At 37.3% G+C, this 107,516-nt stretch overlaps 2 protein-coding genes across 8 annotated transcripts; both read right to left on the bottom strand.

Annotated features, from left to right (window-relative positions):
* Positions 1-4,417: 4,417 nt before the first annotated feature.
* capn1b (calpain 1, (mu/I) large subunit b) lies at positions 4,418-36,213 on the bottom strand. Of its 5 annotated transcripts, XM_087303064.1 has the most exons (23): positions 36,082-36,213; positions 34,715-34,739; positions 31,930-32,176; positions 28,348-28,417; positions 25,377-25,495; positions 21,483-21,616; positions 18,098-18,266; positions 17,924-18,007; positions 17,752-17,837; positions 17,591-17,665; positions 17,012-17,172; positions 14,895-15,064; positions 14,788-14,799; positions 13,465-13,676; positions 13,291-13,330; positions 10,210-10,275; positions 10,073-10,130; positions 9,917-9,981; positions 6,642-6,710; positions 6,479-6,557; positions 5,415-5,528; positions 5,266-5,324; positions 4,418-5,018 (listed from the first exon to the last, which is right to left on the bottom strand). In XM_087303064.1, the coding sequence occupies exons 3-23, from the start codon at positions 32,173-32,175 to the stop codon at positions 4,992-4,994; spliced, it is 2,115 nt and encodes a 704-aa protein (XP_087159190.1). In that variant the 5' UTR covers position 32,176; positions 34,715-34,739; positions 36,082-36,213; the 3' UTR covers positions 4,418-4,991.
* A 131-nt stretch (positions 36,214-36,344) lies between these two features.
* On the bottom strand, positions 36,345-62,191 carry capn2b (calpain 2, (m/II) large subunit b). 3 transcript variants are annotated; one of them, NM_001018227.1, is given in 21 exon segments: positions 36,345-36,659; positions 37,202-37,260; positions 40,586-40,702; positions 40,796-40,874; positions 40,957-41,025; positions 41,147-41,211; positions 41,293-41,350; positions 41,431-41,496; positions 42,652-42,688; positions 42,780-42,991; positions 45,246-45,257; positions 45,382-45,545; positions 46,560-46,720; positions 46,835-46,903; positions 49,793-49,878; positions 49,945-50,028; positions 50,241-50,409; positions 52,387-52,520; positions 54,714-54,832; positions 61,323-61,392; positions 61,883-62,191. In NM_001018227.1, coding segments are annotated over 21 exon segments (2,091 nt in total). In that variant the 5' UTR covers positions 62,120-62,191; the 3' UTR covers positions 36,345-36,635.
* Positions 62,192-107,516: the final 45,325 nt, after the last annotated feature.

Genomic DNA, 107,516 nt, shown 5'->3' on the forward strand with positions numbered 1-107,516 from the left:
TTAAACGGCATTTAGAGATTTTTGCATCTTCATATATATATATATATATATATATATATATATATATATATATATATATATATATATTATACACACACACACACATACATGGTGGCCAAGAGAGCTAAATGTGTTACATACAATTACAAAAAACTCCAGCAAATCAAGAAAAGATCTTCATCTGTTTGACAGAACATGTACTGTAACGTGCTGCATTTTCACACAACGCAAACAGATTACGAAAACACACTGCATTTTACACAATGCAAACAAATAATAAAACGCTTAATTTTTGTGTTCAACAAAATATACTCAAACAGGTTTGTGACAAGTGAAGGATGAGTAGATTATGAGAACCTTCAGTTTTGGGTGAACTCATATCCTGGTTTACAGAAAAAAGCCGCTAAAATAACTTAATTTTAGGTGTTTTTAAAATACTTTTTAATCTTGATCGTTGTATCTTGTCATCTTTTGAAATATATTATTTACAAATTTATTATAATCTCTTATATGTTCAAATACATTTAGAGGAACTTTTGTTTAATTTTGATTATAATATTGAGCAACAGATTAAAATGCAGCTTTACAAAAACAGGAATATATATACAGGGTGGGCCATTTATATGGATACACCTTAATAAAATGGAAATGGTTGCTGATATTAACGTCCTGTTTGTGGCACATTAGTATATGTGAGGGGGCAAAGTTTTCAAGATGGGTGGTGGCCATTTTGAAGTCAGCCATCTTGGATCCAATTTTTTTTTTCAATAGGAAGAGGGTCATCTGACACATCAAACTTATTGGGAATTTCACAAGAAAAACAACGATGCGCTTGGTTTTAACCTAACTTTATTCTTTCATGAGTTATTTACAAGTTTCTGACCACTAATAAAATGTGTTCACTGTGCTGCCCATTGTGTTGAATTGGTAATGCACTTCTCCCACTCTTCACACACTGATAGCAACACCGCAGGAGAAATGCCAGCTCAGGCTTCCAGTATCCATAGTTTTCGGTGCTGCACACCATACACCTTGTATCTTCACACCATAGAAAATTGTCTTCAGATAACCCCTAAGATAAAAGTCTAAGTCGGTCAGATCGGAAGATTTTGGGGGCCATTCAACTGGCCCACGACGACCAATCCACTTTTCAGGAGACTGTTCCTCTAGGAATGCTCGGTCAGACCTTACACCTATGATGTGGTGGTGCACCATCTTGCTGGAAAAACTCGGGAAAACTTCAGCTTCAGTGCATAAAGAGGGAAACACATCATCATGCACCAATTTCAAATATCCAGTGCCTTGAGGTTTCCATTGATGAGGAATGCCCCCACTATCTTTGTTGTCTATGGTGTGAAGATACAAGATGTCCAGCACCTGAACCCGACTTCAAAATGGCCACCATGGTCACCACCCATCTTGAAAAGTTTGCCCCCTCACATATACTAATGTGCCACAAACAGGACGTTAATATCCCAACCATTCCCATTTTATTAAGGTGTATCCATATAAATGGCCCACACTGTATATATATATATATATATATATATATATATATATATATATATATACATGCATACACACAGTGGCCAAGAGAGCTTCACATGCTGCAGTTTAAGATCTGACCTGCATTATGTTCTGCAACACCTAGACAGACCAGGGACCTATGTGAGGATCTTGTTTGTTGACTTCAGCTCGGCTTTTAACACTATCATCCCAAAACTTCTCCTGCCCAAATTAACTCAGCTCTCTGGGCCCACCTCTGTCTGTCAGTGGATCAACAGCTTCCTAACGGACAGGCAGCAGCTGGTGAAGCTAGGGAAATTCTCATCCAGCATCCGCAAAATCAGCACTGGCGCCCCCCAGGGGTGTGTCCTCTCCCCACTGCTCTTCTCTCTGTACACAAATGACTGCACTTCAAAGGACCCTCTGTTAAGCTCTTGAAGTTTGCAGACCACACCACACTTATCGGCCTCATTCAGGAAGGTGATGAGTCTGCTTACAGACAGGAGGTTAAGGAGTTGGCTGTCTGGTGCAGTCACAACAACCTGGAGCTCAACACACTGAAAACAGTGGAGATGATAGTTGACTTCAGGAGAAACCCCCCTGCTCTCCCCCCACTGAGCATCATGGACAGCATTGTGGCAGCAGTGGAGTTATTCAGGTTCCTGGGCACCACCATCTCTCAGGACCAGAAGTGGGACACTCACATTGACTCCGCTGTCAAAAAAGCTCAACAGAGGATGTACTTTCTTCATCAGCTGAGGAAGTTCAACCTCCCAAAGGAGCTGCTGAAACAGTTCTACACCTCCATCATTGAATCAGTCATCTGCACATCAATAACTGTCTGGTTTAGCTCAGCTACCAAATCTGACTATGTCGAATAGTTCAGACTGCTGAGCGAATCATCAGTACAACCCTCCCTACTACTCAAGAACTGTACTTATCACTCTGGACCGCTCACACCCAGCACACTGCCTCTTTAAACTATTACCTTTTGGTCAACGCTACAGAGCACTGCTGCGCACCAGAACAGCCCGACACAGAAACAGTTTCTTCCCTCAAGCAATCCATCTCATGAACACTTGATAATAACAATTGTGGAACAAACATCACTACTTGCCACACACTTTTATACACATATACACTTATTTAACAACACACTTTACATGCCAATTTGCACATAACAGCTGCACATATAACATTGTATATAGTAATATAGCTCTACATACACTTGTCTATTTGTATATTTGCATTCACTACTTACTGCTTTTTATATATTTATTATCTGTTTATTGTCCAGTCTCTGTAACTCTGCTGCACTGTAGAAGCTCTGTCACAAAAACAAATTCCTCGTATGCAGTGTTGAGGAGGTTATTTTGAAAATGTAATAGATTATAGATTACAAATTACCCTATTAAAATGTAATAAGTAGTGTCCATTTTCGATTACTTTTTAAAAGTAACTAATTACATCTGATTACTTTTTGATTAATTTTAGGTTTCTAATGGATATTTTCAACTTAATCATTTTCAAGCATTTACACTGAGTAGGTGTGACCTTACAGTAGATCTGTTTACTGTTAGAATCCCTCTTAACTTGAATTAAGATTATATATTTTTATTTTAAAGTACAGCCACCACAAAACCAGAACTTATAACACAAAACTGTTGTTACAAAATAAAACATTTTGTTAGTTGTGCAGGGTGATTTTTGTGGCATTTGCCAAAAAATAAATCTAAGCTATTTTGCTATTTGAATTTTTAAATTGAAGCAGCTTAAATCCAAGTCAATCACATCTTAGTGATGAATAAAACTGTCAATAAACATATAAGGCAGAATTGTTCAGTTCAATTATTTACTGTAAATAATTTGCTGTACCAAACAGAAACCAATTGTAGTATATAAAGCAAAAACAAAGAATCCTCAAACTGGAAAACTAATCAAAAGCATCAGAATAGCAGCTCTTTAATAAATGGCCTTAACAAAAGACATCGTGCATATCAAAAACAGGCAAAGCAACAGATTTGGATGTAACCATATTTGTAATCTTTAACATTTTCTTAAGTAACTGTAATTTAAGTACAGATTTTTTCTCAGAAACTGTAACTAATTACTATTACTTTTATTTTGTAATTAAATTACGTAACGCCGTTACATGTAACTAGTTACTCTCCAACACTGCTCGTATGTGCAAACATACCTGGCAATAAAACTCTTTCTGATTCTGAAAACACATGCAATTACAAAAAAACATCAGCAAATTAAGAAAAGATCTTTATTCGTTAGACAGCACATACTGCAAATCTTCACAGAGTATGCACATAAAAAAACGACCTGCTTTTCTACACAACGTAAACAGTTTAAGAAAACACGCTACATTTTCTCACAACACTTGCAAATAGAACAAGACACAATGGAAATGTTTCAAGGAGACCCTAAAACGTTCGCTGCAGCTATTACTATTGCTCAGTGAAGTTGTAGGTGACCTTTGAAAGGTGATTTATTTATATATTTTTGTTTATTTTAATATCCTGATTCCCTTGTCTTTTGTATTTTATAGCCTAAGCAACCAGCCGGGTCTCTCACATTTTAGGGTCCTCTTGAAACATTTCCATCGTGTTCTGCTCTATTTGCAAGTGTTGTCATAAAATGCAGTGCGTTTTCTTAATTTGTTTGCATTGTGAGGATTTGCAGCATGTGTGCTGTCAAACCGATGAGAATCTTTTCTTAACTTACTGTTTTTTTTTTTTTTGTAATTGCATGTGTTTTCTTGAATTGCATTAGGGTAGGTTCTTTCGGCCACCGTATACATATAATACTTTTATTTACAAAATTTAAATCATATTTTTTAATTAATATTCCAGCCCTTTAACATACACACCCATATTTGCAATTAAAACCCATAACATACCAATAAGTTTCAATTGAAACTTTATTTTCATTTCATACTTTGAAGCAGCATAAAAGAAAGATCTAGTCTGGGCTAGCACAAATCCCTGAATATCCTATACGTACTTGTTGCTTCTATATATAAAGAATTAAATAATCTTTGCACAGCAGATCACAGTGATTATAAATACTATCAAAATCATACCCTAAAAAGATCTCAAATCAAATGTACATGTCTTTAAGTAGCAAGGCCATAATGGTGCAAACCTCAAAATGTTAAGAGTTAATCTATATATGCAAGGTAGAATAAAATAACCTACAGCGTTAAGATTAGTGTCATGCGGTTAGTCATGAAGCCATTGCTTTCTGAAATGCTGCAACTCATATATTTATCATTTACATTATTGATGGACTCTTGCATAATGTGGATGTCCTTTATAAAAGCATACAGTGGCGTAAGCTTGTGTGATGGTTGGATTGGATGTGTTTTAAGGCAGTTTGTACTGTATTGCTCCGGCGTCTTTGGGTGTAATGGCTTAAAGCTGCAGTTGGAGTGTGATTTTGGTCCTTCTCGTCCTTTAGGATACACTCTTCACACTTCAGCCGCACATGGTCAAATACAGCCACTGTTAACGAGAGCAAGAGAGCTAATCAAATATATACTTTCATTCAATAATGCACAATAAATTACACAACTGAGGAGTATTGGTAAAGCTTAGTAGTAATGCTGTCCAATGATTAGTCACATCCAGAATAAAAGTCTGTATTCACATAATATATATCTGCATGTGCTGTGAATATTCATAATGTATTTCTAAATTAATTGTGATTGATTGTTTGACAGCATTACTTAGAAACTAAGAAATGACTGACCTCGCTAATATTGAGCTCTGCGACACCTGAGCCCTCTTTCTCCAGCTCTTTGAAAGACTCTGTTGGAGATGAGACATTGACTCAGATGTTTTAGTGGGATAATAGCAAATATATTAACACAAAAGTAGAATATAATGTAAATGACGTACTGAACATGGCCTCCAGTTTAACCAGGCAGCAGACAAAGTTGTCGAAGTCAATCACATCTCCGTCTGAATATCGGGCCACCAGGATCTGATGTAGCTTGTTATTGAGTTTAAAACCTGAGGATAAGGACAAAGGCAGATGCGTTGTGGGTTGGTTGGTATATTTTTGACAATAACCAAAAGTAGATTGTACTGGACAAAACATTAGATTTAGATTCTTTTATTTCACAAATCTTTAAAATCTTGAGTAAGGAAGTTTCTTGAAGACATTCAGTATATATATATATATATATATATATATATATATATATATATATATATATATATATATATATATATATATATATATATATATATATATATATACATATATATATATATGTATATTTGTATATATATATATATATATATATATATATATATATATATGTATATTTGTATGTGTATATATATACATATATGTGTGTAATATATATATATATATATATATATATATATATATATATATATATATACATATATATATATATATATATATATATATATATATACATACATACATACATACATATATACATATATATATATATATATATATATATATATATATATATATATATATATATATATATATATATATATATATATATGTGTATGTATATATATATATATGTATATATATATAGGTATATATATATATATATATATATATATATATATATATATATATATATATATATATATATATCAAATCTTTATTTGATAGGACAGTGAAGAGGGATTTAGTATTGAATGAGGAGCAGAAAGAGAGGGAAAGGACCTCGAGCTAGGAATGACTATAGGCTAATGGTGCCGACCATAGATGTTTAATAAACACAAAATTACTTGGTCAGCTAGGAATTCATTTTAATTTTACTGGTTCTTAAGTTTGGTTTGAAACTGGTATCAAATTAAAAGCTTATGAATCACAGTGAAAATAACACAGATATGCCTCTGTAATCTCAAACACTAAAAACACACCATAGCCAAAGATTTTCATGAGATGAGCATGAAAAAGTATTGATCACCTGCAGACTCCACAGCCAGGCGCATTTCGTAGGAGCTCATAGTTCCAGATTTATCCAGATCGAACTGTCTGAAGACACCCTGCAGATGAAGACAGATGAGTTTGGGTTGCCACTTTACATTTCATAAGATGTAATGAAGATCATGTAGCAGTCGGTTTCTCACCAGCCACTTCCTGATTTTATTCCACAGAATCTGGAACTCCACAATTCCCAGTCGTGCACTGCCATCTTTCTGAGTGCAGTCAATCAAGGAGACTAAACGAAACCCTTATTAATAATCAGATGATAAAGATATATTTATGGTTGAAGTCAGAATTATTAGACCCCCTTTGAATATTTTTTTCTTTTTTAATTTTTTACTAAATGATGTTTAACAGGAAATTTTCACAGTATGTCTGATATTATTTTTTCTTCTAGAGAAAGTCTTATTTGTTTTATTTCGGCTAGAATAAAAGCAATTAAAAAAAAAACATTTTAGTTAAAAATTATTAGCCCCTTTTAACAAATTTTTTATATATTTTATATTTGAAAAATATCTAGTCAAATATTATTTACTGTCATCATGGCATCATGGCAAAGATAAAATAAATCAGTTATTTGTTGTAAAAATCTCTCAATTAAACAGTGAAAAAATAAACAGGGGGGTCTAATAATTCAGGGGGGGCTAATAATTCAGAAGGGCTAGTAATTTTGACTTCAACTAGTGTAATTAGACCCCCTATGTATTTTCCCCCCAATTTCTGTTTAGCGGAGAGAAGATTTTTTTCAGCACATTTTTGAACATAATAGTTTTAATAACTCGTTTTCAATAACTGATTTATTTTATCTTTGCCATGAAGACAGTAAATAATATTTGACTAGATATTTTTCAAGACACTTCTATACAGCTTAAAGTGACATTTAAAGGCTTAACTAGGTTCATCAGGTTAACTAGGGAGGTCAGGGTAATTTGTCCAGTTATTTTAAAATTATGGCTTGTTCTGTAGACTTGAAAAAAAAAAAAAATATATATATATATATATATATTTTTTAAATTTAAAACTGCTTTTATTCTAGCCGAAATAAAACAAATAAAACTTTCTTCAGAAGAAAAAATATTATCAGACGTACTGTAAAAATGTCCTTACTCTGTTAAACATAATTTGGAAAATATTTAATTAAGACAAAAAAAAAAATCTAAGGGGGGGCTAATAATTCTATCTTCAACTGTATATACCCTCATGTAATATCAAACCCTTGTGATCTTTGGTAATCTTCAGAACACAACTTCCCAGATGAACTCCCAGAGAAACCAAAAACTTTATCAAAATATTTCATGTGACTTCAGTGGTTCAACTGAAATCATTTAAACCTCAATGAACACTTTTGTGTGGCAAAAAATCCAAAATTGTCTGGTGGCATTAGGATGACAGAGAAATATGCATTTAAGCTATAAGAAGAACACTGATATGTTACAAACTTCCTTCTGTCAGTTCAAACTGAGATCAAACATTGTCTCCCTGAGAAGCTATAAGAACCTTCTTTTCCCATTCGAAACAAAATATGACAAAACATCTAGATCTTCACAATTTAACACGGCAAAAGCCTTGAGATTACACTGCTCAAATTTGGTATCGATCTGATTAAATGTTAAAATACAAGTTTAACAGTTATTTCATATGTGTGCTGATGGGCAGTGTTGAAAGTGTGTAGGTGGTGCTATTGAGTCATTTTACCACAGAGTTCTGAAACCAAGATTAAATGTAAAAAAGAAAAAAAAAAGGTCTGGTGTGTGTGCATAATTTTGTAAGTTTTTGAGCATGTTTAGACTTCAAAAATGGAATTTACTTTTGATAAAAAAATAAATAAATAAGTAAACAGTAATTCCAAGAGGGTCCTCACACCACCCAAATACACTCACCGGCCACTTTATTAAGTATTTCTTACTAGTACCAGGTTTGACCCCATTTTGCCTTCATAACTGCCTTTTGTCCATATTGACATGATAGCAGGCGAGGCAGTGGCGCAGTAGGTAGTGCTGTCGCCTCGCAGCAAGAAGGTTGCTGGGTCGCTGGTGCGAACCTCGGCTCAGTTGGCATTTCTGTGTGGAGTTTGCATGTTCTCCCTGCCTTTGTGTGGGTTTCCTCCGGGTACTCTGGTTTCCCCCACAGTCCAAAGACATGCGGTACAGGTAAATTGGGTTGGTTAAATTGTCTGTAGTGTGTGTGAATGTGTGTGGATGTTTCCCAGAGATGGGTTGTGGCTGGAAGGGCATCCGCTGCGTAAAAACTTGCTGTATAAGACAAGATGGCGGTTCATTCAATTGTGGCGACCCCGGATTAATAAAGGGACTAAGCTGACAAGAAAATGAATGAATGAATGACATGATAGTTGAATGACATCACGCAGTTGCTGCCCACATTGTCAGCTGCACATCCATGATGCGAATCTGCTATTCCTATGCTCTAGGATTTCTGTGATCTATTGGATTGGTCACTGTGTACGCCATTTGAGTACAATGACCACATTGTCATGTTCAAAAAATGTTGTTGTTTTTTTCTCAAAAAGTTAACATTTTCAGTATTTGCCTCATTTTCTATTAAATTCTGAGGTTCCTATATGTCTACATTTGTCATATTTTTAGTTTGGTCAGTGACTGTAAAAAGCTAAAATAAATAAACACAATAAAAAATGACATTTTGATAATTGGTTGGAAATATTTTAAATTAATAACAAAATTCCCAAACATTCCATGACTTGGACAAAATAAATAAATAAATAAATAAATAAAACCCTGACATTCAGTGGAATAAACCTTCTAAAATTCAGTGACCAGTGCGAACCCTGTATTGAGCAAAAGAGTTCCTAGATGTGTATAGGTTTACAATGTTTTACTTTAAAGTTTTTCTCTGTTAAATATTTGTATTTTTTATGTTTCATTAGTAGGGCAACGCAGTGGCGCAGTAGGTAGTGCTGTCGACTCAAAATGAGTGTGTGTATGAATGAGTGTGTGGATGTTTCCCAGAGATGGGTTGCGGCTGGAAGGGCATCCGCTGGGTAAAAATGTGCTTGATAAGTTGGCGGTTCATTCTGCCGGATTAATAAAGGGACTAAGCAGACAAGAAAATGAATCAATGAATAAATGTTTCATTAGTATGTAGCACCGTGGTCCTGTGAGACACAACAATTCACTATACTGTACCTTGTGGCCTTAAAGATGGACAATAATACTTAACTTGACTTGGCAAACCTGTCTTGTATAAACAGTTCACTGGAAGAAAAGATTGGAATTTGAATCTTATGTTGTCAGTGCAATTTGGACTAAAATCTTTGAGGAATGTTTCCATTACATTCTGGAATCTGTGCCCCAAATGCTCTTCTGAATGCAAAAAGTGGTACTAGCAAGGTGAAAGTATATATGCTATTTATACGTTTTTAAAAGTCAGAATGTTAGGATACGTCCATCAGGTTGATCATGCACCTACAAGACTCCAAACTGAACCCATCTGTCTTTAAGTCTCGGTCTGCAGAACACAGGAGAGCAGAGGTAATTATCGAGCACAAAAATGTAAACACACCAGATCTAAATTTAAAAAAAAAGTCATCTGAGCTTACGTTTTGTCACCACTCGGTTCAGAATGGTCCGGAGCTCGTGAACTGAAATCTCCATGTCCTACAAGAAAGTTTAGATGAACTTTTAATATAACGCAGTTCACAATGTTATTAACAATAACACACAGATACAAACACACCTCTCCAGACAGCTGAGCAAACATCTTTTTAAACGAGGCATCAATGTTCTCCTCTGAGACTGCCTCCTGTAGATACAACAGACGTCCATACACTGTATTATAATACATTTCGTTTCATTTTTAATCTGAATATTGTGGTAAGGTATGAGTCTTAAACTGGATTCCTGGAGGGCCGCTGCTCTGCACAGTTTTGCTCCAACCCTAATCAAACACAGCTGATCCAACTAATGAAGGTGTTCAAGATTACTAGAGACTATTAAGCAGGTGTGGGTTGGAGCTGAACTATGCAGAGCTGCAGCCCTGGTTGCTAAGAAGTTGAAAGAATTATATTGTTATGTTATGTGGTCACTATGGTGTGCTAAGTGATTTATAGTGATGCTATGTGGTTGTTATGGTGTGCTAAGTGTTTTATTGTGTTGCAGTGTGGTAGCTTTAAGCCCCAATCAAATAACACAAATTTGTCAGAATTTCGGCACGATTTCCTTGACGTACAGTAAGGTGTCGTGGGGATTCGTAAATGACAAATGAGCATCTTGTCACAAGATTCAATCTTTTTTTCTTGTGTAATGTGGCAAAGTTCATGTCAACTAATACCATGTCTGTGACACCTCATGACACCATCGCAGATTTTTTTCTTGTTCTTCACGACGAGTTCCGTCACATGGGTGACACAGTAATTGGGTAGTTTCTTGGTTATATTCACGGATGCTGCTGTTAAAGCGATGGTCAGATAGTCAAAAAATAGGCTGCATATTTGCTTACGGGCGAGTCCCGGGTAGATCAGTCGTTGGTTATGCAAATTTTAATTTAAATCTAAAATATTAAGGTGTTTTAAGCATTTTTATCTGACAGACTGGCACAAATATGCAGACATCTCCATTCTCACGATGAGTTTCTGAGTACTCTCATCCTTCCAACAGAGTTTGTTCTTCCGAGGTAATCTGGAAACAAGTTCAGTGCTGCGAATACATTGCAAAAGCATGTCCTGCTTATTAAGATTTGTTATTAATATTGAAAACAGTTTAATATAGTCTTCTCTAAAACTATGAATATTTCACTTTAGTTTTATTTAGGCTAGATTATTATTTTATTTAACAAACCAACACAATCTCATAGAAATTCGTGTTTTTGTGCTGAAGCATATAGAGCAGACTTGTTTTGAAGCGCTTCTCCTCAAATGTCATTCATTATTCTTGTTTATAGAAAACTGATCAACAAAAGATACATTAAAATTAAGTTAATAAAATTAAGTTGAAATAAAACAAAATTAATTGCAAAAAGATATTTTTTTCCAGGAAAAATATACCAATTAAATTTTTGTTTGTGCCCCCCCACTACTCAACTATATGGGTGGATGATTTGTTTTGTTCTGAGGAAAAAAGCAATAAATAAATGCTTCACTGTGATTGTTGTATCACAAATCTCAGTTATATACAGGGTTTATACGCCATGGAAAACCTGGAAAAGTTATGGAATATTAACCTGGCATTTTCCAGACCTGTAAAAGTTTGGAAAAACAGAAAAACCTACAAAGTTTTGGAAAAGTCATGGAAAACAAATATCTGAATTCTTGAATATGGATTAGAGTGTTTCCTCTAGGATTTTTTTCAGCTGTTGCGGCAGGCTTTTTGCACAGATCTACCAACTACCTATGGCGTTATTTCTATGACAAATGTCGTTAGTGCATTATCACAAGTCAAGATCACATTTATGTAATATGAGCAAGCAAATGACTTTGCTTTCGCACCGATTTCCTCTGTTCGTGCACAAAACTTTTTGCACGCCCTCAAATATATGCTGCCTAAGTGCAGATTCTCTTGTGCACTCTCAAATAAACACTTCTGAAGAGTGATTTAGTGCGTTTATGTAACGAGGATGTTTCCAACATTCACTAGATTTGCTAAGAATCTTTCTGAATCTCTCCAATAGACCTATAGAGCGGCATTAATGCGTCCTGAAGTAAAGTTGTCTTGACTTCTATTCTATTCTGGTGTAAGCATTATCTAAATTAATTTTAAATAGATAAAAATATAAATTGAAACTAAATAGATTGCAGCGTGTTTTACGATATGCTGTCAAATATTTTAACATGCGTTGTTTTTCTTTTACCCTGCATATGTAGACACTGCATGAAACATTAGGTCATGAAAATTTACTTGAAAATCTTGGAAAAATCATGGAAAATTGATGGAATTTTAGTAGGTAAAATGTGTATGAACCCTGGATATAGTTGCTAATTTATTAATATGTCATTTTTTCTCAAGATTACATCTTGAGCATCTGATTTTTCCTTGCTTCTTTCATTTTCATTTTCACTTTCATTTTCAAGGGAGTGTTTAATAAAAAACACATGGCAGGAAAATATACATTTAATTTCAAAGAAAATATCTTAATATTGAAAAGGATTTATAAGTTTTTTCCAATCCATGTTGTAATGAATGCCCTTAAATAATGTAGTTATTCATTGTCTGCAAGCTTCGGTTCAGTTCCATTCATTTTGGGTCATTAAAAGCTGTTGGTTTTGCTGCTTGATGTTGCAAATTTTCTTATTATAAGATTCTGCTTTGTCTGTATAGTCGTGCAAACACTTGTTTGTAGAGCAAATAGTTTAGTCATTTTCTGCGGTTTACTATTCCTAGTAATTTCTCCTATAGGCAGCTGAATCAGAAGTTCTAAAACAATCGCGAAATCGAGCACACGTCCGCATTTAAAAATAAGGTCGATAGTCTGGCACATTTGTTACCCACGACACGTCAAGATTTTATCAAGAAAAAAAAACGCATAATCTGACAGTGACTTTCATAATCAACAATAAAAATCGTGTTATCTGACCGGGGCTTTAGTGTGCTAAGGGATTTATTATGTTGCTATGTTGTTCTAAATGATCGTATTGCTTTGTTTTGAAAAGTTTAATGTGCTGAGAGAAAGTATTAAAGTGTTAAAAGTATATCTGTTGTGTTGCTAAGGGGTTGCTAGGTATGTAGTAGAGCCTTTCTAGGTAGTTGATTTGTATATAAATCTATATATTTACATACATACATGCATTTAGTTTCCACATCCACAATAATAACAAGTCCTTACTTCATCTTCCAGGTTAAATGAAATTTCATCATCCATTTCTCTAAAAATAAAAGAAAAAGCAAAATATGTCGTAAAATAAGGCTGCACAATACAAAACCCACATGGTAGTCATTTTTTTAAATATTTAATCTATAATTCTATTGTTATTTTAGTTTAAATTGTTTAGTCACTTACTGAGTTTCTGACTGTTTCTCAGTGAAGACTCGCAGGACGAAGTCAGCCTCTTTTCCAGGCTCAAAAGTGGAAGGGACGATGAGATACTCGCCCGGTGGCAGCCTCAGTCGCGTGCTCACCTCTCGCAGATTAATGAAGGTCTCGGAGCGCGCACAGGACGAGTGACGCAAGAAAAAATCCTTCTTCAGGTGAACATTCTGGGAGCCAAGAAACTAAAAACAGAAGAAAAGTTAAAGTTTTTTTAATTATTAACCTCATGTTTTACAATACATTCAAAAATAAAACTGCTGCATCACCAAACAGATTTGAAAAATAATTGGGTAACACTTCATTTTAAAGTGGCCTTGTTACATGTTCCATGTATGTACTATAGTAATTAAAATTTATTTTTGCATAATTAACCTTAACCTAACTTACCTTCTAATCCCAATCACACTGTTGCCAACTACTGGTTTTGAATTTGCAAAAGGTGAAGCAATGTGTTACTAAAAGTTGTTAAATGACGTAATATCATTGACAAAACTGCATCTTTATGTAGTGTGCAAAATAATAAATGAGTTTTCTCAAAGAATGGCCTTTCAGCAGAAACATTATGTGAATGTTCAGTTAGAGCACCATATTGGTAGTTAGTGCTACCTAAATGAACAACAATTATACATGTTAGTGACAAATTGACAACTGTTGCATCAAACAATTGTTTAGTTATGGTTTTATTTATTTCACCAAAAATATGCAGGCCAACAAATACTGCTGGTGTTCTAGCATAAAAAGAGAGACTACAGTTTCATGACTGCATTTTTAGGATTTATTATGGCCCTACCCCTAAATCCTTTACTGAACAGGTCAGGAACAACAGGATCTTAAAATACCTTCCATCCTCTCTGGTTGTGCAGAAACATACTATTGGCTGCTGCTGCATCTTCTGTGCCCAGCTATTTAGACCAGTATTTGGTCACAACTGCACTTTTGATTTGAGACACTTTTTAAAAGCAAATGTTAAAAATTGCAGAATTTGTTGCTAGGTGCTTTTTGAATTTTTTTTTAGCTAAATCCAAGTTGACAACACTGCCTAACCACATGGTGAGTCCATATTCTTAACCATGTCCCTAATGCCATTAGTTTGCAACAAGCAAATTATGCGAAAAAGAAATGCCCGCCCCTACTCAATATTCCATTTCAGTTTGAAGTACATCAATACACTGAAATAAAAGTCTCCGAAACGTCCTGTTTACACATATCTGAATGACGCCTCAGCATTTTACATACAATTTTTTTAATTTGAATTTCAAACTTTCGATTCATATAGTGTTAAACGTGCCATACCTCATCTGGGACCTAGAAATGAGAAAAAACAGGAATAAATAAATTAGACAAAATCATGGTACTTTTAAATGTGTGTGACTGTTCTATTTCAGCTTATGACCTCCAACCTCATATAAGGCGAAGCCGATGGTGTGCATGTCCTGTCCCTGCTTGCGGAAACGGCGTCTGTCCTTCTGCATCAAAGCCACCATGAAGGTGCAGGCCACCTCATTGTCCTCAGGATCATCATCTTCCTCCAGTAGTGTGATCTTATATTGAGGGTTTATCCAGAATGTGTCTTACAAAAGAGACAACAAACAAAGCGTATGTTTACACCTCGTACTAAGATTTGCAACCCTGGCTCATTCTGAAATCATACCGCTATATACATTTATGGAGAGCACCAAATACGTCCCAAGATGTATGTTTTTTTGCAGTTTTTGTTTTCACAAATACACCAGAGGCCACTGTGTATGCTTTTTAAGATCTCAAATTTCTGTCACGAGTGCCATTCGTGCCTGCTGTTCACATGTAAATCCACCAGAGGCTACTGCCGACTGACTGACTTACTGGCCGATCGACTGACCCACCCTCCTCCTTCCCTAAACCCAACCAATAGTATTTTCAAAAGCACAAATTGACTCACCCACCCACTTCCCTAAACCCAATCCACAGTGTTTTGATAAGCAATTCAGAAAAAGTAAAGCCCTCGCCTGATTTTTACCATATTTTCAGATTCGATCACATTCTCACCCTGTTATTTACTTGTTTAGTTGGCTTCTGTTTCTGTCTTACACCCTTTCTGAAACCGTTCTTCACCTGACTCGAACCCTGTCCTAGTGGTCAACTCCTCTCCGAGTTTCAGGTCCACCAACATACATGGTGAGCTACTGAACAACCTGGTGACAGCGGGAAAGCCGTCCATACAGAGGTAAATGGTCATCTGGTAAGCACAAAAAGGAACTGCCTCATACCGCCCCATAGCATTCGTTTCAATGATGAAATGCAGCCATGTGTAGTTCTGGCTGCATAATTCGCAATCTCCAGAAATGTATATAGGGCTACTTTTTCAGAATGAGTGTTGAAGATTTGTTTTGGGTAATCCTATCACAAGTAGATGACACCTGTTTTTTTTCTTCTTCTGTCCACTTTCAGGCACTTCACTAGTAAAATCTATTTATTTTTCACAGGTCAAATCCATTTTAGACTACTTTTGAAAGTGGTCAAAGGAGGTCAAGCTCAACCTTTATAAGTTTGTTTTTTCTGTTATATACTAAAAAAAGATATTTTGAAGAAAGCTGAAATCCTGTAGCTAATGACTTCCAAAACAAATGCTATGGAAGTCAATGGTTACAGTTTCCAGCTTTCTTCAAAAAATCTTCTATTGTACTCAACAGAAGAAAAAAAACTTACATATGTTTGAAACAAATGAAGAGTGAAATGGTGAGTAACTTTACATTTTTGTCAAGTAAAATCCAGTAAAATTTCCTTGGATTTCTTCGCTCTATGGACTGAATGTCACATTTTATTTGTCTGATTTATTTTATTCTTCGGTAACAAAATGAGGAAAAAAAAAACCTACTTTTTGCTTGCTGCTTTTTTACCTTTTAATTATGTTTTAAAGTAAAAATAAAATTTTTACATTTGTTCATAAAATTTTTACATAAATCTAAGATGACATTTTAAACAATAAAATTAATGACAAATAAACTAATATGTAATAAACCAAACTAATATCTGAAACTAAATCTGTTATTTGTTATTTTCTCTGGCTCTTGATGTAATCCTGGCTGAAATTGTAAATAAAATTTGCCGCCTCCAGTGTTTGTCTCTTTTTCTCATGGTGTATTTTGTGAAATGTTGTTGTGGCGAGTTTACACTGAAAATACACATGTGAAATCAGAGTGGATTGTGGGTAAAAAGTAGTCAACAAATGTAAGGAAATAAGGTATTTACTACAACAGCACTACAAAATGGCTGACTTAGGCCCAAGCCCAATTCTATTTTTGTACCCCTTCCCTTTGGCCCTTGAAACAGGGTGCGAAGGAGAAGGGCTTCAAAATTTAGCCCTAAGAAACAGGACACCACTACAACACCTGCACACATCATCATATGTCATCGGGATCTTTTGATCAGTTGTGTTATTTTTTTTGGTATTTCTCTTCAGTAAATCATAGTGGATAGGGATTGGTTTGGCATACAGCTCATGTATATATTAGACCATAGCTGATAAACTGGGACTCACTGGGATTGTTCCTGCAGCCTCCTGCTGTACTTCCTTTCCTCCAAGTGCCGTTAAACTGAATTGTGTTCCAGAAGTGTTGGGAATCATCACTCAGAGCATCAGGAGTGAGGTTGCAGATCTCCAGACGAGAAAACTGACGTTTGAACTCCTGAAATGACATCCTGAGAACAAATTCAGTCATATATGCCAACTGAAATTCACACTTTTAAAGGAATGTGTAATTGTTTCATTTTTGGAACTGATGGAGAGTCTTAATTTTGTTTGTACACTAAAGAAAGAGTTAATGAATGAATCAGTTGGTGACTCCTAGACAGTCTTTGTGAACAAAGTGACTTGGATGAATCAAAATCTTCATTACTAATCTTTAGCGCTCTTCTAGGATAAATAGTAGTCTGATAATTAAACATTGTAAGCCTTTTAATTTACTCTAGAGTATTGAAAAAACTTTAGAGTCAACTCTCGATTCTCAAGATTTGAGAATCATAGAATAATTATTTTTAATAATTGACTCTCTGGGCTAATAGAGGATTAAGTAAAAGATGTAAACAATATAAACATCTGTGGATGAGATAGATTTACCAAAACTCGCCATCCTCCATGTGGTTGTTCAGTTCCTCTCTTTCCGATGGATCAATCCCATTCCACTCGGACGAACTGAAATCGGAGTGCAAAAATTATAGTATGATAAGCATGTTTTGCTATTCATGACTACCCAAATTCATTCTGATTGGTCGACTTACTTGTCGCTCCAAGCCCCGGTCCATTCAACTTGTCCCCAAGGGTTTCGGATACGGATCAATCTCTCTCTGTTGCCACGGAAATTCACCTTAAATTAAAACAGCAACCTTTTCACGCAAATGAATAATAAACAACCAATGAGCTGAAAATTTATTTTAAAGGAGGGATCCTGACCTCTCTGAGAGCTGTGACGGAGTAAGCATGGCCCTTCACTAGCTTCTTAAAGGTCACAGCCTCCATGTCAAAGGCACTGGTGATCTATCAAAAACAAACACACTCAACCAAACTGGCCATCCAGAAATGTTGCATTACATCTTCAGTCCTCTAGGAGGCACTGTGAGGACTTACATCAATGGAGCAGCCCAGCAGTGAGCCTCTCTCCAGGGCTTTGGCAATGATGCGGTGCAGGTCTTTGGGAGCGCTGCGCAGTTCATACATTTCGGCAACTCCGCCAGTAAAGTCCTCAAAGCCTTCGGTGGTGGAACCTCCGGACAGAGCTTCATATGAGCCATTTAGCCTACAGGCACATAAACATGTTATAATCACTAACGCTGTGTCTGAAATAGCATATTTCCATACTATAGTATGCTAAAAACAGTGTGCAAGCTGAGTACTATGTCTAATTTCATGGAATTTGAAAAACAGTATGCAAGAAGTATCCGGATGACCTACTACTTTCAGCGAGATTCTGAAGTGTGCATCTGATAGAATGCACTGAATCCGAGAGAACTCATGAATGGCAGTGAGGCAACTGTTGGAATATCTAGCCAATTCCATGCATGTTCAATAAAAAAGGTGAGGAGAGGGTTGTCTAATTATTGCCAAAAATATTAGTAATTTATTTGATACTATAATTCAAGGACAGAGCTCTGGGTTACGTTATCTCAATGCAATACAAAAATTACATTCAGGAGGTTCACAACTGGTTTACGTTTCTCTGACTCCAGCATATATGCACAACTGATATTAACAAGTGGAGTTTTGGTGTAACATCACTTATCAGTCATTCTGCAGTCCTTTGGCTGTTGCACCCAAACATACTTCCTCTTTCTGCAACCCTTTTCTGCATACCAGAACTGAACAGTTCAATATATTTTACAACTTCTACAAGCATCCAACTCCTTGTGACATGCCTACATTTTTTTGTCAGACAGAAGTCTGGCAAAAGGCCCCCCGCACTATATTTATTATTATTCTGCTATTTCCCTTTAGTCAGCAGTTTTCTCTAAGTAGTATGCGTCCTGGCCAAAAGTCCCTCTATCGGCCCTTACGATCATGGCCTCCCAATCATCCCCTTCCACCGAATTGGCTCTATCACTGTCTCTCCACTCCACCAATAGCTGGTGTTTGGTGAGCGCACTGGCGCCGTTGTCCTGTGGCTGCCGTCGCATCATCCAAGTGGATGCTGCACACTGGTGGTGGTGTGGAGAGACCCCCCTCATGATTGTAAAGCGCTTTGGGTGTATGGCCATACACAATAAATGCGCTATATAAATACACATTACATTACAAGTATGTAACACGGTAAGGAAGAAGAAGTATGTTTGGTTAATATATGGTATCATACAAGAGAAAAAGTTTGATAAATTTTTTGTAAGTCTAAACTCTTTATTCAATAAAAAATAAGGACATAAAAGTAACATATATAAATCCTTTTCCCCCACACGACGAAACTAACCAGGATAGGTCACGTGAACTTGAAAAAGTGGCAGATGTAGTACATTCGAGTTCCAACAACAACTCGAATTCATACTATATAGCAGTGGTTCCCAACCTGGGGTCCGCGCCCCCCTAAGGGGGGCGCCAGAGTTCACAAGGGGGGCGCGGGAGAGGATAAGTGTTGAGGTAGAAAAAGGCATAAAATGCTCCACTATAATATAGGGCTGTACAATTAATCGAAAATCCGATTTCGATTTCAAACGACTATAAAAAAGCATTAATCGAGATAAACGATTATTGCATCATATACTGCCACCTTTCTAGTTGTACACGTGTTGCTCTTAAAAGCGCGAACGAGCGCGTGCTTATGTGTGTGTGCAGCAAGCACACTCAGTCAGAATCATGCGGCCGGTCAGCATTCGCTCATTCGCACTCTGAGACGAGCAGAGGAGCGCAGACATCTAAAGTCATTAACGTGAGCGCTTTAATGGTCAAATAGGTGTCAAAACGCGGTGTTTAGTGATTATTTATATTAACCATCATTTGTGTAATAAACAAACGAGTTGAGAATCAAAAGACACGTGAAAGAGAAACCAAAGAGACAGCGAGAAATATTCCTGCTGCCGCCTGTTTCTATGATTATTAATCAAACAACAAGAAAATCCCTCACTAGTCTTGACAGAAGAACTGCTGTAGCTAAAGTGTTTTTCTTACAGTGAAGATGCTTAAAGCACAGTTTGTTTAATATTTTTATTCTATTGTATTTATTTCTCTTTCCTTTGCAGGGTGGAAAATAACTGCATGTATACACTTGAAGTCAGAATTATTAGCCTTCCTAAATATTAGCAACCCTTTTCCTCCCAATTTCTGTTTCATGGAAAGAAGTTTTTTTTTTTCTGAACATAATAGTTTTAATATCTCATTTCTAATAACGGATTTCTTTTATCTTTGCTATGATGACAGTACATAATATTTTACTAGATTTTTTTTAAAAAATACAAGCATTCAGATTTAAGTGCAGTTCAAAGGCTTAATTAGGGTAATAAGGCAAGTAATTGTATAACGGTAGTTTCTTCTGCAGACAAAAATATATATTGCTTAAGGGGGCTAATAATATTGACCTTAAATTAAATATTTAAACCTGCTTTTATTCTAACTAAAATAAAACAAATTAGCCTAGAAGAAAAAATATTATAGGAAATACTGATAAAATGTCATTGCTCTGTTTAACATAATTTGGGAAATATTTATATAAAAAAAAAATTCTCAGGAGCGCAAATAATTTTGACTTTAACTGATAATCGTTTTGAATAATCGTGATTACAATTATGACCAAAATAATCGTGATTATGATTTTTCCCAAGATCGAGCAGCCCTACTATTATATATGTATTTTTAAGTACCAAATATATATATATATATATATATATATATATATATATATATATATATATATATATATATATATATATATATATATATATATATATATATCAAAACACATGCTTACAATTCCAACATAATAGTAAAAATAATTAAAATAAATAACTTTAAATAATTATTTAAATTTTGCTCACTCACGCAATGTGCTTGTCAACGTGTCGTAAAGGCAAAATCAAAACAAAATCGGCAGAGAGACGTAAATGCAGTGATTCTTCAGAGGCAAAGAAAAAGATTAAACAGTATGACAAAGCCTACCTAAATTTTGGTTTTATTGAAGGCCAAGACAAGTTAAAACTGATTAATTTATATTTTCTATACATATTATATATTAATATTACACAAACACACACATACAATATATAAATATATATATATATATATATATATATGTGTGCGTGTGTGTGTGTGTGTGAGTGTGAATTTTAATGGTGGGGGGGCTCCAATGTTTGTATATGCTCATGGGGGGGGCCCCTAAGAAAAAGGTTGGGAACCACTGCTATATAGCATGTACTTTTCTAACGTTCATGTAGTAAATTCAAATTCAGATGTAGTACCTACTGAGTAGAAGGCAATTTTGGATGCAGCCTATAATCGTCATACAGATAAAGAAGAGAAAAGAAAAAGGCCTTACTTAGCATATGCCTTCTCCAGCAGGGCACTCCAGAACTCATTTCCCTCTGCTGAGTGAACAAACATCAGCTCTTTATCCTTCACAGGCAAGCGGTCATCGATTACAATGTCTACCCACTCGCCAAACTGCCAGAACTGCACAACATGAGCAAAAATAGTTTATGTTAGGGTTGCACAATAATTTTAAATTAACTTGTCAGGAAAAAAACTGTTCTGTGATCAATAGTAAATGTCCGACGAAGGCCAGAGGACGCTCTCATGTAATTAAATACACCACAAAGAAAAAACCCAGGAAATCCCCATAGCTAGCTACTAAATAATGAGAAAATTTAACTGCTTTCGTTGATTCAAAGTGACTAGCAATCACTCAACTACTAAATTACCTTACATAAGGATTCGTTTCAAGCACTTGACTGAAGTTATAAAGTAAGTTTGGAGTAAACACATGCTAATGTGGCATTTTACATGTGTTCAAATGTAGCAACAACATAGATCATGCATAAATCATCTGTGATATGAAATGGCATTTTGAATAGCTTGTCAGTGAACTGTGACTAAATGGTACTCAATCTGAAAGCCGTGCTGGAAATTTAATACTGATTACAGAAATGACTTTACAGACAAATGTGCACAACAATCGCCTTCAATAAGTCATGATAAATAATGATAAAAATAATAATAATAAAATATGATATTAGTGTAAGGGTATGTTTGCATGTCAACGTGATAACATTTGCATTTTCGTATTGTGTGCAATGTTTTAAGCATTACGTACAGATGAAATGATCCACCAGTAGGTGGCGACTTAAATTCTTTTCACATGTCTGTGTTTGTGCATCTGTGTTTTCGGATGTCAAGTAATGGTACATGCCTATGAAATGAACACTTGCTGTGCATGATGCCACCGAAAAAAAATAAAAACTTAAATCACATTTCTGTCATTTATATAGAGATGATAACAAAATAAGCATTTTGAAACACGTTTTCAAAACAGTGTGTTTTCAGACTTCTAACAAATTTTGTGTGTAAATAAACAGCTAAAATGCACTGCAAAACGTTGATTTTAGTTGAATATAAGGATGTGTATTGTATGCAAACATTATAAGCTGGTGTACCATACATGTTACCTCTATGTACCATGTTTCTGTTAAGTCCCATACACACTGGGATGATTTTCACTTGCACTCATTGCTGACGTTTAATGCCTCATGACTAAATCAAAGACACCAATATGACTGGTCACACCAACAAGCAAAACGGCAAGTGTGAAAGCATTTCTATTGAATAATGTTTCAAAAAAATTTGGGTTTGATGCACCACCTAAAGAACTGGGTAGGGTTGCACCAGCTGATCATAAGTTCTTTCCTAAACGTTGACACTAGGGACTTAGTAACTACAAGCTAGTTAGTAACTAAATTTGTTCTTACTTCGGTTGCACCACCTGTTCTTAAGGCAAACTGTAGAAAGTGCTGTAGGTCGTGAGCTCTCCATAAAGTCATGCGTAGTCGGACTAAATAATATTTAGCATACTAAATATCTGGAGCTATCTGCGATTCAAATCATGTCGTGTGAAATGTGTTTTGACTGAAAATAACATTGGCGATCCTCACCTACATCCAATGAGAGAGCAGCATCCACTAGTGTGGGTATCTGCAGGCCAGCGGGAGGTTGAGGGAGAAGTTAAAAGCGCTCATTTTCAGTTTATTTAGACCCAAGAAGTGGAGGAAAAACCAGTGGAAATTTGGCAGGAGCACTGTGTCTGTTTGACATGTCATGTGATCAATATTACAACCAGGTCAAAAAGGAAAAAAGTTGAGGAGAAATTGCTAATTCCCTTTAAACCCAGCTGAGCAAATATGCAAATTTTTTACCCCACTAAAGGCTTCATTCTCGTTATGTGGTAAATAACAAAAGATATACTACGTGTTTTTGATTGTGAGACGTAGTTTGAACAAAGTTGTCAGCGATTCTTCCGATTGTACATTGTGAAACCTCCTGTCGTCGATCCATCAAGCAGTGTAACAAAGCAGCGACAAAACGCTAGCCCAGATAGTGATTCAGTGTGAAACGACTACTTTGAAAATCATGCAGTCTGAACTCTAAACTGCTTTAAAATTCTGCAACTAATGTTTCTATATATAACTGTCCTATGAAAATTAAATTATAAATCACATTTTTATAGCATATTAAATTACAGTCAGTCACTAATAACAGACGATGCACATATATTAAAGCTGTGAGTATGGGGAGATCATTGTTCATTATCAACGCAAGCTCCTTACTGTAAACTAATCTTGCTGTCATTTCTTTTCTACCATTATACATTAATATTTAAATGCCATAAATATTTTGTTGGATTGTAGTGTTACGTTTAGTGGTGCAACACAAAAATATTTAGTATTGTGTAAGTAGTGACTTAGTGTCCCTTTAACTAGGCTGCGATTTAACTTACAACTGATGGTGCAACCAGCCCCTGGTCAACCAATGAGATTATCAGTTTTGTAAACACGCCTGGACCTGCTAAAATTACAATAAAACACAACTTGGTGATGCACAAAATGGTCTAGATGAGCACACACAATCATAATGACGAAAAAGCATTGAGGCAAGATGAATGTGGAGCTGTTTTTGTCATCTGTGTCTCAACACAAAAAAAACTGTTTGACAAACACGACAGCAAGTACAAAAATGTCCACAAGAGGGAGTCATTATGGGGAGGAATTTCTGTTTTTCATTAAGCTCTAGCTAACATCAGGTAGTGATTTTACACAATATTCTGCTTTGCTCAGCCAAAATTGCCTCCCCAAAAACCTTGTAAAACAAAAATCCTGATGTGCACAAGCTGTTATATATGATAGCTGCTTCATTCTATACACTGGTTATTGATTGGATGGAGGCAGATTTGACAATTTAAGATAGGATATAGAATAATGTCTCCGAGAGGAATATATATATATATATATATATATATATATATATATATATATATATATATATATATATATATATATATATATATATATATATAAAGATACTACAATGTTGCTCTAGGCCAGGGATGGGCAAACTTGATCCTCGAGGGCCGGTGTCCCTGCAGAGTTTTGTTCCAACACTAGTCAAACACACCTGAACAAACTAATCAGTGTCTTCAAGATCACTAGAAATCTATAAGCAGGTGTGTGTGATCAGAGCTGGAGCTAAACTGTGCAGGACACCGGCCCTCCAGGACCGAGTTTGCCCACCCCTGCACTAGGCAGACAATAAATAAAACAAAAAATAACAATTAAGAACAAACAATTAAGAACAGACATTGTTTACAGACTAAGACCATATATAAATATATAAATATGAAATATATATAGAGCACAGAATACAGTCAGGTGCTAATGTACTACAGGTGCAGTGTTCTTGGTGTGTTCAACAGTTTTATCGAGGTAGGAACAAATGAAAGCTTCAATCTATTGGTTTTACCCATTGGCATTCTCAGTTTTTTCCTGATGGTAACAGCTGATATTCACTGAAAAGAGGATGTTTGGAATCAGCACTAATATTTATTGCTCTTCTCATGACCGCCTGTTCATATAGAGTCTGTATGGGCTCGTTTTTGGAATATGAACCAAATTTATTTTTCAATTAAACAGACATATTTCCAATCCAGAGTGTGATTCCATAGCGAATAAGACTTCCAAACATAGCTCGGTAAAAAACAAGCAAGATATATTGCTACCCACACCATACAATCTCATTTCAATTTAAAAGTGTGTTGGAAGTAGGTTGTAAGAAAATAGCTAAATTTACACTAAATAACATTTTTAAAAAAGAAATATACATATGAATTAAGATGTATAGCATGATTTTATATAATATATAGACGTACAGTCATTCAGCTGCTCACCTGGAAGTGGAAGATTCCGGCATACTCATTTGTAAAGCTTTGCCCATGTGGTACAACTCTGTGAAGCAGCTTGTCGTTTAAAGTCAACGACGCTATGGCAGCCAAAAGCCAACAGTCACCTAAATATACAAAAGTTAACACAAGCAAGACATTTGTTTACATTGGAAGCATAACCCACTATTGTTTAAGCTAATTAGACATGCAGAGATTGACTTCCTGAATTAGCTGACATAGTAGCACCTGCTGAACCTGACTATATATGGCTGACCAATGGCGGATGAGAAGTGCTGAAAGCTCAAACACAGGTATTATTTTTGATTACTTTTGACGACACATGAAAAAAAATGACATACAAAGCATCACGAATTGAGCTTTAAATGTTTTTATTACATTAATTTCATACAATTTAAAAATAATTAAGTTTAGAAGGCTTAAACTGTATAAGGGTAATTCTTCAACTACGGGAATTGTATGTCCTTCGATCATATATCCAAAAATATTAATATTTTGTACAGTTTTTTCTTTCCTTGTCAAACTAACAATAAAACCTACTTTGAAAAATGACTACCTTTCTATTATATATTTTTTTCATATTATTCAACCTTCTTTTAGGCGTCAAAATCACTGTTTGTCACACACCCAGATTTTTAAACTTTAGCAATAAAAATAACATTTTAAAATATTGTTTATCTGGTATCTATAAATGTATCTTAATGAAGCACAAGTGAAGTCATTTAAATATTTTATAGTTAATAATGTGAGACTATTATCATAGATAGATGAATAGTGCCATCTGAGAACATGTTCAAGATGAAGGGAATTTACATTTTTATCAACAACACTTAAAGAAAAATCAAGGTAAATATTGGAAATACATGTACTGTATGTCATTTCCAAACATGTTGTACCTTCAGAGATGTTTTTAAAAACCAAACAAAATGGTAAGTAAGAGTGTTTTGTATACATGAAAGGCTAGTATCAATTTAAAGCTAGTCGGTGAAGCTATTTTTCATCTGTTAAAATGTAATTTCCACCACTGTCATTTCCATCACCACACACAATATTAAAAAAAATATATATATGTACAGTTGAAGTCAGAATTATTAGCCCCCTTTTGATTTTAATTTCATTTATTAAATATTTTTCAAATGATTTTTAACAGAGCAATGAAATTTTCACAGTATGTCTGATAATATTTTTTCTTCTGGAGAAATTCTTATTTGTTTTATTTCGGCTAGAATAAAAACAGTTATTATTTTTAAAAAAATCATTTTTGGGACAAAATTATTAGCCCCTGCTATTTTTTTTTCGATAATCTACAGAACACACCATCGTTATACAATAACTTGACTAATTACCCTAATATGCCTAGTTCACCTTATTAACCTAGTTAAGCCTTTTAATGTCACTTTAAGCTGTATAGAAGTGTCTTAAAAAATATCTAGTAAAATATTATTTACTGTCATCATGGCAAAGATAAAATAAATCAGTTATTAGACATAAGTTTTTAAAACTATTATGCTTAGAAATGTGCTGAAACAATCTTCCCAGAACAGAACAGAAATTGGGGAAAAAATAAACAGGGGAGCTAATAATTCAACTGTATATTTAAAAATTCAACTGTATAAATATAAAAATCACACATTAAAAGTGTATTCACAATTGATGAGTTAATGCTCTATTTAATATACAAATTCAGTTTATTTATTTTCAAATAAGCTCTTAATCAAATTATTATTGATCAAAAATGATTTTAGACAATGTTTGACTGCCATAATTTATTTTATTTTGAAATAAAAGCTGTATATTGAGATGTGGTGGAGTTGACATTTGTTCAGTTCACGATGGAAACATTTTTTCTCTTCTTATCTAAGTTTGTCCTCTTACAGATCTTAAATTGTTTAAACTTATGTTACATTAATTTTGAACCAGTTTTTTTACTCAACTTCACAAGGCTAAAAGTGCCCGTAGATGGAAAAATGGCCCATTCATAATAACTGTAATAACTGTGATTGCTCATTAAAATGTAATATTTTACAATGATAAATATTAGCCTGTACTATAATGACCCATTAGGGGGAGCCCTCCACCTACAGCCATACAGTGGGAGGAGACTGTGTTTGTACACAGAGATAGCAGCACAATGTTCTTCAGTACTGCACATTTACTCTAGATGAATGCTGTTTTATCTCAAACGCCCTTTTCAAAGCTAAACCAATTTGGAGGCTTTAAGCACACCATGAGCTTTAATGTGTTTGCCTACTGTAAGTTAAAATGTATTTCAGTCATAAGCTCCCCAATCGTCCTCCACCCACTGTTTGCTGTACAAACTTTGTTTGGCAATGAAGAGCGAACACTCATGCTCACACACAAACACACATATCGTGAGCTGTGGACTGCAGCCAGCTATCCCAGAGTTCGCCAGAGCTACACCCATGTCTCTGTGACTCATCACTCAGGCATTGTGTTTAGCCACACACACACACTTAAATGCACACACAGATACACTCACTCATCTGCACCCGTAACACACATTTCCTCTCTAAGTCAATAAAAACACAAAGAATTGTGATCATAGTGGTGTAATGAATCAGATTTAGACTAAGAGGGATTTGTCATCAGTTCATTCATAAAACAAACTCTCAAAAAGCCAAATTATATCATTCAAGCAGAAGGAGATCCAGTTCTGGCTTCTGATTGGCTGATAAAGTGTCCGTAAGTCTATTCAGCCTCCATTATTTCGATTGCCTGTCTGTCTGTCTGTCTGTCTATTTATCTATCTCAAACATTTTAAGCCAAATGATATTCTTGAGAATGTTTTTGTGTGACAGTTTTGGTGAAGGTCATAGTTTAAGCTGCAGGATCACCCAAACTGCAGTGAACCACAAATAAAGTTAACGACATTTGTTGTGCCAACGTGTGCAAGCATGCAACAAACATACACACCCAGCTGTATGCAGTGCATACACACCTAGGGCCCCCTGGCAAATATCTGTACGCGTGGCTCCGCCCACTATGAACTGAGGATTCTCTGACAGCTCCTGCAGACATTAAGAAAGCAAATACAACAACATTTGTAACACTTGTCTGCAATACTTGTCTGTGTTTTCATGTAAAATGCTAAAGATTCACTGGTCAGATTGCTTGTCTGAAGAAATTAAACAATGACGTTAAAGTTAAGAGCTGCGTCCCAAATCGCATACTTATGCACTATTCTACGCCATTTTGTAGTATAAATAGTGTAAGTAGTGTGTTCACATTGAAAACTCTAAAAATAATAAGTGCACTTTAATTACCCGGATGATGCACTCATTCAGCCTGTAAAATGAAGTGTGTCATGATGGACACTTCACGCACTCAACGACCGCAGGTTTGCTTACGTAGCGGAAGGGGCGCAGCTATCGGACGCACATGTTGGATAACTTTATTTATTTTGGATGGTGAAAGCAAAATTATCCTATGAGAGTGATTATAGCGCCTCCTGATAGTGAATGCGGCAATACTCACGGCAGGTAATATTTGATAATTCGGTCGTTTATTTCGCTTATTTGGCAACTGTCAAACGTCATTAGGGAAACGGTTTGAATTTCCGCTTAGTAAAAAAACATTAGTGTGCCATTTGGAACGACACTACATACATGTACTATCCTGTTGAGTGCGTAAGTGTATAAGTACATAGTGCATGAGTGCATAGTGTATAGTGTGCCATTTGGGACGCAGCTAAGGTGTAAAGAAACCGAATAAAGGAAAATTCATTTTTTAATCAAAAGGTAATTAAACTGCACACTGCTGAAATTTGTAGCTGGCACCAACTGTTGATGTTTGTTCCTCAAGTGATAAAAGAATCTAGCTCATGTAATTTCTCAATCTTGACCCTTTCACTCAATTTCCTGGTCTTTCTTTACTCTCCCAATCAAAAAAAAAGTCAAAAATTAATACACAAGCCTTCTGTCAGTAATTAACATTAGGCGTTTCACCTTGGATCTCTTATGTGAAATGAGAGATGTAGCTAATGTCATTTTTTGATTTTCTTAACTTACTGTCCTACTATCTTTGCTACAACAATCAATTAAGGTGACAAATAGCTATCTGTTTGCTATCTATCTCTATAAAAAAACAAGCTATGTTTTTGTAGTTTTAAGCTATGTCTTATTAATTTTCATGTGGGAAATAGAAGTTTGAGTCTAGATTGAGGGTCACCAATTTTGTCCCGGCAGTGTTTGGCTTCAACTTGCCACAACACACCTGCCAGAAAGTTTCAAGAATACCTATTAAGACCTTGATTAGCTGGTTCAGTTGTGTTTGATTAGAGTTGGAGCTAAACTCTGCAGGACACCAGCCCTTCAGGAACAAGTTTGGTGACCTCTGGTCTAGATCATGTCATCTTGATCCTGTAATTTAACATAATTTACTATACTAATAACTTACTGGGCTAAACATTAAACACTAGACGTATACGTCACTGCGCGGTGCTCATGAAAGTGTGCAATATACTCACACTGATGAGAAGAAACTGCTGAATAAAGTCATTATTAAGTGAGCACAAAAGTATTCAAAAGTAGCTTAATAATATTCTGATTGAACTACTGAAGGCATATTATCTGTTTTGAGGATGTTTTTGGTTCCTTTAAGGACTTTGCACAAGCTACCTTGCTGTCTAAGAAGGATGAGGGAGCTCTCACATTTCATATAAATTACCTTAATTTTTGCACTAAAGATTTTTGCTCCAAGTGTTTGGAATGACATAAAATTGATTAAATAATAACAGAAAACTTCTGGGTGGAGTAACTCATGTCATTTCTTAATTTCTTTAAGTTGTAAGACCTTATTAAGGTGGTTCAGTTGTGTTTGATTAGGGTTGGAACTAAACTCAGCAGAACACCAGCTCTCCAGGAACAAGTTTGGTGACCTCTGTTCTAGATCATGTCATCTTGATTCTGTAACTTAACATACTATACTAATAACTTACTGGGCTAAAAATTAAACACTAGACGTATACGTCACTGCGATCATGTGATCATGTCATCTTGATCCTGTAACTTTTCCTACTTTACTAGACTAATAAAGTAGCATGTAAAACTGGGCTAAAAATTAAACACTAGACTTAAAGTATGCATCACTGCGCAGTGCTTAAGAAAGCATGGGATAAACTCACACTGACAAAAAAAAACTGCTAAATAAAGTCACTATTAAGTGCACACAAAAGTATTCTCATAACTTGATAATATTCTGAGTAAACCACTATAGGCATATTGTCTGTTTTGAGGATGTTTTTACAGATGTTTTATGGACTTTGCACAAATGAGGAATCTTGCTGTTTATGAAGGATGAGCTCTCAGATGTTATCTAAATACATTAATTTGTGCTCCAAAGGTGAATGAAAAGTGTTTGGAATGAAACAAAGTTGTTTAATTAATAATAGAAATTCTTTGGGTGTCTTATTGTCTTATTGTCTTATTGCTTGATAATATTCTGATCAAGCCACTGAAGGCATTTTGTCTGTTTTGAGAAAATCTTTGGTACTTTTATGGATTTTTCATCTAAAATACTTTAATTTGTCCTGCAAAATTGATTGAAATGCTCGGGTGATTGGAACAACATGAAGTTGTTTAATTAATAACAATAATAATTAGTAAAAATTTTAGGGGTGAAGTAAATCATGTAATTTATTGATCTTGTATCTCCTAATTTATCATCTTCTCTTTACTGTACCAGTCAAATAAGGAGTCAAATTGGGCTAAAACTTAAACACGACACTTAATTTACTAGTCAGCACAAGCTGCTGCACCTTCTTAAATGGGAATCTACCTCATGTAATTTATTGATCTAATGCCTCCTACTTCCTATACTGTCTTCGTTCCCCAATCAGTGTCAAAAATAAATTAAAACAGTTTAGTGCAGAGATGCCCAAACTAGGGCCCGAAGGCCAAAGTTGGGCCAAGGTAATCTTTGAACTAGCCCACCATCCCATCTGAGAATAGTTTAGAGACTGCCATTTCAAATTTAATGTACCCTTTTTTTGTTTTTTTTTATTATTAAGCTACATATAAAAAGCTATCTGAAATTAGACGTTTCAATTTAATTGGTGTAAATGAATCAGATTTAGTTTAAAATGTATAACACATAGAGGAGAATGCAGAGCCTTAGTATAATTTAGAGTTATAATTAAAAAGGTTATACTGCATAGTTAATTAAAAGTAATGTTTCCTATTATTTTTTAATATTATGAAAGGAATTAAGAAATTACCCATGGCAAATGTAATGTAAAGTAGCTTTGAATATTTATCTTTGGCCCACAGCTACCGATGATATTTAGTTTTTGGCCCTTCATACCAAAAAGTTTGGGCACTCCTGGTTTATTGCCTTTACATGCTGTTTATAAACCATACTATCTAACCCTGCTCCTGGAGGACAACTGTCCTGTAGAGTTCATCTCAAACCTGTTGGGAAATTTCTATCATGCCTACAGTAGCATAACCTTGATTAACTGGTTCAGGTGTGTTTAGTTGCTGTTGGCAGCTCTAGAAGGACTGTATAAACCGTAGTTACTCACAGTGGGTCTTATCCACTTCACACCACGTGTTTTGGAGGAGTTTGGCGCGAGCTCCTTGAAGCCCAGTGATTGGGGCACTGCAGGAAAGCAAGGGTCCTCAAACAGCCTGCCACTCTCCACACACTCCCTTCTCAGCTCCTCATAGTCCTGGTTCAGGAACTTGATGGCCAAGTCATTCGCTCCCATCCCTTCTGCCTGCAGGCGCTCCTTGTAGATGCGCGTCGACACACCTCCAATTGAAAACATACTGTAGTGCACAATGACATGGAGCAAAGTTAGACAATGCTTTAATCCAGAGCAAATACCACATTTTTACTTTTTTAAACACTTTATGTTACATAAAATTAAAAAAAGACGGCGCGGTGGCTTAGTGGTTAGCATTGTAGCCTCACAACAAGAGGTTTGCTAGTTAGAGTCCTGGCTGGGCCAGTTGGCATTTCTGTGTGGATTTTGCGTTAAAGATGCTCCGATCTATCAGCCTAAGATTGGTATCGGCTGATAATCACATTTATTGACTCGATCGGTACTCGCCAATCTGGCAGATCTCATTAACCTCATCTCACATGTTTGTTCATGAGTTTACAAGCATAGGATGACGCACATTCATTCATTTTCTTGTCGGCTTAGTCCCTTTATTAATCCGGGGTCGCCACAGCGGAATGAACCGCTAACTTATTCAGCAAGTTTTTACGCAGCGGATGCCCTTCCAGCCGCGACCCATCTCTGGGAACATCCACACACACACATTGACACACACACTCATACAATACGGACAATTTAGCCTACCCAATTCACCTGTACTGCATGTCTTTGGACAGTGGGGGAAACCGGAGCACCCAGAGGAAACCCACGCAAAGGCAGGGAGAACATGCAAACTCCACACAGAAACACCAACTGAGCTGAGGTTCGAACCAGTGACCCAGCGACCTTCTTGCTGTGAGGCGACAGCACTACCTACTGCGCCACTGCCTCGCCCGACGACGCACATGCGCTCCTGTATATTATACATATTATATATTATACTATGTATACTATACATAGTCTTCAGCAGCCACAACACATGAAGAGGTAAATGATTTATAATTTTGTATAGAGGTTCATTCCACTGTGGTGACCACTGATAAATGAGGAACTAAGGCACTAGGTCAAATAAAGGATTGAATCATTTTCTGTAAAGCTGCTTCTGGCCATGATATATTTACACCTTAATGGTTATAAGAGACATGTTTAAGGAATTATAAGCAGCATTTCTAATTTATTCTATTCTGGGTGCTCACCATGATAAGAAATCAGTACTCTGTATCGGCGACAAAACTCCTTATCGGAGCAGACTGTTCTCCCCGTGTTGGTGTGGGTTTCCTCCACAGTCCAAAGACATGTGGTAGAGGTTAACTGGGTACACTAAATTGTTCGTATAGTGTATGACTGTGAATGTGAGAGTGTATATGCGTTTCCCAGTACTGGGTTGTGGCTGGAAGAGTATCCGCAGGGTAAAACACATGTTTTAATAGTTAAACAAAATAGTTGATGGTTCATTTCGCTGTGTTGACCCCGGACTAAGCCGAATGAAAATTAATGAACTAATGAATATGAGTGAAAAGAAATAATTCAGGTTTGGAACAACATGTAAGAGTTTCAAAATGTTTATATACAGCTTTTTTTGTGAGAATCGAACCAGCAACCTTCTGATCACAAACACAAATGTACACTAAAACCAAAGGAGTGTCTAAGAATGCCTGCAGATGGCAGCTGGAGATTGCATTGTTGAAAAAAAAAACTGGTAAGGTACTCACTGTAGACTTGTTTCACACCTTTAAAGGTTTATAACCACTTTAGGGGGGAGTACATAGTGAGTAAACTTTCATTATTTGATGAACTATCTCTTTAAGCTTTAAAAAGGACCAAAAAATGAACACCATTTATATATCTTTACTTACATTTCACTTGTTCAAAACCCGTTTGACTTTCTCTTATCTGTTGAACACACACATCTGTTGTATTTTGACAAAAGCTGAATCTAACCGCTGACCTCCATAGTAATGGTTTTCCAATAAATCATTGGTTACAGGTTTTCAGCTGTCCTCAAAATATCTTCTTTAGTGTTCAACAGATTTAAAAAGCTCTAAAGGTCTAAAAAAAATCAAATAGCGAGTAAAGTTTTATTATTGGGTGAACTACCCTTTAAGCTTGCCCTAAGCTGGTCCTGAACAGCACTTGACCCACAAATAACCATCTTAAACCAGCTCATCGCAACCAGTAAGACTCAGCTTAAACCAGCAATCATGAGTCAAAACCTACTTACCAGCAACACAGTTTTTCATCTGGTTACTAGAAGCTAGCACAAAATTAGCATCAATCATTCAGCAGCATGTGTCCAGTGTTTAGCCGTTTAGCGTAAAGTGCTGCTACTAAAAGGCTTATGATGGTTGCTTACAGCTGCCATTATTATTAGTGCTCTAGCATTCATGCAGCTTTTAGACCAGCATGCTGAGAGAAATGCCCTTAACAACAGACACCCTTTTGAGGGTGGAGAGAGGTTTACTAATGACTGGCTAATTTCGTTGTCTTGTAATATGGTTAACCAGTGAGCTCTGCAGCTGCTTAAGAACACAGCCAGACAAAGTCGACGACGTGCATGCGGTGTGATTTAATGGAACATGGAGGGCAGTTCTCCAAGCGTTGGCTAAAGGAAGGCACATATGTGATGAGAACTATGCTAGCCTTGGACATTTAGTTGATTACTTTCTCTAAATGTAGCAACAGAAAGACAAGAAGGTGAATATACCTGAAGGTCCTGGTACGGCTTTAAGCTTAAGGAGAAAAAAAATGATAATTCAGAAATGTTTTAGTGACAAATCTGTGGTGATATGCAACCACACGACTTCATGTTTATATAGCAAAAATGCATTAATACAGAGATGCAGACCATTTTGAGCGATGTAAACAAAACAATGGTTCCAACACATTTCCTGTTTTACATGTTTATTTTTATAGCTTTAGAGAATCAAGAAATATCTACATATTGATAAACAATGTTATGATAGCCGTTTTAACATTAAGTTATGTTTGAATTGCCTCTTGTAACAGTTATGAAAAAGTTTGATAACAAGCAGGAAATGTTCATAGGCCACTGACATGACCACACTGAAATGGTCTATAACATTATACTTCGATATACAGTAGTCAACGTTTTAAGTGAACCATATCTTTCTTCAAAGTTGTCCTAATATGTTTGAACACCCATTCTTGTTTTATGAAAATTTTGAACAACTTTTTTTTAATTTACTTCAAAATGTGACTACTGTATATGTGCTTTATTGTTTGTTTTCTTATTTTTTTTAAACATGCCAATATTACTGTGTATCTGAAAATGACCATATTAGCATGGCAGTATTTTCTTTTTTGTACAAAAATATATGAACAATAACCCAATCAATATGTTTAAGTGTACTCTAAAAGGACAATCAATATTCTCCTTTATATATTTGGATATTCTTCAAAGAACCTTACAAAAAAACATTAAGAGACTGCATCAAAATAAAAGTTTAACTATGGATTTTTTTCTCAATGTGCACTGAGGCAGGTCACACTGTATGTAAACACAGTATTGCTCACTGTTACTAATGTCAAATGACTTAGTGATGTGAAATCAATAGGCCAGACTGAGCATCAGCACTCTAGTGTTTGTTTTAGAATGAACACACCCTCAAAAACTGCACATATTCACTCAGCGTTGCTTTATATGTTTGTATATTTTTTATGCTTCAGTGGCGACAAACTTACCTGTAAACATAAGATTATTATCATTTGGACAAGACTAAATAAGTAAACACACAATAAATGTAACTAACATGAGTGAATATGTGTAGTGCAGTTATAATTTTGTTTCTAACACACATTAAAAGGATGTAAATAGGATGCACGCCAAAATACTTGAATAATTTATGTGTAATATGGCTATTATTTTTTATATTTATTATGATTGATCTACAAACGTCATTTTCTGAAATTAAGTAATATTTCATACAACTAACGTTAGGAAAAGAAAATAGTTTCGTCACTTGCTAGAAATATAGGGCAGAGGTTTCACACTTTGCCACAGAATAGACGGATATCTCGTACAAATAACCTGGAAAACTTAAGTTAACTTACCACTGTATAGTTGTCGCTACTGTTATCAGCCCAGACGACGCGTTTTGAAATAACGGAAAAGAGAGAATGATGTTCGGCTCAGTGCGGATGATACAGGACAATCAGGGTACCGCAGTGCACTGCCACGCCTATGAGGGAGGGACTAACGAATGATTGACAGCTGAGGAGTCGAATGAAAAGCGTCTGTGCGTGGTTTGTCAAAGCATTAAAGGCAACGGAAGTGCCTCCTTTGTAACTTCCAGTCACACACAAAAACAAATCCATACAGTTTCAGAAGTATTTAATAATATCTTTTGGAGAAGAAAAATAGTAAGAATACACACACACACACTTTTTATTACATAGTGGTTAAGATACTCCTGGTTCAACAATGCTTGCAGTCGTAAACAAAAATAGTGCGGCAATGACGACACTAAAACACATCATGCAGCATTTTAAAGTAAGACTGGTCGAAAGTGCAATAGAGAGTTTTAAAAATAAAGGTAAATTCATATCTTTGAAAGTGTAAAACATTTAACTCTGTCTTGAGTGCTGTGCTTTGAAGGCGAGTCGTCTTATATCATGGTAAGGTTCAGCCACTAAAAAAACACAAAGAAAGTTATAGAATCTACAGTGCTCTGCTCAGCATATATAAGTACACCCCTCACAAATCTCTCTTTTAAATTCATATTTTTAAAAGGAAGCTATACAATATTATATTTGTGCATATACATTAGATTAGCCAGTACTGAAGCCAAATCTGGAGCTTATTTAACAAAAGAACTTATGCTAACGGTCTAAAAACTAGTACACCCAAATGTATATGATATAGAAAAATATTAAATACAAAAAAAGGAAATATCAAGAAAATCTAAAAATTGAAAGATTTTGTAGGTTGTATTTTTTTTTTATTTGCAATATTTTGCTTGAATTTATTTGTATTATCTTTCAATTTCTGAATAAGTTTGGTGACTAAAATATTATTTTGATAAATATATCTGTTTAAAAAATATGTTTTGTCTAAATGCACCAAAATGCATTGCCTATATTCACTGAAAAAAATAGGGTGTACTCAATTATGCTGAGCACTGTATTAATAACTTGATTATAACTATTGGTATTATCTAAATGTATGACTAACCTGATTAAAATTCAGCTCAATGAAGCCACTTTTGTGAGGATCCAACCTTTTGAATGCCCCTGGAAATGATAATCAGAGAAGACAGTGATGTAAAAACACTGGGCCACCATGTCCACTATAGGCAGGGTTGCCAGGTACAAGTCATTTTTCTAGCTGAAATGACATCTGTTCAATGACATCACACCTAAAAGGAATTATTCATTTTCCTTCTGCTTAGTCCCTAATTTATCAGGAGTTGCCACACCAGGATGACCCGCCAACTATTCTGGCATATGTTTTACACAGCGGATGCCCTTCCAGCTGCAACTCAGTACTGGAAAACACCCACATACTCCCTCATTCCCACACACTCATACACAACGGTCAATTCAGCTAATTAAACTTACCTATAGCATGTCTTTGGACTATAGGAGGAATAAGAGCATCCAGAGGAAACCCACACGAACATGGGGAGAACATGCAAACTCCACACAGAAATGCAGCTTAAATGGCGCTGCTGGGACTCAAAGCAGCAACCTTCCTAATGTGAGGTGACAGTGCTAACCACTGCGCCACTGAGCCACCCCTAAAAAGAATTTAAAGAAGCCAATCTTTTTTTCTCTTCTCCAATCAGAGGTCATTGCTGGATTCCCACTAACTGTAAGGTTTACCACATCTTCTCTGATATCTTAATGATATACATATTTGTAGATATAGTAAAGTACTGACTGACTTTTTCTACTTTCAACAAACAACACTCCTTCTCAGATGTGGGTGCAACTGATGTGCAGCTCATTTAATTTGTGATGTGCTGTCAGATGGTTTTGCTCACTTACATTGTTTTTTAGATTGCCAGCAATGCATTCCAGGAACAATGTCAATTAAAGGTGCTGTTTGAACGATTTTGGCTCTTCTAAGGCAGTGTTTCTCAACCGCGTTCCTGGAGGACCACCAGCACTACATGTTTTGGTTGTCTCCTTTGTCTGTCACACCCATTACAGGTCTTTTGGGCTATGCTAAAGAGGTGATGATCTGAATCAGGTGTGTTTGGTTAGGGAGACTTGTGCTGTTTCTCAATTGCAAGAATGGACTTGCGTTCTTGTGAAGACCGGTCTTGCCAGGTGCCCTCAGAAGAACGAACTAGAGATACCACGAGAACAGAGAACGCTTCCTGTGAGAAATGAGATGCTGCATTCCTTCTGATTATTTATGAAAATGATTTAAACATTACAGCATTCATACAACGATTTATCATTTTTGCCCTTTTCACAATACAAAGGAGTTCCATTTAGGGTAACTCCTGAGGTGAATAAGTGATATCTCTGAACTTTAATACTAAATCTATTTGAAATGCTGAGCTTCCCACTTCCAGTCCCAATGACTTCTGGGTCTTCTCAAGCGAGTTTGGTGCTCAAGCCAGCATCGTTGCGTCCTCGATATCAAGAACACATCTGGGAACTTTCACGCGTCCTCCATTCTTGCGTTCTTGAGTTTTGGAACTAAACTCTTTGGCAGCTGATGAGGACGCAACACGAGAACACAAAATCGCTGAAGAACGCATATTGAGAAACAGCCATGGAAAATGTGCAGAGTTGGTGGTCCTTCAGAAACATGGTTGAGAAACTATTCTAAAGCATCAAGATACCGTAATATGTTTGCAGAGTCAACAAAGTTAAAATGTGCTTTAAATGACAAAATATCTGTCTTTGTTTTGCTCTCTATAACCCTCCCACTGCCAGTTTAACAAATAACATTTCAGCACCTCAGGTTGGAAAACAGCATATTTCATTTAAGGGTGCTTTCACACCTGTAAATCGATTGGTTTGTTCCGAAACAGGGATTAAATTGCTTTAATGTTGCTTTTTGATCTTGGTGCAGTTGTATGGTGACACCCACAGACATAATCACCAAATATAAATCAGAGCAAAGACTTTCTCAAACAAAGCCTTATTTCAGTTGTCAAGGTCATAAATCTATTGTCTGTCATTTTTGTAAAATGTAATTAGTTATTTTAAAAAAAGAATAAGACATTTAATAACTTTTGTTTTCATTAATAATTATGAGCATAAAAAACGTTGGCTAGAATTATGAATTATAAACATAACACAAAACAATTGAACTGCAGTCACATCAAGAAGCAGATCAACGTTGATCATTCTTTTGAGGTGTCAGTGCATAAATGAACAAAATAATAGTCCTAATGCAAAATATTATAAGAAATGAAAAAAAAAAAACATATAATAATTTTGGTAAATTTTCTTAACGGATAAACAGCTCTCATTCATCATAGTTCAGCACTCTTTCACTTTAATATTGAACATGAAACACAATTATCAGTTACTCACTCAAGTGATCTCATGCTGCATTCACACCTGAGGCAGATGAAGCATTAAGCGCGAGTTATTTACATTTTAAGTCAATGCAAAGATGCGAATAGACATCCTGCGGCACAAATGAGGCAGCACGAATGCCGCGATTTAAGCGTTAAACAATCATGTCCTAGAGACCTAGCACCTGTTGTTGGTGTCCCGGGGGAAAATCCTCCTGCCGACACCAGACAACAGTTCATCAAACTGGGCTCGGCTCAATCAAAAGCAAAGCTGAAAGCTTCATCATCCAGGTATAGTTTCAGGAGAAGTTGATGAACTCACAGAGCTGAGTGCTTCTCGGAATGGATGTAGTGCACTGAGACACTGCACTGAACGAATCTAAGCTGTTTATCAGCCTTCTTAAAGCACATAAAACACAGCTAATCTCTCAATAATATCCACGTTAGCCAATTAGCAACGAAGCTAGAGTCACCAGCAGACAAAAGCCCTGGCCATGACGCGAATCCATGTCCATTGTGAAGTGAATTTGACGCGCAAATGAAGTGAGTAAACTCAAAATGTTCACGCGTCTATTTACACGCAAATAGTGCGTGTCGTGTCTGGTGTAAACACAGCATCAGACCGATTGTTCAGAGCACGATTGCAGCATTCACATATGCCCAAACTAACCGAGCTAAGGGGCAAACAAGCCAGGTTTTGAAACAAACGTCTAGGTGTGAAAGTGAAAGTCTTGAAGGCTGCTTCAATGTATGCCTCTGATATTAAATTGTAGATTCAGAGTAACCACATTAGGTGGCTTTTAATTGACAAATAATATACATATTACAAACATAAACATTAGCTGAGCAGCATACATTAGAACACCATACCCTAACAATACGCAACACAAGATTCCAGCCACAAGCTATTTGACTCCCTGTACCAAACACAACATGACAGAGACATTTAAATACCTTCTTCAAACCTTGCAACACTGACTATAGGTGATGCTAACAGAATCCATAAACACTTTCTATGCTGCTTTCACTGCCAAAGCCCAAATGTTTACTCTAAAATAAAGAGCAAAGAGACTTACTGAACATCATTTCAAGTCGCATCAGGCAGGACACGAAGTTGTCAAAGAGGAGAGTCATGTCCTTCTCAGCATAACGTACAACCATCAGCTGAAATAAAGTGTTATTGAGACAGAAACCTGAGAGGGAAAAGAGAACAGATGTTGTGAATATTAAAATACATAATCAAAAAAAGATTTTAAATGTAGATTTTCAAGTTTGACGTGACTCACCGGCCTCTTTCAGTGCCATACGCAGCTCTGTAGTGCTTATGGTTCCCGAGCTATCCAAGTCATTATGCTTGTAAATTTCCTTGGGTGAATAAAATACTACATTACACACTGTTATAAATAACAGATGCTTTTTATGTTAAACACGTCAGCTGATCTCTTACAAGGTATCTCTGCACTTTCTTCCACAGAGTAGCAAACTCTCCCAGCCCCAGTTTTCCATTCCCACTGTCCTGAGATCAGTTAAGGGAAGCTGACAATAGAACAACACATCAAATACTGTCAATTCCTGACTTGAGTGCTTACGTCAAGTTAATGCAAACACAATAAATTCAGCTGCAGCTGGAAGGATACGTCCATGAGGTTCACCATGACACGACACGTATCCAAAGTGAAGGTGCTCGACTTAATGTCAGTGCCTGTTGAACAACACACAAAATAGTTCCTCGGACAGATCCATCAGATCTTGAGTGAGAACTAAATGATGCATGAGAACTTACGTTTTGCAATGACTTTGTTAAAGATGGTCATGAGCTCCAGGGGTGAGATTTCCATGTCCTAGAGAGAGGTACAGTATGCTTTTGATCTGCTCTCAGAAAATATACATTTGTACTGCGGTATAAATGGTCTTCACTTACAGGTCCGGCAAGTTTTACAAACATCCCCCTAAACGTTGAATCAACTTGATCATCTGAGACAGTCTCCTGAAAACAAAAATAGGCACAGTATGTGGGAATGGACTGTTTATCGACTTATTTGTGGTAAAGTTTTATTACCACCGATGATATATTTTTATTATTATTGCTGCTTTTTGTGTAATAAGAGGCAACTGAATCATTCATTCATTCATTTTTTTCATCAGCTTAGTCCCTTATTTATTAGGGGTTGCCACAGCAGAACAAACCACCAATTAATTCATTCATTTATTTTTGGCTTAGTCCCTTTATTAATTCGGGGTTGCCACAGCGGAATGAACCACCAACTAATCCAGCATATATTATACATAGCGGATGCTCTTCCAGCTGCAAACCATCACTAGGAAACATCCATACACCCCCATTCACACACACATACACTACGGACATTTTAGCTTACCCAATTTACCTATACCACATGTCTTTGGACTGTGGGGGAAATCGGCGCACCCAGAGGAAACTGACGCAAACACTGGGGGAACATGCAAACTTCACACAGAAACGCCAACTGGCCCAGCCAGGGATTGAACCAGCAACCTTCTTGTTTTGAGGCAATCGGGCTACCCACTGCGCCACCCAGAAACCCTTTGAACCACCAACTAAGCCACAGATTCCCTTTATTAATCTGGGGGTCGCCACAGCGGAATGAACCGCCAACTTATCCAGCACGTTTTACGCAGCGGATGCCCTTCCAGCTGCAACCCATCTCTGGGAAACATCCATACACACTCATACTCTACAGGCAGTTTAGCCAACCCTATTCACCTATAGCACGTCTTTGGACTGTGGGGGAAACCAGAGCACCTGGAGGAAACCCACACGAACACGGGGAGAGCATGCAAACTCCACACAGACATGATAACTGGCACAGCCAGGACTCGAACCAGCAACCTTCTTGCTGTGAGGCATGCTACCCACTGTGCCACTGTAATGCCTTGTCATTAACATGCATGTGCATTACCTCTCTCTTGAGTGCTGCAAATAGCAATACAAGCTTTAACTTGTCTATGCCTTGGCAAATGATTATGGAATAAGCAGAATAATCAGCGGGTTGCCATTCGTTAAGGATTTTAAATGCATTCTCGATTTGCATTTGTTGTTGTTGTTGCTGTTGAATGCACAACTTTGGATGGTCTTTTAACAGCTTTTAAGTCAGATACTTACATCAGGTAATTCAGCATCCACAGGGTCATCGCATTGTCTAGTAAGAAACATTAAATCATCCAGTCAAATAAATTGAATTCATATTTCAAATATGGCATATAGTCAAGAACACAAATGTGGCACGTTACTGTGTTTCACTTTGGCTTTCAGAGAAGACACGCAGGCAGAAGTCTCCGTCCTTGTTGGCTTCAAAGGTAGATGGTACGATGAGGTACTCTCCAGGAGGCAGATGGAAGCGCGTGCAGACCTCCCTGAGGTTAATGAAAGTCTCAGAGCGAGCTTTCTGTCCGTGCGTCAGGAAGAAGTTTTTATCCAGGTGCACTTCCCGCTGACCGTGAAACTGATAGAGACAGCAAACCAGAAACATTCATAACTTTTTTTTTTGTTATCCACCTTTTCCAGCATGTAACAAATAATGGGTTTGGGGAACTTCCATTAAAAAAAACAACACAAATCAAATGACTTCAAGTAGTAAGGTTGTGATACAATCCAGGTGAGATGTATGTTTGACTTTGTGCTTTATTTTCATTTGTCATGAAAACAATGTTACAGTTTGTATTTTAACGTGTGTGTTCTCTATTTTAACGATCTAGACGAAAAGTCTAAAGAGCATGGCACAAAAGCATTAAGAGGGTGTCGGAATCCACTTTTGCTATTTTAAAAAGGGCTACTTGTACTCCCTCCACTGAAAACATCCATTAGCTTGCATATTTAATTTAGTTTGTTAAGCACAAGGATTTGTTTCAAAACTATTCAAAAAATAAGTTCTAATTTCCAGCAAATTAATAAATGAACAATAATAAAGAAGTGTGATCAAAAAACTGAGTTATATCCAAACACTAATCCTATTCTTATGCCCCATATGCTGATGCATACATCTCCCAACCCTGATAAGTGGACAAATCTAAACTTGTTTTAATTAAAGCAAATATGAATTTGCATATAATAAATAATACTGCAAATAATAATGACATTATACAAAAGCAAATTTTGATGAATAAACATGAAGAAGGCATTGAGGTAATGTTTTTATTTATTTCTATGTATAAAATAATAATTTTTGAAACATTTTAATTTTTTTTCATATGTAAAGATATTTGTGTGTTGCTGTACATTCTGTGTGCCTTAAGCAATGTATAAGTGTTTGGAGCCACACAGAGGGATAATTAATGTGCTCTGTGCTGGACTTTACACCAGCTTTCAGTTGATCAATGGTGCGGTCTAGTTTTGTTCCTCAAAAAAGCAATGGCCCAACACTGCGCCTTAACACACCTCCTTCATAGACCAGAACACCCATGGGTCTCCAAAAGTGGCACAAATGGATTTTCAATTTAAACAACAAGGTGCAAAACAGAAAAATTACTGTTGCGCTGGTCTGAAAATGGCAATAAATCACGCCAAACATGTCTTGCGCCTTATTGTGCTGGGTGTATGATAGAGCCCATTAACTCTTTTAAAGCACAAAAATACTAGAGTATATCTAAGCATGCCAAGCAAGCATACTTGTTTATCTGAAAGACATGCTACAGTCAGTTTTCTCCTTTGTACTTGTGTGTTATGTGTGGAAGTATTTTGGACTCAGTTTACCCAATTATATTTCAAGAGTTTGCACTTAACTGATAAGTGATTATAAAGCTTGTTTGGCTTGTTGTCCCGGGAGAGAGCCCTGAGCTCATAAGATCTTCGAGCCCGGGGCTCCCTCCCATTTGCGAGGCAAGATGGTAGTTTCAGCTCAGTTAGATCTCAAGAACTCCCCTGCTGTAGTAACTAATGAACAGATAGTGATTGCTCTTAAGAGGTAACTACTTACTAGGAGCATGTCTATGCTGCCGATTTAGATTAGTCAAATAACTTAGGCTGCATGTTTTTAGTCAGTGGGAGGACACCAGGGAACCCGGGGGAAACCCACATGAGCACGGGAAGCATCGGCTGGCCTGGTAAGGACTAGAACCAGTGACGTTCTTGCTGTGAGGCAACCACTGGGCCACCGTGCCACCCATCAAGGAAAGAAGGAGGAGTAGGAGTGGAAGGGGATTCTTCAAAATGAAGATGGCTATTTTATGGAACTTAGGGTTTTTATAGTGGCTTAGGAATCGTCTGATTGGTGAATCATAAATTGAGTAATGGGGGAACCAGTAGCAAGCAATCATAAGCCTGTGATCCCCTAGAAATTAGTTTATAAATAAACTTCACTTCAGCTCCCCTAGTTGCCTTGGTGAAAAACAATCAACATAATGCCGATGGGCCCAAAAATGCAACTTCCAGAGGACAGTAGCAGCCATTTTACAGTTATGAAAATCTGCATGGGAGGTTTTTAATTAGCAAATAATATGAATATTACAGACGAAAACATTAGCTGAGCAGGTTACAGTGTAATGCTGGGTTCACACCAAAACTGAAACACTTAATTGTGGGACGTTTTTTACCTCATGCTAATTTTTTTCTTGAATTCATTTCATGTGAGCTTGTGTGGTAGATGTGACCGAGGTGAATGTTTTACTAACTGTCTACATGGATTCACACAAAGCGTCATGATGTGTAGGAAAAAAGGTGAAATGTTAGCCAAGAGAAAGTTGTAAGTAGTTTAATCTTACCTCCTGGGGGAGCTGTGGATGTAAAAAGAAAAAAAAAACATTATATTTGGGGTTATTCTAATGTAATTTTGTAATTCTTTAGAAGTAATTATGTTTATTTCTTCGTCGTCAACCTCTTTTAGATGTCTCCACCCACCTCATAAATAGCAAAGCCAATAGTGTTCATATCCTCTCCAGTTTTCCTCAGGCGCCGGCGGTTCTTCTGAATCAGACCCACTACAAAACTGCAGCCCTTCTCCTTATCTTCGACATTTTCTTCATCCAGTTTCACCACAAATTGTGGATTCATCCAAAATGTGTCTGTAGAGCATTAAATGAACCGGTCAGCAAAATTTTTACATTTACATTCAATCATTTAGCAGACGCTTTTGTCCAAAGCGACTAAAATTTAAGTGGCGATTCAATAAGAGGCAATACATACAAGAAGTGTTAATTATGGTATCGTTCATTTCAAGTCTTTTGAGTCGTTCATAGCGGAAAGGCAGAAGCTAATCCTTTGCGTTTAGAGCCGGAAAAAGAATTGATCCGTTCATCTCTCGAGTCCTCGGGTTTGAGTCATTCTGTCATGTGATGAACGAACGACTCAAGAACCAAAAGACTCGACAGGTGAACTATTTATCATGGCTCCTATCGGCTCAGACTATGTACATTGGTTAAGATTATATGCGACTGTCAGAGTAACGTAAACGAACCACTGACATTTGAAGACATGAAGAGGTGAGCTTCATAGACAAAAGAACAGGTAAACATTGAATTATTATTTTCTCCTTCTTATAGTATTCTATTTATGACTTATTTGTTATGTGATCAACATTTTGGGCTAGTTGTAGATGTGTTTGGAAGCAATTCGTAACATTTTAATAATATTTTGGCAAATTGAACCAAATTAAAGAGATGACTCGAAAAAAGATTTGTTTATCTAGTTCACAGGTGTCAAACTCAGTTCCAAAAGGGCCGCAGCTCTGCACAGTTTAGTTCCAACCCTAATTAAACACACCTGATCAAACTAATTGAGTCCTTCAGGCTTGTTTGAAACCTACAGGTAGGTGTGTTGGAGCAGGGTTGGAACTAAACTGTGCAGGGCTTCGGCATTCCAGGAATTGAGTTTGACACCCCTGATCTAGATGAACGAGACTCAAAGATCCGAGTCAGTAAAATGATCCGAACCTCCCATCACTACTGCTTTGACTCAATCTACATTGTAGCGGCATAGACATAAAAGATGAATTGAACTGAATTAGTAGTGAGAAAATGTTTTGTCCCTGATCCACAACTCTTGGTTAATTTGGAGAGTTAATGCTTTTTATGGCTCACATGGATTGTTTCTGCAGCCTCCAGCGGTGGAGCCTCTCCTCCATGTGCCGTCATGATTTGTCACGGCCCAATGTTTTACTGAATCATCTGTGATGGCATCCGGCGTCAGAGTGCAGATCTCTATACGAGAGTAATTGGTGAGGAATTCGGAGAATGCCATCCTGTACAAAGGGAAAAACATACATAGAATGTAATCTGTATAGAAGTATTAGCATCCAGATTGCAATTGTAATTAGCATCAATATTAAATATGGATAACAAGTCCATAAGCCCACCAAAATTCACCATCCTCAGCGCTGGCGTCTGGACGCTCTGATGCCGCAACACTGTTCCATTCAGGTGAACTATAGGGGAGATGAAAAACACTATTCAGATAACCATCAGTCCAGTGTTTGAACAGTGATGCTATCATAATCTCTCCGTAAGTTCATTAAATTGATCAATTCTATAAAACTGTAAGTCTCAGACAGTCAGATGTTTACACACTTTATGCTCTAACAAATATTGTGTTATTGTTTATCAACCTTGAGTTGAGGCTGTTAGGTAATTTATTTATTTTTGAAGTGCTCTCTGGTGTCATGCCAAGGAATGTCAAGACTGCCATGACCGCCCACAAAACAAGTCCAACCACAACTTTAATACAAACTTTTCCCCACAAGCAATGGCTGCCGCTTTCCAACATTCTTTAATATATGTTATTTTGTGAAACCACAATTTCACTTTTAGGTGAACTGACTCTTTGATATCTACAACAGCCTTGTCGATTTCTCTTCTTTAGAGTTAACCCGTTTTACCAATTAATGCTATTTTTTCCCAGTATACAGTATTGTGCAGAAATCAAGCAATCACTAGTTCAATGACTACCCACAGACGCCTTTAACACAGACCCAGAATAGATGGGGACTCGTCTGGGATATTGGCTTCAAATTTAAATGTATATGTAACCTAGCATATTTCTGAATAAAATGTTTTTTGTTTTTGTAATTTCAGCAACATTTAGCTAAGAACAGGGTTCTTATTCTTAGCCAAATGTAAAAATCCCTGACTTTCACTGAATAATTTATTTTTTTTATAATAAATGTAAAAACAAGGTGGTTTGTGTTTGCTATTAATTTAATAACCATTAAGAAACAATGGAATTTTTTTTTTTTTTTACCTCAGATTGGAACAAGATTACACAGTCTAACACACTGTATTAGAGTAGTCATTTTGTATTAGTCCAAGACATTTTGCTAGCAATATTTGTTTTAGACCTAGTTTACACTAATATGTTAGTTTTAAAACGCCTTTTTAGAACAGAAACAATCCATATCTACACTGGTGTTTTATCTAGCGTTTCTAAAAAGTTCTCCGTCTACATTACACCACTGACAACGCACATAATGTGACCATGCACACACTCTGACTTGCACTTCAGCATATGCAGAGGTCCGAGCTCCAGGCAGTCAGCGTGTGGCTTGAGCACACCTCCTGAGGTGAGAGCAGTGCACATCGGGCAGTTCATTAAGGGTCTACCGCTGCATCTCATATCACTAAAGTTGTTAAACATGATATTTTATTCATCTCGTCTCTATCTAATGACTCTTTTGTATTTTGAATCTATTACTTGTTTCTAGGTAACGTGTTTTGGCTGAGCGCAAAGATATGTTATATTAATTTATGTAACCACGTACACTGAATATAAACATTTGACTGATTGTTTGCCTTTATTTCCTATTTTGTAAATAACTTATTGTATGTTATACTTTTATAATGCCCATTATTGATTATTAAAACTGATATTCAGCAAAACAGACTGGGTATGTTTCGTATTTTTTAATGAAAATGAAAGGAGGCAGTTATGTTATAGTCTCTTATTATATAGGTTATAGGTTTTGTTATAAAATTTGCACACAGTGAAGAGGACGGTCATATAAATATGCAACTACACGACGCCTTAACATTTTTAGTGTCTGTTAAGTTGTTAATATCAAAATGAAAACAGGCAGTTCCTTGTTTCATGTTTTTATTTTATTGTTAAAATAGTGTTACATCATAGCCAGGGTGATGCAATTGAGGTTGTAAAGTACCCTGTTCCCTTTTAGGATTTACCGAAGTGTCCTCGGTAGTTTGTTTTTTATATAAAAATTGCTAAGTCTAATAAAGGATGTAAGACTAAACTTTGTGCACTAAATATTGAGAAAAAGCCCAATCAGATAGGCGAATGTCTACAGCCACGCTACCGTTTTCAGATGTCTCCGTTTTCCCCATCCACACTGACACAGAGCAGCAGCATTTTAAAACAAAAAACGCCTCTTCAGCACTTCCAAAATGTTGTGTTTTCGGGGCTTGAAAACTCTGGGGTAGTGTGGATGGAAGGCGTAACCGAAGCAAAACTTTTTTTTAAAAACTAAAACATATTAGTGTAAATGGGGCCTTAATTAACAGGTATGGTTGGTGACTGTAATAGACTTGAAGGGATATTCGCCCAAAAATGAAAATCTTTCTTTCACCCTTCACTTCTCACAAACCTGTTTAAGTTTCTTTCTTCCTTTGAACTCAAAAAAGAAGAAAGTAGATATTTTAAAGAATGTTGGAAACTGGAAAACATTAACTTTAATAATATTTATTTTTCCTACTATGGCAGTCTATAATAACAGGTTTTCAGCCGTCTTAAAAATATCTTCTTTTGTGTAAAACAGAAGAAAGAAACTCATAAAGGTTTATAACCGTTTGAGGGTGAGTAAACAGTGAGCAAAATTTCATTTTGGGGTGAACTATGCCTTTAAACCAGTTGCCAAGGGGGCAAGAAATAAAATGGCTATAATAATAGCCTAACCATAACAACCGGCAATACATGAAAAACATTTTCATTAAAAACAATGAATTAACAAATGGCTTTATGTTATAGTATGATTGAACGAGAGAATAATCATGTAAAATATGTAGGCCTACATATTTTGGCTTGATGGGGACTGCATTTTTAAATCTGCATATACCTACTTAGCATGTTTTTACAAACAATATGTAGCCCACGTTTTGGAATGACTTCATATTGTCAGACATCAACAAAATCTATAATTCATTAGAAACAAAAAAATAAAGCAACAAAACAGTCCTTGATATTCAATTGGATAAAAAATATATTAATTTCCCTAACTTTAAATGTCTGGAACAGACCCTTTAAATTTCCATGATACTCCAGAAATTCCATGACTGCATGTAACACATATATTGCAGTAATGAAACCTTACTTGTCGCTCCAGGCTCCGGTCCACTCCACCTGTCCCCAAGGGTTGCGCATACGAACCAGCTTTTCCTTGCGACCACGATAGTTCACCTGAGACAAAAAAGCTTTAAAAACTAAATATTTTAATTATGTTATTTAAAATAATAATAATCATACCTCTGTTGCCCCTGTGAGTGAGTAGGCGTGGCCTTTGACCAGCTTCTGACGAGTGATGGCTTCTGAATCAGCAGCACTTGTGATCTACAGATAAAAATAGAGTGGGTGGGGCTTATGACTCAAAATTACATCTGATTGGGCAGAAACTACTTCAACAAAATTTCAAATATTATAAAAAAATTTCAGTCGTTTTTCTATTGATAATTGTTCCATAAACAGCTATTCGTTTTGCATCCAAACATTCTACAAACATGCAGTCTAGTAATTTGTGGATGTCATAAATATAGAAATCTCACGTCGATGGAGCAGCCCAGCAAAGCTCCAGCCTCCAGGGCTTTCTGGATGATCTGAAACAAATTGGTCGGTGCTTTTCTGATCTCGTAGCTCTCAGCGATGCCTCCAGTGAAGTCCTCAAAACCCTCGCTAGTGGATCCTCCAGACAGGGCTTCATAACAGCCGTTCACCCTGCCAGAAACCATAAAACCTGCTGTTAGAGAGTGAAATTACATGTTCGCGCATGTTTGTAGGGCAAGGATACAAATATTATCAAGTTCTCTTTACCACAGACTTATTTAACTTACGATTTTAAAAACCCCATTATAAAACCCCACAGAAATAAAATCTTATTTTAATTTGCCACAGCAGAATGAACCACCGACTATTCCAGCATTTGTTTTATACAGCGGATGCCCTTTCTACTGGGAAACACTCATACACTCCTGGAAACCTGAGAACCCAGAGGACACCCACACCAACACAGGGAGAACATGCAAACTCCACACAGAAATGCCAACTAGGCCATCCGAGACTCGAACCAGCACCTTTCTTGCTGTGAGGCGACAGTGCAAACCACTAAGCCATCGTGCCACAAATTCCAGATCATTTAATGTTGAAAAACTGAAGCTCATTCATGAAATGGCATCTTTTATGCTACAAAACAAATGTTTATTACTTAAATCATGATAAATAACCAACTATAAACATGTTTTAGCCAAAATAGGCTCAAGGGAAACGTGACATTGGCTACTTTTCTGCAACACCTGGAAACAATACTTGTATCACCTACTCAAATACTCTAAACCAGGGGTCATAAATACTGGTCCTGGAGGGCCAGTGACCCTGCAGTGTTTAGCTCCAACTTGCCTCAACACAACAGCCTGGGTGTTTCAAGTATACCTACTACCTTGATTAGCTGGTTCAGGTGTGTTTGATTAGGGTTGGAGCTAAAATCTGCAGGACACCAGCTCTCCAGGGACAAGTTTGATGACCTCTGATCTAAACCTAAACAAGTGTTAACAAAACAAATGTGAAAACGCATCCACAAAAATGTATCTTGTTTATTCGTGGCTTTGAACATACTACATAAGAAAATTAATCTATGTTGAGATACAATATCATGCACTAATATTCTCCATTTATATATTTATACATGCAAAAAGGTGCACAAAAAAGGCATGTTCATAAACAATCAGCTATGTGCTATGTGATCATCTTTGTAAGAAAAATAACATATTAGTTTTGTACTGTGCTTATTTCATCTAGAAACTAAAGTGAAATGTTTGTATTAGTAGATTTTAAAGGTTTTGGAGAGGTTTTTTTTTATTTCTAAATGCCTAAATTTTATATAGATAAAGCATTTTAGCACAGAAAAGGAAAAATATCAAGCAAAAATTACGTAGAAATGATCACCAGCAGCAATATTACTGCTGTGGAGATCATTTTTTGTCTGACAAAATCAGCATTTTAGCATTTTCAGTTCCTTTATTCTGGTTTTTTGGTCATATTCCTGACATATAAGTGGGGGTTAACAATAGTGGTGGTTAACACAAGATTTTTATCATGTTTATCCACACGTATAATATACCATTCAATGGCATTATTGTTAAAGCACTTGCAAATATGTGAAATTGCACACACAATTTTTGATATTAACACAAAGGGTTTTTTTGTCAAAGGAACCAAGGTCATGCTAACATACTGGTTGGCCTACAAAAAAAATGCATGACATTATTACATATGGGCAGGGCCTTTCTCATAGTTCACATGATGGGGAAGCAAAATGAAAAGGTCAACAGCTGTGAACGTACTCTTACACAAAACTAAATCAACAAACAACAGGTGGCTAACATTTTGTGTTCAGCTGGCAGGAAAAAACAAGGGTATATTAAATACTTTTAAAATAAAGCTAACATAAAGTTATTATATGCGCTGGATTAAACACATAATACATAAAAAGACACACCCATATTCCTGGAAAACACCTATGAAGCTTGTTCATCATGTATGCAAAGTTTGAGCTCAAATAATTTCCATAGAAACATCTAAAGCCCTGCTTTTTTTCTTAGATGGCAGGTTAACTTTCTGGTTTGGCCACTTTCTAACTTAATTACTGTGATTAAAGGTGGTTCACGAACACAAGAAATAACACAAAAAAACACTCACTTAGCATAGGCCTTCTCCAGCAGGGCGCTCCAGAACTCGTTTTTCTCAGCGGAGTGAACAAACAACAGCTCGCCATCTTTCACCGGCAGCCGGTCGTCAATGACCACATCCACCCACTCGCCAAACTGCCAGAACTGGTGGAGAAGGTACAGACTCACATTTATCTGTTCAATCTCAAAATGAGTGTCAAAGAACAAAAAAATGCCCACATAAAAACAATGTGTTTGATACAAGCCTCAAAAAAATGTGCCTTTTTGGACACTTAGTATTGTAATCCCACATTGTTGTTTACACTTTGTGCATTATTAAGATTCTGAGATATATATATATATATATTAGCTTTTCCTTTTTACAATTTTTTTACTACCTTTACATATAATATCTGATAATTTGTATGTTTATGAAGAATTATGTTATGGAGTGTGTACATGACAGCATTTTCAAGTAAAAATGGAAAATTGTATGTGTGGAATAAAACATGGTTTTAATATATACAGTTGAAGTCAGAATTATTAGCCCCCCTTTAATTTCTTTTTCTTTTTTTAAATATTTCCCATTTTTCGATCTACAGAACAAACCATCGTTATACAATGACTTGCCTAATTACCCTAACCTGCCTAGTTAACGTAATTAACCTAGTTAAGCCTTTAAATGTCACTTTAAGCTGTATAGAAGTGCCTTGAAAATTGTCTAGTCAAAAATTATTTACTATCATCATTGCAAAGATAAAATAAATCAGTTATTAGAAATGAGTTATTAAAACTGTTATGCTTAGAAATGTTTTGAAAAAAATCTTCTCTCTATTAAACAGAAATTTAGGGGAAAAAAATAAACAGGGGGCTAATAATTCTGACTTCTAACCCTTAACATGTAAAAAAAAAAAAAAAAAAAAATCTGCAAAAAAAACAAAAAAAAAAAACAACCCATGCTCATTATGGATCCGCGCCCCTCTATACATTTCTGGAGAGCGTGAAATACATCCCAGGAGCTACGTTTTATAGCAGTTTTTGTCTTTATGAATCTACCAAAGGCCACTGTGTACACTTTTTTAGATCTCAAATTTCTCTCCCGAGTGCCATTCATACCTGCTGTTCTCACGTAAATCCACCAGAGGCCGCTGTAGACTAACGATCCCCCTAACCAGCCCCTTTCCTAAACACAACGATAGCTTTTTCAATTGACTTCCACCCTGTTCCCGAAACCCAACCGACAGTGTTTTCAAATGCAATCCAGAAAAAGAAAAGCCCCCTGATTTTTACCATTTTTTTTTATCTTTTTACGTTTTCACCGTTATTTACTTGTTTATTTTATTTATTGCCTTTTGTTTTTGTTTTACCTACTTTCTGGAACCATTCTTGATTAGACCTAAACCCCACAGTTGCGGTCAACTCCTCAGTGCATCTTAAGTTCGCCAACGTACGTGGTAAGTCACTTGGCAAACTGTTAACAGCGGAAAAGCCATTCACACGGGGGTAAGCGGTCAGCTGGTAGCGCAAAAAGAAAGAGAAGCTGTCGGCGGTGTCATACCACCCCATAGCGTTCGTTTTAAAGACAAAATGCAGCCATACATACCTCTGGCTACATAGTTTGCACTCTCCAGAAATGTATATGGCGGTACGTATTCACAATGAGCTTGTGTTAAAAAAAACATCTCTAAAAAAGCTAAAAGATTTAATTCTTATTAAGTACGCTACCAACATATTAAGAGATGTTAGCAAAATCATCTAAAAATAGTTACTAATGTTAGCAATTTACTAATAGATGCTAGCGGCGATTCATTCCGCTGTGGTGACCACGGATTAATAAAGGGACTGAGCTGACAAGAAAATGAATGAATGAATGCTAGCAACATGTTCAGACATGTTAATAACAATCTGCTAATCATGCTACTAACATGCTAGCAATGTCCTAAAACTGTGTTTCTCAACCACACTCCTGAAGGACCACCAGCTCTGCACATTTTCCATGTCTCCTTAACCTAACATACCTGATTCAGATAATCAGCTCATTAGCAGAGACTGAAAGACCTGTAATGGGTGTGACAGACAAAGGAGACAACCAAAACATGCAGTGCTGGCGAACCTCCAGGAACGTGGTTGAGAAACACTGTCCTAAAACATGTTAGCAATGCTAACATAGATAGATAGATAATACAATATTATATTATTATAATTTATTACTTTTTAAAATATATTTTTGCACAATAGTGCAATTACATGCAATAAACACCGGACACCTTCCCAAAAATAATAGTTTTATTTTATCTTTTATTTTTATCTGAATTTATTTTGTAATTCATCGGAAGTGACTCAAGTACTTGCAGATACCTGGAAATGGAAGATTCCTGCATAAGTGCCATCAAACTCCTGTCCATTGGGCACAACTCTTGCCAAAACATCTTCATTCTGCGTCAGGGAGGCAATAGCAGCCAGCAGCCAACAGTCACCTAAAAAACAGAGCGACAGGAAGTGGGTCTGAGAGACTCTCACAACATTCTGTGGTGTGCAACTGAAGCAGTCACATGAAGGCCTGTGTTCCCTCAAGTATTTCTGTATATCAGAGACTGTATAATATATATTTGCATGAGCAATGAATTCTTATTGATATTCAAAGTGCCTGCAGGTAAACAAGTACAGGCACATTTTGAGGGAAGCTAAATGAAAACCGGAGCAGCCAATGAGTGCCATTGTGGTTTTCATGTCACGCAAGTGGTGAGCTGAAAGTCTCAGAAAGCGGAGCAGAAACTCATGAGATTCTCGCTAGACAATAGACTGCTTTTTCCTGCAGTTTGACACATGCATCGCATTAAGCGGGCATGTTTTTAATGTGGGACTTTACGGGATAAACGCAGCCCCGGGTTTCTTTTACTGGGACAAAATCCATCTGGCTAGTTTCTAAGTTTGGATGGTTTGCATTATGTGCTTGGCTCAGCAAAGTGATAAACGCAACAACAAGAAAAAAAAACAGAGCAAAAGAGAGTGAGATTATGCAAAGAAGTGGAAGGTGAAGTTAAAATCCTCCACTATTGTCTATAACTTCTAGCAACATGCTAACACATACTTTCAATTAATTTACATTTACATTACATTTAGTCATTTAGCAGACGCTTTTATCCAAAGCGACTTACAAATGAGGACAAGGAAGCAATTTACACCACTAAGAGCAACAATGAATAAGTACTAAAGGCAAGTTTCAGGTCTGTAAAGTCTAAGAAGGGAAGTGTTAGTAATTTTTTTTTTTTTTTTTTTTTTTTTTTTTTTTTTTCAGTTAGTGTGATATTCAAATAGGCAATTGCAGATTAGGAAGTGAAGTGGAGACTAAATAGTTGAGTTTTTAGTCGTTTCTTGAAAATAGCGAGTGACTCTGCTGTTCTGATGCAGTTAGGGAGTTCATTCCACCAACTGGGCAGATTGAGCGTGAGCGTTCGCGAAAGTGATTTTTTTCCTCTTTGGGATGGAACCACGAGGCGACGTTCATTCACAGAACGCAAGTTTCTGGAGGGCACATAGATCTGCAGAAGTGAGTGCAGATAAGAAGGTGCTAGGCCAGAAGACACTTTGTAGGCAAACATCAGAGTTTTGAATTTGATGCGAGCAGCAACTGGCAGCCAGTGCAAACGGACTAGCAGCGGAGTGACATGTGCTCGTTTAGGTTCATTGAAGACAACTCGTGCTGCTGCATTCTGGAGCAGTTGAAGAGGCTTGATAGAGTTAGCTGGAAGCCCAGCTAGTAGAGAGTTGCAGTAATCCAGTTTGGAGAGAACAAGAGCTTGAACAAGGAGTTGAGCTGCATGTTCAGATAAGAAGGGTCGGATCTTTCTGATGTTATAGAGTGCAAATCTGCACGATCGAGCAGTTCTAGAAATGTGGTCAGAGAAGTTTAGTTGGTCATCAATCGTTACTCCAAGGCTTTTCACCATTTTGGATGCAGTAATGGTTGCCCCATCCATCTGGATTGAAAAGTTATGGTGTAGAGTCGGGTTGGCAGAAACTACAAGCATTTCCGTTTTTGCGAGGTTCAGCTGAAGATGATGATCTTTCATCCAGTGTGAAATATCCAACAGGCAGGCTGAGATACGAGCTGGAACCGAGGGATCATCAGGATGAAAAGAGAGGTATAGCTGGGTATCATCAGCATAGCAGTGGTAGGAGAATCCATGTCTCTGGATGACTGGTCCTAGAGATGATGTGTAGATGGAGAAGAGAAGTGGCCCAAGAACAGAGCCTTGAGGTACCCCAGTGTTTAGATGCTGTAGGTTGGACACCTCTCCCCTCCAAGACACCCTGAATGACCTGTCAGAGAGGTAAGATCTGAACCATTGTATAACAGTGCCCACAACGCCCAGTGACTCAAGCGTAGATAGCAGGATCTGGTGGTTGACAGTGTCAAAAGCAGCTGACAAGTCCAGCAAAATGAGGACTGATGATTTAGAGTCTGCTTTAGCCAGTCTGAGATCCTCCACGACCGAGAGCAGGGCAGTCTCAGTTGAGTGGCCTTTCTTAAAGCCGGATTGCTTGTAGTCCATGAGATTGTTTTGAGTAAGAAAGTCCAGGACTTGATTGAACACTACTTTCTCCAGAATCTTGGCCATGAATGGAAGCAGGGATACTGGTCTGTAGTTTTCAAGTAGCGTATGGTCCAGGTTGGGTTTCTTTAGCAGTGGGGTTACCCTAGCCTGCTTAAATGTAGTGGGGAATAAACCAGAGTCAAGAGATGTGTTAATTATGTGAGTCAGTGTTGGTATGACTGCAGGAGAGATGGCTTGCAAGAGATGAGAGGGAATGGGATCGAGTGGACAGGTGGTTGCATGGCTAGATAGCACAAGTTTGGACACCTCAGACTCAGAGAGCTGAGAAAAAGAGGTGAGTGTGTGTGGTGTTGGTGTTGTATCTTGCGTGTTTGTTGTAGGTGCAGCAAATTGAGCACTGATTTTTGCAGTTTTGGTGCAGAAGAATGTAGCAAAGTCATCAGTAGTAAGTGTGGAGGATGCGGGTGGAGGAGGAGGATAGAGGAGGGAGGAAAATGTTTTAAAAAGTAGGCGAGGATTAGTGGCATTGTTGATTTTCAGACGGTAATACGTCTGCTTTGCAGAAGTAACCTCAGCTGAGAAAGAGGACAGAAGAGTTTGGTATGTTAAGAGATGTGCAGGATTTTTAGTTTTCCGCCAAATTCTCTCCGCAGCCCGAAGTTTTGAGCGATGCTCACGGAGAGCATCCGAGAGCCAGGGTGCAGGAGGACTGGCACGGGCTGGCCTGGATGCAAGAGGACATAATCGGTCTAGACATGATGCTAGTGTGGAGCAGAGTGTATTAGTGGCACTGTTCGAATCAAGTGCAGTGAGTTTGCGAGATGGAGGAAGAGAGTCTGAAACAATGGTGGATAGTCTATTGGGTGAGAGAGATCGTAGGTTTCTGCGAAAGGTAACCAGTGTAGGAGTGTGTGGCGGCTCAGGAGTAATGTGGATGTTGAGAGACAGAAGGAAATGATCAGATATTTGTAGTGGAGTTACTATTGTTTGATCAGTGAAGCAGTGTCGTGTGTAAATAAGGTCTAGCTGATTACCTGATTTGTGGGTAGCAGAAGTAGGTGCTCTTTTTAGGTCAAAAGAGGCAAGCAAAGTCTGAAAGTCTGCAGCTTGCGGTTTGTCAACGTAAATGTTGAAGTCACCTAGCACCAATAAGGGAGTGGCAAAATTAGAAAAAGATGAGAGAAGAACATCCAGTTCATCTAGGAAGTGACCTAATTTACCTGGTGGGCGGTAGATGACAACCACATTTATGCAGAAGGGGTGGATAATGGTGACTGCATGGAATTCAAAGGAGCTGATTGTTGGCAGGGACGGTATCAGAGTAAATTTCCATTCTTTGGAAATTAGTAGTCCAGTCCCACCCCCTCTCCCTGTCTGACGAGGAGTGTGGGAAAAAGAGAAATTAGCAGAAAGAGTAGCATGTGTAGCAGTGTCCTCCGGCCTCAACCAGGTCTCAGTTAGAGCCATGAGATTATAGTCAGAATATGTAGCTATGGAGGTAATAAAATCAGCCTTGTTAACAGCTGATTGACAATTCCAGAGGCCCACGGAGAGAGAGAGTTGTGAAATAGTAGATACATGTATTGAACGAAGGTTGTGAGGATTACGCCTGCAGCGCACCTCCCGTGTTTTGCGAGTGTTAGTAACAACAGGAATTAGAAAACACATAATAAAAGTGCACTGACAACAAAAAATAAGTGTAAAGTAAAACAATACAGTAAAGTACTCAAGTGCTTTGTCGGTGTCTGTGCTCGGTGGAGTCGCGCAGGTAGAGTCGATGGTCTTTACCCTCGTCGGTCTTCACACGAGGCGGTCTTCACACGAGGCTGCCGCGACCGCTGCCGCGGTGAACTAGTTGTTTATATAACCCCAAAGCACTAGCTGATTGAATTCAGCTGGACACGCCTCGAGAGTCAAAACAAGGGCCGAAACTGAGGCGGACGACGCGAAACCGCGTTTGCGTTCGCTACACAAGCTCTTATAGTAACCAAGGAAACAGTGGCTAAACAACTTCTAGTATTATACACAACTGAAAGCAAGTTTAAATGTCCTACAACTTTACACAAACAGCTGGAAACAAGTCCTCAAACCATACACAACAACTGAAACAAATCTTAAATGTACTTACAGGCTGCTGGTCTAGATGCTGATAAAGTGCTTCTCCTGCCGACTAATGCTAGCGTGCTCGCTATATAGTGGTTACCTGGCGTTTGGACACGCCTCCCGAGTCAAAACAAGGGCCGAAACTGAGGCGGACGACGCGAAACCGCGTTTGCGTTCGCTACACAAGCTCTTATAGTAACCAAGGAAACAGTGGCTAAACAACTTCTAGTATTATACACAACTGAAAGCAAGTTTAAATGTCCTACAACTTTACACAAACAGCTGGAAACAAGTCCTCAAACCATACACAACAACTGAAACAAATCTTAAATGTACTTACAGGCTGCTGGTCTAGATGCTGATAAAGTGCTTCTCCTGCCGACTAATGCTAGCGTGCTCGCTATATAGTGGTTACCTGGCGTTTGGACACGCCTCCCGAGTCAAAACAAGGGCCGAAACTGAGGCGGACGACGCGAAACCGCGTTTGCGTTCGCTACACAAGCTCTTATAGTAACCAAGGAAACAGTGGCTAAACAACTTCTAGTATTATACACAACTGAAAGCAAGTTTAAATGTCCTACAACTTTACACAAACAGCTGGAAACAAGTCCTCAAACCATACACAACAACTGAAACAAATCTTAAATGTACTTACAGGCTGCTGGTCTAGATGCTGATAAAGTGCTTCTCCTGCCGACTAATGCTAGCGTGCTCGCTATATAGTGGTTACCTGGCGTTTGGACACGCCTCCCGAGTCAAAACAAGGGCCGAAACTGAGGCGGACGACGCGAAACCGCGTTTGCGTTCGCTACACAAGCTCTTATAGTAACCAAGGAAACAGTGGCTAAACAACTTCTAGTATTATACACAACTGAAAGCAAGTTTAAATGTCCTACAACTTTACACAAACAGCTGGAAACAAGTCCTCAAACCATACACAACAACTGAAACAAATCTTAAATGTACTTACAGGCTGCTGGTCTAGATGCTGATAAAGTGCTTCTCCTTAATCAATCAATCAATCTATATATCTATCTATCTATCTATCTACAAAAAAATCCTAGAAACTGACATCATTATGTAAAATTATGATAGCGATGTAGCTACTTAAAGATGACAACAATGTGTTATAACATGCTAATAATGTGCTAAACACGCAAGCAATAAGTTAAAACATGCTAACAATGTGTTAAATCTGGTTAGCGATGAGCTATATTTTAGCGACGTGCTACAATGTAACACAAACATCCATAGCAAAGCCTAGAAAATAGCTACTGACTTAGTATAGTGACATGCTAGCCAGAAATATACTGAAACTTCAAAACATGCTACCAACACTCCAGGTATGCTAATAAGCATAATTACCAAAGAACTTAGCAACCACCCATCTAAGTTTATCTAAGTCTATCTTTAGTAATTCTAGTGTTTTCTTTACTTTAGTTGTTGAAATAAAATGTTGCTAATTGAATTCATAATGGATTTTGGAGCAAACAATTATCATTTAGCCTTAGCTACAAAAGCAATATAACATAGCAACATAAATATTGTTAGCAGCACATAAGGATAACACTTTTAGTTTAAGCTTTTTAGCTTATTAATCATATTTTACTTTGAGGTTTCATTTCAATTAGCAATTTTTTACTATTGTTGTTTTAGGTAACAATTCCACTGGTATTACCACTATGTTAAAAGCATTCCTCATATTCTGACACACCCTTATTCGAGGAATGGCATTGTTTATGAGTATTTGCTTGTCAAAATTACAAAGAAAGGTAGCTTTACCAGAGTTACAAGTAACATCCATCACGTAATCACACACATCTTGGGGAGACGTAGCAGATTTACACCATATTTAAGAGAATCAGCTGAATCTAGGGTTTCTTGTTTTGTTTTCTGTCAGTTTGCATAATAATTAACATTTAGGTGCGGGACGCTTGATTTTAAAGAATGCCAAAAAAAAATTTGCATACAAGTTTAACAATTTACCATCTTTTTCTACGTAACGATGTAGCTGATTGTTACTTTTATAATGAATCATATAACATGACTGGGTAGGGGTTACATGAGAGAACTTTTCAGTGTTCATTGAGCCTCAATTTAAGCTGAATTTGTGTTTGAACTGATAACATCTGACACATAATATTGACTTGCAGGTGTATGTTTAAAGAATTAAGATAAGAACAGGAGCGCGAGAGAGGAAATGTGTGACTCAGAGTGTTCAATGTTTGACTTCGAGGGATAGGGTGTATGATAAATGGGTTTGACAAACATTCTCTGCAGAGAGATAAATATTTTGTTGTTTTACCCAAAGCTCCTTGACAGATATCCGTTTTTGTGGCCCCACCAACGATGAAGCGTGGTTTCTGGCATAATTCCTGTAAATAACACACAGAGAGAGAGACACATTGTATTTAAATGACACTTTCAAAAAATAGGCTACATGTTTTGCACTCTATGAAACATAAGGCACAAAAATGTAGATAAAATTACATTTGCTAAAATATTTACAAATGTATTCATTTAAAATTACATTCTGCGTCTATATTAAAACTTAATATGTATTGAACCAAATGGAACAGAAGTCTTATCGGGTTTGTTGATGTCTGACTATATGAAGTCTTCCAAAACGTATAGACTATATTATTTGTCAAAAACAATAAGGTAATTAGGCATTTGCACATTTTAAAATGCAGTTTCACGCAAACTAAAATATGTAGACCTACATGTTTTATATAATTATCCTCTTCTTCAATCCCACTGTAACATAAACTCAACAGTAATAACAATAAAAGTGCGCTATTTCCCGTTTAATCATAACATCAAACGATGCCCACAGGATGAAAACTAGCCAAACTGAATCCATACCCCGGGCCTTTTCCATACTAATCCTCTGGTTTTGGACGAGTTGGGTCCGAGTTCTTTAAAGCCCAGTGATTCAGGAGCGGCGGGGAAAGTCGGGTCTGAGAACAGGGTCCCTCTGGCCCTGCACTCACTCCTGAGCGCCTCAAAGTCCTGGTTCAGGTACTTGGTGGCATTGGCGTTGGTTCCAAACCCTGCAGCCAGCGCTCTCTTCTTGGCCACAGTAGACGCAATTCCTGCCATTTTCCGGTTCTGAAGAAGCCTTCAGAAAACTGAGAAGTGTACAACTGTCTTGATCCTTCAGCTAATTTTATTGTGACTCTCCGCCCTGAACTTCTCAGGCGTGGTCAGACTGTCATGAGCGCGTTATTGCGCGTTTTTACGCATACCGTGCAGTACAGGAAGAGTGCACGACCAGCTACCCTAAATCTATTTACAACTGTATAAAACTGATCACGAGCCAGTGTAGATGTGCACTACAGAAAAAAATAACCTCTATACACCTTTTAAATAATCCCAGAAAAGTTTAGTTTGCATAACTTTTATCGCTAGCGATTTAATGACAGATGTCAGTCACACTGAAATGAGTAGAGCAGAATTTACGTCAAATAAGGTACTTGTTCGTAGTCTGTGTGCAGAACTCGGGCGCATATACTTTTCCAGACATGTTTATTCTGACATTTTCTTCCTAAAAGTAGAGATAAAAAGCTTAACACATCAGCTGTACAACAGCTCCCACTGCTGGATGTTGACGACATTGCAAGAGAGCGTCGATTTAAAGTGATTGTTCACCCAAAAATAAAATTCTGTGATGATTTATTCATCCTCCAACAGTTTCAGACGTGTTTGAATTTCTTTTCTGTGTTGAACTCAAAGAAGATTTTCTTAAGAATATCGTAAAAAAACAGCTATTAACTTCCATATGTTTTGGTCCTGCTATGGATGCCAATGGCTGCTTTTTCCAAAATTAAATCATCAATAATTTTCCTTTGGCTTAGTTCTTTTATTCATCAGGGGTCGCCACAGTGGAAATGAACCGCTAAATTATCCAGCATATACAGGCTCGTAGCCAACCTGGTGAAAGGGGTGGTTCTTTTTTTCCTCAAAAAGTGGACCTTTTTGCAGTTATACGCCTCAGTTTCTAGTTAACTATGAGATTTAAATACTGCCTTTTATGTTTTTTTTTTTGTTTTTTTTTTTTTTGCTGGATTAGCTAGTCAGATGTCATCATAACCACACTTTTTGAAGTACAAAATATTTCCAAAAAGTTGCAATTAAAAAAATTTAAACAAGACTAATTTTTTAAATAATAATTTATTACATCATATATGATTAGGAAAAAACAGCAATCTGCTAAAGTTTTAAAGTAAAAAAAAACTGTAGCCTTCTATCATTTATTAGACAAAAAACTGGCAAGCACATGCAACTGTCCTCAGTCACAATTTGGCCATTTCAATAAAAAAATTATTATTATTAAAACATGCTAATAATAATAATATAATAATAATAATACAATTATAATGTGTTCGTCAGAATTGTTCTAGTCTCTATGGTTAAAAAAAAAATACATTTGAAAATTCCTAACATCAACAACACCCAAAATATATTAAAAGTATTTTTAATATGGTCAGCTTCTGGTGCTTCACTCCTTTTTATTGCTCATTTTTATTTCAGAAATAAGGTACAAGATTTAGAATTAAGTTACCTGTAAAATCTTTTCTCTGTTTAAAAACAATACAGTAGTGAAAGAAGACTTTTCTTACATAAGATTATCGTCCCACCGAAGCAACAGTCGACAGAGGACTCCATTTGGTTTTAAAGCCTTTTTCGATTAATTATTTTCATTACTTATGATGGCATAGCAGTCAAAATACAACAAATGAGCTCATGCATGGGACAAATTCTGGACCTTTGTCAGTGAGGGTTGGCCCTTTCGAACACCCCTGGCTAAAGGCCTGAAGAGTTAGAACATGTTTCATGCTTATAGTAAACATGTTTTTAATAGAATTGTGGCCGTAAAAGTGCATCTACAGGTCAGATTTTCTACAGGTCATAATTTAATGTATTTTCTTAAGTTTGTCTAAAAAATTATTAAAGCTTTATAGTTTTATCTGGAATGCATCCCAGATCACCTTCTGAAGTGGTTTGAGCGATCTGAAATCTGATCAGAATAAAACGAATGAAGTGAGCAAACAGCCTCATAAGCACAGACGTGACGGGATTATATATTAAATATAAATATATTATATTAATTGTATAATAAATATATTATATAATATTTAATTACATAAAATAATTAAAAGGACAAATTCTGGACCTTTTGGCCGTGGGGGGTGGTTGCACGTAACATGCTATTAGGTTATGTGACCGCTGGATGGCGATTTTGGATAAAAAGAAGCTTACCACCACTAGGAGTTTGTCAGTCATTGGTCAGAGCACTGTGGCCTAGCCGGGCTCACTTTCTGTTCTAATGTCCCGCATCTGTCTTTAATTATATTTATCTGTCTCCATATTCTACTGCATCCCAGAATAATACACAGTACCAAAAATGTAAATATATATATTTATATATATATATATATATATATATATATATATATATATATATATATATATATATATATATATTTATATTTATATATTTATTTATTCAGTATATTTAATATGTTTTTGTCCACAACCGACCGCAACTCGCCGTCATGCCGTGACGGAGATTCCCGAGCCTGTTTGCTCCAATGAGCTGTGCTCTCTTCAGCACTCACCATGACAACGAAACTCCCAGCAGTGACGTCGCAATGTAAACATTTGCATATGCATTCCTATAAAGCTCGACGATTCTCTCTGTGTTGTCAGTTCTCTCGGCGTTGCTCTTTGTAATTGAAGCTAAAAATAAACTACTCTTTCTAAACACCTGTGTCTCGTGTTTTTATTTGTCATGCACAGCAATACACTGTCATACAGGTCTGTTGAATGCATTTGTACGCAACGTGGTTTGACAATAAAGTAGCCTAACGAGTAAATAGTTGTTAAAAATGTACCTTCATTAGTCAACATTTGGGGAAGGTAGTAAAAAGTTAATCAAAGATGTCCTAAGACATAATGGTAATGTTATGGTTGTTACATGACTGTATTTATTATTATGTATGTATGTTTAAAACCAGCAGAATATACTATATATTTAACATGTCATGAACTTACTGTTCTTCAAAAAAATTGCTCAATAAAAATTTCCTTAAGACAAGAATGGGTATTGTTTTGGTCTTTTTTTTTTTTTTTTTTTTCGTCAAACTACTGTAGGTCTTAAGTTACTACAGCAGATATAGGCTACCCATATCACTATATTGGTAGTCAGAGTTATTTTAATGACCCAAATCGAGTAAAATGTCTCCTACTCAAGTACTTTTTGGATGCAAAAGTCAAATTTACAGTTTTCAACAACAAAATTTTGTCTCGTAAAAATGACCAGTGGGGTGTGAGAAAAAAGTTAATGTCGACATATATATCATATATAAAAGAAGTTGAACAAGTTGTCATAATATTTAGTCATAATGCATTTTTCTGTACATTTCCATTAGACGTTTTTTTTCTAAATTTATAATTGGTAAATTGCTCCCAGGTCAATCTGGACTTTGTCTAATGAAGGTGAGGTGTATCTGAAAGGAGATTGTCCTATGTTCACATTTCTACTTTTGTTTTGGGTTTGTTTTTTGTTTTCTTTGTCCTATGGAGTGCTGTCTTTTCATTTCTGTATCACAATGACATGATCTGGCAACGAATCACAGTACTACAAGCCGCAAAAAAATGAAATAAATTAGCCGTAGCTTACATGAGGACGTCCATCCAGAGTACGCTGTTACATTGACAACATGAGTAAGTAATTTGACTGTCTTATCCGTACACAATGACACAAGGACTTGTCATTCTGACGGCACTGACATGTTCATTGAGAGATGAACCAAGGACTTTAAGCAAGAGACTGGCCTTTGCAGGTAATCCATGCTGTTTGGCTATTTGTATGTGCTGTTTTGAGAAATGCACTTACTGCTTAGCAAATTTCAAATCTGAGAAGTTTACCAAAGCGACTGAAAAAAAACTGTAATACAACACAAGTTAATGCAAAGATGAAAAGTCTGCAAAGACAAAAGTGTGTATTTTTATTTGCACATATCACTTTATAAAAATAGTAGCGTATACATAATTCGGTTTTATATTTTTGGCTTAATATTTAATACTCGTTTTGATGTAACCATGTCTATAGTGGAATGGAACATCACAACCGTGGTTTCTGCAGGTGTCACTCACTATTTCAAGTGTATGACTTTTTAAGTCTTTTCTTCAAACCATTGTGACCCTGACATTTCTCAGAGGTGGCTATAAATATACAAATGTTGCACACATAACAATAGGCCTATATAAACATGAGCATATTGCCAACACAAAAAGTGCAACAGTCTTAACAGTCATGGGCTATATAGTTTGTACAATCATTTGTTCATTTCTTTAATTTAATATTAATAACCTAACCTCAAGGAGACTGGTGGACAGCATGTGTTCAGGACAAGTCCATTGGTTTAATTTTGGAGATCATCCTCAATGGTCAGTTGTGGCCTGTGTTCATTTTCAATTTGATTACCATAAAGGGGTCAGAAAGTTTAACCTGGTGCTATAAGTTCAGTCTGTGCTGTTGATCTAACGTACAATCTAATCTAATACACAATTCCATGACAAAAATTAAGGGCCGATGGCTCTTTATTTGCATGCGATCCTTGCATGCATGAAATATTGCACATCATGACCAGTTTTGCTTGCTAACTGAAAACGTGCTAGATATAATGCAGTTTTTCGTTCAGAATTGTGGTATTTTTAAAGTACTATCAAGTTTTCTCACTGGCGAGCGACATGATGTAGTGGGTCCGTCATCTTTAATGTGCGCGTTGGTGATTTCAGGAGGCGTGGCTTTGGACAGCAGGGGAGGGATTGTATTTGAAATATTATGCTAACCAGTTAGCATTTTGGCAGATCACCTAGTGCAGCTTTAACTGATGTCACACTAAAGCTCCGATCTGTCAGAAGTCAAACTGTGGCATTTAAATATGGTCAGTAGTAAAGTAGAACTTATTGTGGTATTTTCAGCATTTTTTGTTAGCATGATTTGGAGGGGCTCAAAAAAATAAGCCAATGTTGTTCTTGAAAGTACCTTTTTGACCTTTGAAAAAGTACATAGTTAATGGCATAAAGACACACTGAAGGGGGGGGGGGGGGGGGGGGGGGTTTCACTCATCAAAACAACCAATTAAATAAAAGACACCAAACATCCCCTAAAAGGTCATTCAGGGTGACAATAACAGTTCAAGCATCTAAAAATATTATTCCTTCATTTTCTTTTCGGCTTGGTCCCTTTATTATTACACGCCACCGTGGAATTAACCTGCCAACTTATCCAGCACAATTTTTACGCAGCGGATGACCTTCCGGCCGCAACCCATCTCTGGGAAACATCCACACACACACACACACACACTCAGTCACACTCATACACTACGGAAAACTTAGCCCACCCAATTCACCTGTACGGCATGTCTTTGGACTTGTGGGGGAAACCGGAGCACCCGGAGGAAAACCCACGCGAATGCAGGGAGAACATGCAAACTCCACACAGAAACGGTAGCTGACCCAGCTGAGGCTCGAACCAGTGACCTTCCTGCTGTGAGGCAACGGCACTACCTACTGCGTCACCTAAAAAATATGATATGTATGGCAAATTTATATCCTAAATAGAGGGTCTCATCACTACAATTTATTTGTGTCTTTTTATTTTTGACAACCAAAGAGTGCTTAAACGGTCGGACGTCTAAAAAGAGACAGACGCTTGCTTAGCATGGCACAAGGTCCATTAGACCTTGTTTTATTGGATTTGGCAACCAAAGTGTTGAGTCCCTAAAGAGATAGTTCACCCTAAAAATGAAAATGCACTCACCATTTACTGACCTACATGCATGTAGTTCTACACGTTTATTCATACGTTTGCATTACTGAGAGCAGGAGAGAGACCGGCTGCACTAGTAGGCAGTAACGTTATCTTCATAATATTGTTTAATTAGCATAAATGATTAGCAAATGAATCTGTCTCGCCAGCCTTTACAATTGAAGGAATTATCTACACACAATCTGAATTCCCAATTAGAATAATACTACAAACTGTATAATACTATTCATGAAAACACCTAAATAACAGACTAATCCAAATGCCCAACACGAGCCAGCTGCGCTCCAGACCAGATCAGCTCGATGACGTATAATGTCTCCGACGCCGCCCGTAGTCCCATTTAGCAACTTGATAGCAAGCGTCTTTTTAAAGAAGCATAACCCATTAAAAAATTCAAGAGTGTGCTGTAAGTGATGTGTTTTATGTCGTAGAACAAAACGTGAAAGTATTTTGAGTTTGTGTTTGCCACGAACCTTATTTAAGCGATTTTACTGAAACCCCATCGAGAAAACCCATTGACTTTGGGACGAAGGAACCGGAACTGCTAAAATTCTAACTCGCTTCCGGGTTTTTGCATACAAATTGACGTCATAGTTCCTCCACTCAATTAGGAGTAGGCTAGCCTCAACAAGACTGACTGCTCATTTAGTCTACATCTAGGCCTATTGAACTACGTGCTTTAGCATAGGCCAACGAACTGCAGGGCAGACACCAATTCTCACTTAAGCTCATTTCAGGTTATGATTAGACCTGTCCAGTTTCATCTGGAACGCATCCCAGATGACCTTCTGAAGTGGTTTGAGCGATCGGATGGATATCTGATCAGAACAAAAAACAAAAAAAAAAAAAAAAAAACCCGAATGAAGTGAGCAAACAGCCTCAAAAACACAGACGTGACAGGAATATATATTGAATATAAATATATTATATTCATTATTTGATAAATATATAATATTCAATTACATAAAATAATTAAAAGGACAAACGCTGGACCTTTTGGCATCACTTTTTCAGTTTAGGTCACAATTCACAGTATTAACAAACAATTAAACTAACACTGCTAGCATAATAAACTAACTAGCTGTTTGTTAATAATTAGTAAGGTACTAATTGGGTTTACGTTTAGGTTAGGGCTAGGCATGCCCCCACCCCGGCTACGGGCATGATGTAGTGGAGTAGCATGTAACATGCTATTAGGTTATGTGACCGCTAGATGGCGATCTTGGATAATAAGAAGCTTACCACCACTAGGAGTTTGTCAGAGTCGTTGGTCTTTAATTATAATCATCTGTCTCCCTGTTCTACTGCATCCCAGAATAAAACACGGCACCAAAAAAATGTAAAAATATATATTCAGTATATTTAATATGTTTTTGTCCGCAACTCGCCGTCACGCCGTGACGGAGATTCCCGAGCCTGTTTGGTCCAATGGGAGGCGTGCTCTCCTCAGCGCTCACCATGACAACGAGACTCCCAGCAGTGACGTCGCCATGTAAACATTTGCATATGCATTCCTATAAAGCACGGCGGTTCTCGCTCGGTGTTGTCAGTTCTCTCGGGGCTGCCCTTAGAAATTGACCAAGGTAAGTTCAAAATAAACTTCTCTTTCTAAACACCTGTGTCTCGTGTTTTTATTGGTCATGTACAGCAATACACTGTCATACAGGTCTGTTGAATGCATTTGTACGCAACGTGGTTTGACAATAAAGTAGCCTAACGAGTAAATAGTTGTTAAAAATGTACCTTCATTAGTCAACATTTGGGGAAGGTAGTAAAAAGTTAATCAAAGATGTCCTAAGACATAATGGTAATGTTATGGTTGTTACATGACTGTATTTATTATTATGTATGTATGTTTAAAACCAGCAGAATATACTATATATTTAACATGTCATGAACTTACTGTTCTTCAAAAAAATTGCTCAATAAAAATTTCCTTAAGACAAGAATGGGTATTGTTTTGGTCTTTTTTTTTTTTTTTTTTTTTTTGTCAAACTACCGTAGGTTTTAAGTTACTAGAGCAGATATAGGCTACCTATATCATTATATTGGTAGTCAGAGTTATTTTAATGACCCAAACCGAGTAAAATGTCTCCTACTCAAGTACTTTTTGGATGCAAAAGTCAAATTTACAGTTTTCAACAACAAAATTTTGTCTCGTAAAAATGACCAGTGGGGTGTGAGAAAAAAGTTAATGTCGACATATATATTATATATAAAAGAAGTTGAACAAGTTGTCATAATATTTAGTCATAATGCATTTTTCTGTACATTTCTATTAGACGTTTTTTTTTCTAAATCTATAATTGGTAAATTGCTCCCAGGTCAATCTGGACTTTGTCTAATGAAGGTGAGGTGTATCTGAAAGGAGATTGTCCTATGTTCACATTTCTACTTTTGTTTTGGGTTTGTTTTTTGTTTTCTTTGTCCTATGGAGTGCTGTCTTTTCCTTTCTGTATCACAATGACATGATCTGGCAACAAATCACAGTACTACAAGCCGCAAAAAAATGAAATAAATTAGCCGTAGCTTACATGAGGACGTCCATCCAGAGTACGCTGTTACATTGACAACATGAGTAAGTAATTTGACTGTCTTATCCGTACACAATGACACAAGGACTTGTCATTCTGACGGCACTGACATGTTCATTGAGAGATGAACCAAGGACTTTAAGCAAGAGACTGGCCTTTGCAGGTAATCCATGCTGTTTGGCTATTTGTATGTGCTGTTTTGAGAAATGCACTTACTGCTTAGCAAATTTCAAATCTGAGAAGTTTACCAAAGCGACTGAAAAAAAAACTGTAATACAACACAAGTTAATGCAAAGATGAAAAGTCTGCAAAGACAAAAGTGTGTATTTTTATTTGCACATATCACTTTATAAAAATAGTAGCGTATACATAATTCGGTTTTATATTTTTGGCTTAATATTTAATACTCGTTTTGATGTAACCATGTCTATAGTGGAATGGAACATCACAACCGTGGTTTCTGCAGGTGTCACTCACTATTTCAAGTGTATGACTTTTTAAGTCTTTTCTTCAAACCATTGTGACCCCGACATTTCTCAGAGGTGGCTATAAATATACAAATGTTGCACACATAACAATAGGCCTATATAAACATGAGCATATTGCCAACACAAAAAGTGCAACAGTCTTAACAGTCATGGGCTACATAGTTTGTACAATCATTTGTTCATTTCTTTAATTTAATATTAATAACCTAACCTCAAGGAGACTGGTGGACAGCATGTGTTCAGGACAAGTCCATTGGTTTAATTTTGGAGATCATCCTCAATGGTCAGTTGTGGCCTGTGTTCATTTTCAATTTGATTACCATAAAGGGGTCAGAAAGTTTAACCTGGTGCTATAAGTTCAGTCTGTGCTGTTGATCTAACGTACAATCTAATCTAATACACAATTCTATGACAAAAATTAAGGGCCGATGGCTCTTTATTTGCATGCGATCCTTGCATGCATGAAATATTGCACATCATGACCAGTTTTGCTTGCTAACTGAAAACGTGCTAGATATAATGCAGTTTTTCGTTCAGAATTGTGGTATTTTTAAAGTACTATCAAGTTTTCTCACTGGCGAGCGACATGATCTAGTGGGTCCGTCATCTTTAATGTGCGCGTTGGTGATTTCAGGAGGCGTGGCTTTGGACAGCAGGGGAGGGATTGTATTTGAAATATTATGCTAACCAGTTAGCATTTTGGCAGATCACCTAGTGCAGCTTTAACTGATGTCACACTAAAGCTCCGATCTGTCAGAAGTCAAACTGTGGCATTTAAATATGGTCAGTAGTAAAGTAGAACTTATTGTGGTATTTTCAGCATTTTTTGTTAGCATGATTTGGAGGGGCTCAAAAAAATAAGCCAATGTTGTTCTTGAAAGTACCTTTTTGACCTTTGAAAAAGTACATAGTTAATGGCATAAAGACACACTGAAGGGGGGGGGGGGGGGGGTTCACTCATCAAAACAACTAATTAAATAAAAGACACCAAACATCCCCTAAAAGGTCATTCAGGGTGACAATAACAGTTCAAGCATCTAAAAATATTATTCCTTCATTTTCTTTTCGGCTTGGTCCCTTTATTATTACACACCACCGTGGAATTAACCTGCCAACTTATCCAGCACAATTTTTACGCAGCGGATGACCTTCCGGCCGCAACCCATCTCTGGGAAACATCCACACACACACACACACACACTCAGTCACACTCATACACTACGGAAAACTTAGCCCACCCAATTCACCTGTACGGCATGTCTTTGGACTTGTGGGGGAAACCGGAGCACCCGGAGGAAAACCCACGCGAATGCAGGGAGAACATGCAAACTCCACACAGAAACGGTAGCTGACCCAGCTGAGGCTCGAACCAGTGACCTTCCTGCTGTGAGGCAACGGCACTACCTACTGCGTCACCTAAAAAATATGATATGTATGGCAAATTTATATCCTAAATAGAGGGTCTCATCACTACAATTTATTTGTGTCTTTTTATTTTTGACAACCAAAGAGTGCTTAAACGGTCGGACGTCTAAAAAGAGACAGACGCTTGCTTAGCATGGCACAAGGTCCATTAGACCTTGTTTTATTGGATTTGGCAACCAAAGTGTTGAGTCCCTAAAGAGATAGTTCACCCTAAAAATGAAAATGCACTCACCATTTACTGACCTACATGCATGTAGTTCTACACGTTTATTCATACGTTTGCATTACTGAGAGCAGGAGAGAGACCGGCTGCACTAGTAGGCAGTAACGTTATCTTCATAATATTGTTTAATTAGCATAAATGATTAGCAAATGAATCTGTCTCGTCAGCCTTTACAAGTGAAGGAATTATCTACACACAATCTGAATTCCCAATTAGAATAATACTACAAACTGTATAATACTATTCATGAAAACACCTAAATAACAGACTAATCCAAATGCCCAACACGAGCCAGCTGCGCTCCAGACCAGATCAGCTCGATGACGTATAATGTCTCCGACGCCGCCCGTAGTCCCATTTAGCAACTTGATAGCAAGCGTCTTTTTAAAGAAGCATAACCCATTAAAAAATTCAAGAGTGTGCTGTAAGTGATGTGTTTTATGTCGTAGAACAAAACGTGAAAGTATTTTGAGTTTGTGTTTGCCACGAACCTTATTTAAGCGATTTTACTGAAACCCCATCGAGAAAACCCATTGACTTTGGGACGAAGGAACCGGAACTGCTAAAATTCTAACTCGCTTCCGGGTTTTTGCATACAAATTGACGTCATAGTTCCTCCACTCAATTAGGAGTAGGCTAGCCTCAACAAGACTGACTGCTCATTTAGTCTACATCTAGGCCTATTGAACTACGTGCTTTAGCATAGGCCAACGAACTGCAGGGCAGACACCAATTCTCACTTAAGCTCATTTCAGGTTATGATTAGACCTGTCCAGTTTCATCTGGAACGCATCCCAGATGACCTTCTGAAGTGGTTTGAGCGATCGGATGGATATCTGATCAGAACAAAAAACAAACAAAAAAAAAAAAAAAAAACCGAATGAAGTGAGCAAACAGCCTCAAAAACACAGACGTGACAGGAATATATATTGAATATAAATATATTATATTCATTATTTGATAAATATATAATATTCAATTACATAAAATAATTAAAAGGACAAACGCTGGACCTTTTGGCAACACTTTTTCAGTTTAGGTCACAATTCACAGTATTAACAAACAATTAAACTAACCCTGCTAGCATAATAAACTAACTAGCTGTTTGTTAATAATTAGTAAGGTACTAATTGGGTTTACGTTTAGGTTAGGGCTAGGCATGCCCCCACCCCGGCTACGGGCATGATGTAGTGGAGTAGCATGTAACATGCTATTAGGTTATGTGACCGCTAGATGGCGATCTTGGATAATAAGAAGCTTACCACCACTAGGAGTTTGTCAGAGTCGTTGGTCTTTAATTATAATCATCTGTCTCCCTGTTCTACTGCATCCCAGAATAAAACACGGCACCAAAAAAATGTAAAAATATATATTCAGTATATTTAATATGTTTTTGTCCGCAACTCGCCGTCACGCCGTGACGGAGATTCCCGAGCCTGTTTGGTCCAATGGGAGGCGTGCTCTCCTCAGCGCTCACCATGACAACGAGACTCCCAGCAGTGACGTCGCCATGTAAACATTTGCATATGCATTCCTATAAAGCACGGCGGTTCTCGCTCGGTGTTGTCAGTTCTCTCGGGGCTGCCCTTAGAAATTGACCAAGGTAAGTTCAAAATAAACTTCTCTTTCTAAACACCTGTGTCTCGTGTTTTTATTGGTCATGTACAGCAATACACTGTCATACAGGTCTGTTGAATGCATTTGTACGCAACGTGGTTTGACAATAAAGTAGCCTAACGAGTAAATAGTTGTTAAAAATGTACCTTCATTAGTCAACATTTGGGGAAGGTAGTAAAAAGTTAATCAAAGATGTCCTAAGACATAATGGTAATGTTATGGTTGTTACATGACTGTATTTATTATTATGTATGTATGTTTAAAACCAGCAGAATATACTATATATTTAACATGTCATGAACTTACTGTTCTTCAAAAAAATTGCTCAATAAAAATTTCCTTAAGACAAGAATGGGTATTGTTTTGGTCTTTTTTTTTTTTTTTTTTTGTCAAACTACCGTAGGTTTTAAGTTACTAGAGCAGATATAGGCTACCTATATCATTATATTGGTAGTCAGAGTTATTTTAATGACCCAAATCGAGTAAAATGTCTCCTACTCAAGTACTTTTTGGATGCAAAAGTCAAATTTACAGTTTTCAACAACAAAATTTTGTCTCGTAAAAATGACCAGTGGGGTGTGAGAAAAAAGTTAATGTCGACATATATATTATATATAAAAGAAGTTGAACAAGTTGTCATAATATTTAGTCATAATGCATTTTTCTGTACATTTCTATTAGACGTTTTTTTTTTTCTAAATCTATAATTGGTAAATTGCTCCCAGGTCAATCTGGACTTTGTCTAATGAAGGTGAGGTGTATCTGAAAGGAGATTGTCCTATGTTCACATTTCTACTTTTGTTTTGGGTTTGTTTTTTGTTTTCTTTGTCCTATGGAGTGCTGTCTTTTCCTTTCTGTATCACAATGACATGATCTGGCAACAAATCACAGTACTACAAGCCGCAAAAAAATGAAATAAATTAGCCGTAGCTTACATGAGGACGTCCATCCAGAGTACGCTGTTACATTGACAACATGAGTAAGTAATTTGACTGTCTTATCCGTACACAATGACACAAGGACTTGTCATTCTGACGGCACTGACATGTTCATTGAGAGATGAACCAAGGACTTTAAGCAAGAGACTGGCCTTTGCAGGTAATCCATGCTGTTTGGCTATTTGTATGTGCTGTTTTGAGAAATGCACTTACTGCTTAGCAAATTTCAAATCTGAGAAGTTTACCAAAGCGACTGAAAAAAAAACTGTAATACAACACAAGTTAATGCAAAGATGAAAAGTCTGCAAAGACAAAAGTGTGTATTTTTATTTGCACATATCACTTTATAAAAATAGTAGCGTATACATAATTCGGTTTTATATTTTTGGCTTAATATTTAATACTCGTTTTGATGTAACCATGTCTATAGTGGAATGGAACATCACAACCGTGGTTTCTGCAGGTGTCACTCACTATTTCAAGTGTATGACTTTTTAAGTCTTTTCTTCAAACCATTGTGACCCCGACATTTCTCAGAGGTGGCTATAAATATACAAATGTTGCACACATAACAATAGGCCTATATAAACATGAGCATATTGCCAACACAAAAAGTGCAACAGTCTTAACAGTCATGGGCTACATAGTTTGTACAATCATTTGTTCATTTCTTTAATTTAATATTAATAACCTAACCTCAAGGAGACTGGTGGACAGCATGTGTTCAGGACAAGTCCATTGGTTTAATTTTGGAGATCATCCTCAATGGTCAGTTGTGGCCTGTGTTCATTTTCAATTTGATTACCATAAAGGGGTCAGAAAGTTTAACCTGGTGCTATAAGTTCAGTCTGTGCTGTTGATCTAACGTACAATCTAATCTAATACACAATTCTATGACAAAAATTAAGGGCCGATGGCTCTTTATTTGCATGCGATCCTTGCATGCATGAAATATTGCACATCATGACCAGTTTTGCTTGCTAACTGAAAACGTGCTAGATATAATGCAGTTTTTCGTTCAGAATTGTGGTATTTTTAAAGTACTATCAAGTTTTCTCACTGGCGAGCGACATGATCTAGTGGGTCCGTCATCTTTAATGTGCGCGTTGGTGATTTCAGGAGGCGTGGCTTTGGACAGCAGGGGAGGGATTGTATTTGAAATATTATGCTAACCAGTTAGCATTTTGGCAGATCACCTAGTGCAGCTTTAACTGATGTCACACTAAAGCTCCGATCTGTCAGAAGTCAAACTGTGGCATTTAAATATGGTCAGTAGTAAAGTAGAACTTATTGTGGTATTTTCAGCATTTTTTGTTAGCATGATTTGGAGGGGCTCAAAAAAATAAGCCAATGTTGTTCTTGAAAGTACCTTTTTGACCTTTGAAAAAGTACATAGTTAATGGCATAAAGACACACTGAAGGGGGGGGGGGGGGGGGGGGGTTTCACTCATCAAAACAACTAATTAAATAAAAGACACCAAACATCCCCTAAAAGGTCATTCAGGGTGACAATAACAGTTCAAGCATCTAAAAATATTATTCCTTCATTTTCTTTTCGGCTTGGTCCCTTTATTATTACACGCCACCGTGGAATTAACCTGCCAACTTATCCAGCACAATTTTTACGCAGCGGATGACCTTCCGGCCGCAACCCATCTCTGGGAAACATCCACACACACACACACACACACTCAGTCACACTCATACACTACGGAAAACTTAGCCCACCCAATTCACCTGTACGGCATGTCTTTGGACTTGTGGGGGAAACCGGAGCACCCGGAGGAAAACCCACGCGAATGCAGGGAGAACATGCAAACTCCACACAGAAACGGTAGCTGACCCAGCTGAGGCTCGAACCAGTGACCTTCCTGCTGTGAGGCAACGGCACTACCTACTGCGTCACCTAAAAAATATGATATGTATGGCAAATTTATATCCTAAATAGAGGGTCTCATCACTACAATTTATTTGTGTCTTTTTATTTTTGACAACCAAAGAGTGCTTAAACGGTCGGACGTCTAAAAAGAGACAGACGCTTGCTTAGCATGGCACAAGGTCCATTAGACCTTGTTTTATTGGATTTGGCAACCAAAGTGTTGAGTCCCTAAAGAGATAGTTCACCCTAAAAATGAAAATGCACTCACCATTTACTGACCTACATGCATGTAGTTCTACACGTTTATTCATACGTTTGCATTACTGAGAGCAGGAGAGAGACCGGCTGCACTAGTAGGCAGTAACGTTATCTTCATAATATTGTTTAATTAGCATAAATGATTAGCAAATGAATCTGTCTCGTCAGCCTTTACAAGTGAAGGAATTATCTACACACAATCTGAATTCCCAATTAGAATAATACTACAAACTGTATAATACTATTCATGAAAACACCTAAATAACAGACTAATCCAAATGCCCAACACGAGCCAGCTGCGCTCCAGACCAGATCAGCTCGATGACGTATAATGTCTCCGACGCCGCCCGTAGTCCCATTTAGCAACTTGATAGCAAGCGTCTTTTTAAAGAAGCATAACCCATTAAAAAATTCAAGAGTGTGCTGTAAGTGATGTGTTTTATGTCGTAGAACAAAACGTGAAAGTATTTTGAGTTTGTGTTTGCCACGAACCTTATTTAAGCGATTTTACTGAAACCCCATCGAGAAAACCCATTGACTTTGGGACGAAGGAACCGGAACTGCTAAAATTCTAACTCGCTTCCGGGTTTTTGCATACAAATTGACGTCATAGTTCCTCCACTCAATTAGGAGTAGGCTAGCCTCAACAAGACTGACTGCTCATTTAGTCTACATCTAGGCCTATTGAACTACGTGCTTTAGCATAGGCCAACGAACTGCAGGGCAGACACCAATTCTCACTTAAGCTCATTTCAGGTTATGATTAGACCTGTCCAGTTTCATCTGGAACGCATCCCAGATGACCTTCTGAAGTGGTTTGAGCGATCGGATGGATATCTGATCAGAACAAAAAACAAACAAAAAAAAAAAAAAAAACCGAATGAAGTGAGCAAACAGCCTCAAAAACACAGACGTGACAGGAATATATATTGAATATAAATATATTATATTCATTATTTGATAAATATATAATATTCAATTACATAAAATAATTAAAAGGACAAACGCTGGACCTTTTGGCATCACTTTTTCAGTTTAGGTCACAATTCACAGTATTAACAAACAATTAAACTAACCCTGCTAGCATAATAAACTAACTAGCTGTTTGTTAATAATTAGTAAGGTACTAATTGGGTTTACGTTTAGGTTAGGGCTAGGCATGCCCCCACCCCGGCTACGGGCATGATGTAGTGGAGTAGCATGTAACATGCTATTAGGTTATGTGACCGCTAGATGGCGATCTTGGATAATAAGAAGCTTACCACCACTAGGAGTTTGTCAGAGTCGTTGGTCTTTAATTATAATCATCTGTCTCCCTGTTCTACTGCATCCCAGAATAAAACACGGCACCAAAAAAATGTAAAAATATATATTCAGTATATTTAATATGTTTTTGTCCGCAACTCGCCGTCACGCCGTGACGGAGATTCCCGAGCCTGTTTGGTCCAATGGGAGGCGTGCTCTCCTCAGCGCTCACCATGACAACGAGACTCCCAGCAGTGACGTCGCCATGTAAACATTTGCATATGCATTCCTATAAAGCACGGCGGTTCTCGCTCGGTGTTGTCAGTTCTCTCGGGGCTGCCCTTAGAAATTGACCAAGGTAAGTTCAAAATAAACTTCTCTTTCTAAACACCTGTGTCTCGTGTTTTTATTGGTCATGTACAGCAATACACTGTCATACAGGTCTGTTGAATGCATTTGTACGCAACGTGGTTTGACAATAAAGTAGCCTAACGAGTAAATAGTTGTTAAAAATGTACCTTCATTAGTCAACATTTGGGGAAGGTAGTAAAAAGTTAATCAAAGATGTCCTAAGACATAATGGTAATGTTATGGTTGTTACATGACTGTATTTATTATTATGTATGTATGTTTAAAACCAGCAGAATATACTATATATTTAACATGTCATGAACTTACTGTTCTTCAAAAAAATTGCTCAATAAAAATTTCCTTAAGACAAGAATGGGTATTGTTTTGGTCTTTTTTTTTTTTTTTTTTGTCAAACTACCGTAGGTTTTAAGTTACTAGAGCAGATATAGGCTACCTATATCATTATATTGGTAGTCAGAGTTATTTTAATGACCCAAATCGAGTAAAATGTCTCCTACTCAAGTACTTTTTGGATGCAAAAGTCAAATTTACAGTTTTCAACAACAAAATTTTGTCTCGTAAAAATGACCAGTGGGGTGTGAGAAAAAAGTTAATGTCGACATATATATTATATATAAAAGAAGTTGAACAAGTTGTCATAATATTTAGTCATAATGCATTTTTCTGTACATTTCTATTAGACGTTTTTTTTTTTCTAAATCTATAATTGGTAAATTGCTCCCAGGTCAATCTGGACTTTGTCTAATGAAGGTGAGGTGTATCTGAAAGGAGATTGTCCTATGTTCACATTTCTACTTTTGTTTTGGGTTTGTTTTTTGTTTTCTTTGTCCTATGGAGTGCTGTCTTTTCCTTTCTGTATCACAATGACATGATCTGGCAACAAATCACAGTACTACAAGCCGCAAAAAAATGAAATAAATTAGCCGTAGCTTACATGAGGACGTCCATCCAGAGTACGCTGTTACATTGACAACATGAGTAAGTAATTTGACTGTCTTATCCGTACACAATGACACAAGGACTTGTCATTCTGACGGCACTGACATGTTCATTGAGAGATGAACCAAGGACTTTAAGCAAGAGACTGGCCTTTGCAGGTAATCCATGCTGTTTGGCTATTTGTATGTGCTGTTTTGAGAAATGCACTTACTGCTTAGCAAATTTCAAATCTGAGAAGTTTACCAAAGCGACTGAAAAAAAAACTGTAATACAACACAAGTTAATGCAAAGATGAAAAGTCTGCAAAGACAAAAGTGTGTATTTTTATTTGCACATATCACTTTATAAAAATAGTAGCGTATACATAATTCGGTTTTATATTTTTGGCTTAATATTTAATACTCGTTTTGATGTAACCATGTCTATAGTGGAATGGAACATCACAACCGTGGTTTCTGCAGGTGTCACTCACTATTTCAAGTGTATGACTTTTTAAGTCTTTTCTTCAAACCATTGTGACCCCGACATTTCTCAGAGGTGGCTATAAATATACAAATGTTGCACACATAACAATAGGCCTATATAAACATGAGCATATTGCCAACACAAAAAGTGCAACAGTCTTAACAGTCATGGGCTACATAGTTTGTACAATCATTTGTTCATTTCTTTAATTTAATATTAATAACCTAACCTCAAGGAGACTGGTGGACAGCATGTGTTCAGGACAAGTCCATTGGTTTAATTTTGGAGATCATCCTCAATGGTCAGTTGTGGCCTGTGTTCATTTTCAATTTGATTACCATAAAGGGGTCAGAAAGTTTAACCTGGTGCTATAAGTTCAGTCTGTGCTGTTGATCTAACGTACAATCTAATCTAATACACAATTCTATGACAAAAATTAAGGGCCGATGGCTCTTTATTTGCATGCGATCCTTGCATGCATGAAATATTGCACATCATGACCAGTTTTGCTTGCTAACTGAAAACGTGCTAGATATAATGCAGTTTTTCGTTCAGAATTGTGGTATTTTTAAAGTACTATCAAGTTTTCTCACTGGCGAGCGACATGATCTAGTGGGTCCGTCATCTTTAATGTGCGCGTTGGTGATTTCAGGAGGCGTGGCTTTGGACAGCAGGGGAGGGATTGTATTTGAAATATTATGCTAACCAGTTAGCATTTTGGCAGATCACCTAGTGCAGCTTTAACTGATGTCACACTAAAGCTCCGATCTGTCAGAAGTCAAACTGTGGCATTTAAATATGGTCAGTAGTAAAGTAGAACTTATTGTGGTATTTTCAGCATTTTTTGTTAGCATGATTTGGAGGGGCTCAAAAAAATAAGCCAATGTTGTTCTTGAAAGTACCTTTTTGACCTTTGAAAAAGTACATAGTTAATGGCATAAAGACACACTGAAGGGGGGGGGGGGGGGGGGGGGGTTTCACTCATCAAAACAACTAATTAAATAAAAGACACCAAACATCCCCTAAAAGGTCATTCAGGGTGACAATAACAGTTCAAGCATCTAAAAATATTATTCCTTCATTTTCTTTTCGGCTTGGTCCCTTTATTATTACACGCCACCGTGGAATTAACCTGCCAACTTATCCAGCACAATTTTTACGCAGCGGATGACCTTCCGGCCGCAACCCATCTCTGGGAAACATCCACACACACACACACACACACTCAGTCACACTCATACACTACGGAAAACTTAGCCCACCCAATTCACCTGTACGGCATGTCTTTGGACTTGTGGGGGAAACCGGAGCACCCGGAGGAAAACCCACGCGAATGCAGGGAGAACATGCAAACTCCACACAGAAACGGTAGCTGACCCAGCTGAGGCTCGAACCAGTGACCTTCCTGCTGTGAGGCAACGGCACTACCTACTGCGTCACCTAAAAAATATGATATGTATGGCAAATTTATATCCTAAATAGAGGGTCTCATCACTACAATTTATTTGTGTCTTTTTATTTTTGACAACCAAAGAGTGCTTAAACGGTCGGACGTCTAAAAAGAGACAGACGCTTGCTTAGCATGGCACAAGGTCCATTAGACCTTGTTTTATTGGATTTGGCAACCAAAGTGTTGAGTCCCTAAAGAGATAGTTCACCCTAAAAATGAAAATGCACTCACCATTTACTGACCTACATGCATGTAGTTCTACACGTTTATTCATACGTTTGCATTACTGAGAGCAGGAGAGAGACCGGCTGCACTAGTAGGCAGTAACGTTATCTTCATAATATTGTTTAATTAGCATAAATGATTAGCAAATGAATCTGTCTCGTCAGCCTTTACAAGTGAAGGAATTATCTACACACAATCTGAATTCCCAATTAGAATAATACTACAAACTGTATAATACTATTCATGAAAACACCTAAATAACAGACTAATCCAAATGCCCAACACGAGCCAGCTGCGCTCCAGACCAGATCAGCTCGATGACGTATAATGTCTCCGACGCCGCCCGTAGTCCCATTTAGCAACTTGATAGCAAGCGTCTTTTTAAAGAAGCATAACCCATTAAAAAATTCAAGAGTGTGCTGTAAGTGATGTGTTTTATGTCGTAGAACAAAACGTGAAAGTATTTTGAGTTTGTGTTTGCCACGAACCTTATTTAAGCGATTTTACTGAAACCCCATCGAGAAAACCCATTGACTTTGGGACGAAGGAACCGGAACTGCTAAAATTCTAACTCGCTTCCGGGTTTTTGCATACAAATTGACGTCATAGTTCCTCCACTCAATTAGGAGTAGGCTAGCCTCAACAAGACTGACTGCTCATTTAGTCTACATCTAGGCCTATTGAACTACGTGCTTTAGCATAGGCCAACGAACTGCAGGGCAGACACCAATTCTCACTTAAGCTCATTTCAGGTTATGATTAGACCTGTCCAGTTTCATCTGGAACGCATCCCAGATGACCTTCTGAAGTGGTTTGAGCGATCGGATGGATATCTGATCAGAACAAAAAACAAAAAAAAAAAAAAAAAAAACCGAATGAAGTGAGCAAACAGCCTCAAAAACACAGACGTGACAGGAATATATATTGAATATAAATATATTATATTCATTATTTGATAAATATATAATATTCAATTACATAAAATAATTAAAAGGACAAACGCTGGACCTTTTGGCATCACTTTTTCAGTTTAGGTCACAATTCACAGTATTAACAAACAATTAAACTAACCCTGCTAGCATAATAAACTAACTAGCTGTTTGTTAATAATTAGTAAGGTACTAATTGGGTTTACGTTTAGGTTAGGGCTAGGCATGCCCCCACCCCGGCTACGGGCATGATGTAGTGGAGTAGCATGTAACATGCTATTAGGTTATGTGACCGCTAGATGGCGATCTTGGATAATAAGAAGCTTACCACCACTAGGAGTTTGTCAGAGTCGTTGGTCTTTAATTATAATCATCTGTCTCCCTGTTCTACTGCATCCCAGAATAAAACACGGCACCAAAAAAATGTAAAAATATATATTCAGTATATTTAATATGTTTTTGTCCGCAACTCGCCGTCACGCCGTGACGGAGATTCCCGAGCCTGTTTGGTCCAATGGGAGGCGTGCTCTCCTCAGCGCTCACCATGACAACGAGACTCCCAGCAGTGACGTCGCCATGTAAACATTTGCATATGCATTCCTATAAAGCACGGCGGTTCTCGCTCGGTGTTGTCAGTTCTCTCGGGGCTGCCCTTAGAAATTGACCAAGGTAAGTTCAAAATAAACTTCTCTTTCTAAACACCTGTGTCTCGTGTTTTTATTGGTCATGTACAGCAATACACTGTCATACAGGTCTGTTGAATGCATTTGTACGCAACGTGGTTTGACAATAAAGTAGCCTAACGAGTAAATAGTTGTTAAAAATGTACCTTCATTAGTCAACATTTGGGGAAGGTAGTAAAAAGTTAATCAAAGATGTCCTAAGACATAATGGTAATGTTATGGTTGTTACATGACTGTATTTATTATTATGTATGTATGTTTAAAACCAGCAGAATATACTATATATTTAACATGTCATGAACTTACTGTTCTTCAAAAAAATTGCTCAATAAAAATTTCCTTAAGACAAGAATGGGTATTGTTTTGGTCTTTTTTTTTTTTTTTTTTGTCAAACTACCGTAGGTTTTAAGTTACTAGAGCAGATATAGGCTACCTATATCATTATATTGGTAGTCAGAGTTATTTTAATGACCCAAATCGAGTAAAATGTCTCCTACTCAAGTACTTTTTGGATGCAAAAGTCAAATTTACAGTTTTCAACAACAAAATTTTGTCTCGTAAAAATGACCAGTGGGGTGTGAGAAAAAAGTTAATGTCGACATATATATTATATATAAAAGAAGTTGAACAAGTTGTCATAATATTTAGTCATAATGCATTTTTCTGTACATTTCTATTAGACGTTTTTTTTTTTCTAAATCTATAATTGGTAAATTGCTCCCAGGTCAATCTGGACTTTGTCTAATGAAGGTGAGGTGTATCTGAAAGGAGATTGTCCTATGTTCACATTTCTACTTTTGTTTTGGGTTTGTTTTTTGTTTTCTTTGTCCTATGGAGTGCTGTCTTTTCCTTTCTGTATCACAATGACATGATCTGGCAACAAATCACAGTACTACAAGCCGCAAAAAAATGAAATAAATTAGCCGTAGCTTACATGAGGACGTCCATCCAGAGTACGCTGTTACATTGACAACATGAGTAAGTAATTTGACTGTCTTATCCGTACACAATGACACAAGGACTTGTCATTCTGACGGCACTGACATGTTCATTGAGAGATGAACCAAGGACTTTAAGCAAGAGACTGGCCTTTGCAGGTAATCCATGCTGTTTGGCTATTTGTATGTGCTGTTTTGAGAAATGCACTTACTGCTTAGCAAATTTCAAATCTGAGAAGTTTACCAAAGCGACTGAAAAAAAAACTGTAATACAACACAAGTTAATGCAAAGATGAAAAGTCTGCAAAGACAAAAGTGTGTATTTTTATTTGCACATATCACTTTATAAAAATAGTAGCGTATACATAATTCGGTTTTATATTTTTGGCTTAATATTTAATACTCGTTTTGATGTAACCATGTCTATAGTGGAATGGAACATCACAACCGTGGTTTCTGCAGGTGTCACTCACTATTTCAAGTGTATGACTTTTTAAGTCTTTTCTTCAAACCATTGTGACCCCGACATTTCTCAGAGGTGGCTATAAATATACAAATGTTGCACACATAACAATAGGCCTATATAAACATGAGCATATTGCCAACACAAAAAGTGCAACAGTCTTAACAGTCATGGGCTACATAGTTTGTACAATCATTTGTTCATTTCTTTAATTTAATATTAATAACCTAACCTCAAGGAGACTGGTGGACAGCATGTGTTCAGGACAAGTCCATTGGTTTAATTTTGGAGATCATCCTCAATGGTCAGTTGTGGCCTGTGTTCATTTTCAATTTGATTACCATAAAGGGGTCAGAAAGTTTAACCTGGTGCTATAAGTTCAGTCTGTGCTGTTGATCTAACGTACAATCTAATCTAATACACAATTCTATGACAAAAATTAAGGGCCGATGGCTCTTTATTTGCATGCGATCCTTGCATGCATGAAATATTGCACATCATGACCAGTTTTGCTTGCTAACTGAAAACGTGCTAGATATAATGCAGTTTTTCGTTCAGAATTGTGGTATTTTTAAAGTACTATCAAGTTTTCTCACTGGCGAGCGACATGATCTAGTGGGTCCGTCATCTTTAATGTGCGCGTTGGTGATTTCAGGAGGCGTGGCTTTGGACAGCAGGGGAGGGATTGTATTTGAAATATTATGCTAACCAGTTAGCATTTTGGCAGATCACCTAGTGCAGCTTTAACTGATGTCACACTAAAGCTCCGATCTGTCAGAAGTCAAACTGTGGCATTTAAATATGGTCAGTAGTAAAGTAGAACTTATTGTGGTATTTTCAGCATTTTTTGTTAGCATGATTTGGAGGGGCTCAAAAAAATAAGCCAATGTTGTTCTTGAAAGTACCTTTTTGACCTTTGAAAAAGTACATAGTTAATGGCATAAAGACACACTGAAGGGGGGGGGGGGGGGGGGTTTCACTCATCAAAACAACTAATTAAATAAAAGACACCAAACATCCCCTAAAAGGTCATTCAGGGTGACAATAACAGTTCAAGCATCTAAAAATATTATTCCTTCATTTTCTTTTCGGCTTGGTCCCTTTATTATTACACGCCACCGTGGAATTAACCTGCCAACTTATCCAGCACAATTTTTACGCAGCGGATGACCTTCCGGCCGCAACCCATCTCTGGGAAACATCCACACACACACACACACACACTCAGTCACACTCATACACTACGGAAAACTTAGCCCACCCAATTCACCTGTACGGCATGTCTTTGGACTTGTGGGGGAAACCGGAGCACCCGGAGGAAAACCCACGCGAATGCAGGGAGAACATGCAAACTCCACACAGAAACGGTAGCTGACCCAGCTGAGGCTCGAACCAGTGACCTTCCTGCTGTGAGGCAACGGCACTACCTACTGCGTCACCTAAAAAATATGATATGTATGGCAAATTTATATCCTAAATAGAGGGTCTCATCACTACAATTTATTTGTGTCTTTTTATTTTTGACAACCAAAGAGTGCTTAAACGGTCGGACGTCTAAAAAGAGACAGACGCTTGCTTAGCATGGCACAAGGTCCATTAGACCTTGTTTTATTGGATTTGGCAACCAAAGTGTTGAGTCCCTAAAGAGATAGTTCACCCTAAAAATGAAAATGCACTCACCATTTACTGACCTACATGCATGTAGTTCTACACGCTTATTCATACGTTTGCATTACTGAGAGCAGGAGAGAGACCGGCTGCACTAGTAGGCAGTAACGTTATCTTCATAATATTGTTTAATTAGCATAAATGATTAGCAAATGAATCTGTCTCGTCAGCCTTTACAAGTGAAGGAATTATCTACACACAATCTGAATTCCCAATTAGAATAATACTACAAACTGTATAATACTATTCATGAAAACACCTAAATAACAGACTAATCCAAATGCCCAACACGAGCCAGCTGCGCTCCAGACCAGATCAGCTCGATGACGTATAATGTCTCCGACGCCGCCCGTAGTCCCATTTAGCAACTTGATAGCAAGCGTCTTTTTAAAGAAGCATAACCCATTAAAAAATTCAAGAGTGTGCTGTAAGTGATGTGTTTTATGTCGTAGAACAAAACGTGAAAGTATTTTGAGTTTGTGTTTGCCACGAACCTTATTTAAGCGATTTTACTGAAACCCCATCGAGAAAACCCATTGACTTTGGGACGAAGGAACCGGAACTGCTAAAATTCTAACTCGCTTCCGGGTTTTTGCATACAAATTGACGTCATAGTTCCTCCACTCAATTAGGAGTAGGCTAGCCTCAACAAGACTGACTGCTCATTTAGTCTACATCTAGGCCTATTGAACTACGTGCTTTAGCATAGGCCAACGAACTGCAGGGCAGACACCAATTCTCACTTAAGCTCATTTCAGGTTATGATTAGACCTGTCCAGTTTCATCTGGAACGCATCCCAGATGACCTTCTGAAGTGGTTTGAGCGATCGGATGGATATCTGATCAGAACAAAAAACAAACAAAAAAAAAAAAAAAAACCGAATGAAGTGAGCAAACAGCCTCAAAAACACAGACGTGACAGGAATATATATTGAATATAAATATATTATATTCATTATTTGATAAATATATAATATTCAATTACATAAAATAATTAAAAGGACAAACGCTGGACCTTTTGGCATCACTTTTTCAGTTTAGGTCACAATTCACAGTATTAACAAACAATTAAACTAACCCTGCTAGCATAATAAACTAACTAGCTGTTTGTTAATAATTAGTAAGGTACTAATTGGGTTTACGTTTAGGTTAGGGCTAGGCATGCCCCCACCCCGGCTACGGGCATGATGTAGTGGAGTAGCATGTAACATGCTATTAGGTTATGTGACCGCTAGATGGCGATCTTGGATAATAAGAAGCTTACCACCACTAGGAGTTTGTCAGAGTCGTTGGTCTTTAATTATAATCATCTGTCTCCCTGTTCTACTGCATCCCAGAATAAAACACGGCACCAAAAAAATGTAAAAATATATATTCAGTATATTTAATATGTTTTTGTCCGCAACTCGCCGTCACGCCGTGACGGAGATTCCCGAGCCTGTTTGGTCCAATGGGAGGCGTGCTCTCCTCAGCGCTCACCATGACAACGAGACTCCCAGCAGTGACGTCGCCATGTAAACATTTGCATATGCATTCCTATAAAGCACGGCGGTTCTCGCTCGGTGTTGTCAGTTCTCTCGGGGCTGCCCTTAGAAATTGACCAAGGTAAGTTCAAAATAAACTTCTCTTTCTAAACACCTGTGTCTCGTGTTTTTATTGGTCATGTACAGCAATACACTGTCATACAGGTCTGTTGAATGCATTTGTACGCAACGTGGTTTGACAATAAAGTAGCCTAACGAGTAAATAGTTGTTAAAAATGTACCTTCATTAGTCAACATTTGGGGAAGGTAGTAAAAAGTTAATCAAAGATGTCCTAAGACATAATGGTAATGTTATGGTTGTTACATGACTGTATTTATTATTATGTATGTATGTTTAAAACCAGCAGAATATACTATATATTTAACATGTCATGAACTTACTGTTCTTCAAAAAAATTGCTCAATAAAAATTTCCTTAAGACAAGAATGGGTATTGTTTTGGTCTTTTTTTTTTTTTTTTTTTGTCAAACTACCGTAGGTTTTAAGTTACTAGAGCAGATATAGGCTACCTATATCATTATATTGGTAGTCAGAGTTATTTTAATGACCCAAATCGAGTAAAATGTCTCCTACTCAAGTACTTTTTGGATGCAAAAGTCAAATTTACAGTTTTCAACAACAAAATTTTGTCTCGTAAAAATGACCAGTGGGGTGTGAGAAAAAAGTTAATGTCGACATATATATTATATATAAAAGAAGTTGAACAAGTTGTCATAATATTTAGTCATAATGCATTTTTCTGTACATTTCTATTAGACGTTTTTTTTTTTCTAAATCTATAATTGGTAAATTGCTCCCAGGTCAATCTGGACTTTGTCTAATGAAGGTGAGGTGTATCTGAAAGGAGATTGTCCTATGTTCACATTTCTACTTTTGTTTTGGGTTTGTTTTTTGTTTTCTTTGTCCTATGGAGTGCTGTCTTTTCCTTTCTGTATCACAATGAAATGATCTGGCAACAAATCACAGTACTACAAGCCGCAAAAAAATGAAATAAATTAGCCGTAGCTTACATGAGGACGTCCATCCAGAGTACGCTGTTACATTGACAACATGAGTAAGTAATTTGACTGTCTTATCCGTACACAATGACACAAGGACTTGTCATTCTGACGGCACTGACATGTTCATTGAGAGATGAACCAAGGACTTTAAGCAAGAGACTGGCCTTTGCAGGTAATCCATGCTGTTTGGCTATTTGTATGTGCTGTTTTGAGAAATGCACTTACTGCTTAGCAAATTTCAAATCTGAGAAGTTTACCAAAGCGACTGAAAAAAAAACTGTAATACAACACAAGTTAATGCAAAGATGAAAAGTCTGCAAAGACAAAAGTGTGTATTTTTATTTGCACATATCACTTTATAAAAATAGTAGCGTATACATAATTCGGTTTTATATTTTTGGCTTAATATTTAATACTCGTTTTGATGTAACCATGTCTATAGTGGAATGGAACATCACAACCGTGGTTTCTGCAGGTGTCACTCACTATTTCAAGTGTATGACTTTTTAAGTCTTTTCTTCAAACCATTGTGACCCCGACATTTCTCAGAGGTGGCTATAAATATACAAATGTTGCACACATAACAATAGGCCTATATAAACATGAGCATATTGCCAACACAAAAAGTGCAACAGTCTTAACAGTCATGGGCTACATAGTTTGTACAATCATTTGTTCATTTCTTTAATTTAATATTAATAACCTAACCTCAAGGAGACTGGTGGACAGCATGTGTTCAGGACAAGTCCATTGGTTTAATTTTGGAGATCATCCTCAATGGTCAGTTGTGGCCTGTGTTCATTTTCAATTTGATTACCATAAAGGGGTCAGAAAGTTTAACCTGGTGCTATAAGTTCAGTCTGTGCTGTTGATCTAACGTACAATCTAATCTAATACACAATTCTATGACAAAAATTAAGGGCCGATGGCTCTTTATTTGCATGCGATCCTTGCATGCATGAAATATTGCACATCATGACCAGTTTTGCTTGCTAACTGAAAACGTGCTAGATATAATGCAGTTTTTCGTTCAGAATTGTGGTATTTTTAAAGTACTATCAAGTTTTCTCACTGGCGAGCGACATGATCTAGTGGGTCCGTCATCTTTAATGTGCGCGTTGGTGATTTCAGGAGGCGTGGCTTTGGACAGCAGGGGAGGGATTGTATTTGAAATATTATGCTAACCAGTTAGCATTTTGGCAGATCACCTAGTGCAGCTTTAACTGATGTCACACTAAAGCTCCGATCTGTCAGAAGTCAAACTGTGGCATTTAAATATGGTCAGTAGTAAAGTAGAACTTATTGTGGTATTTTCAGCATTTTTTGTTAGCATGATTTGGAGGGGCTCAAAAAAATAAGCCAATGTTGTTCTTGAAAGTACCTTTTTGACCTTTGAAAAAGTACATAGTTAATGGCATAAAGACACACTGAAGGGGGGGGGGGGGGGTTTCACTCATCAAAACAACTAATTAAATAAAAGACACCAAACATCCCCTAAAAGGTCATTCAGGGTGACAATAACAGTTCAAGCATCTAAAAATATTATTCCTTCATTTTCTTTTCGGCTTGGTCCCTTTATTATTACACGCCACCGTGGAATTAACCTGCCAACTTATCCAGCACAATTTTTACGCAGCGGATGACCTTCCGGCCGCAACCCATCTCTGGGAAACATCCACACACACACACACACACACTCAGTCACACTCATACACTACGGAAAACTTAGCCCACCCAATTCACCTGTACGGCATGTCTTTGGACTTGTGGGGGAAACCGGAGCACCCGGAGGAAAACCCACGCGAATGCAGGGAGAACATGCAAACTCCACACAGAAACGGTAGCTGACCCAGCTGAGGCTCGAACCAGTGACCTTCCTGCTGTGAGGCAACGGCACTACCTACTGCGTCACCTAAAAAATATGATATGTATGGCAAATTTATATCCTAAATAGAGGGTCTCATCACTACAATTTATTTGTGTCTTTTTATTTTTGACAACCAAAGAGTGCTTAAACGGTCGGACGTCTAAAAAGAGACAGACGCTTGCTTAGCATGGCACAAGGTCCATTAGACCTTGTTTTATTGGATTTGGCAACCAAAGTGTTGAGTCCCTAAAGAGATAGTTCACCCTAAAAATGAAAATGCACTCACCATTTACTGACCTACATGCATGTAGTTCTACACGTTTATTCATACGTTTGCATTACTGAGAGCAGGAGAGAGACCGGCTGCACTAGTAGGCAGTAACGTTATCTTCATAATATTGTTTAATTAGCATAAATGATTAGCAAATGAATCTGTCTCGTCAGCCTTTACAAGTGAAGGAATTATCTACACACAATCTGAATTCCCAATTAGAATAATACTACAAACTGTATAATACTATTCATGAAAACACCTAAATAACAGACTAATCCAAATGCCCAACACGAGCCAGCTGCGCTCCAGACCAGATCAGCTCGATGACGTATAATGTCTCCGACGCCGCCCGTAGTCCCATTTAGCAACTTGATAGCAAGCGTCTTTTTAAAGAAGCATAACCCATTAAAAAATTCAAGAGTGTGCTGTAAGTGATGTGTTTTATGTCGTAGAACAAAACGTGAAAGTATTTTGAGTTTGTGTTTGCCACGAACCTTATTTAAGCGATTTTACTGAAACCCCATCGAGAAAACCCATTGACTTTGGGACGAAGGAACCGGAACTGCTAAAATTCTAACTCGCTTCCGGGTTTTTGCATACAAATTGACGTCATAGTTCCTCCACTCAATTAGGAGTAGGCTAGCCTCAACAAGACTGACTGCTCATTTAGTCTACATCTAGGCCTATTGAACTACGTGCTTTAGCATAGGCCAACGAACTGCAGGGCAGACACCAATTCTCACTTAAGCTCATTTCAGGTTATGATTAGACCTGTCCAGTTTCATCTGGAACGCATCCCAGATGACCTTCTGAAGTGGTTTGAGCGATCGGATGGATATCTGATCAGAACAAAAAACAAACAAAAAAAAAAAAAAAAACCGAATGAAGTGAGCAAACAGCCTCAAAAACACAGACGTGACAGGAATATATATTGAATATAAATATATTATATTCATTATTTGATAAATATATAATATTCAATTACATAAAATAATTAAAAGGACAAACGCTGGACCTTTTGGCATCACTTTTTCAGTTTAGGTCACAATTCACAGTATTAACAAACAATTAAACTAACCCTGCTAGCATAATAAACTAACTAGCTGTTTGTTAATAATTAGTAAGGTACTAATTGGGTTTACGTTTAGGTTAGGGCTAGGCATGCCCCCACCCCGGCTACGGGCATGATGTAGTGGAGTAGCATGTAACATGCTATTAGGTTATGTGACCGCTAGATGGCGATCTTGGATAATAAGAAGCTTACCACCACTAGGAGTTTGTCAGAGTCGTTGGTCTTTAATTATAATCATCTGTCTCCCTGTTCTACTGCATCCCAGAATAAAACACGGCACCAAAAAAATGTAAAAATATATATTCAGTATATTTAATATGTTTTTGTCCGCAACTCGCCGTCACGCCGTGACGGAGATTCCCGAGCCTGTTTGGTCCAATGGGAGGCGTGCTCTCCTCAGCGCTCACCATGACAACGAGACTCCCAGCAGTGACGTCGCCATGTAAACATTTGCATATGCATTCCTATAAAGCACGGCGGTTCTCGCTCGGTGTTGTCAGTTCTCTCGGGGCTGCCCTTAGAAATTGACCAAGGTAAGTTCAAAATAAACTTCTCTTTCTAAACACCTGTGTCTCGTGTTTTTATTGGTCATGTACAGCAATACACTGTCATACAGGTCTGTTGAATGCATTTGTACGCAACGTGGTTTGACAATAAAGTAGCCTAACGAGTAAATAGTTGTTAAAAATGTACCTTCATTAGTCAACATTTGGGGAAGGTAGTAAAAAGTTAATCAAAGATGTCCTAAGACATAATGGTAATGTTATGGTTGTTACATGACTGTATTTATTATTATGTATGTATGTTTAAAACCAGCAGAATATACTATATATTTAACATGTCATGAACTTACTGTTCTTCAAAAAAATTGCTCAATAAAAATTTCCTTAAGACAAGAATGGGTATTGTTTTGGTCTTTTTTTTTTTTTTTTTTGTCAAACTACCGTAGGTTTTAAGTTACTAGAGCAGATATAGGCTACCTATATCATTATATTGGTAGTCAGAGTTATTTTAATGACCCAAATCGAGTAAAATGTCTCCTACTCAAGTACTTTTTGGATGCAAAAGTCAAATTTACAGTTTTCAACAACAAAATTTTGTCTCGTAAAAATGACCAGTGGGGTGTGAGAAAAAAGTTAATGTCGACATATATATTATATATAAAAGAAGTTGAACAAGTTGTCATAATATTTAGTCATAATGCATTTTTCTGTACATTTCTATTAGACGTTTTTTTTTTTCTAAATCTATAATTGGTAAATTGCTCCCAGGTCAATCTGGACTTTGTCTAATGAAGGTGAGGTGTATCTGAAAGGAGATTGTCCTATGTTCACATTTCTACTTTTGTTTTGGGTTTGTTTTTTGTTTTCTTTGTCCTATGGAGTGCTGTCTTTTCCTTTCTGTATCACAATGACATGATCTGGCAACAAATCACAGTACTACAAGCCGCAAAAAAATGAAATAAATTAGCCGTAGCTTACATGAGGACGTCCATCCAGAGTACGCTGTTACATTGACAACATGAGTAAGTAATTTGACTGTCTTATCCGTACACAATGACACAAGGACTTGTCATTCTGACGGCACTGACATGTTCATTGAGAGATGAACCAAGGACTTTAAGCAAGAGACTGGCCTTTGCAGGTAATCCATGCTGTTTGGCTATTTGTATGTGCTGTTTTGAGAAATGCACTTACTGCTTAGCAAATTTCAAATCTGAGAAGTTTACCAAAGCGACTGAAAAAAAAACTGTAATACAACACAAGTTAATGCAAAGATGAAAAGTCTGCAAAGACAAAAGTGTGTATTTTTATTTGCACATATCACTTTATAAAAATAGTAGCGTATACATAATTCGGTTTTATATTTTTGGCTTAATATTTAATACTCGTTTTGATGTAACCATGTCTATAGTGGAATGGAACATCACAACCGTGGTTTCTGCAGGTGTCACTCACTATTTCAAGTGTATGACTTTTTAAGTCTTTTCTTCAAACCATTGTGACCCCGACATTTCTCAGAGGTGGCTATAAATATACAAATGTTGCACACATAACAATAGGCCTATATAAACATGAGCATATTGCCAACACAAAAAGTGCAACAGTCTTAACAGTCATGGGCTACATAGTTTGTACAATCATTTGTTCATTTCTTTAATTTAATATTAATAACCTAACCTCAAGGAGACTGGTGGACAGCATGTGTTCAGGACAAGTCCATTGGTTTAATTTTGGAGATCATCCTCAATGGTCAGTTGTGGCCTGTGTTCATTTTCAATTTGATTACCATAAAGGGGTCAGAAAGTTTAACCTGGTGCTATAAGTTCAGTCTGTGCTGTTGATCTAACGTACAATCTAATCTAATACACAATTCTATGACAAAAATTAAGGGCCGATGGCTCTTTATTTGCATGCGATCCTTGCATGCATGAAATATTGCACATCATGACCAGTTTTGCTTGCTAACTGAAAACGTGCTAGATATAATGCAGTTTTTCGTTCAGAATTGTGGTATTTTTAAAGTACTATCAAGTTTTCTCACTGGCGAGCGACATGATCTAGTGGGTCCGTCATCTTTAATGTGCGCGTTGGTGATTTCAGGAGGCGTGGCTTTGGACAGCAGGGGAGGGATTGTATTTGAAATATTATGCTAACCAGTTAGCATTTTGGCAGATCACCTAGTGCAGCTTTAACTGATGTCACACTAAAGCTCCGATCTGTCAGAAGTCAAACTGTGGCATTTAAATATGGTCAGTAGTAAAGTAGAACTTATTGTGGTATTTTCAGCATTTTTTGTTAGCATGATTTGGAGGGGCTCAAAAAAATAAGCCAATGTTGTTCTTGAAAGTACCTTTTTGACCTTTGAAAAAGTACATAGTTAATGGCATAAAGACACACTGAAGGGGGGGGGGGGGGGGGGGGGTTTCACTCATCAAAACAACTAATTAAATAAAAGACACCAAACATCCCCTAAAAGGTCATTCAGGGTGACAATAACAGTTCAAGCATCTAAAAATATTATTCCTTCATTTTCTTTTCGGCTTGGTCCCTTTATTATTACACGCCACCGTGGAATTAACCTGCCAACTTATCCAGCACAATTTTTACGCAGCGGATGACCTTCCGGCCGCAACCCATCTCTGGGAAACATCCACACACACACACACACACACTCAGTCACACTCATACACTACGGAAAACTTAGCCCACCCAATTCACCTGTACGGCATGTCTTTGGACTTGTGGGGGAAACCGGAGCACCCGGAGGAAAACCCACGCGAATGCAGGGAGAACATGCAAACTCCACACAGAAACGGTAGCTGACCCAGCTGAGGCTCGAACCAGTGACCTTCCTGCTGTGAGGCAACGGCACTACCTACTGCGTCACCTAAAAAATATGATATGTATGGCAAATTTATATCCTAAATAGAGGGTCTCATCACTACAATTTATTTGTGTCTTTTTATTTTTGACAACCAAAGAGTGCTTAAACGGTCGGACGTCTAAAAAGAGACAGACGCTTGCTTAGCATGGCACAAGGTCCATTAGACCTTGTTTTATTGGATTTGGCAACCAAAGTGTTGAGTCCCTAAAGAGATAGTTCACCCTAAAAATGAAAATGCACTCACCATTTACTGACCTACATGCATGTAGTTCTACACGTTTATTCATACGTTTGCATTACTGAGAGCAGGAGAGAGACCGGCTGCACTAGTAGGCAGTAACGTTATCTTCATAATATTGTTTAATTAGCATAAATGATTAGCAAATGAATCTGTCTCGTCAGCCTTTACAAGTGAAGGAATTATCTACACACAATCTGAATTCCCAATTAGAATAATACTACAAACTGTATAATACTATTCATGAAAACACCTAAATAACAGACTAATCCAAATGCCCAACACGAGCCAGCTGCGCTCCAGACCAGATCAGCTCGATGACGTATAATGTCTCCGACGCCGCCCGTAGTCCCATTTAGCAACTTGATAGCAAGCGTCTTTTTAAAGAAGCATAACCCATTAAAAAATTCAAGAGTGTGCTGTAAGTGATGTGTTTTATGTCGTAGAACAAAACGTGAAAGTATTTTGAGTTTGTGTTTGCCACGAACCTTATTTAAGCGATTTTACTGAAACCCCATCGAGAAAACCCATTGACTTTGGGACGAAGGAACCGGAACTGCTAAAATTCTAACTCGCTTCCGGGTTTTTGCATACAAATTGACGTCATAGTTCCTCCACTCAATTAGGAGTAGGCTAGCCTCAACAAGACTGACTGCTCATTTAGTCTACATCTAGGCCTATTGAACTACGTGCTTTAGCATAGGCCAACGAACTGCAGGGCAGACACCAATTCTCACTTAAGCTCATTTCAGGTTATGATTAGACCTGTCCAGTTTCATCTGGAACGCATCCCAGATGACCTTCTGAAGTGGTTTGAGCGATCGGATGGATATCTGATCAGAACAAAAAACAAACAAAAAAAAAAAAAAAAACCGAATGAAGTGAGCAAACAGCCTCAAAAACACAGACGTGACAGGAATATATATTGAATATAAATATATTATATTCATTATTTGATAAATATATAATATTCAATTACATAAAATAATTAAAAGGACAAACGCTGGACCTTTTGGCATCACTTTTTCAGTTTAGGTCACAATTCACAGTATTAACAAACAATTAAACTAACCCTGCTAGCATAATAAACTAACTAGCTGTTTGTTAATAATTAGTAAGGTACTAATTGGGTTTACGTTTAGGTTAGGGCTAGGCATGCCCCCACCCCGGCTACGGGCATGATGTAGTGGAGTAGCATGTAACATGCTATTAGGTTATGTGACCGCTAGATGGCGATCTTGGATAATAAGAAGCTTACCACCACTAGGAGTTTGTCAGAGTCGTTGGTCTTTAATTATAATCATCTGTCTCCCTGTTCTACTGCATCCCAGAATAAAACACGGCACCAAAAAAATGTAAAAATATATATTCAGTATATTTAATATGTTTTTGTCCGCAACTCGCCGTCACGCCGTGACGGAGATTCCCGAGCCTGTTTGGTCCAATGGGAGGCGTGCTCTCCTCAGCGCTCACCATGACAACGAGACTCCCAGCAGTGACGTCGCCATGTAAACATTTGCATATGCATTCCTATAAAGCACGGCGGTTCTCGCTCGGTGTTGTCAGTTCTCTCGGGGCTGCCCTTAGAAATTGACCAAGGTAAGTTCAAAATAAACTTCTCTTTCTAAACACCTGTGTCTCGTGTTTTTATTGGTCATGTACAGCAATACACTGTCATACAGGTCTGTTGAATGCATTTGTACGCAACGTGGTTTGACAATAAAGTAGCCTAACGAGTAAATAGTTGTTAAAAATGTACCTTCATTAGTCAACATTTGGGGAAGGTAGTAAAAAGTTAATCAAAGATGTCCTAAGACATAATGGTAATGTTATGGTTGTTACATGACTGTATTTATTATTATGTATGTATGTTTAAAACCAGCAGAATATACTATATATTTAACATGTCATGAACTTACTGTTCTTCAAAAAAATTGCTCAATAAAAATTTCCTTAAGACAAGAATGGGTATTGTTTTGGTCTTTTTTTTTTTTTTTTGTCAAACTACCGTAGGTTTTAAGTTACTAGAGCAGATATAGGCTACCTATATCATTATATTGGTAGTCAGAGTTATTTTAATGACCCAAATCGAGTAAAATGTCTCCTACTCAAGTACTTTTTGGATGCAAAAGTCAAATTTACAGTTTTCAACAACAAAATTTTGTCTCGTAAAAATGACCAGTGGGGTGTGAGAAAAAAGTTAATGTCGACATATATATTATATATAAAAGAAGTTGAACAAGTTGTCATAATATTTAGTCATAATGCATTTTTCTGTACATTTCTATTAGACGTTTTTTTTTTTCTAAATCTATAATTGGTAAATTGCTCCCAGGTCAATCTGGACTTTGTCTAATGAAGGTGAGGTGTATCTGAAAGGAGATTGTCCTATGTTCACATTTCTACTTTTGTTTTGGGTTTGTTTTTTGTTTTCTTTGTCCTATGGAGTGCTGTCTTTTCCTTTCTGTATCACAATGACATGATCTGGCAACAAATCACAGTACTACAAGCCGCAAAAAAATGAAATAAATTAGCCGTAGCTTACATGAGGACGTCCATCCAGAGTACGCTGTTACATTGACAACATGAGTAAGTAATTTGACTGTCTTATCCGTACACAATGACACAAGGACTTGTCATTCTGACGGCACTGACATGTTCATTGAGAGATGAACCAAGGACTTTAAGCAAGAGACTGGCCTTTGCAGGTAATCCATGCTGTTTGGCTATTTGTATGTGCTGTTTTGAGAAATGCACTTACTGCTTAGCAAATTTCAAATCTGAGAAGTTTACCAAAGCGACTGAAAAAAAAACTGTAATACAACACAAGTTAATGCAAAGATGAAAAGTCTGCAAAGACAAAAGTGTGTATTTTTATTTGCACATATCACTTTATAAAAATAGTAGCGTATACATAATTCGGTTTTATATTTTTGGCTTAATATTTAATACTCGTTTTGATGTAACCATGTCTATAGTGGAATGGAACATCACAACCGTGGTTTCTGCAGGTGTCACTCACTATTTCAAGTGTATGACTTTTTAAGTCTTTTCTTCAAACCATTGTGACCCCGACATTTCTCAGAGGTGGCTATAAATATACAAATGTTGCACACATAACAATAGGCCTATATAAACATGAGCATATTGCCAACACAAAAAGTGCAACAGTCTTAACAGTCATGGGCTACATAGTTTGTACAATCATTTGTTCATTTCTTTAATTTAATATTAATAACCTAACCTCAAGGAGACTGGTGGACAGCATGTGTTCAGGACAAGTCCATTGGTTTAATTTTGGAGATCATCCTCAATGGTCAGTTGTGGCCTGTGTTCATTTTCAATTTGATTACCATAAAGGGGTCAGAAAGTTTAACCTGGTGCTATAAGTTCAGTCTGTGCTGTTGATCTAACGTACAATCTAATCTAATACACAATTCTATGACAAAAATTAAGGGCCGATGGCTCTTTATTTGCATGCGATCCTTGCATGCATGAAATATTGCACATCATGACCAGTTTTGCTTGCTAACTGAAAACGTGCTAGATATAATGCAGTTTTTCGTTCAGAATTGTGGTATTTTTAAAGTACTATCAAGTTTTCTCACTGGCGAGCGACATGATCTAGTGGGTCCGTCATCTTTAATGTGCGCGTTGGTGATTTCAGGAGGCGTGGCTTTGGACAGCAGGGGAGGGATTGTATTTGAAATATTATGCTAACCAGTTAGCATTTTGGCAGATCACCTAGTGCAGCTTTAACTGATGTCACACTAAAGCTCCGATCTGTCAGAAGTCAAACTGTGGCATTTAAATATGGTCAGTAGTAAAGTAGAACTTATTGTGGTATTTTCAGCATTTTTTGTTAGCATGATTTGGAGGGGCTCAAAAAAATAAGCCAATGTTGTTCTTGAAAGTACCTTTTTGACCTTTGAAAAAGTACATAGTTAATGGCATAAAGACACACTGAAGGGGGGGGGGGGGGGGGGTTTCACTCATCAAAACAACTAATTAAATAAAAGACACCAAACATCCCCTAAAAGGTCATTCAGGGTGACAATAACAGTTCAAGCATCTAAAAATATTATTCCTTCATTTTCTTTTCGGCTTGGTCCCTTTATTATTACACGCCACCGTGGAATTAACCTGCCAACTTATCCAGCACAATTTTTACGCAGCGGATGACCTTCCGGCCGCAACCCATCTCTGGGAAACATCCACACACACACACACACACACTCAGTCACACTCATACACTACGGAAAACTTAGCCCACCCAATTCACCTGTACGGCATGTCTTTGGACTTGTGGGGGAAACCGGAGCACCCGGAGGAAAACCCACGCGAATGCAGGGAGAACATGCAAACTCCACACAGAAACGGTAGCTGACCCAGCTGAGGCTCGAACCAGTGACCTTCCTGCTGTGAGGCAACGGCACTACCTACTGCGTCACCTAAAAAATATGATATGTATGGCAAATTTATATCCTAAATAGAGGGTCTCATCACTACAATTTATTTGTGTCTTTTTATTTTTGACAACCAAAGAGTGCTTAAACGGTCGGACGTCTAAAAAGAGACAGACGCTTGCTTAGCATGGCACAAGGTCCATTAGACCTTGTTTTATTGGATTTGGCAACCAAAGTGTTGAGTCCCTAAAGAGATAGTTCACCCTAAAAATGAAAATGCACTCACCATTTACTGACCTACATGCATGTAGTTCTACACGTTTATTCATACGTTTGCATTACTGAGAGCAGGAGAGAGACCGGCTGCACTAGTAGGCAGTAACGTTATCTTCATAATATTGTTTAATTAGCATAAATGATTAGCAAATGAATCTGTCTCGCCAGCCTTTACAAGTGAAGGAATTATCTACACACAATCTGAATTCCCAATTAGAATAATACTACAAACTGTATAATACTATTCATGAAAACACCTAAATAACAGACTAATCCAAATGCCCAACACGAGCCAGCTGCGCTCCAGACCAGATCAGCTCGATGACGTATAATGTCTCCGACGCCGCCCGTAGTCCCATTTAGCAACTTGATAGCAAGCGTCTTTTTAAAGAAGCATAACCCATTAAAAAATTCAAGAGTGTGCTGTAAGTGATGTGTTTTATGTCGTAGAACAAAACGTGAAAGTATTTTGAGTTTGTGTTTGCCACGAACCTTATTTAAGCGATTTTACTGAAACCCCATCGAGAAAACCCATTGACTTTGGGACGAAGGAACCGGAACTGCTAAAATTCTAACTCGCTTCCGGGTTTTTGCATACAAATTGACGTCATAGTTCCTCCACTCAATTAGGAGTAGGCTAGCCTCAACAAGACTGACTGCTCATTTAGTCTACATCTAGGCCTATTGAACTACGTGCTTTAGCATAGGCCAACGAACTGCAGGGCAGACACCAATTCTCACTTAAGCTCATTTCAGGTTATGATTAGACCTGTCCAGTTTCATCTGGAACGCATCCCAGATGACCTTCTGAAGTGGTTTGAGCGATCGGATGGATATCTGATCAGAACAAAAAACAAACAAAAAAAAAAAAAAAAACCGAATGAAGTGAGCAAACAGCCTCAAAAACACAGACGTGACAGGAATATATATTGAATATAAATATATTATATTCATTATTTGATAAATATATAATATTCAATTACATAAAATAATTAAAAGGACAAACGCTGGACCTTTTGGCATCACTTTTTCAGTTTAGGTCACAATTCACAGTATTAACAAACAATTAAACTAACCCTGCTAGCATAATAAACTAACTAGCTGTTTGTTAATAATTAGTAAGGTACTAATTGGGTTTACGTTTAGGTTAGGGCTAGGCATGCCCCCACCCCGGCTACGGGCATGATGTAGTGGAGTAGCATGTAACATGCTATTAGGTTATGTGACCGCTAGATGGCGATCTTGGATAATAAGAAGCTTACCACCACTAGGAGTTTGTCAGAGTCGTTGGTCTTTAATTATAATCATCTGTCTCCCTGTTCTACTGCATCCCAGAATAAAACACGGCACCAAAAAAATGTAAAAATATATATTCAGTATATTTAATATGTTTTTGTCCGCAACTCGCCGTCACGCCGTGACGGAGATTCCCGAGCCTGTTTGGTCCAATGGGAGGCGTGCTCTCCTCAGCGCTCACCATGACAACGAGACTCCCAGCAGTGACGTCGCCATGTAAACATTTGCATATGCATTCCTATAAAGCACGGCGGTTCTCGCTCGGTGTTGTCAGTTCTCTCGGGGCTGCCCTTAGAAATTGACCAAGGTAAGTTCAAAATAAACTTCTCTTTCTAAACACCTGTGTCTCGTGTTTTTATTGGTCATGTACAGCAATACACTGTCATACAGGTCTGTTGAATGCATTTGTACGCAACGTGGTTTGACAATAAAGTAGCCTAACGAGTAAATAGTTGTTAAAAATGTACCTTCATTAGTCAACATTTGGGGAAGGTAGTAAAAAGTTAATCAAAGATGTCCTAAGACATAATGGTAATGTTATGGTTGTTACATGACTGTATTTATTATTATGTATGTATGTTTAAAACCAGCAGAATATACTATATATTTAACATGTCATGAACTTACTGTTCTTCAAAAAAATTGCTCAATAAAAATTTCCTTAAGACAAGAATGGGTATTGTTTTGGTCTTTTTTTTTTCTTTTTTTTTTTTTTTGTCAAACTACCGTAGGTTTTAAGTTACTAGAGCAGATATAGGCTACCTATATCATTATATTGGTAGTCAGAGTTATTTTAATGACCCAAATCGAGTAAAATGTCTCCTACTCAAGTACTTTTTGGATGCAAAAGTCAAATTTACAGTTTTCAACAACAAAATTTTGTCTCGTAAAAATGACCAGTGGGGTGTGAGAAAAAAGTTAATGTCGACATATATATTATATATAAAAGAAGTTGAACAAGTTGTCATAATATTTAGTCATAATGCATTTTTCTGTACATTTCTATTAGACGTTTTTTTTTTCTAAATCTATAATTGGTAAATTGCTCCCAGGTCAATCTGGACTTTGTCTAATGAAGGTGAGGTGTATCTGAAAGGAGATTGTCCTATGTTCACATTTCTACTTTTGTTTTGGGTTTGTTTTTTGTTTTCTTTGTCCTATGGAGTGCTGTCTTTTCCTTTCTGTATCACAATGACATGATCTGGCAACAAATCACAGTACTACAAGCCGCAAAAAAATGAAATAAATTAGCCGTAGCTTACATGAGGACGTCCATCCAGAGTACGCTGTTACATTGACAACATGAGTAAGTAATTTGACTGTCTTATCCGTACACAATGACACAAGGACTTGTCATTCTGACGGCACTGACATGTTCATTGAGAGATGAACCAAGGACTTTAAGCAAGAGACTGGCCTTTGCAGGTAATCCATGCTGTTTGGCTATTTGTATGTGCTGTTTTGAGAAATGCACTTACTGCTTAGCAAATTTCAAATCTGAGAAGTTTACCAAAGCGACTGAAAAAAAAACTGTAATACAACACAAGTTAATGCAAAGATGAAAAGTCTGCAAAGACAAAAGTGTGTATTTTTATTTGCACATATCACTTTATAAAAATAGTAGCGTATACATAATTCGGTTTTATATTTTTGGCTTAATATTTAATACTCGTTTTGATGTAACCATGTCTATAGTGGAATGGAACATCACAACCGTGGTTTCTGCAGGTGTCACTCACTATTTCAAGTGTATGACTTTTTAAGTCTTTTCTTCAAACCATTGTGACCCCGACATTTCTCAGAGGTGGCTATAAATATACAAATGTTGCACACATAACAATAGGCCTATATAAACATGAGCATATTGCCAACACAAAAAGTGCAACAGTCTTAACAGTCATGGGCTACATAGTTTGTACAATCATTTGTTCATTTCTTTAATTTAATATTAATAACCTAACCTCAAGGAGACTGGTGGACAGCATGTGTTCAGGACAAGTCCATTGGTTTAATTTTGGAGATCATCCTCAATGGTCAGTTGTGGCCTGTGTTCATTTTCAATTTGATTACCATAAAGGGGTCAGAAAGTTTAACCTGGTGCTATAAGTTCAGTCTGTGCTGTTGATCTAACGTACAATCTAATCTAATACACAATTCTATGACAAAAATTAAGGGCCGATGGCTCTTTATTTGCATGCGATCCTTGCATGCATGAAATATTGCACATCATGACCAGTTTTGCTTGCTAACTGAAAACGTGCTAGATATAATGCAGTTTTTCGTTCAGAATTGTGGTATTTTTAAAGTACTATCAAGTTTTCTCACTGGCGAGCGACATGATCTAGTGGGTCCGTCATCTTTAATGTGCGCGTTGGTGATTTCAGGAGGCGTGGCTTTGGACAGCAGGGGAGGGATTGTATTTGAAATATTATGCTAACCAGTTAGCATTTTGGCAGATCACCTAGTGCAGCTTTAACTGATGTCACACTAAAGCTCCGATCTGTCAGAAGTCAAACTGTGGCATTTAAATATGGTCAGTAGTAAAGTAGAACTTATTGTGGTATTTTCAGCATTTTTTGTTAGCATGATTTGGAGGGGCTCAAAAAAATAAGCCAATGTTGTTCTTGAAAGTACCTTTTTGACCTTTGAAAAAGTACATAGTTAATGGCATAAAGACACACTGAAGGGGGGGGGGGGGTTTCACTCATCAAAACAACTAATTAAATAAAAGACACCAAACATCCCCTAAAAGGTCATTCAGGGTGACAATAACAGTTCAAGCATCTAAAAATATTATTCCTTCATTTTCTTTTCGGCTTGGTCCCTTTATTATTACACGCCACCGTGGAATTAACCTGCCAACTTATCCAGCACAATTTTTACGCAGCGGATGACCTTCCGGCCGCAACCCATCTCTGGGAAACATCCACACACACACACACACACACTCAGTCACACTCATACACTACGGAAAACTTAGCCCACCCAATTCACCTGTACGGCATGTCTTTGGACTTGTGGGGGAAACCGGAGCACCCGGAGGAAAACCCACGCGAATGCAGGGAGAACATGCAAACTCCACACAGAAACGGTAGCTGACCCAGCTGAGGCTCGAACCAGTGACCTTCCTGCTGTGAGGCAACGGCACTACCTACTGCGTCACCTAAAAAATATGATATGTATGGCAAATTTATATCCTAAATAGAGGGTCTCATCACTACAATTTATTTGTGTCTTTTTATTTTTGACAACCAAAGAGTGCTTAAACGGTCGGACGTCTAAAAAGAGACAGACGCTTGCTTAGCATGGCACAAGGTCCATTAGACCTTGTTTTATTGGATTTGGCAACCAAAGTGTTGAGTCCCTAAAGAGATAGTTCACCCTAAAAATGAAAATGCACTCACCATTTACTGACCTACATGCATGTAGTTCTACACGTTTATTCATACGTTTGCATTACTGAGAGCAGGAGAGAGACCGGCTGCACTAGTAGGCAGTAACGTTATCTTCATAATATTGTTTAATTAGCATAAATGATTAGCAAATGAATCTGTCTCGCCAGCCTTTACAAGTGAAGGAATTATCTACACACAATCTGAATTCCCAATTAGAATAATACTACAAACTGTATAATACTATTCATGAAAACACCTAAATAACAGACTAATCCAAATGCCCAACACGAGCCAGCTGCGCTCCAGACCAGATCAGCTCGATGACGTATAATGTCTCCGACGCCGCCCGTAGTCCCATTTAGCAACTTGATAGCAAGCGTCTTTTTAAAGAAGCATAACCCATTAAAAAATTCAAGAGTGTGCTGTAAGTGATGTGTTTTATGTCGTAGAACAAAACGTGAAAGTATTTTGAGTTTGTGTTTGCCACGAACCTTATTTAAGCGATTTTACTGAAACCCCATCGAGAAAACCCATTGACTTTGGGACGAAGGAACCGGAACTGCTAAAATTCTAACTCGCTTCCGGGTTTTTGCATACAAATTGACGTCATAGTTCCTCCACTCAATTAGGAGTAGGCTAACCTCAACAAGACTGACTGCTCATTTAGTCTACATCTAGGCCTATTGAACTACGTGCTTTAGCATAGGCCAACGAACTGCAGGGCAGACACCAATTCTCACTTAAGCTCATTTCAGGTTATGATTAGACCTGTCCAGTTTCATCTGGAACGCATCCCAGATGACCTTCTGAAGTGGTTTGAGCGATCGGATGGATATCTGATCAGAACAAAAAACAAACAAAAAAAAAAAAAAACCGAATGAAGTGAGCAAACAGCCTCAAAAACACAGACGTGACAGGAATATATATTGAATATAAATATATTATATTCATTATTTGATAAATATATAATATTCAATTACATAAAATAATTAAAAGGACAAACGCTGGACCTTTTGGCATCACTTTTTCAGTTTAGGTCACAATTCACAGTATTAACAAACAATTAAACTAACCCTGCTAGCATAATAAACTAACTAGCTGTTTGTTAATAATTAGTAAGGTACTAATTGGGTTTACGTTTAGGTTAGGGCTAGGCATGCCCCCACCCCGGCTACGGGCATGATGTAGTGGAGTAGCATGTAACATGCTATTAGGTTATGTGACCGCTAGATGGCGATCTTGGATAATAAGAAGCTTACCACCACTAGGAGTTTGTCAGAGTCGTTGGTCTTTAATTATAATCATCTGTCTCCCTGTTCTACTGCATCCCAGAATAAAACACGGCACCAAAAAAATGTAAAAATATATATTCAGTATATTTAATATGTTTTTGTCCGCAACTCGCCGTCACGCCGTGACGGAGATTCCCGAGCCTGTTTGGTCCAATGGGAGGCGTGCTCTCCTCAGCGCTCACCATGACAACGAGACTCCCAGCAGTGACGTCGCCATGTAAACATTTGCATATGCATTCCTATAAAGCACGGCGGTTCTCGCTCGGTGTTGTCAGTTCTCTCGGGGCTGCCCTTAGAAATTGACCAAGGTAAGTTCAAAATAAACTTCTCTTTCTAAACACCTGTGTCTCGTGTTTTTATTGGTCATGTACAGCAATACACTGTCATACAGGTCTGTTGAATGCATTTGTACGCAACGTGGTTTGACAATAAAGTAGCCTAACGAGTAAATAGTTGTTAAAAATGTACCTTCATTAGTCAACATTTGGGGAAGGTAGTAAAAAGTTAATCAAAGATGTCCTAAGACATAATGGTAATGTTATGGTTGTTACATGACTGTATTTATTATTATGTATGTATGTTTAAAACCAGCAGAATATACTATATATTTAACATGTCATGAACTTACTGTTCTTCAAAAAAATTGCTCAATAAAAATTTCCTTAAGACAAGAATGGGTATTGTTTTGGTCTTTTTTTTTCTTTTTTTTTTTTTTTGTCAAACTACCGTAGGTTTTAAGTTACTAGAGCAGATATAGGCTACCTATATCATTATATTGGTAGTCAGAGTTATTTTAATGACCCAAATCGAGTAAAATGTCTCCTACTCAAGTACTTTTTGGATGCAAAAGTCAAATTTACAGTTTTC

This window comes from Danio rerio, chromosome 22, assembly GCF_052040795.2.
Source record: "Danio rerio strain M-AB ecotype USA chromosome 22, GRCz13ab, whole genome shotgun sequence".
Taxonomy (NCBI): Eukaryota; Metazoa; Chordata; class Actinopteri; order Cypriniformes; family Danionidae; genus Danio; species Danio rerio.

Coding starts and splice junctions, on each gene's coding strand:
- capn1b (XM_087303065.1), bottom strand. CDS start 32,175: ATGTTTTCAATTGGAGGTGTGTCGACGCGCATCTACAAGGAGCGCCTG. Junction 10,131..10,209: donor TTGCTCAGCTGTCTGGAGAG/GTGTGTTTGTAT, acceptor ACTTTCTTGTAG/GACATGGAGATTTCAGTTCA. Junction 6,558..6,641: donor ATAAAATCAGGAAGTGGCTG/GTGAGAAACCGA, acceptor CTTCATCTGCAG/GGTGTCTTCAGACAGTTCGA.